Source organism: Neophocaena asiaeorientalis, unplaced genomic scaffold (genome assembly GCF_003031525.2).
Source record: "Neophocaena asiaeorientalis asiaeorientalis breed wild unplaced genomic scaffold, Neophocaena_asiaeorientalis_V1.1 scaffold40, whole genome shotgun sequence".
Taxonomy (NCBI): domain Eukaryota; kingdom Metazoa; phylum Chordata; class Mammalia; order Artiodactyla; family Phocoenidae; genus Neophocaena; species Neophocaena asiaeorientalis.
In genome coordinates, this window is record NW_020185335.1 from 8,780,931 (window position 1) to 8,923,704 (window position 142,774).

The 142,774-nt window shown below is 43.4% G+C and overlaps 6 protein-coding genes across 12 annotated transcripts in view; 2 read left to right on the forward strand and 4 right to left on the reverse strand.

Annotated features, from left to right (window-relative positions):
- Positions 1–6,310: 6,310 nt before the first annotated feature.
- CMC2 (C-X9-C motif containing 2) lies at positions 6,311–44,349 on the reverse strand. Of its 3 annotated transcripts, XM_024735783.1 has the most exons (6): positions 44,089–44,349; positions 43,474–43,610; positions 42,793–42,882; positions 14,361–14,476; positions 10,236–10,307; positions 6,311–6,697 (listed from the first exon to the last, which is right to left on the reverse strand). In XM_024735783.1, the coding sequence occupies exons 2-6, from the start codon at positions 43,478–43,480 to the stop codon at positions 6,611–6,613; spliced, it is 372 nt and encodes a 123-aa protein (XP_024591551.1). In that variant the 5' UTR covers positions 43,481–43,610; positions 44,089–44,349; the 3' UTR covers positions 6,311–6,610. The 3 variants fall into 3 exon arrangements, with proteins under 3 accessions (XP_024591551.1, XP_024591550.1, XP_024591549.1); XM_024735782.1 differs by lacking the exons at positions 42,793–42,882; positions 43,474–43,610; positions 44,089–44,349 and adding an exon at positions 20,615–20,763; XM_024735781.1 differs by lacking the exons at positions 14,361–14,476; positions 42,793–42,882; positions 43,474–43,610; positions 44,089–44,349 and adding an exon at positions 20,615–20,902.
- Positions 21,015–41,546, forward strand: CENPN (centromere protein N). Of its 5 annotated transcripts, none has more exons than XM_024735776.1 (11): positions 21,015–21,135; positions 23,695–23,875; positions 25,123–25,168; positions 27,020–27,079; positions 27,380–27,456; positions 33,431–33,607; positions 35,404–35,505; positions 36,780–36,843; positions 38,369–38,481; positions 40,514–40,640; positions 40,907–41,543. In XM_024735776.1, the coding sequence occupies exons 1-11, from the start codon at positions 21,104–21,106 to the stop codon at positions 40,987–40,989; spliced, it is 1,062 nt and encodes a 353-aa protein (XP_024591544.1). In that variant the 5' UTR covers positions 21,015–21,103; the 3' UTR covers positions 40,990–41,543. The 5 variants fall into 5 exon arrangements, with proteins under 5 accessions (XP_024591544.1, XP_024591548.1, XP_024591546.1 ...); XM_024735778.1 differs by having other exon boundaries at positions 21,090–21,248; positions 40,907–41,533; XM_024735777.1 differs by having other exon boundaries at positions 21,095–21,305; positions 40,907–41,541.
- A 371-nt stretch (positions 44,350–44,720) lies between the features above and the next one.
- On the forward strand, positions 44,721–61,005 carry ATMIN (ATM interactor). Its single transcript, XM_024735784.1, has 4 exons — positions 44,721–44,886; positions 54,881–55,006; positions 55,588–55,787; positions 56,480–61,005. Exons 1-4 carry the CDS (start codon positions 44,857–44,859, stop codon positions 58,296–58,298), a joined length of 2,175 nt encoding a protein of 724 aa, XP_024591552.1. The 5' UTR covers positions 44,721–44,856; the 3' UTR covers positions 58,299–61,005.
- A 9,129-nt stretch (positions 61,006–70,134) lies between these two features.
- On the reverse strand, positions 70,135–90,504 carry CUNH16orf46 (chromosome unknown C16orf46 homolog). The gene is made up of 3 exons (XM_024735669.1): positions 90,467–90,504; positions 76,174–76,421; positions 70,135–71,229 (listed from the first exon to the last, which is right to left on the reverse strand). Exons 2-3 carry the CDS (start codon positions 76,381–76,383, stop codon positions 70,216–70,218), a joined length of 1,224 nt encoding a protein of 407 aa, XP_024591437.1. The 5' UTR covers positions 76,384–76,421; positions 90,467–90,504; the 3' UTR covers positions 70,135–70,215.
- A 3,282-nt stretch (positions 90,505–93,786) lies between these two features.
- Positions 93,787–106,224, reverse strand: GCSH (glycine cleavage system protein H). The gene is made up of 5 exons (XM_024735718.1): positions 105,975–106,224; positions 102,444–102,523; positions 101,219–101,282; positions 96,114–96,245; positions 93,787–95,235 (listed from the first exon to the last, which is right to left on the reverse strand). Exons 1-5 carry the CDS (start codon positions 106,222–106,224, stop codon positions 95,138–95,140), a joined length of 624 nt encoding a protein of 207 aa, XP_024591486.1. The 3' UTR covers positions 93,787–95,137.
- A 3,658-nt stretch (positions 106,225–109,882) lies between these two features.
- LOC112393470 (polycystin-1-like protein 2) overlaps positions 109,883–142,774 on the reverse strand; it is an 81,857-nt gene continuing 48,965 nt past the window's right edge. Inside the window, 22 exon segments of the mRNA XM_024735719.1 lie at positions 109,883–110,044; positions 113,096–113,150; positions 113,401–113,630; positions 113,855–113,952; positions 114,846–115,031; positions 116,661–116,798; positions 119,755–119,851; positions 121,016–121,111; positions 121,113–121,221; positions 122,425–122,533; positions 122,536–122,625; positions 126,059–126,275; positions 127,127–127,189; positions 127,191–127,351; positions 128,045–128,244; positions 130,253–130,399; positions 132,027–132,205; positions 134,998–135,099; positions 137,219–137,447; positions 141,330–141,381; positions 141,384–141,524; positions 142,083–142,305. Coding sequence (XP_024591487.1) covers positions 109,883–110,044; positions 113,096–113,150; positions 113,401–113,630; positions 113,855–113,952; positions 114,846–115,031; positions 116,661–116,798; positions 119,755–119,851; positions 121,016–121,111; positions 121,113–121,221; positions 122,425–122,533; positions 122,536–122,625; positions 126,059–126,275; positions 127,127–127,189; positions 127,191–127,351; positions 128,045–128,244; positions 130,253–130,399; positions 132,027–132,205; positions 134,998–135,099; positions 137,219–137,447; positions 141,330–141,381; positions 141,384–141,524; positions 142,083–142,305 — 3,084 coding nt within the window.

Sequence of the window (142,774 nt, forward strand, 5' to 3'; positions counted from 1 at the left end):
ATTTTAAACTCCATTTATGAAGGGCCAGTAGAAGCTCAACTTTCTCTCCTCAGTCTTAAGTAGAACTGTGTAGTGCTCCTTGCAATAAAGCATTAATAAATTTGTTGTGACCAGAACATTAGGGCTGACAGTGTTCTGCAAAATTAGATTTCCCTGGAAAACACCGGCTTGAGCTCTTCAAGAGATGGTCCTTTATGACCCATAGGCACTGGACACTAGGTAAACCTATCACTTCACTCTGCAGCCCAAGAAACCCGACAGTGTCTTCCAGTGCCCTTGAAAGGAAAGCCAACTCTGTACCAGGACTTAGGTGGTCTTCCATAACACAAGCCCTCGCCTGGACTATGTCCAGCTTGTTCATCACTGCATCACCAGCACCCAGCACAGTGCCAGGTGTTTGAAAAAGGCAACAGAACATAGGGCCTCTGACCCTCCCTACCCCTCTCTCCCTCCAGCCTCTTAGGCTTCTACTACAAGTGGCAACTGAAAAACAAATTTAAAAGCCAGAAATCCCTAGGAGGAAAGTGCTCTTTCTCTAGCAGCCTGGTCCCCTCTTCTGCCACATACCAAGCATTTCACCGTGACCCGCCCCACCCCTCTGCCATGGCCCTGCCCAAATGCGACCACCCCAAGTGATCTGGTACATTCTACCAAGGTGCAGGGGAAATGTTTCTATTACTCCAGTTTGAATGCACTTTTAAAGAATAACAATATTGAGTGAGCCCTACTTTGTACCAGCTAATTTGCTAAGACCTTTACATACATTATCTCAACTAATCCCCACAGTAACCCTATGTGATAAGTAATGATATTATTCCTCATTTACAGATCTGGAATGTGAGGCTTAAAAATTTTTAAGGAACTAAACTTGGGTTGAATTAGTTTAACCATAACCATTCTTCACCCAGCCACCAGACAGATCTTTGTAAGATCCCAATTCCTTGCTGTGGCTCCCCAGGCCCTGCCCACCTTCCTCTTCTTACCTCTGTCCCCTCTCTCCCTCACCCACTGTGCACCAGCTCCACAGCCGTTTCTCCTTCACAAACTCCCTTCCTAGAAGGAGCTAGAAAAGTAGAAAGGGCTGATATGGCCGAGGCCTTGAGTGTGTACATTACTGTACTGGGATTAGGACAAGCTGGAATATTCAGAGTAGGACATGAAAAGCAGAGTGTAGGGTTTCCCTGGCAGTACAGTAAGTCCCCTCCATACCAACCTTCAAGTTGCAAACTTTCAAAGATGCGAACGTGCGTTTGCATGTCCAATCACGTAAGTTAGTTCACGTGTCTGGCGTACATTATCACGTGCGTGCGTCCTCTACAGGCGGTTGTGCTTTTGTGTACTTTCCTGTACAGGACTGTATAGAGTACAGTAGTACAGTGTCTTTATTTCTTGCCTGTTCCCTCGATGCCAGCCCCTGGATGCCAGCTGTGGTACTGCACTACTGTACTTTTCAAGGTACTGCGCTGTAAGATTAAAAATGTTGTTTATTTTTAGTGTTTGTTTGTTTTCTATGTATTATTTGTGGAAAGTATTATAAACCTATTACAGTACAGTACCATATAGCCGATTGTGTTAGCTGGGTACCTAGGCTAACTCTGCTGGGCTTAACAAACAAATTGGACTTACTAACATGCTCTCGGAACAGAACTCGTTCATATGTTGGGGACTTATTGTACCGGGAGAGTTGGTTGTCTAGAGGAGGCCAGACCAGAGCAGGGAAAGGAGTTCTGAGCAGTGCTTTGTAACCCCCAATTTAGCCTCCATCCTCCAGGGATACGATATAGTCCTGTTAGTAAAGGTGGTGTCTTACAGCAATCAGAAAGAGATGCGAAGGTAGGAAGCTAAGACCTAGATGGGATGGAACTTTAAAGGGAAAATGACACAAAACAACAAAAACACCCGGGCCAAATTTCCCTGACAGTCATAGCTTTCTTTATTGCAAGACAAAATTATCTCCTACTGATTACTTAGTGCTTAGTAGGCCTGAGGTAAACAACACAGTAAACTAGTCCGACAGCCTCATTTTAAAAGTAAGAGTTGGGGCTTCCCTGGTGGCGCAGTGGTTGAGAGTCCTCCTGCCGATGCAGGGACACGGGTTCGTGCCCCGATCCGGGAGGATCCCATATGCCGCGGAGCGGCTAGGCGCATGAGCCGTGGCCGCTGAGCCTGCGCGTCCGGAGCCTGTGCTCTGCAATGGGAGAGGCCACAACAGTGAGAGGCCCATGTACCGCAAAAAAAAAAAATATTTTAAATGAGTTGAAATCCAGACTGAACAACCCATGAGAAGTCACACAGCCAGGTGACAACTCAGAGACAGCCTGTGCCCATTTTTGAAGGTCCCCAAAGTCCTTGAGACGGCTACCAAGGTAATGTGATTATGGAGAGGAGGGTTGAGGACAGGAGGCATCTCAGCTCCTGAATTCTGCTGCTGGGGCCCTCAGGGCAGAGGCAGGTCTCATTTCCTTCCTAAACCACCTGGCATATGGTTATTCGCTCCTCTACAAAATGACACGCCCTGGAGACTCTCTGAACTCCAGGAGTCCTGGACCACAGGTGCCCTGTCACAAAAGTCACATCACAACACTCTCGCTTTAGCGTTCACCTCAGTCACAGGAACTTTCAACTGACCAAAAGCTGGAAGTGAGAAAGGTGACAATCAGGGGGCAATCAAATGACTTGCAGTCCCTTCTGTGCATCAGTGGAGTGCCCTACGGGGCGGGTGCCAGCTGATACCAGCTCAGGAGAGACCCCTGTGTGCACCTCTTCCCAACACCACCTTCAGTGAGGTCAGCTTGGTACCTTAAAATCTGCCATGGCAGGAGTATTTACACTATGGGAAATGGAAAATGCTGCAAAGGAGGTGTTCCGTTCTGTTTTTTGTTTTTATTTCTGAGAGCCAGTTATTAAACATTTACCAGCTTATCATTGGTAACTGATGACCATGTTAGTGTGTCTGAGCTTTTGGTGCTCAGAAAGCAGAAACAAAACCTCCTAATTCTTTGGAGAAGAAACAGCACTGCATCCTGCACAAATAGGTATTTATTGCTCTCTGAAAGGAATACTTAACATTTCCTACAGTGCTTCAAGTTTTCAGAGTTTCTAATTTGCCTTCTGGAAAAAAAACATATCACTGTCAGCATGAACCCTGAATCTCATCCATTTTTGCATCCTCAAAGACTTGACTCCATAAATGTATCCCTCTCTCTTTTCTGTCATTCTTTCAACACTTACCCATTCCCAAGTGTTACTCACCACTTCTTTTGATTTTGTAAAAGACTGTCTCGGGCTTCCCTGGTGGCTCAGTGGTTAAGAATCTGCCTGCCAATGCAAGGGACATGGGTTCGAACCCTGGTCCAGGAGGATCCCAAGTGCCGCAGAGCAACTAAGCCTGTGCGCTGCAACTACTGAGCCCACGTGTCACAACTACTGAGCCCATGTGCCACAACTACTGAAGCCCGCACCTCTAGAGCCCTGCTCTGCAACAAGAGAAGCCACTGCAATAAGAAGCCCACGCACCGCAACGAAGCGTAGCCCCCGCTCACCGCAACTAGAGAAAAGCCATGCACAGCAACGAAGACCCAACGCAGCCAAAAATAAATTAATTAATTAATTAAATTAAAAAGAAAAAGAAGACGACTGTCTCTCAACTCTCCACTGCTCTTCCCTTCAGAGCCAAGCCTTTTCAAAGGTGCTTGAATCCTCCAGCTCCACCCGGACTTCCACCCATTTCTCCACACCCAACACCACACCATTCTAAGGTCACACATGACAGAGGAACCAAATCAACTGGTACCTCAGCCCTTACTCTGACCCAGTGTAACTCCCTCCTCCGTAACTACCTGGCAATCTGAGGCACCCTTCCCTGTGGTTTGCCTTCTAGCTCTATGCCTGCTCCTTCTCTGTACACAGGGCTCCTTCTCCTGTCCTGAAATATCCACGTAAGTGCATAAGACCCACCAACTGTCAACTACAGATTCCTCTCGGGAGTCAGGTAATATAGGGGTATAAAGGGTTTCAAATTTTTACTCTGCAAGACATAAATTGTTTGAATGTTCCATAAAAAATGAACTTATACAATTGTTTTTTAAGTTAAGTGACCCCAAAGTTTCATTCTGGTCTATAAAACACCAGTCACAGTCCACTGTCAACATGGGCCCATGGGCATTAGCTGCCACCTGCATGCTGCCCTCTCTCAAATCTGCTCTAGTCCCGGTGACTCTAACAAGCTCCAGGTTTGAACACTCAAAAGTCTAAAAGCCATCTCCATCAGGATCTTCCCCACACACTGCAAACTCAACACTTCACCACACCTCTGCTGTACTCCCTCCAGCTCAGGGCAGGGACCATCAGCATGAAAACACAAATCAAAAGCCTGCAACTGGCCTTCCCTGGTGGTGCAGTGGTTGAGAGTCTGCCTGCCGATGCAGGGGACACGGGTTCGTGCCCCAGTCCGGGAAGATCCCACATGCCGCGGAGCGGCTGGGCCCGTGAGCCATGGCCGCTGAGCCTGCGCGTCCGGAGCCTGTGCTCTGCAATGGGAGAGGCCACAACAGTGAGAGGCCCGCGTACCGCAAAAAAAAAAAAAAAGCCTGCGACCCCCTGTACTCTTCTTAAACCCTCCACCTAGTCAGTCATGCTGACCCTAGGTCCAAATTCCCCCTCAAATCTAGTCCCTCTTCTATTTTTTTTTTTTAGAAGATGTTGGGGGTAGGAGTTTATTAATTAATTTATTTATTTTTGCTGTGTTGGGTCTTCGTTTCTGTGCGAGGGCTTTCTCTAGTTGTGGCAAGCGAGGTCCACTCCTAATCGCAGTGCGCGGGCCTCTCACTATGGCGGCCTCTCTTGTTGCAGAGCACAGGCTCCAGATGCACAGGCTCAGTAGTTGTGGCTCACGGGCCCAGTTGCTCGGCAGCATGTGGGATCCTCCCAGATCAGGGCTTGAACCCGTGTCCCCTGCATTAGCAGGCAGATTCTCAACCACTGCGCCACCAGAGAAGCCCTCTAGTCCCTCTTCTTGATCCCCAAGCCACTTCTTTAACTCAGGCCCTAATTTCTCATTTACGTTGGGGCAAAAACCAAATTGGTCTCCCTGGGTGTAATCTCCCATCTCTTCCAATTTATCCCCCAAACCATAACCAGAAAAATATTATTAAAATACAAATTGAAACACATCATCCTTCCAACTAAGGCCCCTCCACAAATCCCTAGTCACCATTTCTACTTCCCCAACTGGTTATCATTAACACTGAAGATAAAATTGCAACAGAATTCAAAGTTGTTTGGGATCTTCTTCCACCAGTAGTTCTCATATTCCAGTCAGGCTAAACAACCTTAAGTTCCTGAGAATGTTCCATTTTCACTCTTTGCCAAAGGTCACCTTTGCTAAGGAGCCTTCTTGGAATGGCTCCTTCCTCCTGAAGGCTGGGCATGGACGCCTGATGTTTTCCATGACACCTACCTAATCATGGTACTTAACTACACTACTGTAATAGTCAACTTGTCAGTTTACTACAAGCTTCTGAAGACAAAATGTCTCACTTCTGCACCTGTTCTGCCTGACACTTGGGGGAGGGCTGACTGAACAAATATTCATAAATCTCAGTCTTGAAAGGGACCTCAGAATTAATTCTGCTTCTTCCTCCATGCCTTTATCGAATGTCTGTTACCCTGGGTAACCCCCTTGCTAAATGAATGTCCAGTCTCTTGAACACCTCTTGGGATGGGGAAATCACTACCAAACACTGATGCCCAACAAGGCCTCCTGCTGCACATGAAGGCAGAGTTCACTACAAAGAGCTCATGGCTCACAGTCTGCTGACACCTCATCCAACAGGAAGTTCAAGGCCCTGCTGTGGCCATGGCTGGAAGCTGGCTTCCAGACTGTCACAGGTCTCAGAAACACCCGGCGAAAGGAACACTGGCAGGATGGCTGCTAGAAATGAGACTGGGAAGAAGGGCCCTGTGCCCAGCAAAGAGGAGGCACGCGTGCCTAAGGTTGATACCCACGAGACAACTGGCACCCAGGGTGGGCACCTTCAACCAAACGGAGAAGCTAAGTCTGCTCAGACTTAAATCCTAGCCAGACACAATTTTACCAATGCTAAACATTTAACCTTTTGGAAAAGAGCTCTTTAAAAACAATAAAGTTGGAAGACTTTCATAGAGTTAACACAGCTGGGATTTCCCCAAGCTCTGTCTGCCCTAGCTGTGCCGTCAACGTTTAGGCTCCAGAACTGCCACACTGCAAAAAGAGAAGTCTAACGGCACCATTTTGCCCTAATTCCAAGAGAGTCTAAGAGAACAGAGAAAATATGATTAGAATCAATGATTTTATTGAGGGAGATAAGTTACTCAAATGTCAACAGGCTGTAGGCAAAGGGAACAAACACGTTAGAAGTCTCAGGTGCGGTGGAAGAGGAGAGAGAGTACTAACAGCTCTGCCCAACCAACATTCCGGATCCAGGGCTTCCATACTTCTCCAAGGCTCGATTTCTCATGGGTCACTTTCCATTCAAAGGATTCTGAAGACCAAATGCAACGGGATTCCTTCAACTACCACCCAAGAGTCTTTGGGTCTTCTCTCAGCCAAGGCATCCAATGAAAGTATGATCTATTTTTCAGATTCCTCTGGAGGATTAAAAAGTCTCTTTCGCATTGCATTGCCACGCTCCCTGCTCTTGTTCCTCTTTTCAATGTACTAGAAAATAAAAGGAAGGGGGGGAGAAGAGAGACAATAGATTATGTCATCATTTACATACGTTAAATATTTAGATATGTTTGCAAAATAAAAATAACATTTTTACTGACAAAATTTCTACACGGCTCTTATTTCACTGAACCTGAGATTGGAAACAGTGACCTTAGAGGCCATCTAGTAAAATTTCATTCAATACAGTACAACACCTAACTGCTAATAGGTGCAGAAATATTTGCAGAGTTAATTTCCTCCCAAAATGTGAATTCAATAAATATTTAGGATGGATGAGTCCTGTCCCTGTTCTCCAGAAGCTCACAATCTAGCGTGTCATCTAACCTCTACTTGAACACTTCTTAATCAGAAGGCTCCCTACCCTGAGAGGCAGCCTGTTTAACTGTTGGACACTTCTACTTGTTCCAAAGCTTCTCGTGTTGAACCAAGTGTTTCCCTGTAAATTCTCCTACTTCCCTCTATTTCTCCTTGCCTGCTACAATCTTCCAAATATCTGATTACAGGTAACCCACTCACTATCTCTTTTACAGGCTGAACGCTGCTGGCTTCTACAACTGTTCCACAGAACATAGCTTCTGCCTTCTAAAGTCTTATCTGTAAAGTGCCTTTTATACAACACTTTAATATGAATAATCCCTTATAAAAAAAATACCACACCAGAATTAAATACTCTAGTGCTCTAAACAAAGTCCGGCAGATATGGACTACAGTGGGCCTTCTAGTTCTTATGATCTAAACACACCATATTTCTATAAATATTGCCAAAAGAGTAACTGGCTGTTAGTAACCATATTATCCTAATGGTTCATATGGAAACTTAGTCAGCTGAACTTCCTAGGATTTTTTCATCATGAATAATCAGCAAACCCAATTCTCCCCAAATCTTATGTTTCTGTAATCGGTTGGATCTAAATGTAGTTTTCACCTTGGAGGATTTTAGCCTAGTATTCTGATCTGGCCAGCAGGTTATAACTAACAGGAAACCCAGAGCCTGGCACTGAGAAAAAGTACTTGTTTAAAGCAAAGAAACTTGAATGTAAGTGGTTTCATACGTGTATATTTACATGCTTATAATATATACAGCAATAAAGATATATTTTAAAGGTGCAAGAGGGGTTCTTAGGCAGAGTGGAAAAAAAGGAAAAGCAAATTCAAGTTGAAAAAACTGAGTATATGTGAATAATTGGACATCAAAATCTTTCAGCTGTCAGAGATATGGAAAGAAGCCACAGAAGCAAAAGATTAGTGACAGAGCACTAACCAGGGACTCTGGCTGCCCTCCCCTGAGTCCTGAGATTAACACCTTTGAGTTACTTCATCTTCTGGGCCAGTAAGCTCAAATGTAAGGAGTTGGGCTAGATAATCTTTAAGAAGTTTTCTAGGTCTAAAGTTTTGACTGAAGAGTTCTAACATATCTTCTGGAACAGGAGCAGTTTTCAAACTTTTTTTTTCCTCATCAAAGGGCCATTTCAAATAACAGATGAAACACCAGGTCCCTTTAACCAAAACATTCCTTTTATCCGTCATACATTAATTTTCTTCATAAGACTGTCGGTGGGGAGAGGGGAAGGGCGTTTCATTGCGCTAAAGGTTAAAAAAAAAAAGTTGTAGAACATGGAGGGATACCTGCTCTGAGAAAAATATTTGATATCCCTCTTTAATCATATGAAGCCTCCAACAATCAGGTTCAAAGGAGGGTCTAATGGGTAAGTCTTCAGAAGACAATACTCTGTAGCAGGCCAATAAAATAAGTCATAAAGCAAATTAAAACAGAGTCTATATTAAAATACATGTTACGGTATCTCCAAAGGGAGTCAACATAGCCCCTGAATAAAAGAAGAAAAAAAAAGGATAACTATAATGTTACTCACAAAACACCACCAAACAACGCAGACAGCATGGAAGGTCAATTAGCCAAAAACCAAACCAAACAAAACAAGTAAGAGAGACAAAAGAGGATGCTGCAAAAGTAGTATTAGCGATTATTTCAATAAAAAGAACAAAAGCAGCAACAAAGCAGCAAAGAGAGCATCAGAAAGAACTGGCCGGACCTTTTTTCTAGTTAAATCTTCAAAGAATGAAGTACTTAAATGACACATGAAGGAAATGGTAGGAGGAGAGCATTAGAAGCAGTAAATGGGAAACCGGGAAGCATTAAAAGCAGAGAGGAAATAAATGAGCACAGGTTCGGAGAATTGAAGGATGAAAGAACAGAAAAACATCTATAAATCAGGTAATGAAGCAATATAAAAAACTACATAGAGGACTTAGAAAGCAGTCAAGGAGAAAACCTGACATTTATACGAAAACAGACTCAGACAAAATAAGAAAAATATCTACACATTCTTCTACCAAATAGGAAAAAAAAAATTTCATATGAGGATCTAATCACCAAACCAATGGCAAAATCACTGAAGTGTAAGGGAAAAAAAAAAATCTAAAGTTAGGAAAAAAGCTATCTTATACAACTGAAAGCATGTAAGAAACAAACAGCTATACCAAATAAAACACTATGGGTTTTATTTTTCCATAATCTTACTAAAACAGGAACACAGCCCTAGGTTTAGTTTCCATATAAACTACCATTCACATATGATGAAAAAACTCTTTGCAAAAACCAGTTTAAAACACTTATACCCATTTGTTCACACAAAGAAAATTATCAGAACTCCAGGAAGTTTTTCAAACAGGAAAGATGCTGTAAAGGGATTCCAGGAAGGGCGGGGTGGCGGGGGGAGAGCCCCAAAGTGGAAAACACAAAAAATGATTCATAGATGCTGAATGGCTTCAAATATCATATCTAATACCTTTCAATATGAGGCTCATAGGGGGAAAAACGTTCAAAAGTACAGAAAACGCAAATTGGAGGGCAGATTTTTAGTAGTTATATATTTTTAAAGGTTCTGGACCTAAAATATCTGATGAACAAAACAGAAATGGAATTAAATTTCTTTTCAAAGATTTAAAATGCACTCTGTTCAGTTTGCAGTACCTGCAAAAAGATAATAAACTTTGGCCGTTTGCCCAAGTCCAAGTCATAGCCTAAAACTCTATTCAGGAAACGAGTCTTTCTAAACAAGTCAAACTAAATCCCTACGGGTTGTGCATACTATAATTATAAAGAAATTCAAAATTTTAAAGCTGGAAAGAGACTAAGTCTAGCCTCCTCATGTTATACAAGGAAACTGAGGCCCAGAGAGTTTTAGTTACCTGCTATAGCTAAACACTGACTGACAAGTCTTTCTGCTGAACAGCTTCAATGTCCTAAACCTTAAAAATCCATCCAAAGGAGTTACAGTGACTATTATAAGATAGTTGTTTTCATTTATGTACATGCAAAAGAAAATCAGCAATGTCCCCAAACTGTCCCCAGAAGACACTTTCATTTCTCCTCTTGGTTTTAGGGGAAGACATACATATAAAGTCAACTTTTGGTGTTATACAAAAATTTGCAAAATACTTAATATTGTTCCAAGATGTTCTTTTCTATTGTTCAACCATTTCCATCCTTTAACATTTTCCTTACCTCATTCTTCAAGCATTTTCTCATCTCCCGATCAAGATCATTGCAATGACCAAAAAATTTCAGAATGCTGTGCTAAAAGGAAGAAAAGGTGTAAAATATTTCATCCCATAATATGCTAAGGTCTCTGGCACACAGAATTGAAACACTTATTCCTACAGAAATGGGTTTAATGGGTCACCTTGTCAATAAGCAAATAGTTAAGCAAATAGTTAAGTCACAACTATAAAATATACAAATAAACAGGCTTATTCTGGCATTCCTACAAAAGAGGAATAAATGCTCTGTAGGTAGAAATGAAAAATAAAAAGACTTTTCTTTGATAAAAGAGAAGACTATTAACCTGCCAAAACCTCATAATGACCGAGTGAAAAGCATTTTATTACCTAATACCCTTTCTTTAAGGGCATGTTATCCATCCTCTATTATAGAGTGACGTCAGTGTAGCCATATTGACACGACCAGTAACTTCCTTCACCAGCAAACACTCCTGTCCCATAGAAGAGTTACTTATGGAAAGCTTAGTGCCAAAGCCATTCTCTCATTTGCCTCCATTCAAAATGTCATCAAAATAAATTAGAAACACATAACACTATTATTAGATGGCCTGTAAGGGCCACATAACCAAGCCAGTAATTCACAATATAAGAAAATCAATGTCTGAATTCAAAGTCTGCTTTGTTTGAAAAGCAAAAATAAAAATCTTCTAGTGGTTTCAAGTCCTGTGACTATTATCATGGCAAAAAGTATATATGCTCCAAAGCAGATAAAGACTGACATCAAGAACCTGAATTTTAGTAGGGCCATAATTACTGTGTTTGCACGTCACGATTTTTATGGGTAGGTCGGACAGCATGGTGATCTCCTATAATGACATGCCATAAATGCTGAACTTGTAACAATAAGCACATCTTTTCCTTTTCTTTCTAATTAAGGCTTTCATGGAAACCAGACAACACATAATTAGTAATAGTCATGCTACTTCTTTTTTCCCTGTTTCTTCACCACTTTAAATGTACTTTTCTGGTCCACATTGAATAAATGGTCAGAGTTTTTCTGGCAAGCATTTAAGATCTCCTACTGATTACCTAATTACCTTTTCAGGATAAATATTTCCTGTGTATAAACTACCTCCTTGACAACAAACAGGGACAATGCTTTTTCACACACCTTCTGGCCAAAGAGAAATACCAGAAAGGGTTAAACTTTTAGAATGTAAGGCAATATTTCATAGTTTAGTTTATATTTATTCATATCATCCCATACACATACATCTTATTTTAAAAATTCAAGACAAAAACTAATTTATATTTTCACTTTCACCTCAACATTAGCCCAAATGAGAATTATACTCTTGTGGACATTATGTGAAAAACAAACCCAAAACGCCCCAGTGAAGTTGGTAAAAGAAATGTCCATGGACTGCACTTCTCTTGTATACACGTGCATAAGCCTCCAGTGCCTGGTGTCTGTTTATAGAGAACAAACTGGTAGAGCAACTGACTGAATAAGTTAATCAATTAGTCAGTGTCTGGAAGACAGTGTCCCAGGCACTAGGGACACAACAGTGAGCAAGGTGGACCTGGGCCCTACTCTCATAGCTCAGAGTCAGAGGAAAGAGACAAATCATAAAGTGATTGCTATAAAGCAGCGGTTCTCAAAGTGTAGTCCCCAGGGCTACCCAAGACCTTTCCAGGGGAAGGTAAAATCCATCTTCCTAATAATTGAAGATCTTATTTGCTTTGCTCACTTTCATTCTCTCACAAGGGTACAGTGGATTTTTCCAGCGGCTACATGAAGTGTAATATCACCACAGATTGAGTGCAGAGACAGATATGAGAATCCAGCTGTAGTCTATTAAACTAAACATTAAAGAGAACTGCAAAAATGCAAAAGCAATGTCACTCTTCCCACCATTTTTTTGTTTTGGAAAATAAGGTCTTTTTTATGAAAAATAACTATTAACATGTAATGGGTTTATTATTATAATTTTTAAATAAATGAGTATTTTTTAATTTCTCAGTTTTAATTTCTAATTCACTAAATATTGGTAGATATAGTCCACATAAACAAAAGTTCTTTGGGGTCCTCAATAACTTTTAAGAGTGTGCAGGAGTCCTGAGACCAAAAAGTGTAAGAGTAACTGCCATAACGTCGGAAATCTATTATGTACAGTATTACTGGAGTACAGAGAATCCGGGTCAGGTAAGAAAAGGAAGAGGAAATGACAAATTAAGCAGAATAAAGCCCGGAGGATGATAAAACCTGATCAAGCAAATGAGAAGTTGAGACAGTGAGGAAGGCTCTAAGTTAAGCATAGGAAAAAAGCAAGTACAAAGGCTTAGAAGACAAAAACATGCTCCAGTACAACTGCAGACAAGAACACGCAGGAAGGATGAGGGGCGCGGGGGGCAGGGGGGGTGTGTAGTCAAGCCCAAGAGTAAGTAGGGGCCAGTACATGAAGGCCTCGAAACACAAAGAAATTTTAGAGTTTATTCTACAGGCAAAGGGAGCCATTAAGGGGAACAGTGATTAAACTTACGTCTGAGAGAGCACTCCAGATAGAGCATGGAAAGTGAACTGGGACAGAAAAGAGGACAAAACAGTCATGGGACCAGGTGGCCCCAGTAAGATAATGTTGGAATCAACTGGTGTTAAGAACAGACATATAAATCAGTGGAACAGACTAGAGAGCCCAGAAGTAGACCCATTCACATATGGTCAGCTGATTTTTGACAAAGGCACCAAGGTAATTTAATGGGGAAAGGACAGTCTCTTCAACAAATGGTGCTGGAATAACTGGGTATCCGCAGGGAGAGAAATAAACCTTGACTCATACCTCACACCATACACAAAAATTAACTTGAATCACAGACCTAAATTTTAAAAGCTAAAACTATAAAACTTCTAGAAGAAAAAATAGGAGAAAATTTTTGTGACCAGGAAATATACAAAGATCCTTAGAACACAAAAAACATAAACAATAAAAGAAAAAACTGGTAAATTAGACTTCATCAAACTTACAAACGGCTCTTTGTAACACATCTTTAAGAAAATAAAAAAGGATGCCACAGACTGGGAGAAAATATTCACAATACACTTATGAGACACAGGACTTGTATGCCAAATGATAAAAAGAATTCTTACAACTCAATAACAAGACAAAACAACCCAATTTTAAAATATGGGCAAAAGACGTTATATGAATGGCCAATAAGTACATGAAAATATGCTTAAAGTCATCAGCCCCCAGGGAAACACAATTTAAAACCAAATAATATACTATGACACATCCATAGAATGGCTAAAGTTAAAAAGACTTACAATATCAATTCTTATTAGTTATCTATTTTATACATATTAGTGAATATATGTCAATCCCACAGTATCAATTCTTAATCTAGATGTATGGCAGAAATAGTTTACCGAAAAGCATACTGTCATCAACAACATTCTTTGAACCAGTATAAATACCTGACTTCACAGGTCATCGGCATTCCTTACTACCTTACTTTTAGTCTTAAAATTTTACTCATTTAAATAATACTATTATTGGAATCTAATATACCTACAGTTTATGAATAACATGAAGGAAATAATGCATCATGCAAAGTTAAAGAAAAACACAAATGCTCCTTATAACTGTCTCATACACCAAATACATGAAAAAAGCTAAATAGTTGACACTGGGAAAAATATCAGATTAATTTAACGCATTCCAAAAATGGGCTTATTTTCTATTTTGGTTTTAACCATGGAATTTTATTTCCATTCCACTAACAACTAAGTAAACCTGTCAAATTAGGCCAGTCATAATTTAAATCTAGTTAACATATAATTATAAAAAATGTTTCAACTTCCTTTAAACACAGAACTGTAGAAGTCAAGGAACAGGGATTCTAATTACTATATATCATTTCAGAAGCTCCCTAATAAACTACCATGCTTGATTTCTACTCATCATAAAGGGAAATGTTTTCTAAAAAGATCACAAGCATTAATCTTTACTAAGCTAAGACCCATAACTAAGACATTATCATTTCCTTCCATTAATGGAGATAACGTTTTACATCGGTGTGCTGTACCTAGGTTTCATTTTTGCTTTATGGTCATTTTCTGAACTCTTACATTTTTGTGACATTCCTTAAGCAAGTTAATCAAGACGTTGCATTCTTCAGTATGCAAGTGTGGAGATAAGTCAGGATGCATCTTTAGGAGAAGGAGATGGAGCACAGCAGAGCAACCTGTGGATACAAGAGTGTCTTGAATATGTGTGACTGTACTTGTTAATGCGACCTAAAAGTATTTTCAGTAAGAACCTGCAGTGACTTTTATCAGAAAAGAATGCTGACCTTAGGCAAATTATTAAACTTGAGCCTCAGCTTCCTTACCCAATGACTTAACAGATTTGGCAGGTTATCAGGAGTGTTTAGAGAATATGCAGGTTCAGAAAAAAGCAGACTCCTCAAGAGACCCAATCCTGGAAATAGGTGCTCAAGCAGAAACAGCTTGCCTATATTAATGTGTGCCTTCAATTACTTTTCCCACATTCCTGAAATTGATTACAACTTATTTTGTTCCGATGAAATTCTACCAATGATGAGAACTGGCCTATTAATCCTTTTTACATGTAAAAGGGTTAAAGGGCCATTAGTCAGTCTCACATCAGTGTGAATTAATGTAGACTGCTTTCTTCCTAACTAACATCTAGCTGAGAAAATCTAACTAAACCATGAAGAGAAACAAGAAGCAGATGTGGAAATTTTTTTCTCAAATTTAGCATATATACTCATAAAATGCAATTATTACCATGAAAACAAGAACCTAAAATCCCTGAAATTAAGTTTAATTGCTTCATTTCACAAAGAAGAAAATTAGCAGCTAAGGTCTAAGATAAAACATCATTTTCAGGTTTTGCTATATTTATGCAGCACTATTCACCTATTCTTTTCTTAAACCTATTCTTTTTAACTCAGAAAAGATTACTACACATCCACCAGAAGAACTATAATCACAAAATCAGACGATACCAAGCACCGGTTAGGATGTAGAGGAAAGGGACCTTACTCATTGCACCTGGGAACGCTAAATAGTACAGACACTTTGGAAAACAATTTGGCAGTTTCTAAAGAAGTTAAACACAAACTTAACATATGACCTGGAAACTGCACTCCTAAGACCACACCCAAGAGAAGTGAAAACATATATCCCCACAAAGACTTATATGTGAATGTTCATAGCATTATTCATAATAGTCAATATTGGAAACAATCCAAATGTCTAATAACCAAGTAATGGATAAACAAATCAGTATATCTATACAATGGGATACTACTACCTAGCAATTAAAAAGAATGAACTTATACATGTGCCAACACGGAGGAACCTCAAAAGCACTAAATTAAATGAAATAAGCCATATTCAAAACACTGGAATGTGTGAGTCCATTTATATACAATGTCTAAAAAAGGCAAATTTGTAGAAACAAAAAGCTGATCAATGCCTAGGCCCAAAGGTGAGAGTGGGGATTAATATGCAAATGGCACAAAGAAAACTTTGGGGGACGAAAATGTTCTAAAATAGGATTGTGGTAATGGCTGCACAACTGTAGAAGCTTACTAAAATCACTGAATTCACTTAGAGTGAGCGAATTCTATGGTATGTAAATTATACCTTAATAAAGCTGTTAAAAAAAGTTCCAAGAAATTCAAACTGCCCATCAACGTCCCACTCCCGACAAATAAAATCCTTAAAAATGACTAAACAAATAATTGCAGAGAATTATAATATACCTATTTCAGATTTCAAGTGATAAAAATATCAGAAGATCACTGTTCCACTGAGTAACTACTACACACACACACATACACACACACACACACACACACACACACACACACACACACACACCACAGCTAAAGATCACAAATCAGGCCGCTGTGCCAAGTAAGTATTTGAGTATTTGAAATGGAAACTGGAAATGCAGCCAAGTTCAAGTTCTGTTTGCCTGTCACTGATGACAAAGTCTTTTCAATGATATAAAAATTTTGCCTCAGAAAAATGAGGTCTCATACAGTCCAGCAATTTAAGCCATCTAATATTATACCAGTATTATATACCTACACTTATGTATATATTAGTTATCCTACTTCTGCCTTGCTTATTTTTTCTGAAGGGAGATGTACACTGGTTTAGTCACCTGGAAAATGCCGTTAACATTTTATTCTGTAAATATATTTGACAAAATATTCTTGCATATTTCTATCACCCAGCCCTCAAATGTGTGCTTTTACAGTTCAGAAACAAGCTTCTGATGTACTGAAATGACCTCTCTCATTGGTAAGGTAAAACTTAAGAACACACTTGGCTGCTGAGATAAATATACACATGCACCTCGTATATAAGCGTAAATGTATATCATGATACATATTTTTCCTCCCTCCACAAAAGTTTACTTCAAACATGTACGTTACTGTAGACCCAGTCATGGTGCCAATGGAACGTCTTCCTGTCTACCTACTTATCCTAGGTGATTGTGTCAAACAAGAAAATGGTTTCATATAGTTTCCTTTTCCTAGTCTTCTTGGTGAAAGCTGTGACTTAACCTAAAGCTCTAAACACTTACCTATCCCTTATCTAACAAATTCCTTGCTTTAGCAATCATTCCCCTCTTGCCTCCACCCTATCTTTTTAGTTAGATATTCTCTTCTTCCCCTTTCCTTCCATCTACTGGCTGTGGCTAACTGTTGGTGTATATGCAGATGCACTGCTGTACTCTTGGGTGTAATATACAAAACATAACTCTAAAACAATGGCATTGTTCTTAGAGCACATTTAAATGAGTGCTGACACCCTCCAGTAGTCATCTTTAAAAGCTTATTCTATTAACACTATTGTAACTCAAAGTAACGTTTTATGAACTGAATAAAAGCTAAATATATATTGCACATGCTTATTTTTAAAATTTCATCAAAGCCATAAGAATATATCCACATTATTAGAATAGAAAATAATTTCTTGAACACTTAACCACCTGCAGGCGCAAGTCTTATAATCCTCCCAATAACCGGAGGAAGTAGGTACCTTTTTAAGTTCAGTTGAGCCATAAGAAAGAGCTTTTTTGTAGGTCAAAATACACATTATTCATATTTTCATAGCAAAACTAAGCCCCGGGTCACACAGTAAGTGACAGAGTTACTACCCAACGTAATCTCCCACCGTGACAGGTTTTTCCCGCATTCAAAATAGGAAAGACATGCCTTCCCAGCAGTTTGTGAATGAAATAAACTCAGTAAAAAACTATTTCCCAAAGAACCTCTGGTTAGCTACAACTTCAACAGGGACTAATTCTAGGCCTAGGTTCAAAGAAGTCAATGTAATATTATCCTATATTATTAGAAATAGAGGATCTGTCTACATCAAGAAAAAAAAAAGTATTGTGTTTGTCCTGATCAGCCATGTCCAGAATACTGACAATTTGAGTACCCCTGGGGGGAATGCTCAGGATGGAGATGGCTCTGACACTAGGTTTAAACAGGAAGCCATTCATGAAATTGGGAATATTTACTAACTTAGGGAAACCCACAACAGAGGAGACAGATAAAAAGAACAGCCTGGTTAAGTATGACAAGTAATGGATTTGAAGAGAGAAGATGTGGGTCTGAAGGGAAAGGCTGTGGACACAGCTATTCACAAGTTATATCACTTTGGCTAACTTAATCTGAGACCTAAGTCTCTTCTTCCATAAAATGGAATTAGCTCTTGACCTATATCATGAGGTTTAAAATAACATATGTGAGAGTATCTGAAATAGTGAAGAGTGAGTGCGACAAAGGTAAAGTATTATTAGTATATCTGAAATGCCCTGTCACCTGATGGGAAAGGCTGAACTGAACTGACTCTGAGATGTATCCGAGGACAGGACTGGAAACCAAAGTGTGGCAGTTACAGAGGCAGTTGTCACCTTCCTGGAGCTGTCCAACAATGAAACAGGCTGCTGTGTGAACTTCTCATTTATCTGTCCTAATGTGCCCAAGAGACTGGCTAAGTTAATTAAGGATGTTACAGAGTATATTCTTACGTTGCATCCTTACCTTTCTTCTCAAATCTAAGTTCACAATTAAATTTAAGCCATTGCCAAAAATAAAATTTGCCCCCAAGGGATAAACGCTTGTTACTACTGATAACACAGAAAACAATCTCAAAAGGCAGCACCAACGTAATTATGAACATCAGCTGCACTATTGAAGCAAAGGTGAAGGGAGTGTTCATTGGTGACAAGACTTTGTGTACGGGTATTTGCAGTGAGAAAGACAGGGATAAATTCCATTCAAACTGTTAGTACTTAGTTAAACACAAAACTTCAGTCCCACTTTTACACTGGCATTTTGAAACCATCAGAACGGTTTACTTGTCACAGCTACAACTCTTCCTTCCCCATGCCAATCCCATCCACTTCCTCAGGTATGCACACACTGATACCACAACAGTCCACTTAAACTCTTAAAAATGTTCATCTGTGACAATTTGATATTTTGATAACTGGCTAATAGGCCCCTGCAAAGCAACTGTAACTTTTACTTGGAGGTAAGCTGGGAGGGTTTAAGCAGTAGGGTGTCCTCACTAAAGATATAAAAACTATAGTCTTATTTTATTCACTGCTTCACCTTATTCTACCAAGACCCTGAGGTAAAATTTTTCTAACGAGTATTCTATGATAGTCAGAAGACTTCAACCACCAGGTGGCACAACTTTAGAAAATAAAAAAACCGAGAGTAAGAAATACATTAGTGAAGAAAAGGGAGGAAGCCCGCATTCTAATAACACATTTCAGCAGAACTATGATCACAAGGGGGAAACCCTATATTTTAATGCCACTTAGGCTTTCTTTAGAAAGATTTTGCTATTGTGTGGCCCCACCAGAAAGAAATTTACACTCCAGTTATAATTTCTAATGTCATTTTAAAACAAGCCCAGAAAAGCTCTTGTTCAGAGTCTGAAGAATCTGTTCTCCAGGAAAAATGATAAAATAAGAGTTAATGCTTTCTAAAAGATATTTTTTTAGAGTCTAATTTCAGAAAGCACCGGAATTAGTTAAGTGAGTGTTTCTCTACTTCAAACTGCACCATATTCAGTAGAGGTAGCAGACATAGCAGGGGACTCCCTACCCTACCCACTTTTACTTATCACAGCTGCAAAGTCACCAAATCTAAACAGATGCTTTTGAGTGACAAGTGCTCCCAGAGTATAGACCATGCCCCACTGCTACTGAGAGCACCCCACATAATTTCTTAAGGAATGGGCCCAGGTGCAGCTTTCCCTGAACTAATATTTACCGGCACTTACTTGCTGCTGAGCACTCTGTCAGATCACTTGAATTTCAGAGGAAAAAAAATTAGTCCATGAACTTCAACGAACACACAGGCTAGTGAGGGAAGGGACATTCCCCTAAACGCACATAGTAAATGCCCAATAAATGTTTACTGAACGTTGAATATAGGATTACCATGGATTTGAGAATTGATTCAGACATCGACATAGTTTTTTTTTTTAAAAAGGTGGGAAATGAGGGTCACTTTAAATCAACCACACAAGTGCAGAAGCCTGAAAAGGAGATAGAAAAGGAGACACAAGGGGTGTCACAACAGAATTCCTTTGCCAGCGCAAACTTCTTTTATGCATTTAAGTCTTCAAATGAAGGCTTCCAGAACTCGGATTTACTGAAAACTCTTCATAAACCACTTACTGTGAAACGACAAGCTCAGTAATCTTGAAAGCCAATAAACGAGATTTGAATGTCACTTTCCTTGAAAAGCGTACTGAGGGTGATCTCACTGGATTCTCGCATCGCAAGACGGATTGGTGGGAACTTTCTCTGAAGCTGAGATGCGCCCTAACAGGCTCTCACCTACCACAAGCAAATCCTAAACGCCTGGATACCCAGTAACAGTAATCATCACACAACGTACTGAGCGCTCACCGCGTCAGACACGGTGTTCAGGGCTTCCCTTCTCACAACCGAGGCGCTGGGTTATACCCACTTCACAGGCGAGGAGGCTGACGCTCGGGGTGAGGAGGAGCTCGCCCAAGGTCACAGGCTCGAGAGCGGCGGCGGGGCCGATTCCCGCAGGCAGTGAAGGTCTACACGCGCGTCCCAGAGAATGCCCGAGGGCGGGGAGCTCAGGACGACTCCAACGCCCCGGCAACACCCAGCGCAGTGGTCCCAACCCCCCAGGCGGGCGCGAAGTCCCGGCAGGATGGCACACAGCGGGGCGCGCGAGTTTGGAACCTGAGGGGGGACAGGTGAGTGTCCCGCGGCCTCCCCTCACACCTCGGCCACGAAGAGAGAGCTCCTCGGAACGGCCCGGACCCCCGAGACTCACCCGACTGGCGGCCACACCCGGAGAGCGGAAGCGGTATTCACCGGCGAAGACTCTGCGCCCAAAAGCCGGCGGCCAGGGCGCCGGAACCCGAACAGCTCCGGGTGGCGGAGGTTCCGCGCCCTCCACGCCTGACCCCGCGCGGCCAGCCCCCACCGCTCGCCGCCCGCTGCGCATGCGCCATCCGGCCTGGACAGGCCCATTTTCTGGCGCTGTAGGGGTAGAGAGAGCGAGTCCGCGAAGGCGCGGCAGAGCCTGAACTTTAAGTCGAACCGACGAGCCAGACTTCGTGGCTGGGATTAAAGCATTCAAACAATATTCTCTGCTAAGAAGAGTGAGGCGGGGACTCGGAGAGTTTCACTTCCGTCGCTCTCCCCACACGGTCCCCTGTGCCGAGGGTACAGTCCAAAGTTTTGGCTCCGCCGGGCGGGGCTCCAGGGCGGCGGGAACTGCAATTGGTGGCTTTGAAGGTGCAGCAGGCGGGAACAGCTGATGAGGAGCGAGACGGCCGGCGATGTGGTACGGTAAGAGTACCCCTGACGGCACGGCATCGGGCCCCCGAGCGTGGCGGAAGCCTTGAAGAAGCCACGTCCCAAGCCTCTGAGGCGACTCTTTCGCGACTGCCGCAAGTCCCAAGGTGTGGGATTGGTCCTTGCTCTCGGGCCGGAGGCTGGGGACTACAGTTGAGGCTGAGGTGAGGAGGGCGATGACGCTGGGCCGTGATGTCACATCCGCCCGTGGTGGGGCGGGGCCTCACGTAGGGCCTGCGTCACGCTGGAGCCGCGCCGAGCTGTGACCGGCTAAACTATCCCAGCCTTGGGTTTCTGCTTTCCCCAGAGTTGAGTGTTCTTGTTTTTGGTTAACCTTGGCGTCCGTCCTTTTCAGTCTTTGCAGCCTCTCGCATTACTCCTGCTGCTCCTTGTGGCAGCTCTTAGGCTGTGCAGATTTCCAGGAAAGTTACTTAAAAGGGACCTTTTTTGTCATGCGTTCATTCAGCTGTTATATCTCGAGCACCAAGCCAAGCACTGTGCTAAGCGCTCAGATGTAGAAAGAAGTTAGCTAATCACAGGGAATCAGAAGAGTTTATTCAAGGGTTTTCCAACTTTATTGATGAGATTCTGTGGACTCTTTCTACCAGAATTCTTTAGAATGGCATTCCCAAAGTTTAGCGGGAATTAAGACTCTTAGTCTTAAAATGCAAAAATCTCAAGCCCTTCACGGTCCCCCACCCCACCCCCAGTTTAAATCGTTGGAGCCCAGGAATCTGCATTTTAACAACCACCATCTCCAGTGTTTTTGATGGGAGACGTTGGCTTGATATTGTCACCAACTGTTGGACCCTAATCCTTCCCAGGTTGTTTACCTCCTCAGGCACGTCTGCTTCTGGAGAGTCTCTAAGACTTCATTCCACATTCTCCTGTTCTTCATTCCAAGAACTAGACAGTTCTTGGGCTGACACTGTTCTAGATTGTAGGAATGCAGCTATGAATAAGACAAACATAGTTCCTGCCCTAGTGAAGCTTAATCAAATATTTAATGCAATAAAGCAATAAGCAAGATAATTTCAGATAGTTCTGTAAAGACAAGGTGGGGAAATAACTAGATTGGGTGGTCAGGGTAAGTCTCTCTGTGAAGAAGCATGGCTGAGACCTGAATTACAAGAGCCATGTGAATATGTGCAGAAGAACCTTCTAAGCAGGGGTCACCGCAGATGCAATGGCCCTTAGCTGAAGGGATCCTCTTGTAATAGAGAAACTAGAAGGGCAGTGTAGCTGGAGCTCAGAAAGCCAAGGAGAGAGTGGTAGATGACAGGGAGGCAGGAACCAGACAACGCAGGGCCTTGTGGACCATGGTGAGGATTTCAGTCCTGACATTAAGGCAGGTGGGTCCTGCATCTGGACAAGGAAATGAGTCAGGCTCAATTTTCATGATCCTCATGCTGCTCCCACATTCTTAATTCAGTTATTTTTCTCTCTAAAGAACTAATCATTCCTCTTTATTTTTAACTATTGTTTTTAGTATCTTTTCAAAGTATTGGGTTGGCCAAAAAGTTCGTGTGGGTTTTGCCATAAGATGTTACAGAAAAACCTGCACGAACTTTTTGGGCAACGCAATATATTCAACTACCCATATATTTTCAGAAGTGGGTGATGGTAATAAATTATATGCCGTGTTCAACACTTAAATGGTAGAAATACGTCGCAGCCAGGATTCTTTTAGGGGAATCTCCTCTATTTGCCCTTGGAAATCCCATAGTCGTGGTGGAAGCAGGTGAGATTGACAGACTGACTTCTGCCTCTAGTCATAAACGCAGCCCTTCATGATCTCTGACCTCACCTCCCCCTCTGTGCCTTTTCACTCACCACTCTGACCTCTCTGGAGGCCTCCTTCTCCCTGTCCCTTGAAAACCCCGAGGCTTGTGCACTTGCTGTTCCATCTGCCTGGAAAGCTTCTCCACCAGCTAGCCCCATGGCTCACTCTCCCTCCCCCAAGGGTTGGCTCAAATGTCACCTTCTCTCTGAGGCCTGCTCTCCATCCCCACCACCCATTGCCAGCCTGCTCCACTTTCACTGCTTCCTAACACCGCTCCGTTTTCTCCTCAGCACTTATCACTTTTAACATTTTCTGTGATTTTGCTGTTGCCTGTCTCTCCCAACTAGAAAGGACGCTCCATATTGGCAGGGATTTTTGTCTTTTTGGTTAAAGCTGTATCTATCCCCAGTGCCTAGAAAAGTGCCTGGCACACACAGGTGCTCAATAATTTGATACATGAATCAGTAAATGAGTGAATGATTCACATGTCATTGCCATCAAAAGATCAAAACACTCTAGCCAGAAAAGGAGGGAGAGCACTAATTTTTAAAAACTCTAAAACATATTTAAATGTACGCTTAAGGAGAAAATAGTTTAATCCTCCTGTTGGAACACTGTTTGCAGAGCGCCTGAAAAATGGTAAACGTTTGGGTGCTTGACCTACAAATCAAAATTCTGGCTAAAAATATCATGCTGAAAATTCACTAAGTTACACTTTTGTGTTTGGTTAATACTTTATCGTGCTGTTTTTGGTTTTGTCTTTACGAAAGTGCCAAAGAGATGGATGAAACTGTTTCCGAGTTTTTCAGGAGGACCATCTTGAAAATCCCATTGACTGAAATGATGACAATACTAAAAACCTGGAATTTTTTGTCTGAAAATCAACTGCAGACTGTAAACTTCCGGCAAAGAAAGGAATCTCTTGTTCAGGACTTGGTTCTGCTTTGTGAGGTAACAGTGTTCAAAATGATTAACCTTGAACATGATGCTACCCTTTGGTTTTCTTCTTTCCTTTCTTTAGTCCGAAAGAGATGTAAGGTAGCTGCTAGGCTGTGAAGTTAGGAGGGCTACGTACCACGATAGCGGAAAAGGAACTAATTTTTTTTTTAATTTACTTTTGGCTGCGTTGGGTCTTCGTTGCTGCGCGCAGGCTTTCTCTAGTTACGGCGAGCGAGGGCTACTCTTCATTGCGGTGCACAGGCTTCTCAGTGCAGTGGCTTCTCTTGTTGCGGAGCGCGGGCTCTAGAACGCAGGCTCAGTGGTTGTGGCGCAAGGGCTTAGTTGCTCCACGGCATGTGGGATCCTCCCGGACTAGGGCTCGAACCCGTGTCCCCTGCATTGGCAGGTGGATTCTTAACCACTGCGCCACCAGGAAAGCATTTTTAAATAAATATACTTTATGACCCAGCAATTCCACTTTGAAATTTACATATATGGAAAACATAATAAAAAAAAGGAGGTATATGTAATATCATAATTGATAAACATTTATATACCTAGTTATAGATATGTAAATATCTATATATAAAGATGTTAACTAGCATTGTTTACACACAAAAAACTTGGAAACAACTATACTTAGGAGATTAGATAAATAATATGTCCACATAAAATATTCCTTAACCATTAAAAAGAATAAACTAGATCTTTCTGTATAACACTGAAAGAAACTATATAATATGTAAACATATAAATGTGTGTGTATACCGCAGTGGTTCTCAGCTGGGATGATTTTGTCTCCCAGAGGACACAATGTCTGGAGACGTTTTTGGGTGTCAAAACTATGGGATTGGGGTGCTGCTGGCTTCCAGTGGGTAGAGGCCAGGAATGTTCCTTTACATCCTAGGACAGCTTCTACAACACAGATTTATCTGACTCAAAATGTCACTAGCACCTGGTTGAGAAAACCTGGGATAGAGGAAATCTAGACGGATACCATAGATTAAAAAAAAAAAAAAAAAAAAGTTAAAAGTGATAAATGAGGATTAGATCGGGGGAGAACAGTTGTGAGAACCTGTAATGAGACACTAATCAGAAAGTGTATGTGTTACTTAACAGAAGAGCATAGATGGGAGACAGGTTGTCAGTAAAGTACTGAGAGGGCCCTCATCTGCTCTAAGCAATCCTAAAATGTGCTGTAGATGGGGTAGAACCACACCTATCACCACAATTACTAAAAATGGTATATTCTCTTTCAGGAGAATCGTGCAAGTCTCAATGATGCAGCCCTTTTGGACATCATTTGTAAGTTTTGGTGATTTGTATTTACGCTTAACCAGTCCAGTTTCATCAGAGAGGCAGTTTTGTATGTAACGGCTCAGATTCTAGAGTCAAGTTGACCTGGTTTCATATTTCAGCTCTGTCACTTACCAGTCTTGTGTCCTTTGCCAAGTCACACGACCTTTTTTAAGCCTCAGACTTTTCCTAAGTAAACTGGACATAATAACAGCTTCTACTTCACAGGATTGTTATGAGGGTTAAATAAGACAAGACTTGAAAAGCCCTTAGCACAGTAACTGGCATACAATAAGCACATAGTTAGTGTTTGTTAGGCTTTGCATTATTATTAACAGAATTTGAAAGCAGATGTCTGCGACTGTGTTCTAATTACAGCGCAGCCTGTAAGGAACGTAAGGATTAACAGTGACCGTACTTGCACGTAGAGTGGTCATGGCGGCACTAAGTGGGAGAGGCACACATGGCTCTGGGGTCTGCATGTGCAACTAGAAGGAAATTTGGCCCCCGGCTAAGATAGGAGACACTAGAGGTGGCCCAAGCTTGTCACAAATATCATGGATTAGTCTAGCATGTGTTCTATTTGAGGAAATGTCTGCATTTGTATTTAAGTCCTTGCCATTTATCATGAACTTCTACACGGTGTTTAAAAGAATCATTAACGACAAAAAGTTTTTAATCTCCATTATTATGACAGCAACCTTATTCAAAGATCATTTAGCAGGCCATCTGAACTCTGAAACAGAGAACCAAGGAAGAAAATACCGGAAAGAAACAAAACCCTTTGGATGCTATCTTTCAGGGCAGGCATCACATTATACCTGATTACACCTGTTTTGGACAGAACTGGATAATCAAGAACTGTCAGGCCATCGCCATAAATGGGGTGGGATGGGGAGACAAGGATGCCAAGGCACCAAAAAAAAGAAAAAAAAAAAAGACACAGGACAAGAAAAGTAATAAGACAAAGGCACAGCAGGTTGGTGCCCTTGAGTATTGGGGCCAACAGCTCCTCTTATGGGGTGCAGAGCACCTTGGTCCTAGGTCCAAAGACACAGGGATGCAGACCGAGGTCAGCGCAGGGATAGAGTAAAGCCAGGATGACAGTGTGTTGGGACTGAACTCAGTAACTTCCTAGGCCCATTTTTACTCCAAGATACTCTTAAGTTTGTAACTCCTAGAGGGTGTCTTCTATATCATACATTCATTCATTCATTCCTCAAATATATATGTTTAATGCCAGCCAGTGGCTAGATGCTGGGACTACAGCGGTGAACAAGACTCAGTCCAATATCCCACAGGTACAAGCAGTGTAAAAATGAACATCTAAATGTATGCTGTAATGTCAGGTAGTGGTAAGTACTATGAAGGAAACTAAAGCAGGGCGGGATGGGGGGTCGATTTTGGTAGGGTGTTCAGGGTAGGCCATTCTGCACTGTGGCATTTTAGTAGAGACCAGAATGAGATGTGCAACGAGCTAGAAGAAGAGTGCTCCAGACTAAGGAAAGCCGACAGAAACACCAGTTCCAGGAGCACGTCATCCCTGGCTTGCCGCATAGATGCAGCAGTCTGTGGAGTAGACCTGTGTGGACAGAATAAATGGTCTAAGAATAAATGCTAAATCTCTACTATGTTGAGTAATTCTTTATGACTTGTTTTATTTGTCTGGAGTAAATTTAGTCCATTTAAAATTTATATTTTGAATAAAGATCTGTATAACTTAATTCGTAAATTACTGTTAATTTTCTCCACTTTCACATTATTAAAAATATGTATTTATAAGTTGAAAGTTCTCTGATATGATAGTTACTCGAAAGTTCTCTTGATATGATAGTAATAAGCTCTTCCTCCCTGTCTCAGATACTCAATTTCATCGGCATCAGAAAGTTTGGGATGTTTTTCAGATGAGTAAAGGACCAGGTAATGTTTTCTATTTTTAACTGAACACTTGTATTTGATGTTTTGGCAATTTAAAAATGAGTAGCAGTTTGTTCCTCTTAAGTCTCTTTTCTTTCCAAATGTGGTGATTATTACTCATGTATAGAAAAATGAGAAATATATCTGGTGACACTCTGTCAGGGGTACCAGCAGCGTTTGTGTGATTTGATCATTACTGCTCTTTGAGGTTACACCAAATGCTTATCTTCAGGATCTTTGTAAATGTATTGAAGACACTGTAGCTCCCTTGATTCTTCTTGATTTTTCTTTTCATTTTGACAGGTGAAGACACTGACCTTTTTGATATGGAACAATTCAAAAGTTCATTCAAGAAAATTCTTAAGAGAGCATTAAAAAATGTAAGAATAAAATTTATCTGAATTTCCATAAAATTCAATTTCATGGCATCTGTGCACTTAAAATTCGCTACTACATTCTTTTTTTCAATTTGTAAGAATTTCAGTTAGTAATATTCCATACTGTTCTATTCCATATCAAAGACAAACTCTACTCGGTGTAAAAACTTTCCTCTCCCCTTACCTCTCAATTCAGGGGCACTGCTTCTTTCTCAAGAGCAGCACTGCCCGGTAGGACTGTACAACGATGGAACTGTTCTAGATCAGCACCGTCCAGGACCCAGCTAGTAGCCACATGTGGCTGGTGTGACTGAGAAACTAAAATGTTCGTCGTGTTTAACTGTAATGAATTTTAGTTAAATGGCCCTAGGTGGCTCGTGGTCACAATGTTAGGGTAGCTCGAGAGCACAGAAGAGTCCTCAGCTGCCAGTCTGCTTCCACAGGTACCACCTCAACATCTTATCCTAGGTTGAGGTGATTGCTTTTTTTTTTTTTTTATATTGGAGTATAGTTGATTAACAGTGATGTGTTACAGGCATACAGGAAAGTGATTCAGTTATACCCATACAAGTATCCATTCTTTTTCAAATTCTTTTCCCATTTAGGTTATTACAGAATGTTGAGCCAAGTTCCCTGTGATATGCAGTAGGTCCTGAGGTGGTCACTTTTTAACAGCCTCTCATTCCCTTTCCACCTTACTCTGCCTTAGTCCTTGCATATAAAGACATGCCAACCCTGTCCCATTCGCTGTGCACTGCCCGTCCTCTCTGGCATAGCGGTGTTCCCTCTTCTCTAATAAACTCCTTGACCTGCCTCTCCATCCCCTCATCCTGTCTCTAACTGGTCCTGCTTTCTACTTACCCACCTGTCACTGAACATATTCCCTCATCTCCTTTCTTATAATGACCCTCTGTGTGTGCTGTGAATCCATCTCCTATGTCCTCATCCAACATACCTGCTTTATTTTCCTCTGTTCTCTTGCATCCTTAATCTCTTGCCTCTTCTGATTCCTCCTCTACTGCTTATAAGTGTGCTCAGGTCTCAGTAAAAGTACATCCTTTCCCCAGGCTCATCCTCAAGCTCTGTTCTTTCTGCCACAAGACTCTTGGAGGGAAATATTTTTTCTTGCTCCGGATGTGTCCCACACGTGGAAGCAATCCCACTGGCCCCTCCTCACCGCCCCCTTCACTTTCCTCCAGCAGGAGCAGGGCCTTAGCCTGAGTGAGAGCAGCTGCCTGCAGGCAGCACCTACTCTGGTCTTTTCCTCCAGGGCCAGCTCTGCCCCTGCAGGGAGACCACTCAGAGCAGTCCTGCCAGTTACCATGTAGGCTGCTCTGCCTGCTTCTGGATTTGGTATCAGGAGGGCCACTTGCCTGGAGCAAACTCCCCATTCCTTTAATCGCTATATTTTTTAAAACATTTCAATAACCCTTAAGACAAGTCAACCCGGCCTCTACCCCCAATTACTCTCCTTTGTCAAAAATGTCCTGTTTCTCCAGATGAATCTTAGAAACATTTTCTCAGGTTTACAGAACAAAACAAAATCTTCAGCCGTTTGAGTAGGGGTGCATTTATTTATTTTTTGACTGTGCCACACGGCTTATAGAATCTTAGCTGCCTGACCAGCGACTGAACCCAGGACCTCAGCAGTGAGAGCGCAGAGTCCTAACCACTGGACCACCAGGGAATTCCCTGCATTTAATTTATAAATTAATTCAAAGAAAATTGTGAACCAAGAGAAGGTATGTCTCCTTTTCTTTTTTAATTTTGTGAATAAGCAAGCACTTTTTTTTACCTTGCTCCTAAGTTCTTATTTTGGATTATATTATTTGAAAACTCTTCTTACCATGAAATTATGAACTTTGCAGACATTACAGGAGAGTCCTGTCTGGACTGTGGCTGTGGCACATGCACCTGCTTTTTTTTTTTAAACAAAGAGCCTCATTACCACATGATCCCTGGCCAGCCCTCCACAAGTGTTGTGGATATGTGGTTTGGACCCTTCTGGAAGCAGCCTTCTTATGAAGCTGAACATGACTGGCTAACTCATCTTGAGAAACACTCGTCTCTCTCTCTCTCTCTCTGGTCCAGTTCAGAGTTTATCTGCATCTTCCCTCCCAGCACCTTCCCACTTGATGGTCTTTCCTGTCCCTGTTTTAGGCACCAGGAACTTCTGTTCTTTTAACCCCAGGCCACTGCCCTCACCAGGCATGGAGAAAAGAGTCTGAAACACTTACATTTCCTCCCACTTTGATGCCCATGTATTTCAGTCGTTAGATTTCTCTTTTCTTATCACTACCAAAAGCTTTTGCCTCCTGAATGAATTTCAGGCACACTAGCGGGGGAGGCTGGGGGGACAAAGGAGCTTTTTTACTGATCATATCTGTCCTGCTTGAAAGGCCAGCTAGAGAGTGACGTGCTTTGTATACTGCAGGTTTTAGATGAGGATGAGCAGGTAAAGGCCTTGTGTCTTCTCTGTCTCCCCATCCCTCTACTCCGAGCTGGCCCACGTGTCCTCAGCCCTTTCCTCAACTGACTGAGGACTCCCGGCTTATCTTCACCTTCCTCCACATAACTTAACTAGTGGCTGGATAACTCCACTTTCCGAAAGGCTGATGATGGTGACGTCATGACAAATAGCACCTCCTGGTGCCCAGGAGTGAAGAGTGACTCACCTGCTGCTCTAGGACAGGCACCTTAACCTTTTTGTGCCAAGGACCCTTTGGCTATTAGTGAAGCTTATGGACCACTTCTCAGAAGAGTGTATTTAAATGCTATAAAATAAAATCCATAGACTCACAGGGGAAACAAATGGTATTAAAAATACAGTTAAGGTATTAAAATGGCAAATTGTGATAAGTAATGCATGTGCTTCTTTATTAACACAATAAATAATCTCATGATGGGTCTAAAAGCAACTAGTTTCAAAGTACTAATAGGTGTAAATGATATTTTTGAGGCATGTGCAACAATTATAATATGATAAGAGTATTTGGGATTTCTATGGACAACAAAGTAACGGGTCTTAAAATTCCACTGTTTTGATGCCTACTTTCCAGTTGAAGGAGATGCTAAATTTCAGTTAGAAATTAGTACAAATAAAGACGAAATTTTCCCCCCATCAAGTCCACAGATGCCCTGAATTCTAACCATGGACTTCAGGTAAAGAACTCCTGCCCTGAACCAATGGGGGAGAGAAGCTGATATGAAAGGACACAGGGAGCCTAACTGCGGAGTGATGGGTGGAGAGTGAGTGACTGAGTGAGTGTGTGTGTGTGTGTGCGCATGTGTGTGTGTGTGTGTGTGTGAGAGAGAGAGAGAGAGAGAGAGAGAGAGAGATTAACGAAACATCATACCAGGTAAAACTCTTCAAAATACAAAGTTCTTGGAAAAACTTACAAAGAAGAGACAAACTAAAAACTGCTTCAATCGTAAGGTAGCACATTTTTTGTCCCTTTCTATGCCTGTATCATGTAGTGGTCTGTGTTAAGTATGTTAATGTGTTAAATATGTGGTGATTCTTTGTATTGTAAGCTTCATTTGATTCTCACGCCAAACATACGTATGTTCAGTAGCTTGTGGGCCTTGGCCAGTTACTGACAGTTGATGGCTACTGGAGGATACCCTGGCCAAGAGAACAGTCCCAGTTTCGCCAAACCACTTAGGACCCTTGGCCACACTTGTTTATGTCATCTTAAATTTTTTTTTTTTAATTTTTTGCCTGTTCCACATGGCATGTAGGATCTTAGTTCCCTGACCAGGGATCACACCCGTGCCCCCCACATTGGAAGCACGGAGTTTTAACCACTGGACCGCCAGGGAAGTCCCTTGGCTGCACTCGTTTAAGCTTGAGCAATATTAATCTGAGCTCTCCTCTGTGAAACGCTTTATCCCAGGTATTGCAGGAGGATATCCATTGAGGTAGTTTCTTGGGAAAATAATAAATATCTATATTTGGGCCCTGCCTCTACAAGTATCTGAGTATCTTCTTTACTTTAAGAATGTGAGATGGAGCATCGGCCAGCCGGGCCAGGATTACACTGACTCTGTGGACGCCCTTTCCTCTTAGCCTACTGATTTTTAACCTTCTTTTGGACTATAGACCCTTATGAACATTTTGATAAGTGGCACAGCACCTCTCTAGAAAAGCACACCTTTAGACATGTCCATCCAACGGTGCATCCAATTCAGGAGGTCACAGACCTCTTTAAGTCCCTTCATGAGCCCTCACTTAAGTTATCCTCATTCTAGACTAGAGACTACCTGACTCCGTTGAATGCTACCAATTTTCTCCTAGCGAAAATGTGCCCTCCGTACACTACGCTCAATGTTGACTTTACACACTTATTTTCTTTTGTAATGTGATGCAAAGAGGCTATTCAGAATAAGATCCTGTCCTCTTCCATTCGAGCTGGCAGAGGTCCACTGCATGCCTGTTGGGGCCGAGGGCTGTGCTGTTCATCTAGGGGAAGGTCAGACTGCTCTGTACCCTCCATGCCCCTTGTCTTGGGTTCCTTGTCTGATACACTGAGGAAATTTGGGGAAGCAACCAGGTAAAGAGTGCGCAGAGTCAAAATACAGTCGGCCCTCCATATACATGGGTTCAACATCCATGGATTCAACCAACCACAAATTGAAAATATTCGGGGAAAAAAATTCTAGAAAGTTCCAAAAAGCAAAACTTGAATTTGCTTTGGGTCAGCAACTGTTTACATAGCATTCATGTTGTACTTATGATTATTTACATAGCATTTACTCTCTATTAGGTATTATAAGTAACATGGAAATGATTTAAAGTATGTGGGAGAATCTCACAGGTTATTTGCAATTACTACACCATTTTATATGAGACTTGAGCATCCTCGGATTTTGGTATCCTGAGAGGGGTATCTGAGAGGGGTCCTGGAACCAATCATCCAGAATCCTTAGGGACAACTGTGACTGCCTTCTTTGCTAATGTCAGCAGCCACGTGATCACCAGGAATAAGATACAAGAGGGAGGAAATACAGAGATGTGGGCAGGGGATTCCCTGGTGGTCCAGTGGTTAGAATTCCACGCTCTCACTGCCGAGGGCCCGCGTTCAATCCCTGGTCAGGGAACTAAGATCCCACAAGCTGCACAGCACAGCCAGGAAAAAAAAAGAAAACAAACCAGGGATGTGGGCAAGCCAAGTGTGCCTGTCTCAAGTATCTCCAGGGTCTGAGCTGCAAGGGGGGCTAATAATCTAGGAGTGAGCTATTAATTCCATAGAAACTGGCAATCATATTTAAAAGTTTAGAAAGGTCTATATTTTATCCATGAAATGGAAACCATGTAGAATTTCTTATATTCTCGCTATGTAACTTTGCTTTGGGGTAATTTTTAGCACCTGAGCTAAATGCATAAAAGCATTAGGATTAGTATTTTTTTGAGCCCATTGCTACATAGAAATCTTACTATTAAACTTTACAGTGCATGCTAGGTCTGTGTTCAATGCTAAAAATGCTTCCTTATAAGATATCTCATTTGTGAGGCTGCTTTACTTCATAAACTCTTACAGTTTTTCAGGACAAAGCCCAAGAAATTATTGAAAATTTCTGATGTCATATCCTGCTTGTAGGATTTAAAATTTTTTACTTCCAAAAGACTTTGCAAGGCACGAATGTATCTTTACAAAACGACCACAAAATACTTTCCCAAAGATTTCCCAAAACACTGTAATGAAGAGTAGGAGAGGGACTTCCCTGGTGGTCCAGTGGTTAAAACTCCATGCTTCCACTGCAGGGGGCATGGCTTCAATCCCTGGCTGGGGAACTAAGATCCTGCATGCCTCACGGCACGGCCAAAAAATAAAAAAACGTAGGAGAAAAGACTGCCAGACCTCAGCCGGCGTGCAAGATTATAATAACATCCTTCATCCCTAAAAAGCACCTGTTGTTGGCGCCACATGAGATTTTAATTAGGAAACTTACATCTTTTTTTTTTTTTTTAAATAAGGTGACAGTCAGCTTCAGAGATGCTGAGGAGAATGCAGTATGGATTCGAATTGCCTGGGGAACACAGTATGGAAAGCCAAACCAGTACAAACCTGCTTACGTGGTGTATTATTCCCAAACTCCATATGCCTTCACTTCTTCCTCCCAACTGAAAAGCAATCTACCCCTTCTGGGTCAGGTATGGAACCAATTACTATAAGCTATAATGCTGTACTATCCTTATCTCAGGTCCGTGTAGGTTTAAACTGCTCAGTATCATTTGATATAAAACGCGACCTGTAGGGGGACTTCCCTGGCGGTCCAGTGGTTAAGTCTCCGCGCTTCCACTGCAGGGGGCACAGGTTCAGTCAGTCCGTGGTCAGGGAACTAAGATCCAGTTCGCTGCACGGCGCAGCCAAGAAAGAAAATACCACCTGTAATTCTTTATCTCCTAAACTAAGAAGCAGAAAACGTTATTATTCTACAAGTGGGAGGACAGCATAAGCATTGGTTTAGAACTCTTCATTACTGTCCTGTAAGTGAGAAGTAGCACACAATCAAGGCAAAAATCCAACCAACACAGAAGTCTCTGAACAGTCTTTTAAGACTCCATACCCTTCTGCGCAATCCCATTCACCCAAAATAACTGCTTTTAACAGTTCTGCTATTTCCTTTCAGAAGATGTTTTATTACAAAAACCACACGGGTACATAGGGTCTGTAATTCGCTTTTTCTAACTTAACAGAACATTTCAATGAGGTTACATATGAATGTACCTCACTACTTTTTCATGACCTCATCATTTACCTATTAATGAACATTATTTTCATTTGTAACCATTTTCCCCACATTGCGTACACAAGAAGCATGCTTTAACAGAAGATGGTCCTCTGGTCAGAGCCTGCTTCTGTTTATGGTTCTGCCTTTGGTGTCACAGGCTTCCTAGCATCTTCCCCCAAATAAGCCATCCCTAAATTAGCCTGGCAACTGCTGCTGCTTCCACCGTCTTAACATTCACAACTACAATGGTGCTTCAGTTGGTTCCAGAGCTGATTGTAGATAAGCAGCTCTGCCATCCTGGCTGCATCATCTCTAGTGCCAAGTAGAACACCAAGTCCTCCAGGCAGGCGGACTTGTCATTTAAATTCCTTAGGTGTTTACTGAAATGGCAGAAAGATTGCTACTGCTGCTCACTTCTATTTCTTTCTAACACTTAACTCTCCTTTACATTTGGAGTCTCTTCCTCCATAATAAATGGTGGTTTTCCATCCACTGACAGCCAGGTGAGTCCACCCTGTCCCACCTAGTTTAAACATCACCCCAAAAGCTAATGTTCTTTTCTAATGTGTATCTTAAGGCAAACTTATTTCTACCCTCTAGTTCCAGGTAAATACCTTATTCTATTAATTCTGTTTCAGTCTTCCAACTTGTTTCCCCAGACGATGGGAAGCTTTTATAAGTTGCATTTAATTTGCACTTTTTCCTTCAAAATTTGTCCTAAAGCGTACATACATATTTGCATTTTTGTATGGCAGTATCGTAGTATTAATGACTAGTAATCAAAAATAGTAACATTTGAGTATTCACTGTTTATTCTTAACTCTGAATTTCATTTATTGTAATTCCTAACTTTAAACAGGATCACTTTGGGACTTCCCTGGCAGTCCAGTGGTTAAGAGTCTTGCTTCCACTGCAGGGGGCACGGATTCGATCCCTGGCTGGGGAACTAAGATCCCACATGCTGCTTGGTGCGGCCAAGAATTAAAAAAAAAAAAATTTTTAATAAAAAAAATAAACAGGATCACTTTTCTAAAAATGGTATTACAAAAGACCTTACATTTGTGAGAATCTTAATGGCATTAGCCCCTGTTTTTGTATTTCAAGCTGAGTAACAGGCCATGAGATTTAATTGTTCTAGATTTTTTCCTGAACAAGTATTGTAAATACAGAGATAGACACAGTAATGCTAATAGTCTTGCTAATTTTCACTTCAAGGCACTGACAATTGCTAGCAAACACCATCAGATTGTGAAAATGGACCTCAGAAGCCGGTATCTGGACTCTCTTAAGGCTATTGTTTTTAAACAGTATAATCAGGTGAGCCCATCAGTGACTCTATTTAAAGTGAAGTCTCCATTTTCTCTTTCACACATAATTTAGAAGCTGAGCAGGTGGGAAAGTCTACCTCCAGCATAGGAGATCACGTCAGATATCCCTGAAGTGCAGAAAGTTTTCAGTTAATATGAAAGGAAACAATATAATTTCTCTCTCTCATCTTTTTATAGTTGCATTGTATTTTATACTGCCCATTAGTCATTGGGGTCTATGTTACAGGTCCCTGTTTCCAAATCATCTATTCCAATCAGAATTTATTTTTCTCTTCAGAGTAACTCGACACTGTCTTTTGAAGCTGATTATATTATTCTGTTCTGCAAGAGAGAAGCAGAATTTTTTGTCCCATCAGTCAAGCGAGTGATACAGGAGTTGGAAGTAAAGGAGAAGGCATTGGTTTATTAAGTCCCACAATTTATTTGTCAAAATTATTTAAAGTTCCCCTTTAATGATAAGAACAGATCTGGCCTTGCTCCCAGGCTCAGGGGGGTTTTTTTTGTTTTTTTTTTCCTCTGCATGGCATATGTGTGCTCAGATGTTCACATTCCTATAGGATTGTTAAGGCTCTGTGTATATCTTTGAGCCCTTAGGTATGTTATACTTATGTATTTTCATCTGTTCTAAGTAGAAAGAAGTGATGGCTCTCTGCAAGCTACTCTTTAAGGAAAAAATCTAACATTAAGAAGTTAGATAATGATTTTCTCCCACAGCAGCCCCTCCCTCTTACCTACCACCCTCCTACCAAATTGCTATCAATGGTTCTCCTATGACAGTTGCATTTCTAGGAAAATTCATATTGTCAAACACTTAATTATAAAAACAATGGCTTCAGTGGGGAAAGTAAGCGAAGGGGTCTGAGAGGTTCAGACTTACAATAGGAAAGTTATTTTTCGATAAGGAATCTCAGCAAATTTTTTAGTTATAAAGACATATATATAAAGCTGAAACATCACATTGTAAATGCTGCCTCTGATTCCTCTAGCTTTTGCATTCACCAGCTATACTTCTTCCAGATCCATTTTTTACGTTAACAAGGTACAGAGCTCCTCAAATAAAGCAGCCATGTTGCTGGCATTCTCTGCCAACATCGCTGTAGGAGAAATGCTCAACTCAGTCTGCAAATGGCCTCAAATCTTTGTGTTGGGAAAAACTAAAGATAAGATTTGCCATATTTTTGTGCATTAAAAGCAATTAATATCTATACTTCAAGGTGATAAAATTAGGAAAACATTCACTTTTTTCTTTTTTCTTTTTCCTAGACCTTTGAAACTCACAACTCTACTACACCTCTACAAGAAAGAAGCCTTGGGCTAGATATAAATAGTATGTGTGTTTTAAGATAAAAACTGAAATTTGGAAGGACATTCCTTTTCAGATTTCTGTCACCCAGGAAAACATTTATGTACCAGGATGTGATTCAAAAGTATTTACTGTTTTCAGAAAATTGAAAATTACATTTCTGTTGAAGTGGGGAAGCTAAGCTACCATAATCTCTTTTAGAATTTACTAGACTGGCATCTAATAATAATCAGAACAAAAACAAAACTTAACTAACAGTTGTTGAGCATTTCTTCTGTGCCAGGCACCATACTAAGGTGTTTATATGAGTCATTTCCTATTTCTTCACAGCAGTCCCATGAACAAGCTCTTTTCATCAGGAAACTGGGTTTCAGAGAGGTTTAGTAACTTGTGAGGCAAAATCACATAGCTAGGAATCGGCAAAGCCAGGAGTGAAATCCGAATCTGAGTCTGGAGCCCAGGCTCTTAATGCTTCCTGAGTACTTTATTGCATCTCACAGGTATTGCGTTATTTACAAATTGAAGGTCTGTGGCAACCCTGCGTTGAGCAAATCTCTCAGCGCCATTTTTCCAACAGCATTTGCTCATTTCACGTCTCTGTGTCACATTTCCATAATTCTCACAATATTTCAAACTTTTTCATTATTATTATATTTGTTATGGTGATCTGTGATCAGTGATCTTTGATGTTACTACTGCAAAAAGATTACAACTCCCTGAGGGCTCAGATGATGGTTAGCATTTTTTAGCAATAAAGTACTTTTTAAATAAGGTATGTACATTGTCCTTTTAGACATAATAGTGTTGCACACTTAATAGACTGCAGTACAATATAAACATAACTTTTATATGCACTGGGAAACCAAAAAATTCATGTGACTCACTTTATTGCAGTGGTATAGAACTGCACCCGTTTATCTCTGAGGTGTGCCTGTAATCAGAATTGTTACCCTGTTGCTACTCACAGGTGACATGAGTCCTTTCCTAGAAAACCCAGGAGAATATAGTATGAAACTACTAATGTAGATCAGAAAGTTCAGAAAAGGGATGGGGTACAATATAGATTTATAAAAATGAAAATGTTCCTCTCTCTTGGCAGTGATTTGGCAATAAAATGAAATGGTACAGCCATTATGAACTAAACATATTTATGACTTTCCAATGGCATAGGAACTGCTATTGATGTCATGTTAAGTAAAGAAAGCAGGATACAAAATTGTGTGTATTTTATAATCCCAGTTTAAAAAATACATATCTTTTTATTCACTGAAAAAAGGGTTAGACAAATAGATTAAAATGTTAACAGTACTTATCTCTGTGTGGTAGAATCATGGGTGATTTTTATTTTCTCTTACCAGCCTGTACTTTCCAGCTTTTCAACAATAAGAAATTATTACAATCAAGAAGAAACAGTAAACATTATTTTTAAGTTATGCAAGCAAGTTGAAAGGTTAGGAATGAAAGGATGATACTTTATGAATGAAATATATATTATTATAATAATATTAAATATATAACAGCTGTTTCTCTTGAAATCTTCCATCTGTAGTGGATTCAAGGATCATTCATGAAAACAAAACAGAAAAAGAGAGGGTCCAGAGAGTGACTCAAGAAATTTTTGGAGACTATCCACAACCAAGACTAGAATTTGCACAATATAAGGTAGGACACTGCTATAAACTAACTACAACTTATCAAGATTTTTTAAAAAGAACTAAAACTAAGTGGAAAACAGATCTAAGAAACTGTCTCTTATTCATTTGTCACTTTAATGTTGTATAAGAAGTTTATGAGTTAAAATAGACTTTATCATATTTAGTAAGTTCCTCTGTTGCAAAGGAGACCTTTGGAAATTTTGAATTTGCCTTTTCATTTCACCTTTCATATTAATTCAGTTATGTATAACCAGCTGTGATCTGTATTTTTGAGAGAAAAAAAAAAGGTAGGTTATACCTTTCTAGCCCACCCACACCTAGAACAATGCTTGCACATGGTCAGTGCTCATAAATACTTATTAAATAAAAGAGTGAATAAATAAGTCATTACAAAGCCCAGTTGGCAAGCAGTTGGAGAAAACCCAGCAGCCTGCAAACCTGGCTCATTACAGAAGCTTGCCCACCAGGAAAGCCAGGTGGGGGAGCAAGCCCATGGCCACCATTAGAAGAATTCAAGGCTTATATCATGATCACGCTAATCTAATACTCATGCTCATACTCGTAACACCCTCCTCCCCTCAGACCTTCCAATAAAATTCTTTCTGCTTAGAAGGAACCTTCTGCAGCTACGGACCACATTTTAAGTCTACCATTGATCTGCTCACTCAGGCCCAGTGCCTGTTTGGTTTGATTTGTTTCTAGTGGGAAAAGTTGACTGACACCTTTCAAGTGATGCTCCCTGAATGGCAGGTTTCAACCCATTTCTTTTAAACAGCTCACACTCTTAAGAAGGTCATTCTCAAAGTGTGGTCCCTGGACCAGCAGAATCAGCCTCAGCTGGGAATACGGGTAAGAAAGGCAGGTTCTTGGCCCCATTCTAGTCCTACTGGATTGCGGACTCTGGAGGTGGGTCCCAGACAGCTGTCTTCACAAGCCCTCTAGCCGATTCTGCACAGAGAACCACTGATCTAGGATACATAAGATTTAGTCCACAAAACTTCTCTTTATACGCATCTTAGAATGGGTCTATTCTATAAGTCAAGGCATACATTTTTTCATACCTGCTACTAATTTTTCCCTACGTTTTCTATTTTGAAAAATGTCAAACCTTCAGAAAACATGCAAGAATATTACAATGAGCATTCATTTCCCCTTTGTTTCAAAATCTACTAATGGTTAACATTTTGCCACATCTGCTTTCTTTCTCTTTCTTTATTCTGAACCATTTGAATTAACTGCAGACATTACTCACCCTCTAAATATTTCAGCATTCTGTCTCTAAATTTTAAGGATCATTTTAAGTTAAAAAAAAATAAAATGAAGTTAGAATCTAAGAGCCAAGTACCTACTGAAGTAACAGTACTTATATATTTGATGATATGAAGGAACTGTTATTAATTTTTTTAGGTGTGGTAATGTTATGGGGGTGAAGTTTTGAGAAAGAGTCCTTTTTAGGACTCTTTTAGATACATTGAAATATTTGCAGGTGGGATACTATGGTGTCTTGGATTTGCTTGGAAATAATCCAGTGCGGGTGGGCAGTAGGGAACGGAAGATAGGGTAATAGATGGAACAAGACAAGTCATTGTTTCAGCTGGGTGATATGCACATGGGGACTCATTACACTGTGCTCCTCGCTTTTGTATGTTTTCTAAATCTTCTATAATAAGAAGTTAAACTGCGGTAGTGACTCAAAACACAAGACATTTTTACATCGAAATGACAGGTTACAAAAAACTGCTCATTTTCCATTAAGAATGCAAACCTAATGCTCAGGTAAAGGGCATCTGAGGGCGGAACTGACACGCAAGGTCTCCTGTGTGTCAGGCACTGTGCACGCTTGGCCTTTTGCATGCGATATTGTTGGATATACTGGTTGCCCTCAATGTTTGCAATTAGCAAATTAAATGGTTCCCACCCCCATTAGTCCCTGTGTTTCTTGATAACAAGAATTAGTGAAATACATAATCCTATTTCTTTATATTTTGCCATTGCAACTGATATATTTAATCGTCACTTTAAAATATATCTGTTGACAGCTTGAAACAAAATTCAAAAGTGACCTAAATGGGGGCATCCTGGCTGAGAGAGAAGAACCCCTCCGGTGCCTGGTTAAGTTCTCTAGCCCCCATCTTCTGGAAGCACTGAAATCCTTAGCACCAGCCGGTAAGTAGTCAGGACACTTCATCAGCCAGAAGAATTAACAACATGCTACATTCGACCCTCTCTTTGCTGACTAATTGCCCCTGAGCTTTCTCATGGCTCTAGTCTGCTATCCCATCATGCCCTGTTTTGCATATTCTGCTTCACTTAATGGGGGTCCATGATCCACCCTCTAATCTCGGTCATTTTTAAACTGACTCAAATCGTTGTCCCTGTGATTATTTTCATTTTCTTTTCTTTTCTTTTTTTTTTTTTTTTTTTAATTTCAGGTATTGCAGATGCACCACTTTCTCCATTGCTCACTTGCATACCCAATAAGGGAATGAATTACTTTAAAATTAGAGATAAATAAGATGTATGTGGTTTTGTAAGCACAGCATCCTTGACTGTATTGCATATGCATTTTATAATGACTAGCTGGATAGCTTCTATCTGCAAACTTGTTTTAGAGATTAATCCTTGATGTTGATGATTTAGAAATGTTCAGTATAATTCTTGGGACTGATTCTTTCCACCTCCTGCAAAGCATAGCAGTTGTGGGACTTTAAGATGTGACAGGATGTCATTTCTCTCACTCCTGTCTCTCCTCAATCCTGGAGAGGTTTGGTTCCAGTTGCTGGTTTCCAGGGATTTTCTCTTAAGCCTTGGATCACAGAAAGAAGCAACAAGAAACTATACCCAGCCCGAAACTTTCCAGGAGAACCATAAAATTGGTCCATTCAAAAGGCAGAATTGGGCCCATTAAGTTATTATTGCAGGAGGTAGCCTATCAGTTGATTCAGCTATATAAAATAATGATTTCATTGTAAATATGGTACTTCTCGTCTATTTTATCATACATATGGCATTCGAACTGACAGATAATATACAGGTTTGTGAATAAAGATATTTTAAAATGGGTGTATCGGTCACTTGTGGTGAAAATCCTTCAGTGATCATCACTAAATTGCATGTCCTTTTACAATAACACTTTAAAATCTACTCCTTATCTTGATCCACAAAGGATTTGGGGTTATAACAACATATGTTACAATTATGATAAAATTAAAAGGTGAGGGGCTTCCCTGGTGGCGCAGTGGTTAAGAATCCAACTGCCAATTCAGGGGACACAGGTTCGAGCCCTGGTCCAGGAAGATCCCACATGCCGCGGAGCAACTAAGCCCGTGCGCCACGACTACTGAGCCTGCGCTCTAGAGCCCGCGAGCCACAGCAACTGAGTCCACGTGCTGCAACTACTGAAGCCACGTGCCTAGACCCTGTGCTCCGCAACAAGAGAAGCCACCACAATGAGAAGCCCGCGCAACACAACAAAGACCAAACACAGCCAAAAATAAATTAATTAATTTTTAACAAAAAATTAAAAGGTGAGGAAATCTGGGCAAATGAAGGACAGAAAAAGAATAGGAGGACAAAATAAAACTAGAGGTAAGATTACCACGTAAGAACATACAAGTGCCTCCTCAACTGCTAGAATAAAAGGGAAAATTTGGATGGCGTTAGCCAGTGGCCAAAGCAGAGGAGAAAAACACCAATTTAAATGAGATATTTAAACACTAGTATATCAGTTACTTCTGATGAAAATCAAAAAGAGGCTTAAGAAGGGGCTAAACAATGCTTTATACCAATATAATGTATTGGTATTGTGTATACCAATACCAATAGGTATTTATGTGAAATATATTAGTTTAGATTTAATTAGCAAATGGCTTAGACACTTCAGTTATCTCAGAGTGAGGCACTGAGTCTGTAGGGGCTTAATAACGCTAATTTTTTTTGTAGACCACAGTCATGGTTTAGAGCATCTGTTCCTTTGTGCACACATATGGTAGGCACTTCTACTCAGTGCCTGAATGCCCATATTAGGTCTATACAGAGGCCCTGCAGGTTCCTGGGATGGTTTCCCATAGGCTCACAGCCCTTTCTGGTGCTTTGCAAGGATGTGCAATGAGAGCCTGAACGAGAAAGCCACTATTAATATTGGGTTGGCCAGAAAGTCCCTTTGGGTTTTTCTGTAAGATGTTACAGAAAAACCCAAAGGGACTTTCTGGCCAACCCAGTATTACCCAGCCTAGAGTGGAATCACTTGAGCCTGCACCCTGCAGCCCTCCCAGACAGAGGCTTCTGCTTCAGGAAATGAGATACAGGGAATGCTTACCTGGTATGTGCTTGACGATCCAGAGACACATACGCCATTCAGATGCAGTCCTGGGATCAGATGGAGCAGTAAATGCAGATCCAAGGATCTCTAGGCCAAAGGAATTTAATGCACATTAGGTAGGGTCTCCAAAAATGAAAAAGAGCTCATGTTTACTGAGCACTTACTATGTGGCAGGCGCTGTGCCAAGTATTTTATACGCTTTGTCTTATTTTCATAATAATCCTATAAGGCAGGTGGCATTACTTGTCTCACTCTATTGACGTGAATACCAAAGCTTAGTACTAGCTAGTAAGTGATTGAGCCCACATTAACCCCAGGCAGTTGGCCTCCAGAGCCTGCCCTCTTGGACACTGTGCTGGAAGAAACAATAGCCTGTGGATGCTATCTCTCACACAGATGTGGGGGGTTTTGGGCCCACAGTACTTTTTAATTCAGAATTCGTTACTGTGAAGCAGAATAGTACCCTTCTCAAAGGTGTCCACATCCTGATCCCTGGAATATGTAAATCTGTTACTTTACAAAACAAAAGGACTTTGCAGATGGGGAGGTTATCCCGGATGTCCTGGATGGACCCAGTGTGATCACAAGGGTCCTCAAAAGTGGAAGAGGAATAGAAGAGAGCAGAGGGAGACCTGACTACTGAAGAAATCAGAGTGATGTGAAGAAGCCTCAACTCACCATTCATTAATGACTTCGAGAAGCTGGAAAAGGCAAGTAAACAGATTCTTCCACAGAGCCTCGAAGAAATGCAGCCATGCCAACACCTTGATCTTCACCTAGTAGGCTCATTTCATTCAGACTTCTGACCCCCAGAACTGTAAGATAACAAATCTGTGTTGTTTCAGGCCACCAGGTTTGTGGTAATTTGTTATTGCAGCAATAGAAAACAAATAGAGCTGCTAATATATAAAAGCTGGGAGTTTTCACATAAAAATCTTGAAAAATAAATCCGGCGATACCAAAGACGAGTAGTAGCCGCTGCCCCCTTTAAACAAAGGATGTAACTCCCATTCCGCTGCGGTCCTCACCCCTCCCTTTTGACTACACCTGGCCTCCTACACTCATTTAAATGACCTATCTGGTGGTCCCTCTTCCGACTTAGGATTTGGAACCCTCCTCTGAGCTACACTGTCTCCCAAACAGTAATCAAATTTCAGCAGTTAAAATACAGGCAAGTAAACCTACCCTCCCTAAAATGATTAACTCTGTCAATTATAACAATTCTTTTGTTTGTATAATGTGACCTCGGGCTAGTTACTTCTCTTCAAATATGGGAAAACTTATAATACGTACCTGCTAGGTCTGTTTCGAGAACAAAATGAGATAATGAAAAGTGCATTCCCAGTGTCTAGTAAACAGAGATAGTTGTAATTCACATATTCTCGCCTCTCCTCCTGTTGAACACTTGGGTTATTTCCAATCTTTGGGAAGTAAAGTTCCTGAACGCATTGCTTTTTCTTCTATCCAATTGTGGCCCGAGGTAAGATTTCTAGGAAGGCGAACAATGGATCAGCGGGACCAATACGTCCTACCTGTCCCCAGGAACCCCTGTGAAGTTTTGTAACCCGCCCGCCTCATCTGGTGGTGGCTCCTGGCAGACGCGCTCTCCGCTAACCGCACGAGACGCCGCGGCCGCCCGGGCCCGCCGGATGCTAATGAGCCGAGAGGCCCCGCCCCCTTCCGGAAGTCGCTGCGGCGGGAGGCGGGGCGTCCTAGCTGTCCGGGCTGAGGTGCGGGAGCCATGGCGGCCTCTGAGAAGGGTATCTGAAACAGGTGTGAAAGACCCAGGTGAATTTGGGCTTCAAGACACATGGCGCACCTGGTGGCCTCTGAGACGGTGGCGGCAGGGCCCGGGTCTCTGGCCTGGGGCGCCCAGGCTGTGAGGGGAGCTGCCGCCGCCTCGGGCCCATGGGGTCCCCTTCCCCCAAGGCCGCTGATAGGCAGCTGGCCGGGAAGCTCATCCCTCCGTCGGTGAGCGAGCTGTCCCGGGCCGTGCGGACCAACATCCTGTGCACGGTGCGCGGCTGCGGCAAGATCCTGCCCAACAGTCCCGCGCTCAACATGCACCTGGTCAAGAGCCACCGCCTGCAGGTGAGCCCGCCGCGGACGGCGCCTCCCGGGGCCTGACGCGACCGAGCGCCTGAAGCGGGCGCTGGGGGCCGAGGGCGGCCAGAGGCGCGGACGGGAAGGCGCCGAGGTCCGGCCGGCGTCGGCGGGGGCTTCCGAGGCCCTAAAGGGCCAGACCGGGGAGGGGGTCCGGGCGGGGAGAGTGGGACCTAGGAGGCAGGAAGGCGCAGCGGTAGGAAAACCCTGTGTCATGCCACTGCGCTGTCGGGCTCGGGCCGGCCCGACCACCGGTCTCGCACTTGGCGTCGCGGGCATTTCTCAGGTTCGTCTCGTGAGCTCTCACGGCACCTTCGTTCTACTGCAGAGAAACCGATGACGCACCTGCGTAGTGCTGGGCTTTAAACCCGGGCTCGGGTCGAAGCCGGTGCCGTTTGCACCGCACCCACACTGCCTCCTCCTCCGGGCCAGTTGTTAGCAGGGAGCTGCAGCGTTGGCAACATGTTCCACAGTGTCGGTAAACATCACCTTTGCTCAGGGATGAGACCTAAGGGAAGTTTCTCCCGTGAATCTTGTTTAAGAGGGGACACGGTATATAATAACAGGACAATAATCTGAACGTCCCTTCCACCTTACGTAAAATGGGGCGACTTTCAGCCTTCAGTGCACATCTGCGGAAAGCTTCTTGAAAATCCAGATGTCCAGCCCCATCCCAGACCTATTAAATCATGATTTCTCAGTCATTACAATAGGAAGTTTACTTGCACCACTTCTTCAAGTCTTTCTAGGCCAACAGGGGCATAATTCCAAAGCACGTTACTGAAAGTTTTGCGAGTATGTAGCTTTCGGTGGTCTGAATTGATTCAGGAGTAAGTTTAAATTACCTCGCCTCTTGCATGTCCCGTCTGCCCTTCAGGTAAATCTTCCTCAGAAACGTTTTAAGAATCAGGTTTCTGATAAGAATTTAACAGCAGAAAGTTTGAGGTGATGGTCTCTAGTAGGGCAGATGTGATGCCCACGAAGGGCAGCCCCCTTCTAGCACCAGCTAGATACCGAGGCAACAACGTCCTGAAGTGACGATCAGGGAGGCCCGATCGGGAGAGGTACATGGAGGTACGCTGAGGAAGACCTTGCAGGTGGGGCTGCAGTTTCCCTGCAAGTTCTGCGTTTCTTCCACAACACAAGTGAAGTAATTCTGGGAATGGTCTTCGTTCTCCTGTTTTCTCCTCCATCCCGAATTTTAATTAGACACTTCCTTTTCTTAACCATATTTTATCTTGAGTGGATGAACTGTATATTTGCAGGAATTCTTCAGCCTAATCCCTGGGTTCTCTTCAGCTCATGTGTAACAGCCATCATCCACCTTCAGTATCCTCCCCTCACTGGTAGACAACTAAGGCAGACGTTACATCTCTGAGCACAGAGGAAGCTGCCAGTCTGACCACGACTCTCTTTGTGTTGGCCTGAACATCACTCTCGCAAGCACTTTTTAACAGTTTACATTGTTCTTTTCTATGGAATTGCTGTCAGGGGCTGTGTCTCTGTCCAGACTTTGTGAAGCATCTGTTAAGCGCAAAGATACCATTTACTTGTCAGGACTAGTATACAGTGGGTTTGGTAGTATGCAGTAGGTTTATTTCTAATAATGTTTTTAAAATACGTAAAGTTCAGGAATTCTGAAGCTACCAATCCGAAGCATATAATAGGCCTAAGAAGGAGGAATATGTTTGAGGCAACTGTAAATTTTAACAGTCAAACCTTTACTTGGACCTTAGCACAGCAGAGTATCAGCATCCCCCCTTGCTTAGAACCTGTGTGAAGCCATTCTTCCAGTTTTAGTCATTTTTTCAGAGTTCTCTTGTCTGCAGACAGCACAGCGCGCTCAAGATTGCTTTCTGAACGGCAAATCTTGAACAACCGAAAAATGGACTCTCCTGAGTTTCCTTCCTGAGTCACTAGAGAGACCTGTTTCAGCAGGAATTAAAGAAACCTCACTCTGAACCATCGTTGTTTCTTCCATGTCAAACAGGCTCACTTTCCTGCCTTGTTCCGTCTTTCTAACCATGCAGCCCCTGAACATCTGCTGTCTTGGTGGAAAGGGGGTTCTTTTTTTTTTAATGAAGGTAGCCTATGTGACAAAATAGCCATATCTGTATAGTGTTGCCCCAGTGTGGTGAATCTGTCCACACATTTGGGAGCCAAGTAGTAGGCTCTTGAGTTCAAACATTACGCTTGACCCTTGATGTTCTCAAAGTATTGGGAGGAGGGAGGGGAAAGAAGGAGGCCTAATAAGGAAAAGAGCTGACTGAGAGCTCCCTGTGGCTTTGAAGATGGGCTGCGTTTGGACCAGAGGCTCCACTAGCAGTCCAGTGTGCTCCTACGGGCCCTGAAGCGTGAGTGTATCTGCTTGGCAGATCTGCGTCGTATTCAATGGCAATTTTTCCCTTTGTTCTCTTGGTTACGGCTACTTACATAATTCTAGTTTCTGTCCTAGTTGTTGTGGGTTTTTTTCTCCTAGATTATGATAATATATATATTTTTTTAATTTATTTTATTTATTTATTTTTGGCTGCTTTGGGTCTTCGTTGCTGCGCACAGGCTTTCTCTAGTTGCGGCGAGCGGGGGCTACTCTTCATTGCAGTGTGCGGGCTTCTCACTGCGGTAGCTTCTCTTATTGCTGAGCACGGGCTCTAGGCGCGCAGGCTTCAGTAGTTGTGGCTCGTGGGCTCAGTAATCGTGGCTCGTGAGCCCTAGAGCACAGGCTCAGTAGTTGTGGCGCACGGCTTAGTTGCTCCACAGCATATGGGATCTTCCTGGACCAGGGCTTGAACCCATGTCCCCTGCATTGGCAGGCGGATTCTTAACCACTGCACCACCAGGGAAGACCCTATGAAAATATTTTATTCCCGTCCCCATTATTTGTTGTAAGGTTCTTATTTATTTCTAGTGTTCAGAAGATACCCTGCCCTCAATCAAATACTCCCTTCTTAATGATTAACAAATCCTTCTGAAGGATGATGAATAAAAGTGGAGATAGAGTTGTAAGGTGTAAGGTACATGATACCTTTTGGTTTTTATGTGGGTTCTTCAGATATATGTCTATATTCCATATCCTGTAAGTAAATCTGGATATATCCTACTCCAGCCTTGCCTACAAGGGGATCCATGGAGAAATGAAAGCTGGTGATTCAGGGAAAAGAAGAGTAGGAGTAAATGGGCATTTCTTGATTCTTTTATCCTTCATGTTTGAAAATAGTGAAGGGGACAGGGGCCCCCTTAAAGAACCTCTTATCCAACAACACATATTTTTAAAACATGGCTTAGTGGATTTTGTGTTATGTTCAGTCCAGGGGTTTGCTTTTAATGATTTGCCAGGAATTTTTTTTTTTTTTTTAAGGAAAGACAATGTTCCAAGTTGCTCTATAGATCATAGTGTACAAAGACTTCTAATTTTAAATTTACAATAAGACAACAACAAAGCAAACTACTTTTCTTCTTGGATATTTTTCCGCAAAGGCAGAGAGATGCTAGAGTAGCTATAATGCCTTTTCTTCTTTTTTTTTTTTTTTCCCAATTTGTGCCACAGTTCTTACACTCCTTTCCTTTTATCCTCGCTTCATCGGGGTCCTTCCTCTTGCTTTGCTTTTCTTCTCTTTGTTTACTTTTGTCCATCTTGTTTTTCAGTTATGTCCTCTCATAGGTTCTTTTTCAAATTCTTTTACTTAAAATGTTTTATAAACAGGTACCCAAAAGGTACAGAAAGCATGAAGTATCTTTTTCAGTTATGCACACGAAAGGCACAGTTAAAAAATATGTCTGCTAAGTTTTATTCTAGAATGTATATAGCACTTCAGAACAAAAACATCACTTTCTTACTTCAGTTCATGTCTTATTGTGCCATTACCATTTCTTATTACCCCATTCTCATCTCAGAGCTTATTTTCTAAGGACAAGAATGGGAAGAAGGTCAGGAACTGGGGAAGAGAGGTGGTGATGGGGAGGACTGAGGAGTTGGCCCTCAGAAAGCAGGAAAGCGACAGCGTCGGGTTGTTTCCACACCTGTAATGACAGCAACAAGGAGATGTTGCTGATGTCCAGTATGACTGCCTTTAGTGTCTCATCCTGGTGTGTGATACAGTTTTGACTTAGATGGCCACTTAAACATATTCAGTATAATGCCCCAAGTTTCTACTGAACATTTACTCTTTTTAAAACATTCCCAAGTGCAACAAAGTTATAAATATATTCCTCCTTTTGAAAAGGTTTGGGGAATTTTAAGTAATTCCATTAGATATAACAGAGGAATGACGGAAAAGAAGCATAGTTTGAAGCTATATAGTACAGGACTTTGGACGTCCCAGTGGCTAGAGGAATTTGGACTTGGGGAGTGTTGGGGTGCCATTGAAAATGTTTGAGTGAGGTAATGTCATGATCAGAGGTATATTTTAGAAAGGTGAATGTGGCAAAGTGTGAATGAAAAAGAAATTGAAGGTCTAGAAATTAGTTAAGAGGTTAGTGACAAAGTCCAAACAGAGAGTCAGGAATACTTGAACTAATGATGGTAGCAGTGAGAAAGGAAACGCGAAGAGGTAGTAGGAGACATTTTTAAAGCATAACTGCCAAAACTTGGAAGCACCCAAGATGTCCTTCAGCAGGTGAATGGATAAATGAACGATGGCACATCCAGACAGGGGAATATTAGTCAGCACTAAAAAGAAATGAGCTATCAAGCCATGAAAAGACATGGAGGACCCTTACATGCATATTACCAAGTGAAAGAAGCCAATCTGAAAAGGCTACATACTGTATGATTCCAACTAAATGATATTCTGGAAAAAGCAAAACTACAGAGACAGTAAAAAGATTAGTGGTTACCAGGGCTTATGGGGAAAGGTGTCATGAATAGGTGGAGCACAGAGGATTTTTAGGAAAGTGAATATACTCTGTATGATATTATAATGATGGATAGCTGTCATTATACATTTGGCAAAACCCATAGAATGTGCGGCACGAATAGTGAACTCTAATAAAATCTATGGACTTGGGTGATAATGACGTGTCAGTGTAGTTTCATCAATTGTAACAAATGTACCACTCTGGTGAGGAATGTTAATAGTGGAACAGGCTGTATTGGGGTTGGGGGGGCGGGGGCGCTACAGTGTATGGGAACTCTCTGTACTTTGCGCTCAATTTTGCTGTGGATCTAATAAAATTTCTCTTAAAAAATAGTTTATTAATATTTTAAAAAGTGAAGTGAACAGGTATATTGAGAACATGATAGGGAGTTTGAAAAGGGATAATAAAAGGATTGCTAAGCAAATTGAAGATGTATTAGAAGTAAGCATGGGGACTTCCCTGGTGGTCCAGTGGGTAAGACTCCATGCTCCCAATGCAGGGGGCCCGGGGTTCAATCCCACATGCATGCCGCGACTGAGACCCAGTGCAGCCAAAATAAATAAAAAAAATTTTTTAATTGTCCTAGCCTTAAAAAAAAAAAGAATTTTAAAGCTTTCTTAATATTCTCTCCGTATTTGATTTTTTCTTGCAGATAACACTAGAAGGAAAATAATATGAGTTTAAAAGTATTTCATTTAAAAAAAGATGAACTGGTAAATGGGATGAGTTTGGTGATTGAGAGACAGTGTTGGTTGTCATTAAAGCTAGCAGAGGCCAGTGTTTCAATAAAAGCAGCATTTCAATCAGACTTTCACAAGGACAGTATTTTTTTTTTTTTTGAGATGAATCCATGGATTTTTCTTTCTTTCTTTAATTGAAGTATAGTTGATTTACAATGTTGTGTTAATTTCTGCTGTACAGCAGAGTGATTCAGTTATATATACTTTTTATATATATATTATTTTCCATTATGGTTTATCACAGGATATTAAATATAGTTCCCTGTGCTATACAGTAGGACATTGTTGTCACTCCATTCTCTTTTGCATCTGCTAACCCCAAACTCCTAATTCGTCCCTCCCCTACCCACCCTCCCCTTGGCAACCACAAGTCTGTTCTCTGTGTCTGTGAGTCCATGTCTATTTCATAGATAAATTCATTTGTGTCATATTTTAGATTCTACATATAAGTGATATCATGTGGTATTTGTCTTTCTCTTTCTCACTTCACTTAGTATGATAACCTGTAGTTCCATCCATGTTGCTGCAAATGGCCTTATTTTGTTCTTTTTTATGGCTGAGTAGTAGTCCACTGTGTGTGTGTGTACACACACACACACACCCCACATCTTTATCCATTCATCTGTCAATGGACATTTAGATTGTTTCCATGTCTTGGCTATTGTGAACAGTGCTGCTGTGAACACAGGGGTGCGTGTATCTTTTGGAAGTATAGTCTTGTCTGGATATATGCCCATGAGTGGGATTGCTGGATCATATGGCAACGCTATTTTTAGCTTTTTGAGGAACCTCCATACTGTTTTCCACTGTGGCTGCACCAACTTACATTCCCACCAACAGTGTAGGAGGGTTCCCTTTTCTCCACACCCTCTCCAGCATTTATTGTTTCTAGATTTTTTGATGATGGCCATTCTGACTGGTGTGAGGTGGTACCTCATTGTAGTTTTGATTTGTATTTCTGTAATAATTAGCAATGTTGAGCATATTTTCATGTGCCTGTTGGCCATCTGTCTTCTTTGGAGAAATGTCTGTTTAGTTCTTCTGCCCATTTTTCGATTGGATTGTTTTTGTTGTTGTTGAGTTGAATGAGCTTTTTGTATGTTTTAGAGATTAAGCCCTTGTCAGTTGCATCATTTGCAAATATTTTCTCCCATTCCATAGGTTGTCTTTTTGTTTTGTTTATGGTTTCCTTTGCTGTGCAAAAGCTTGTAAGGTTGATTAGGTCCCATTTGTTTATTTTTGCTTTTATTTCTGTTGCCACAAGGACAGTATTTAATGTAAAGTACTAGTTTAGAGTAGCTTATTGACCTTAAGTTGGTTGGCAAAAAGCAAAAGAAGCAACAAAAATCTCCACAGCCGATAACTAATAGCTGTAATAATTAATTGAGTGATTATATGATAAGCACTGTTCTAAGTCTCTTAAATTATTCACTAAATCCTCACAACAACCCTGAGGTAGATCGTACTATCATGCCTACTTCACAAATAAGGAAACCAAGACAGTTAAGTTTTTCAAGGTCACAGGAAAGGAGCAACGTAGAGAATTCCATATTCCAGAACCCATGGGTTTAACCACTGCACCATGGTTCTTAAGCTAGGCTACACACTGGGATCATCAGGGGAGATTTTTAAACCAAATACCAAACCCACCCCAAACTAATTATATCATTACCTGGGACTGGGACCAGGCACAGGTATTTTTTTTTTTAACGCCTCAAGTGATTTTTCACAGGCCGCTAGATTTGAGAGCTGCTGCCCTACACTGGACTGACTGCCTTTCTAAAAGTGCTCTGCCTTTAGTATGCAGTCTAAAGCATGAAAACAGTACCAAGAGGTGTATAAATTAGTTTCTGCCCTTAAAAAATTTAGTTAAGGAGGCAGGAATTGTAGAAGGAAACGATAGTTTACAAGTTGTTAGCTGCTACCTTGGAATTCAGACAAGGAATAGAGCTGGGTGGTGAGCAGAACAAGAAAGTGCTATTTATTGAGAATGTGAGCGGGCTCCATGGCAAGCCAGTACTAGATAATCCTGAGAGTTAACTATTCTCTCTGTTTTTGAAATGAGCAAACTGGCTCAGAGATTAAATAACCTGTCTAAAGTCATGTGCCTAATCAGTGGTGGAAATGGCTCACAGGCCTGTCCCTGCCGTGCCCTCTTCCCACCGTTGCATTCTGCCTGCACGGAGACAGTCATCCGAGAGTGGCTATAGAAGGTGGAAATGGAAGTGGGAAGAGTGTTTAGGCTGAGCAGGGGAGTGTATGAAAAGGGAACAGAAAAAGATATGGTCATAATGGTAGATTGGAGGCATAATGAGGAGATGGGATTTTATTTTATTTATTTATTTATTTATTTATAAATTTTCTTTCTTTCTTTTTGGCTGCGTTGGGTCTTTTGTTGCTGCGCGCAGGCTTTCTCTAGCTGCAGCGAGCAGGGGCCACCCTACATTGTGGTGCACGGGCTTCTTATTGCGGTGGCTTCTCTCGTTGCAGAGCACAGGCTTTAGGCACGCAGGCTTCAGTAGTTGTAGCATGCAGGCTCAGTAGTTGTGGCTCGCGGGCTCCAGAGCACAGACTCAGGAGCTGTGGCACACAGGCTTAGTTGCTCCACGGCACGTGGGATCCTCCCAGACCAGGGCTCGAACCCGCGTCCCCTGCATTGGCAGGTAGACACCTAACCACTGCACCACTAGGGAAGTCCCGGGATTTTATTTTATATGCCTTTTTAAAAAAAAATAGTATTTGGTGATATATACAAATAATTTTTTGGAATGTCAAATTTGTTCTGACATTAGAAGAGGAAGGAAAATTATTTAGGAAACCATTTAAATAATCCAAATGAATATGAATATCTAGACAGTATAGTGCAATAGGATTATAAAAAGATGGACCAAGGTAGAAGACATGGAGGAATAACTGACTACATTTGATATCATTGAGAGATAAATTACGTTGTTTAAAAATGAAACAAGAATAGCTTCTTTTCCCCTCTACATGAGTGGACACAGACTCAACAAGATCAGCATGTTCCTCTTGAGATCCAGTAGGAAAGCAAACAGAGGGAGTCCTAGCCGCACGGTTATTTGTTTCTTCTCTAGATGCACACTGATGGAAGCGGAGGAGGTGGGCGTGTTCCAAAAGTAGTGAATCCTTTCCCATCACAGCATCTAAGGACTAAAAGGTCTAGGTGCTACAGCGGTAGCTGAGGCCTGAGCACGTGTCCAGTTGTTTCCATCCGTAGTGGGGAGGTCCTTCCCCACCCCAACCCCCCATCCACACACCTTCCTCTGGGGCCAGCTGGGGGTTGCCAGATAAGAATTATACTGGAGGTCATAGATTTCTCACTCCTGAGGTATGTGGGCTCATCAAGGGCAACAAGACAGCAGTTTAAGCTAAATTAACTCACCAATTATTTTAAAATTCCCAGCCAAAAAGTCAATCACATACTTAATAAGAAAGGATTACTAGGATGAGTTAATATATATAAAGTGCTTCGAACAGTGCCTGCCACGGTAGAAAAAGCTATGTTAGCACTGGCCATTATAATGATTACTGAATTTCAAACAGAGCATGGTGCCCATATTCACGCTACTGTATAAAAGTTGTGTTAACTAGCTTTAGCTACTTTAGGGGGCATTGTGGTGATCAGAGAAAGTCACAGTTCTCTTTATCAGGAAGACTAGATCATAGTCAGGTTTTTTTCAGAGACTCACACTAATTCAGTGGGGTTGGGATAAAAAAGAAAGGAAGACTTAAGGATGATACCAGGTCTTGAGCCTGAGAAACTATAAATATACCACTTAACAATTAGAGAAGCTGGCTTGAAGGGCAGAGATTTTTAAGTCTAGAAGGAGTGCTAAAGGAATGGATAGAAGATTTTTAAACAATATAGTTGGTTTTTGTTTATTTTGTTTTGAAAAATTTTAACAGATTCATTGAGCTATAGTTTGCACATGATATAATTTACGCATTTTAAGTTCATAATTCAGTTACTTTTTAGTAGATTTACAGTTGTGCAACCATCACTACAATCCCAAATTTTAGAACATTTTCATCACCCTAAAAAGATCCCTTGTGCACATCTTTACTTATTCCTTGTTACCACTCCCAGCTCGTTCTGTTGGGGTTTTTTTGTTGTTGTTTTTTGCGGTACGCGGGCCTCTCACTGTTGTGGCCTCTCCCGTTGCAGAGCACAGGCTCTGGACGTGCAGGCTCAGAGTCCATAGCTCACGGGCCCAGCCAGTCTGCGGCATGTGGGATCTTCTCGGACCGGGGCACGAACCCGTGTCCCCTGCATCGGCAGGCGGACTCTCAACCACTGCGCCACCAGGGAAGACCATCTGTTGGTTTTTTTAAGATAATTATTTAAAGTAATTTTTCTTTTGCAGGATGGCATAGTGAATCCAACAATAAGAAAAGATTTGAAAACTGTACCAAAATTCTACTGTTGTCCAATTGAAGGATGCCCTAGAGGCCCTGACAGACCATTTTCTCAATTTTCTCTCGTAAAACAGGTATTTTACTTGTCTTTAAGTATACTTCTCTGAGGAGGAAATGCAGATGTCATAAACCTCATGTATTCTAATTACTTACCAATCATAACTAGAGAATTGAGCAGAAAGCTGCTTGTAAGGACAGCCACCCAAGTCTCCTACTTGGGGAAAAAATGAGTAGGGTGTAAGTGAAGGAGACATGGCTTGTTCTGGAGGGGAAGTTGTCCAGAAGTGGATTTGGAAAGAAAAGAAGACCAAGTCAGCAAAGTATGATAAACTGTACTTCCAGATCTCTTGTGTGAATCTGCATGCTTTCAAGGTCAGAGGAGCAAAAGCACAAAGGAAATGTTCTCCCAAGGGATTAAGAAACTGCAGGGAAAAGAATAATTTCAGAAGCAGCTATCTTAAAGAGGAGGGAGGTACCCAGCCAGTGGGGAAAGGGATGATTCTGGACTGGAAGAGTTGCCTGCTTGTACATTCTTTTGATTTGCACTGCTGTATTGTATCATGTAAAATCATTGTTAATTTGGGTATGTTGATGGTTTTTGAAATGTTTTGAGCAGTTGCAGTTTTTCATTTTAGTCCTTTTGTGTTCTTCCTAGCACTTTATGAAAATGCATGCTGAAAAGAAGCATAAATGTAGTAAGTGCAGCAATTCGTATGGCACTGAGTGGGACTTGAAAAGACATGCAGAGGATTGTGGTAAGACCTTCCAGTGCACATGTGGCTGTCCCTATGCCAGCAGGACTGCGTTACAGTCCCACATCTACCGAACTGGCCATGAGATCCCTGCAGAACACAGGTAAAGGGGAAAAAATGGTGGCCCAAAAGCCAATAGCTATGGGAAGATTTTCAAATGAAATTTCCTGTAGAGCCATTAGTGTGGGGAGAAAGGAGGAATGGTGGAGAAAAGATGTGACATGAAGAAGGGAACTTTTGGAAATGGCAGCAGTACTAGCAAATGATCCACATCTACTTGACCCAACTGTTACTTATTCTTTCACCAGCTCCTTTTGAGAATCGCTTAATTATTCCCAACTGAAAATCTATTGGGTTTTCAATTCTTCAAAAACTTCCAGCGTTTTCTGTTAGAGGGATACTAGATTATTGAAGAGTTTTTTATCATGAAACTGTGCTTCATTTGAAAGGTCATATTTATAATTGGACTAAGAGCTTCCTACTTTAGAAATGATAATAGTTGCGTTATATAATCTGTTAGCTTCCTGATGCTTACGGATCTAAGTTGAGTTCTGGTACTTAGCACTTTACTCAAAAAAAGGTGTGCTTCCCTGTTTGCATGTTTCTGAACTTCTACCTACCATATATTGATAATAGGCCGAGTTACAAAAGAAGGGATTTCTCTTCGCTGGGTTGAATCTGACCTCTGCTGTAGATGTGGGAAATAGAATTTGTAAGTGAAGATACAGTGCCAGGGTTGATGAAGAAAACTGCAGTTTAAAATTGTTTTTCTCTTTTTACTGTCATTGTTTTCAGGGATCCACCTAGTAAGAAAAGGAAAATGGAAAACTGCCTGCACAACCAGAAGCTGTCCAGTAAGACTGTTGAATCACTGAGCAACCAAGCAACCCCAAGACCAGATGCTCAAGAACTAGAAACTTCAGAAATAAAGCTAGTGGCTTCGTTTGAAGATTCTTGCAGCTCTAATGCCAGAAAGCAGACTCTTCCAACACCTCCAAGGTATCCTCAGAAGTTGCTTTTACCAAAGCCCAAAGTGGCTTTGGTTAAACTCCCCATTATGCAGCTTTCTCCTGTGCCTGTCTTTGTGCCTACAGCCGACTCCTCAGCCCAGCCTGTGGTGTTGGGTGTCGATCATCAGGGCTCTACCCACGGTGCTGTGCACTTACTGCCCTTGTCCGTCGGAACCCTGATCCTCGGCCTAGATTCGGAAGCTTGCTCTCTCAAGGAGAGCCTCCCTCTTTCAAAAATTCTAAATCCTGTTGCTGTTGAGCCAGTTAGCACGGGTGTTCAAGTGAACTTGGGTAAAAGTCCATCTAACCCTTTACAAGAACTAGGGAACACATGTCAGAAGAACAGCATTTCTTCAATCAATGTACAGACAGAACTGTCTTATACCACACCACACTTTATACCGTCTGTAGAGTGGGCTAGCCCTGATTCCTCTGTGTCATCTTGTTCTCAAACTGATTTGACATTTGGTTCTCAAGTTTCCCTTCCCATTAGTGTTCATACTCAAACTTTTTTGCCCAGTTCTAAGGTAACCTCATCTATAGCGGCTCAGACTGATGTGTTTATAGATGCCAGTTTCCAGTCAGGTGGGATCTCCAGAGAAACTCAGACCAGTGGAATGCAAAGTCCAACCGATGATCGAGTACAGATGGACCAAGCTGTAATGTGTGGAGACATTTTTGAGAGTGTCCATTCGTCATATGGTGTTTCTACAGACAGTATTATAAGCAGCAGCTTAGTAGCAGAGACTGTGACTCATGGTTTGTTGGGACCTCAGAACCACCCTAAAACTTTAAATCAAGATATTGAGAAATCTGCACCAATTATAAACTTCAGTGCACAGAATAATAGTATACTTTCTTCACAGAATATGACAGATAATCAGACCCAAACCATAGATTTATTAAGTGATATAGAAAACATCTTGTCAAGTAATCTGCCTGGTCAGACACTGGACAATCGTAGTCTTTTGTCTGACACAAATACTGGACCTGACACCCAGCTCCCATCTGGCCCAACCCAGAATCCTGCAATTGATTTTGATATTGAAGAGTTCTTTTCGGCCTCAAATATCCAGACTCAAACCGAAGAGAGTGAGCTTAGCACCATGACCACGGAGCCAGTCTTGGAATCCCTGGACATAGAGACCCAAACTGACTTCTTACTTTCAGATGCCTGTGCCCAGTCCTACAGTTGTAGGGGAAATTCTAACTTCTTAGCCCTTGAAATGTTTGACACGCAGACACAGACGGACTTGAACTTCTTTTTAGACAGTAGCCCTCATCTGCCTCTGGGAAGTATTCTGAAACACTCCAGCTTTTCCATGAGTACTGATTCATCTGACACAGAGACCCAAACTGAAGGAATCTCCACTGCTAAAAACCTACCTGCTCTAGAAAGCAAAGTTCAGTTGAACAGTGCAGAAACACAGACCATAAATTCTGGCTTTGAAACTTTGGGGAGCTTATTCTTCACCAGCAATGAAACTCAAACAGCAATGGATGACTTTCTTCTGGCCGATTTGGCCTGGAACACGATGGAATCTCAATTCAGCTCTGTTGAAACCCAGACATGTGCAGAACTGCACCCAGTCTCCAACTTCTGAAAGTGGAATCCACATGGGGGATGGCATTTACAGTTGGTTCCCTTATGGATTTAGAAGATGGAGAACGGGGACAACAGTGTTAACTCTATTGAATGTACTTGATGATACAGTTACTTCGATTATCTGAGGTTCTTTGCCCTTTGTACTGTAAACATGAAATTTGTGTAAAAATGTGTGAGTGTATTATAAAGTATAAGATGTTGATCTAACAAGAATTGTTTTTGTGTTGCCTACATTTGCCCTTTCAGTGTAGTCTTCCCTTCTTAAAAAAAAAATATATATTTCACATCTTTAAAACCCATCTAGCCATTCACCTGAAGCCAAGCTCAGCAGGACTAGAGTACAGACTTTTCAAACCTTCAAAACACTTTAGTCAAAGTATGACTTACTTAAATTGCACCTAAAATACTTTTGCCAGTGCTTGTTAGAAATTCCTATGTCCCAATAATGTCTAAAGAAGTCTGACGCTGTACCATCAGATTTAAACACCAACAGCTTCATCTGCTTTGACATCTTACTCTCCCCTGATTTGAAGACACAAAGGAAACTACACTTGTCTTTAGCTTTTGAGACAATTTTCATATAGTCAATGCCATCCCTCCTCTACGTGAACTCTTACTGATACCAACGTTAAGTGTATAGTACTTTCCTCACAAGACGTGTTGCTGTAAAATTATTGCTTAAAGAAGTAGCGGCAAGCACTTAGTGTAAATAGTGATCCTTTCAGTCTAAGTGACAGTAAGTCACCCCAACTATGGAAACGCTGGGCTGTGAAATCATGCCTGTTAGCCCAGACTGGAGTGTGTCCTACGAGCATCTCTCCTACTCTCTACAGAAGGCCAGGACGGTGCTCCAGAGCTGCTCCTCAAAGCTCACCCACCAGCTGAGTCTGAGTTTTTCTCTCTAAATGTTTAAAGAAAAATAACATAAGGAGAAAAGGACATTCCCCCCTAAATTTCAATAGTTTGCATAAGCTTGATAGGGCAAGAGTGCAATCAGCAGCTATTCTAAAGTGAATCTTGTTTTCATCCACCTCTCATTTTTTCCTTAAATGAGGAAACACATTGGTCTAGCAAGGATAGTATTTGTGCCTTGAGGATAGCAATTATAGAACAGATCCATCTAAAGTATGGTGTTCTGCATTTTGTTGCTTTGTTTGTTTAGAGAGGGTAATACCAAACAGTCTTCAAAGAAAATGAGGTGAAGACCAAGTGCTTCAATAATCAAGAACATCTGTGTTTTGAGATGGGTGTGTGGTTAAGTATGCTTTTGGAGTTTTCTGTATTTAGGAGATTCTGAGTTCTTGATTGTTGGCCAACTTTCAGGCAAGGAAAAATCAGTGCAGTCTGTAAATTTTTCGGAGTTTACCCAGAAAAATGCTCTGTTCTTTCTGTGGCACATGCTTATGCTGCTGAAGGCTAAATCCTCAAAATAAAACCTAAGAGGGGACTAAGAATTCATTAAAGTAACTCAGTGGTGTTGCTACTAATTCCCATCCTGTAGAAGAATTATTGGTAGTGGATAAATAACATATCCTGAGTAGATGAACTCAGTCTGATAGATAAAAGTTTGCTTTGGTCACAGTTGCCTATGAATATGGGTTTCAAAACAAACATAAAGCCTTAACTTAGAATTTCATTATGTTTTAGAGTCATCACTGCCTTAATGTTCAAACATCTATTTAAGTTCTCCTAATAAGGAGAAATGCATGTTTGTTTATGGCTTTTTGTAAATATATATGCAGTGATCTATGGCTTTAAAAAAATTCTGTGTTTCTGTGACAGTGTTTGTTAATCCAGCCAGTAGAGTTATTTGCAGAAAAATGGAGCATGTAATAGTTCTTCATGTACAAGTAAGAACTGTTTCCCCCCAAAACCTTAGTTACCTGAATTGTTCTAAGATTATTTGTAAAATCTGAAACTCAGTGATTAAAGAGAAGTGAGAATTCTACCTTTTGTGTGAATTCTTCAGCATACTCATAATGTGACTTCGTTGCCTTAACTTTTCACAAACTCATCATCGTCTGAAAGTCACACAATGAAATGACTGTGCCTAGTTATTTCCATTACTGTCTTACCTTTGTTCATGAAAATATGCTAACAATTTTCCTAGTAGAAAATGAAAAGACATTCCATTACCAAAACTTCTGGTTTTTTTGGGCCGCGCCATGCAGCTTGTGGGATCTTACTTCCCTGACCAGGGATTGAACCTGGGCCCTCAGCAGTGAGAGCACAGAGTCCTAACCACTGGACTGCCAGGGAATTCCCAAAGCTGCTGTTTTGATGTAAAGTTTTTATTTTGATAAAAACTGCCCTATGATTTAAGTTTTGGGAAAATTTTTTCAAAGGAAATTTGAAAAAATAATTTCAAAGGAAATTACTCTGATTCATTTTTCATCCAAATGTCACCATTTCATAATGGGGTGTCTTTTGTCTTTGTAAGTAATATGGTTCTGGCTTAAGAGCAAAAATAAGAGGGTAGGACTATGACTAGTTCTTTGCTCATACTCAGTCACTAATTGCAGGAAAGCCCAATCAGTGTGTTTGATTCCCTTTAGATAAAGGGAAATAAAAGTAGAAAATTTTTATAGACTTACCTGAAAGATGCAGAGTAAGGTTTGCAGCTACTTTTTTTTTTTGGCTGCGTTGGGTCTTCGTTGTTGCTAGCAGACTTTCTCTAGCTGCGGAGAGCGGGGGCTTCTCATTGCGGTGGCTTCTCTTGTTGTGGAGCACGGGCTCTGGGCACGTGGGCTTCATTAGTTGTGGTTTGCGGGCTCTAGAGCGCAGGCTCAATAGTTGTGGCGCACGGGCTTAGCTGCTCCACGGCACGTGGGATCTTCCCAGGTCAGGGCTGGAACCCGTGTCCCCTGCATTGGCAGGAGGATTCTTAACCACTGCGCCACCAGGGAAGTCCCAGTTTGCAGCTACTTTTGATTGGAAGAAAATGTATCAGTGTCAGGGTAGTTGTGAAGTTGAGTTGTTTAATGACAGGATGATATTTTCATGTAATCCTTTATAGTCTCAATTTTAGAATGCTTATCTTATTCCCAGTCCAAACTTATTATCTAATTAATATTGACTCTGAAGAGTACTTTCTATCATGTATACTTAAAGAAATGCTTCTCAGACTTGTTTTCGGAAGGCTCTTTAATAAAGAGTAGGAGGAACATGTAACTTTGGGGCATTTAGGAATGAAGCCTTTGAAGTCTCAAGTATTATGCAGTTTTATTTTCCTTATATCTCAATATATGTGTGTGTCCTCACCTGAAGTGTGTTAAAGTGCCACAGATTAGATTCGACACTAGGAGAGGACACGTCAGTCTGTTGGCTTAAATGGCATGAATTTAATCTAGTTTTTTCAGCAAGATGTCAGCTAGTCTAATGTTCTTATAGTCAAGAAGATAGTAGACTAAATACCATTGTTTTGCAATGCTTAAATCCAAAGGGTTCTCTCAGTTGTGTGAAATGTATTTATTAACAGACACACTGATACACTAGTTTACATATCGAGAGAAGCAGGCTAAAGAGCAAATGGAAAGGCCTCTCAGGTTGTTGGTGTCCTCAAATTAACACATTTGGGCACTGTAATTTGAAAGTATGCATGTTTGAAAGGAGCACGTGTCAAAGTACGTGAATGAATAAGAGCATTGTCTGTAATACTGAAACTGAAAGAGGGCTAGTATTCAGTTCTTTCAACTTCAGAAAAAATCTAAATTTATATATTGCCTTACTAATAACTAACAAAATAAACACATTTGTAACTTTGTTCTAAATCCACAAAATCAGGAATAGTGAAGGTTGTCATAGGAGAAACTTGTGGTCAAGGCCCTTCCGTTAACTTTTGGTTCTTTACCATCAAGCAAGTTAGTATTACAGGTCATAAAGGCTACAAAAAAGAAACAACAAAATTAAATAATATTCTTTTTTAGCTTATCAGTGAAATAGTCAAATATTTCAGAAAATAAAAAATGGTTTAAAAAAATATATCTCCATGGTGACTTTGTTATTCTCAAAAATATATCTGTTACCTATGTGAACAAAAACTTTTTTTTTTTTTTTTTTGGCCTAAAGGAGTGAGCTGATTAGCATATTATGTGTCAATAAGACCTTGTTCCAAGTTTGGCATCTTCTTATTGCTTTTGCTTGCAGCTTTTTACTCTTTGCTTTCTGGTGATCTAGTGCTTTTTCCATGTCCTAGGTGAAATATTTGGTTTTATGATTGCATCTCAAACATTGTTGCTGCTTAGGACTGAATTTGAAACTGATCCCTCTCCTACTTTATCTTCCTTTTCCTGTGCTGTAACGAGAAATTTAGTGACTTCAGAAATCGTAGCTCGTGCTGCAATAAAAATTTGGCAGGAGTCAATGCATCTGAATTAAATTAATCACAAAAGGATATCTAACCTTAAAATGCTCTTCAAAGACTTTGCCCTATTTAAAAAGTGAGCCTTCAAAAATTAAGATTTTTATAGTATGCTTTTTGAGAAACCATCCAAACTTTGGCAAACTATGCTTTAGGAACTGTTTATATTATCTTAGTTCAGTTCGTGGTAATAGTTTTTGTTTAGCTATATTTGAGAGTCTAGTACTTGTTAATGAATTGTAAGCTGGTATCAGTTTTTTTTTTCTTTTTCTTTTGGTAAGATGTGATGTATTTTAAAACCATTTAAATCCCATTTCTCTAAGGAGTAAGCCTTCAGATTTCAAGTTCTCTCATTAGCTGCCATATGGTATGTCCCTGACAGCCCATTTTCCTGGAATTACATTAGAAAAGTCAGTCATGAGGATTTGGGTGAATAGCCATGAAACTAAACCTTCACAGAGTCATGAACAGTATCAGGACCAGTGGTTTTTATCTCAGATTAGTTAGATTTCTACTTTTCTTCACATACAGAGCTTAAAGCGAATGAAATTGCTGAGAGTTCTTTCACATTTACAGACTTAGTGAATAGTCCTAACCCTCCTGTGGTGCTGGAAATAAGACTAGTTTTATGCTATGTTTTCAAGTTAGCAGTCTTCAAGTTTTAATAAGCGAGAAATTGTTTCATTTTAAAAGATACAAAGGGAAGAAAGGCTTGTAGTTTGAGCTAAATGGGAGAAGAAAGCCATTTTCATATGTGTGTGTGTATATATACACATACACACACACACACACATACATGAAGTATAGATTTTCCAGCGGTTACTGAGGAGGGTCATACGTAGTGTTGACTGCCTCTCAATATTCACAGTGATTTAGCACAAGCAGTGAAGTTGAGGAGAGTACTGGTTAAAAAAGTAGAGAATTCTGAATGATGCCATTAAATGTAAATAAATCAACTTAACATCTTAGAATTTTCTTGAAAACCTTGCCAAAACAATAATGTACATTCTCCTAAAAGAAGGATAAGAGAATGCCAACAGCTCTTCCTGGCGCTAGCTAAATGAGCCCTACTGTTACTCTGAGAGAGACTGTCTCAGAGAAAAGCAGGCCCGGAGTCGCTTCCTTCAGGAGGGAAACCGGGCAGGTGCCCCCAGAAGGCCCTGAAGGACTAGGACAAAACTGAGAGCACCTGTGCTTTCCAGGATGAAGCAGGCAGGACATCTCCCACATTTCCTTTGCCTCTGTGCCAGGGCTTCTGCTTGCTCTGTAAGTAAAGTTGTCAGGGAAGCAGCAAACAGAGGCATTCTAGATAACTAATTCTAGGATTCTAGATAACTAATTCTAGGATTCTAGGTAACTAATTCCCTAAAGCACTGGTCCTCACCTGGGCCGGTTTTGCCCTTGTGGCACTTGGCAGTGTCTGAAGGCATTCTTGATTGTCACAACTGGGAGGGGACTATTGGCATCTAGCGGGTAAAGGACAGAGATGCTGCTCAATATCCCTCTGTGCACAAAACAGCCCCACCACAAAGAATTATCCAGCTCCTAAATGCCAACAATGAAGGTTGAAAAGTCCTGCCCGAGGTATAGGGCCAGTTGGTGGAGTGGAATTGTAAGCACTGCTATGGATGCAATATCAGCTGAGCATTGGAACATTAAAGAAGTATGTGTGTTCACAAAAATAAACTCATAATGGATTAGAGACCTAAATGTAAGACCGGACACTATAAAACTCTTAGAGGAAAACATAGGAAGAACACTCTTTGACATAAATCACAGCAAGATCTTTTGTGATCCACCTCCTAGAGGAATGGAAATAAAAACAAAAATAAACAAATGGGACCTAATGAAACTTAAAAGCTTTTGCAAAGCAAAGGAAACCATAAACAAGATGAAAAGACAACCCTCAGAATGGGAGAAAATATTTGCAAATGAATCGAAGGACAAAGGATTAATCTCCAAAATATATAAACAGCTTGCAGCTCAATATTAAAAAAACAAACAACCCAATCCAAAAATGGGCAGAAGACCTAAACAGACATTTCTCCAAAGAGGATCTACAGATGGCCAAGAAGCACATGAAAAGCTGCTCAGCATCACTAATATTAGAGAAATGCAAATCAAAACTACAATGAGGTATCACCTCACATCAGTTAGAATGGGCATCATCAGAAAATCTACAAACGACAAGTGCTGGAGAGGGTGTGGAGAAAAGGGAACCCTCTTGCACTGTTGGTGGGAATGTAAAGTGATACAGCCACTATGGAGAACAGTATGGAGGTTCCTTAAAAAACTAAAAATAGAATTACCATATGACCCAGCAATCCCCACTACTGGGCATATACCCAGAGAAAACCATAATTCAAAAAGACACCATGCACCTCAGTGTTCATTGCAGCACTATTTACAATAGGCAGGTCGTGGAAGCAACCTAAATGCCCATCAACAGATGAATGGATAAAGAAGATGTGGTACACATATACAATAGAATATTACTCAGCCATAAAAAGGAACGAAATTGGGTCATTTGTAGAGACTGTCATACAGAGTGAAGTAAGTCAGAAAGAGAAAAACAAATATCGTATATAAACGCATATATGTGGAACCTAGAAAAATGGTACAGATGAACCAGTTTGCAGGGCAGAAATAGAGACACAGATGTAGAGAACAAACGTATGGACACCAAGGGGGCAAAGCGGCAGGGGGTGGTGGTGGGATGAATTAGGAGATTGGGATTGACATATATACACTAATAAAATATATATATAATAGATAACTAATAAGTATAAAATAGATAACTAATAACCTGCTATATAAAAAATAAAATTCAAAAAAAAAGTATGTGTGTTCAGAACGTACAATACCCAGAATGACGCTGATGTAAACACTTTAAGTGATTATGACATGTCGGCGTAGATTCATCATTTGTAACAAATGTCCACACTCTGGGGATGCTGATCCTGGGGGAGGCTGTGCATCTGTGGGGGGGGAGAGGGGGCATATGGGTAACCTCTGTACCTTCCTCTCAATTTTGCTATGAACTTTAAACTGCTCTAAAACATTGTCTTAAAAAAAAAGTACATGCGTTGTTTATAAAGAATGTGTTAGTAAAGTTGAATTCTCATAGTCTTATGTAAAAAATTTTTTTTCTTAATCTCTTTAGGATTTTTACTATAAGCAACTTTTGAAATGTACAAATTGAAATTCATTTAGATTTTTTTTTAAATTTCACACTACAAAAGCCAGCATCCAAAGGAAGTCTGATTGCAAATCTGCAACAAAAAGAACTGTTCACATTTTGAGTGTCTGGTAATGTTTACAGTCAAGTTAACTGCACTAAAATGACAGAATTAGGAGGGACCCTAGGTATTAAAATCCCCTCATTTTATAGGGCAGAGTCAACCATGTCCAGGGGGAAAGCTGGGCTATTAAAAAAAAAAAGTCTAGTTCTCAGCTCTTGGGAAAAAGGGTGATGGTGCTAGTGTTACTTGTTGCACCGGAGTTACCCTGAGGCTGTGTTCAGGAAGACATACAATAGTTTTGATCTGGGAGATTAAACTTGAAAAGTAAATTTTTTGCTACAACACCTCAAGGTGACACAAAATCAGTATGAGAGGCATGGTATAAATCTGCAGAGCAATGGTGTTTAGACTGGTGCAGTGGAAATTCAAGCAAAACAGGATGAGGAAAAGGGCCAGGGAATGAAGATGGCCCATGGATTAACAGGAGTCCCAAGCAAGGACCCTGAGTCAACAAGTTAGAAAGCTGAGTTCTGAGGACTTTTTTTTTTTTTTTTTTTTTTTTCAGAGCACAGGCTCCGGACACGCAGGCTCAGCGGCCGTGGCTCACGGGCCCAGCCGCTCCGCAGCATGTGGGATCTCCCCGGACCGGGGCACGAACCCGCGTCCCCTGCATCAGCAGGCGGACTCTCAACCACTGCTCCACCAGGGAAGCCCTCTGAGGACTTCTAAAGAGTGAAGACCCATCAAACTCCAAATGACAACTGGCCATGCCCACAGGATTTCTAGGTGATTTTGAAAAGCTATTCATTAAAGGGAAATGATCCAGCTATTTGTATTTGATCTGATCACCACATTCAGGAAAACCACAGATCAAACCTCTGTTTGATTTGTTTTACATACATTACCTCCTCGTCTTCACCACATCCTATGTCAAATTGTTCCCATCTTACAGGAAGGAATGACATTCTGAAGCCTTCCTTCCTGCCTTATGTGATACTTTCCACCCAGTGCTCCAGCTGTTCCCTCACCTTGGAGATAAGTTGGCACCTTCAGATGCCCAAGGTGCACACCAGCCCTGACTAAACACAAGCTCTCTGTTGATTGGATTCTCCTTGGGTCACAGGAGAAAATGATCCCTGACCCTCATGAATTTGCTCAGGATAAAAAGAGATAATACCCAGAAGAGGCTTTGAACTCTTAGAACAGTGCCTTGCCAATTCAAGTGGAATTATTGTATCATGTGACCGGCTAGTAGAGCTCGGGTCAGAGTTTAGCCTGGGCATCAAGCGCACAGCACTGAATCTCTCCTGGCTCCAGTGCCCCAGTTAGCCTGGCAGACAGTGGGAGAGTGTTGCCCGTGGTACCAGGGACCACCCTCGTCTGCCCTCAGTCACAACCACAGGAGCCCGTTTCTTCCCCATCTGACTTTTCCGTAGCCCCTAAACTGCAGCACTCAGGCTGCACTGGACCTGAGCCCAGACACCCAAAAAGTCCCAGATGCGGGACTCCAACTGTGCAGCTCGGCCCGCTTGGCCAACTGGGGGAGCCCGCAGGGAGACAGGCTGGGGCTCCGGTGCTTCGGGAGAGGTTGAAAGCAAATTTGATTCTGGGTTCAAGTCATTTTATAGCATGGTCCTGGAAGTACAGGTAAATTTCACAATAGGGGGCAAAGTCCAGAATAAAAAGAACATAGCTAAAAATTAGGGAAAGTCTCCCTGAGTAGCCAAAGCCCTACATACTTGTCCAAATGTCGCCGGGTCTTATTCTTAGTCTTCCCTTTGGCCTTGTCCCTCGTCTCTCTGTCAGATCTATACTCTATCTTTCCGAGGTTTCCAGCCCCTACGGCCCTGCCCTTGCCCAGGAGCATCCCCACACCTCAGCCTGGCCTCACCCAGTAGTTGACCTCAGGCCCTGCAGGAGCCCTCTGTCAGGTGCTGCCACAGTTCCACTCGGTGATTTTTTTAATTTCAAAAAAGAATAGGGGTTTGGAAAGCTTTACTAATGAGACAGCCAAACATAACAGAATGAGGGGTGAAACACAGAGCCCTCCATGCTTGGTTTGGGGAGGACTAGAGGAACCAAAATCTAACTGAGATCATCACCTGGAGGTAGGAAGAGGGCCACTGGCACTGAATTATAACATGCTTAACTCCTTAAAATGGCAGGATTTTTGTTAGTGACCTAGAACCCTAAGGGGGGCTGCATTCTAGTAAACATTTAGCCTTTATCTAAACTTGGACATCAAAGACCAGTTCGGATGTCCTGATTTAATCTGAATAGAAATTGGGACAAGGCCTAGAGTGACTATCCACAGAGAAACAATTTAAACCACGGGCTAACACAGATAAGATATCAGAGGGCCTTTAACAGGTACTTGAATAATTACCTAAAGAAAAAGATGCCAAATGCAAAGCATTCTTATCTAGTCACAGAGGGATCTTCTAGTCAACATTTTGTTGACCAAATTATTTGCTCAAAAAAGATACTACAAACCTTTAAATTTGGCCCTTCCTTTGTTCAAACTGGCTCTCCTCAATTCTAAATTATTATATGTTTACCCCTAAAGCTATAGAATTTATAATCCTTACCTCAACAAATGAGTTTTTCTTAAGAAAAAAAACATTATGTTGTAACTTGGATCAGTTCAGACTGCCTCAAGATCTCAACAGGTAAGTACATCTGGGCTGAGCAGGTGGGCTTTGTCCCTCATACTGGTGGATACTTTTTCCCTCCCAATCAAACACTTATGACTGCTTTACATAGTGAGCTTATTCATTATTCTGCAACTTATAAAGAGGGGCTTGAAAAACAACTGACTTAGGTGGGCAGGCTGCCAGAGCTGGAGGGTCCTCAAACAGTACTGGGTCCAAGACCCCCACTGTCCAGACACAGTGAGAAATCAGGGCCTCTTCTTGGGGATGAATCCAGATGGTTTCTTCATTCAGAGAAGAAAGAATGAGTAGAACCTGTTAACTGCTTCTAGACTATAAAGTGTATGACCTCAAAAGGCAAAATACGCCTTTCAGTGACGGTTGTACTATAGTTACTCCTGTAAAGACAAACCAACAAAACAAAACCAAAAAACCTAAACTCAAACAGACAAGACATCACAAAAAACAGTTATGGAAAGCAGATGTTTACAAATACAGTCATATATTCTGTCTGCCCATCATTTAGGAGACGGAAAGCCTAGAGTTCAAGTACAACCTACCTTAAGCACATGCCAACTATGTAATTACAGAGCGGCTAAATGGTTATGCGTATTACAAAATGGTTCTTCAGAGCATTTCTCTACATAGCATTGTCACTTCACATTTAAAATAGAACTCATTTACAAAAGTTTAATTTATATACAACTTCAGGAGATACGCACTCGGGTAAAATGAGGGGAGAGGAAAGATGGAAGAAGGAAGAAAGTCACAGCCCCATTCCATACTTGTCTGTTTGGGGTTGTCGAGTTCCCAAATAGTAGTTATAAGGTAAGACTGGAGGAAGCATGTGTGCTGACAATAATCACAGCGACATTTAAAAAAAAAAATTATTCTTAACCTGCCTCCCAAGATGAATTTTGTAGAATGGTAAGAAAAACTTCCCAGACACAGAGACGAGCATGAGGCTATAATATATGAAATATATGAAATGTGCGACAAGCATGAGGCTATATGAAATCTGGGGCACATAGGAAACAAGGGATACTGCACATCCATGGATATAAGATAAGGATACACCACCTTGGATAGAGGATATTCATTTGGACACAGGCTGGAATTTTTCTCTTATAACATTGTTTCTATTAAAGCAGATCTTTGTTGCAAGAGAAAATGCGGCAACAGACATCTCCCGGGTTCAAAAAATCAAGAAACGATATGGTCTACACACGCCCAGTACGCTTGGCTTAAGGCACTGGGGTTGAGCGGGCAGGAGCCCCTGCAGGTTGGCTCAGGGCTGGCATGGGGGCATCCCTGAGGGAGGCCCTTCAGATTCCCCACCATCCACTTGTCTTCCAGTGCAGAGATAAGTCAGGCAGAGGCTGAGACTGGCATTACCAGTTTGCGTTTTGTAAACGGCTAAGCAATAGAAGCAGGTAACACATAAATATCGGGGCTTTGAGAGCACATCAAAACCCATACAATGAGGTTCAATTTCCCCTGATTATACTACAAAAAAGCACCAGGGGAGAGGGGGAGAGAAATGTGTACGAGAAGACGAGGAGGAGTAGGAAGAGACTGGGGTTGGGGCAGGAGGGAGAGAGGGAAGAGAAGATGAACAACTTTCAGACGGTGCTTATTCCCAGGGAATTACATCATGGCAACTCAGAGGAGTCTGTGAGTGGGAACGGCCATAACAACTCTGCTCACCGTGAGGGACGGCAAGAGAGGTCTTGGGAACACTTTGGTCTCCAGCGTTTGCGGCCTGTTTTCCGGCTTGGCCGCTGTGAGAACGCACTGTGGGGTTTTCACGGGAGGTCTTGGCTCCCTGGCTTTGAATTTGGCTTTGTAGGTCTGCGCTCCTTGTTTCTGCACAAGCTGCAGGGTGGCGAGATAGCGAACACTGTTGTGGTGGGGAGGGCACACCAGGTGTTTTCCAGGCAGGAGGGACCAGGGCAGGCAGCAGGGCTCGGGACCGGCCAGCAGGGATGTCCGGGCCACCGGGGTGGGGAAAGGCTGCGTTTCCTTCACCTTGTGGTGCTTGGCCAGCTCAATGGGCCTCTTCTCACCTGTCCCGTCAACTGTTTTCACCCCATATGCACAAGCCACTTGCTCATCCTTCGCCACGCTCGGCCCCTTCTCTTCCTGCTGTAAGAAAAAGTTCTGACTCTTCTTACCTGGCACATCCAAGCCATTTGGGGGTGAAGACTTCAGGGCAGGTAGAACTAAAAGGGCCTTGGAAGTCAAGGAGTCTGCCATGGAGGCACTTCCGTCAGCGCCTCCGCTGGGGCTTCCGGGGTCGTTGCCCCTCACAGACAAGGGAGTGGCCCAGTCTTTCAGGCACCAAATAAACTCTTTCGTTTGCAGACTTTTTTTCTCTCCCTGACTGTAAGTGGGAAAGCAGATCCTGTTAACTTTCCGGTAGGCAGTGTTGGGGTCTGGCGGGGGGCCCGGAGTCTGGGAGAGGCTGCCTCCATCCTTCTCCGGCCCTGCCTTAGCCAGAGCTGAAGTCCCCGACTCCAACTTCCCGGCCTCCGACTGAAGCCTGGCCTCCAGGCTCCCTTGGGAGAGGCTGACACAGAGTAAGCAGCTGCTGGCACTTTCTCCCATCTTCGCCTTTTTAAGCTTCTTCCTGGGCCAGATGCAGGCAGTTGGAGAAATCCTTCCCCAGCCTCGGACCTGCAAATAAAACAGCGTGTTACTCTCAGCTGAGCTGCCTAGACTCCAGTTGCCCCTACTTTGGCCCCATTCCCAGTTTGGCTGTCCTATTTAAATCAATATTTCTCTAAAAATTGACTTAAATGTTTTAGTTTTAACTTTTCATGCCTAGTTTAGCCTCATACTAAGCAATAGTATTTGTAACAGTATTTTTAAAGACGAAAATACTAAGCGATAGTATCTATAAATGGCCACATTGATGTGCTGACTCTACATTCTTTTAGATGTGCGTTAAAGTCAATTCAGAATTATTAAAATAAAATCAAAACTGTTTGTTCTTGTCCTCTCTGCCAGCCTTTCTTGTACTGCAGGGTCTGTTTACCACACCCGGGAGACTGCTGCTCGGAGAGGCTGAAGAAAAGGCAGAGGAGCAGAGGCAGACGCAGGGTCAGCAGGGCCCAGGCACACCGATGCCCGCGGCCACACCCGGAGTCCCCTGGCTGACCCTGCCACAGAGGTCACAGGTAAACAGAGCTGTTAGATAAAAACACAAGACCACATTCGGGATATACTTACACTAATTAGGTTTACCGAAAGCCAAGTTCAACTGGGTGCCTTGTGTTTTCATTTGCTAAATCTGGCAACCTTATATGTTAAAAAAAAAAAAAAAAAAAAAGCAAAAATAGCTCCCACGATTTTACTATGTTCCAGGCACTGAGCTGAGGATCTCTTGGCATTCGTTCATTTAATCCTCACAGGAGTGCTACAGTTTAGGTATTCTGATATCCAGGTTACAGAGGAGGAAACTGAGGCTCAAAATATCCTTACAGCCAACAAGTGCTGGCACATTCAGGAGGTCTGTGCGTCCCCAAGCAGAGGACAAGGAGAGCCTGTGAGGAGCAGCATTGTCTCCTGGGCCTGAAGATGGGGCCAGCCTCTGGTCCTCCTGCACAAAATCATCCCTTTCCCATCATCCCCTTTTCACCCTCCACACCCTCTCACCTCACGTGTTCAGCTCCCCAAATTCCTGTTAGAAATTCATAAGTGTCAAGAAAAACCCCTTTTTATATTTTTTTTATTTTTTAAAGGGAACTTTTTATTTATGGCTGCATTGGGTCTTCTTTGCTGCGCGGGCTTTCTTTAGTTGCAGCGAGCAGGGGCTACACTTCCTTGTGGTGGGTGGGTTTCTCATTGCAATGGATTCTCTTGTTGCGGAGCACGGGCTCTAGGCACGCAGGCTTAAGTAGTTGTGGCACGAGGGCTCAGTAGTTGTGGCTCATAGGGTCTAGAGCGCAGGCTCAGTAGTTGTGGCGCACAGTCTTAGTTGCTCCGTGGCAGGCAGGATCTTCCCGGATCAGGGCTCGAACCTGTGTCCCCTGCATTGGCAGGCGGATTCTTAACCACTGGGCCACCAGGGAAGCCTGCAGCATCACTTTTTTAAAAAGTCTAGTAAGTGCTATTGGAGTCCGATACTTTCTTATTCCACAGACCTAACTCTTCCCAAAGACGTGCTGCTGAAGCCTTGAATATGTTCTCATAAAAAAAAAAAAAACGATTTTCTTTAGCATAGTGAAGTCCCAGTTCTTGGACGGCTACAAGGCTGCTGCCCAGCACTGCACGCTGAGTCAGCCTGAGCACATCTTCCCCAGCTTCCCCCTCCCTCTGCCTCTGTTCAGGGAATCCCGTCCCTTCACGTGCTGCAGGGTCGCCACTGCATCTTCAAGAGGACCATGCTGCTTGCCTCGCACCTCACTGCTCTCGACCCTGGCTCCCCAGGTGGTTTTCCAGCTTTTACAGAAAAGCAAGGGTCCCAGCCCATTTGCTAATAGGTCCTCAGGCTGACAGCCTCTCTCCAGATGGTGGCTTTGGTGGAGTGAGGCAAGTCGCTTGGTCCCCACCTCCACCCAGGCAAGGGGATTTGTCTCCAGGCTGTGTGTGTGGAAAAGGCCAACTCTGGCTTAATGGGATGTTGAGTGAGGGGAGCCTAAAATGTGGAGCAACCCCTGAGCTTTTGTCTTTCTGAATCTATTAAACAGGTCCAACTGAGTCAGCGAAGGCTCCCCAGTTGCCTGACCCTAAGAGTCACCTGAGCTGCTTTTCAAAATCCAGATTCCCGAGGCCCACCCCAATCTACTAAGCCAGTACTCAGGGGAGGGGCTTGGGAAGGGTCAGGGAATTCCTGGGAAGGTAGATTTTAAAAAGCACCCCAGGGACTTCCCAGGTGGTGCACTGGTTAAGAATCCTCCTACCAATGCACGGGACATGGGTTTGATCCCCCATCTGGGAAGATCCCACATGCCGCCAAGCAGCTATGCCCATGCGCCACAACTACTGAGCCTGCGTGCCACAACTACTGAAGTCCGCGTGCCTAGAGGATATGCTGCGCAACAAGAGAAGCCACCGCAGTGAGAAGCGTGCAGTGAAGAGTAGCCCCCGCTCGCCACAACTAGAGAAAGCCCGCATGCAGCAACGAAGACCCAACACAGCCAAAAATAAATTAATTAAAAAATAAAATAAATATATCTTTTTTTAAAAAATAAATAAAATAGAAAGCACCCCACACGGGAGTTCCCTGGCAGTTCAGTGGTTAGGACTTGGCGCTTTCACTGCAGAGGCCCCGGGTTCAATCCCTGGTCCAGAAACCAAGATCCAGCAAGCTGCAAGGCACAGCCAAAAAAAAAAAGGCACCCCTTGGGTCGAGGCTGATACAGAGGATCTACATCTCCAGGGTGTTCACATGGCCGGGCAGGGGATCCAAGTCCCAGGGCAGGGGGCAATGACACCTTGCCTTTTTGGTCCTTACAGGTGAGGTGTCACAGGTAAGCTAGGTGTTTCCAAAAAGGTCTGGATGTCTGCCAGGACTTCGAGCCCAGCTGCAGTGCAAGGTGACTGTGCCTCCCTCCTGACTGAGTGTCCACAGAGTCCCCAAGTGGTGTGGGCGTCCACAGGCTGCCACGGGGAGAAACAGCAGGGTAGTGATAGGAAAGGCTCCTGCACTGGGTCAGCCTGAGTCAACATTGTGCAGCCTTGAGGCATCCCATCACCTGCCTCCTGTGAGATCCCTTGGCTCTGCAAGCATAAGAAACTCTCACGAATTGCTACCAGCAAAGTGTTCTCTGTCCTCCTCTAAATGCTGGCCCAGGGGTCCCTGGCACCAGCACAGAAAGGGTCAGGGGGCCATGAGCCAGTGCAGGAAGCCAGCCTTTGCAGGGGGCGGGGACAGACCTCAGTCAACCCTCCTGAGGCAAGGCTGTCTGAGAGGTGGGGTAGGGCTGGGTGGGCAGGGGTCGGGGGCTGGACAGAGAGAGCAAAGAGTAGCAGGCAGCAGGCAGGAGGAAATGGTCATACCAGACAGAGTGTGAACAGCAAATGTACTCTCAGCATGGGGCATGGGGCAATTTTTCCAATTAAAAGAAAATTCTTTTCCAACAGCCCTTGGATGTATATTTCAAAGTAATTACCTTGAATAGTAAACTGAACCTTCTAACTTCTAAGCTTAGAAAGTTTTCCATGCTTAAATAGAACTCTCTACCACCTTGACTTACCTGATCTGGGGGTGTGTGTATGGAAGGTCATAGGTCATATATGCTTAACGAGGTGGCGGGGGGCGGCGTACAGTAGAGAGAGCACCAGAGGAGGCTCCGAAGACACATTCTTGCAACTGTCAAGTGGACTTGGGTAGAGTCACTCTGCCTTATTTTGGCCTCAGTTTCCATATTTATAAAATAAACCAATTAGATCAAGGTTTCTCAACATTGGCTACCAACATTGGGAGCTATTTATGGGTTGCATGTTTGTGTACCCTCCCCCGGCAAATTCCTATGTTGAAACCCTAATCCCCAGTGTGATGGTATTTGGAGGTGGGTGTTTGGGAGGTGTTAGGGTTAGATGAGGTCAAGATGGCAGGGCCCTCATGATGGGATTAGTGCCCTTATAAGAAAAGGAGGGGACTTCCTGGCGGTCCAGTGGTTAAGACTCCACACTGCCACTGCAGGGGGCAAGGGCTTGATCCCTGGTTGGGGAACTAAAGATTCTGCATCCCACATGCTGCATGGCACAGCCAAAAAATAATAAAATAAAATGAAACAGGGCTCTCACCAAGAACACAACCATGCTGGGACCCTGACCTCTGACTGAGAAATAAATGTCTGTTGCTTAAGCTACCCAGTCTATGGTATTCTATTACAGCAGCCCAAGCTAAGACAAGGCTGGATCATTTCTTTTTTCTTTTTTTTTTGGCTTCGTGGCATGTGGGATCTTAGTTCCCCCACCAGGGATCGAACATGTACCCCCTGCAATAGAAGGACAGAGTCTTAACCACTAGACCGCAAGGGAAGTCCCAAGGCTGGACCATTTATTGTGGTGGGAGCCACCCTGGGCATTGTAAGCACCCCTGGCCTCTACCCACTACATCCAGTAGCATCCCCTCTCCCTCCCCACCAGTTGTGACACTAGCAGGTGAGAATCACTGGATTAGACCAAATTCCCTTACAGTTCTAAATTTAGAAGTGTATTTCTATTACTGATTCTAAGAATAGTTTAAGAATAAACCCACAGGGTTCTGAGTAGAACCACCAGGATAAAAATCTCAGGTCTCTTGGGGGATTAATTAAGTAGCTTGGGTTAAGTTAAGTAGCTTGGGTTCTGGAGTCCCAGAGGCTGTCTCACATAATATTATGCCTCACATAATACCTGCCTCACAGAACTATTGAGAAGGTGAATGAATTGATGTACATAAAGCATTCAGTACTGTGCTTGCCAATAGTGAGTGGCCATAAATACTCAATAAAAGGTACAGCTGTTATCATCATTAACATTCTACCTCTGTTCCAAAAGCTTTCTATATTTCATCACTTACACTTTTTTTTTTTTTTTGGCAATAGTAACTATTTTTGAAAATAGTAAAAGAAAAGGCTTGTGTCAAAACACTGACATGCAAGAGACCTAACTCAAGAAAATACTCACTGCTTCTTCCCATCCAGTTCCAATGACAAACTCTTTGGCTTCTTCATCTTGTTCAAGTGTAATGTCACTGATATTGAGAAGACAACAAACGTGATTCTTTTCACTTCTTTCATCTGGACAAGTATAGATTAATTCAGTTTCTTCTGTGCTTTGAATTTCATTATTTTCACTATTTTCTAATTCAGTCTCGTTTTTCAGACTGAGATCCATTACTGTGATGGTTGCTTAAAGTCTTTAACATCTTCTTCCTGTGGTTTGAAATGCAAATTGAACTTAGCATTTAGTATTGTTTTTTGTTTTTTGTTTTAAAAGCAATTCAACAACTCAGGCGAAATATCTTCAAGATATGTTCAGGAATAGACAGAAGAAATATTACAAAATCATCCTTTGCCAGCTATTGACATTGTAAAAAATAAGGCTAATTTTAAAGACTGATGGATTTAAAGACCAAAGTTGGAAGTGAAGAAAAGAGGGTAGAAAGATGTTACCACAGACTCTGTCTCTCGTGATGGGGTACCAAGTGCCCCGACAGAGTAGCAATGTAGGGTTAAGCATCCCTACCCTCCACTCCCAAAACATCCAAATGATGCTGTGCTAATATGAAGAGAACCATCGTGCTATGTGTGACTGATGCATCCCAGCCACCTCCTCTGTCCTGTCCGAACAGCCTGGATGTCGGCTTGGGGATCCTTTGGCTTCTGAGGAAGCTGGTGGAGAATGTGGTCAAAGCTAAGTCAATTGGTTCACCCTCATCCACCCTATATGAAGGTGTCCACATAGAGAGGGGAACTCTGGACACAGACATGCTTAGAGGGAAGGCAATGTGAGGAGACCCAGGGACGAGACGGTCATCAACAAGTCAAGGAGAGAGGCCTGGAACACATCCCTCCCTCACAGCCTCAGAAGGTACCAACCCAGGGGGAGGGATAAATTAGGAGTCTGGGATTAACATATACACACTGCCATGTGTAAAACAGATAACCAGCAAGGACCTACTCTATAGCACAGGGAACTATACTCAATATTTTATAATAACCTATAAGGGAAAAGAATCTGAAAAAGAATATATATATTCTTTCTGAAAAAGAGTATATATATTATAGATATAATTATATATTATATCTATTATATATATATATATATATATAACTGAATCACTTTGCTGTACACCTGAAAGTAACACAACACTGTAAATCAATTATACTTCGATATAACAAAAAAAAAGTGAGGGACTTCCCTCGCGGTCCAGTGGTTAAGACTGCACTCCCAACGCAGGGGGCACAGGTTCGATCCCAGGTCAGGGAACTAAGATCCCACATGCTGCACAGCGTGGTCAAAACAAACAAACAAACAAAAAAAAGTGAAAAGACAACCCAGAAAAAAAAAAGAAGGAACGAACCCTGCCAACACCTTGACTTTGGACTCCAAGTCTCTAGAACTGAGACGGTAAACTTGTGTTGTCTCTGGTGCTTCGTGGTGGCAGTCCTAGCGAACTGATAGAGTAGGTGGTGGTGATGATGGTGTCGGTGGCTGTGGTGGTGGTAGGTGGTGGTGATGATGATACTATCTTTAGCTGATGTTTTTCCAGCTTGAAAAATAGGACTTGGCATTCATAAGCCAGCCAAAGTGTTAGGAAAGTAATAATCCTTATCAGAAGAGCACAGACTCGGGTTCCAATCAGCCAGGGTTCCAATCCTATGTCCTAGCTGTCTGTTTTGTTGGGCGAGTTACTTCTCCAGGTCTGTTTGCTCATCTATAAAGCCAGCATGATTGTAATACAGTCCCACAGATGGGTTCCTCCTGGGGACCCCGCAAGCTGTGTGGATGGACTCTAATGCCCAGGCAATGACCACCAATATTACATCAGCACAATGGCTGCTGATGAATGGCCATGGCCTTCCTGAGGAAAACTTTGCTTGTAATGAGACAGAGGCCACTGGGGACCACACGCCTTGCTCTCTCACCCCAAAGTGACCCCTGCCAGAAGCATACATTTTCACTTTCTGTCTAGGTAGAGATCAGCAACTTCTTATAACAATATCTGTTTAATTACCATTTTGGCTTTTTCACATAGGCTTAAAATGGCATTTTGATGCTAATAAAGTTCCATTTACCTATGGAAGGTCAAATATCTTTGGACATCCTAATCTTTTCCAATATGACATCAGAGGAAATGAATGAAAGCTGAAAGGGAAAGAAATGATATTACAAGTGACTGAAAACTAGAAGTGCTATCCTGTTTCCAAACAGAAGTATGATTAAGGACCAGACAGATTGTGCAAACCAGCCTGGGCCTTTCATATTGTGAAATTTCACTTCAGTTGCTGCCCAGGCCAAAGAAGCTCCTATAAGTACACTCATACCATTGTAATTTTGAATTACAAATGCAAATACCACAGAACCCGTAGACTTAACAGGTGTACAACTGGAAAGAAAAAAAGCAGAGAATCAAAAGCGAAGTCATTTCTTAAATAATAAAAGAAATTTGAACTTGAGGTTAATAGAGCAAAGAAATAGATACTGTTTAGGAGAGATTAAGTATAGTTAGAATGTTCAAATCAATAAGAAAAATGTTCTGTGCTTGAAGTATCTCCACTGACAAGGTGCTCACTACCTAAAGAGACTGTTCCAATGGCAAAGTACTCTAATTTACTGATTCCTGATCATGGCTGCACCTTGGAATCATCTGGGGAACTTTATAAAAAGTAAAAATGCCCAGACTATACCCACAGAAATTCTGATTCTTGTCGGTCTGGGCACAGCCTGGCCATCAAAATTTTTAAAATCACCCTAGATGATTGTAAAATCCTGCAAAGTTGGAGAACTACCACTTTGTTAGAAAGAGCATCCTTATATTGAACCAGGACTTCTTTCCCTGCCCATTCAACATCGTCCACTCCCTGGTCCTCGTTTTGCCCTCCAGACCAAGGCATGGAAGCCTTCCCATCCACGGATGGGTTTCTGGAGGTCTATGATGCCTCTGCAAACGCTCAATCATTTTTGGGGGGAAGGGCTTGCATCAGAGGTACAAAGCAGTCTGTCACTACAGAGGATTGAAGAATCATTGATCCAGAGACTGGCCACTGCCTCAGCCTCCCAACAGCCCTATGAAAATGCTCCATGTACTCTTCTCTCTTACAGATTAACCATCTCCAGTTTCTCCATCTACTTCTCACATGTCAAGAGAATACGTGAAATCTGAGGGGAAGACTATATCCCTATCTCCATCTCTATATCTAGAGAGGAGAACCACAGAGGCCAAAGATGTGGTATTAGGTGAGCCCCCCCCTTTTTTTTTGGCAGCGTTGAGTCTTTGTTGCTGCGCGCGGGCTTTCTCTAGCTGCGGAGAGCGGGGGCTACTCTTGGCGGTGCAAGGGCTTCTCACTGCGGTGGCTTCTCTTCTTGTGGAACATGGGCTCTAGGCTCACAGGCTTCAGTAGTTGTGGCTCACAGGCTCAGTAGTTGTGGCACACGGGCTTAGTTGCTCCGCGGCCTGTGGGATCTTCCTGGACCAGGGATCGAACCTGTGTCCCCTGCATTGGCAGGCGGATTCTTAACCACTGCACCACCAGGGAAGTCCCAAGCTCCTATTTTAGAGTCAGTAGAGGGAATTCACTGGTGGGTCAGTGGTTAGGACTCCACGCTCCCACTGCAGGGGGCACAGATTCGATCCCTGGTCGGGGGACTAGGATCCCTCATGCCACAGCCAAACAAACAAACAAAAAGAAACAAACAAAAATCAAGGACAACAACAAAAACTAGAGTAAGTTAGAAGACGGACCTGGTGAAGGCACCAGAAGAGGTTCCAGTCACATTATATTACCAAGTGCCAAAGGAAACCCAGGTAACAACAATAATTTAATAATAAAACTTACTGTTACATAGCCCTTACTATGTGCCAGGCACTGCTATATGCACTTTACCTATTCATTATAAATACATTTTTATTGGGCTGGCCAAAAAGTTCGTTTGGGTTCTCCTGTAACATGTTACGGAAAAACCTGAACGAATTCTTGGCCAACCCAATATAAGTACTTTGCTTATTTAATGGGGGATCATGGGAACTATACTGACTCCTTATGACTGAAAACAAAGTATCATCTCTGAGTTGGTAAATGCAGTATTCTTAGTCAAATGGTCAGATTACTGCATACCAGATTGCTAGGTGCTCCTCTGGAACACTGGTGTTCTCAAGCTGCTCCACTACTAAAACAGAATATTGGTGGTCTTTTCCTAATTAGAAAAAATTCATTAAGTGTAAAGAATCATCTTAATTTTCAGTTTTCCTCCTATAAACACGCCTTCAAGATTTTAAAAAATATTTAATTAGTTTATTTATTTTGGCTGCATCGGGTTTTAGTTGCAGCACGTGGGATCCTGTTGCAACATAGTTGCGGCATGCAGACTCTTAGTTGTGCCACGCAAGCGGGATCTAGTTCCCTGACCAGGGATAGAACCTGGGCCCCCTGCACTGGGAGCTCAGAGTCTTACCCACTGGACCACCAGGGAAGTCCTGTGCCTTCGAGATTTATTGCCCATTCTTGTCCTCCAGCTCATGTACGAGATGACAAATAGAAATGTGCAAGAAGCAATCAAAGGTCAACTGAAAGAGTGGATATGTGATTTCTTACAAATTACATGCAGTTTTCCTCTTATGTTGGAATGCAGAAATCTGCAGTGATATAATACTCGTTTTCTGATGATAAAATTATGCCTTGTTTATAGATTTGAAGTAAATCAGAACTCATGTTCTTCCACTTCTTGATTTCCATGGACCTTTACAACCTGATTTGGTTTAAGAATCACTGGTGTAAAGTATACATAAAAGTCCATATGTTTTCCAAGAAAATTACATCAAGGAAACACAAAGATCACAGTGAAAATGCTCCCATGGGAAAATTCATTTGCAGATGCAACTAGAAGATTGGATTTGGAGTACAAAGCAGGAAGGCACACAGAGGTATGCCAGAAGGTATTAAATTCTCTGACATACGCTATTGAAGTGGCTAGAACTGAAATGTACAAAGAAGAAAATTTTGACTGAGGTGCAAGCCCCGAAAGTACATGTTTGGATAAACAAGAATAAACCCAAAGAAAAACTGATCCAAGGAACTTAAGATATGTGGAAATGAAATAAAGAAAGTGAATGAGAGTCTAAGGGCCTATGGAAATTCAGTATGATACAGAAAATATCATTTCTAGTAGCATTTAAAGTAAACAGAAATGGGATCTCCCTGGTGGCGCAGTGGTTAAGAATCCGCCTGCCAATGCAGGGGGCACGGGTTTGAGCTCTGGTCCGGAAGATCCCACATGCCGCGGGGCAAATAAGCCCGTGTGCCACAACTACTGAGCCCGCATGCAACAACTACTGAAGCCCGTGCTCCTAGAGCCCATGCTCTGCAACAAGAGAAGCCACCGCAGTGAGAAGCCCCCGCTCGCAGCAACTAGAGAAAGCCTGCATGCAGCAACGAAGACCCAGCGCAGCCAAAAATAAATAAATTTGCAAAAAAAAAAAAAAAAACAGAAATGGAAAGAAAATGATCAGCAAAAAACCTGTAAAGTAGGTTATTATTTTACCAATTAAACATAAGCTGTTATGATTTGCTTCAAAAGTCCTGAAAGGGGGTGGGTGTGGCCATGGTTAGAGAGAGAATGAGGAAATAAAAGTAGCCACAAATTCTGTTTGTTGTAGAAGGGTATGAGGACACGGAGGTTAATTGCACTATTCTCTCTATTTTTATGTCACTGTGAAATTTTCCATAATAACATGTTTTTTTTAAGCCATCGTGTTATCAGAATATGGTGGAGGTGAGCGAAGCATGAATTTTGACCTTAAGCAAACTGAAGTAAATGTATCAAAGAATAGATTACATGGTTTGTATAATTTTAAGCTGGAATAAAGACCTTGAAGAGGGATTTACAAAAAGAGAACAGATGTACCACAAAGTCAAAAATATCAGAGAATAAAGCTTTCGAAGGTGACTTGGAGACACTCCATAAATAATCGGCCAATTACTCACAAGTCAAAGTACTCAAAGCCTTCTCATTGAATTTACTGAATGCAAAAGAAAGGGCTTGAAATGCAGAGGAAAAAAAAGTAGACATTACCTTCCAGATCTCTGACCCCGCACTATGATGGTGTAGTTTGTTAATGAAGAAGTACAGAGACTACCAAATGCCTTTTTGTTATACATCTGGCAAAATCAATGGAGCTTTGACAGACTAACCAATCTGTAACTTAGAATACAAAGTGTCCTGCTCCTGAGATGAACAAAGATTTCCATTAAGCTGCCACTGGCCGGTGGCAGAGGCACACCGCTATTACAGCGGAGTCCAGCGAAAGGACACGCCTTCTGTTGCTACGCTCATGGATGTGTTGGATGAAAGTTAAAATAGGGTGGCAGGGGTTGAAATTCTTGTAAACCGGGAACAATGACCATATCTACTATTTGCAAATAAATAATGCTGCCCAGAGAGAAACCTACGTGGAAAGAGGAGACCCCCCCACAATCCCAACCAAGAACACAAAGACATTTCCAAAAGGCTAGTAGCTGAAGAGAAGCTAAGAAAAGGGATAGCAGAAGACACAAGAAGAGACAGATAGAGTATGCTATATTATTACATAAAGAAACTTTGTATTTCCTTGGTCAAGAAGGTGATAATGTAGTTACTTTATCATTTTAACAAAAGTAGAAATGGGTCTATTTGAAAATGCCTATAAAACTCTGAATTTGTGTTTGTTTTGTGTGTGTTTGCCCCTGATATGGCTTAAGCTGTCAGGTTCTTTTTGGAAAAGGTTGCCCTGGCAGCCTTACCAGGGTATACTTCAGTTTGACATGGTCACTGTCTGTTAGCCTCAGCTACCTAGTTTTAGTCAAGATAGTCAAGGTTATCCTGCAATAACAGGCAATCCCAGGGGTTTTTTTCCAGTGGTAAAAAACAACATAAATTTATTTCTAACTCATGCTACATGTCCACTGTATGATGTTTTGGACCCTGCGGCACATTTTCCTCACTCTGGAACTTGAACTGTTGGAGACACCATCCTGGGAAACCGTAGCCAACTGCGATGGCAGAATGTGATGGCAAACATGGGGAATCACTGGCTCTTATTTATTTATTTATTTATTTGTGGTACACGGGCCTCTCACTGCTGTGGCCTCTCCCGCCGCGGAGCACAGGCTATAGATGCGCAGGCCCAGCGGCCATGGCCCACGGGCCCAGCCGCTTTGCGGCACGTGGGATCCTCCTGAACCGGGGCACTGAACCCGCGTCCCCTGCATCAGCAGGTGGACTCCCAACCACTGCGCCACCAGGGAAGCCCTCACTGGCTCTGAGATGTTTCTGCCTAGAAGTAACTCATATGACTTCAGTCCCCATGTGATTAATTGGAACAAGTCACAAGGTACTGCTTAGCTTCAAGGAGAAGTGGAGATAATACTTCCTCCTCTATCTCCAGAAGGAAAAGGAAGCCAGATTTTGGTGCCCAGTAGTAATGTCTTGGTTCCACACTGGTCTGGTATCATCAGAGGTGAGATACAAAGCAAATGACCTTTAATAACTATAAATATCGCTACCTAAAATGTAGACATTTGTGGTCTTTGAAAATAAAGTCCAGGGACCCTGGAAATGGGAAGTCCTAGATCTTGGGAAGATAGGACTATAAAGTTAAAATTATTTTCTTAAAACTGTTTTCAATTTTCGGGATTCAAAAACGTATGTGAAAATACAAAGGCCCAAGAATAGATAGACAATCCCAAAGAAGAAGTTGGAGGAATAACTGCTGAATATCAAGATATGAATCTAGAGCAGGATTTATTATAGATATTAACAAACTGGTTTTAAAATTTATTAGGAAATGTAAAAGGAACTATAATAGCTAAAACCATTATGAAAATGAAGAACAAAATGGAGGAATCACATTACCCAGTTTAAAAAATTACCATAAAACTATAGGAATCAGTATGGTATTTTGTTGTGGTCATCCATTTACAATGCTTGGTGTCAGTTTATTTAGCTCTTGTAAAAATAAAATACAGTGTCTGTGTGTGTGTGTGTGTGTGTGTGTGTGTGTGAAGAAAAAAAAAAGAAAGAAAAATGTTCTGGAAGTGGATGGTGGTGATGGGTGCACCAACAATGTGAATGTACTTAATGCCACTGAACTGTACACTTAAATATAGTGAAGATGGTAAGTTTTACATTAGGTATATTTTATCACTATTTTTTAAAATAAAGAATAATACCTTTTTAAACTTAAAAACAAAACAAACAAACAAACAAAAATTACCATAAAACTATAGGAATCAGTACGGTATTGGTGAATGCAGAGACAAACAGATCAATGGGCCAGAATAAGGGGTTCAAAAATATGCCCACATAAACACGGCCAATTGATTTTTGACAAAGATGCAAAAAAAATTAAGTGCAGAAAGAAGTCTTTCAACAAGAATGTTGCAATAACTGGCCATTCATATGCAAAAAAACTCAAAATGGATCATAGATCTAAATATAAACCATAAAACTATATAACTTTTAGAAGAAAATACAGAAAATCTTTAAGAACTGGGGTTAGGCAAAGTCTTCTAGACATGACACCAAAAGCATGATCCATAAAATAAATAAATAAATAGATAGATAAACTGTAGATAGATAGATAGATAGATAGATAAACTGGTCCTCATTAAAATTATGAACTTTCACTCTGCCAAAGGCTCTGGTGGAGAATGAAAAGAGACAAGCTACAGACTGGGAGAAAATATTTGCAAATCGCTTATTTGATAAAGGACTTCTATCCAGAATATGTAAAGAACTCTGCAAACTCAATAGTAAGAAAATAACAACAAATAGAAAATTGAAAAAATATTTTTGCCAAATACAAGATGGACAAAACACTTGAACAGACTCTTCGCCAAAGAGGATATAATAAGCACATACTTCTTAGAGGGACAAATGGCATTCACCCACCCAAGATTGAGCAATAACAGGTCTGTGATGCCTAGCTCAGTGTGTGCCTACCCTATGCCGGAAGACGCAGGTAACCTGTTGAACCCCATTTGTGATGGGGATCAGGGATCGCAATTATTCCCCATTTAAAAAAAAGCACATAAAAAGACATTCAACATCATTAGCCATTAGGGAAATGCAAATTAAAACCACATATTAAAATGGCTAAAATTAAAAATAGTGACCCAGAAATCCCACTACCGGGGATATACCAAAGCAACCTAAGTGTCCATTGACAGATGAATGGATAAAGAAGATGTGGCACATATATACAATGGAATATTACTCAGCCATAAAAAGAAGCGAAACTGAGCTATTTGTAGTGAGGTGGATGGACCTAGAGTCTGTCATACAGAGTGAAGTAAGTCAGAAAGAGAAAAACAAATACCGTATGCTAACACATACATATGGAATCTAAAAAAAAAAATAAAAGGCTCTGAAGAAAGTAGGGGCAGGACAGGAATAAAGAGGCAGGTGTAGAGAATGGAATTGAGGACACGGGGAGGGGGGAGGGTAAGCTGGGACGAAGTGAGAGAGTGGCATGTACCTATATACACTACCAAATGTAAAAGAGATAGCTAGTCGGAAGCAGCCACATAGCACAGGGAGATCAGCTCGGTGCTTTGTGACCACCTGGATGGGTGGGGTAGGGAGGGTGGGAGGGAGGGAGAAGCAAGAGGGAGGAGATATGGGAACATATGTATATGTATAACTGATTCACTTTGTTATAAAGCAGAAACTAACACACCATTGTAAAGCAATTATACCCCAATAAAGATGTTAAAAAAAATAACTAATGAGTAAACTATGTATAACTATGAGACATTATTCTTATATGTGTTATGTTAATGATTGGATCTGAGGCACAAATTGGAAGTGTACATTTTTATTAGCTGGGCCTTTGTTGTAAATGACAGAATCCTCATTGATTTTTTTTTTTAATCTCATACTCCTAATTTGTCTTTCTTCCCTTCCCTCTCTTGATTGTAACCACAAGTTGTTTCTTTCTTCTTCAAAACAAACAACTTTTTATTGAAGTATAGTTGATTTAAAATGCTGTGTTATTTTCAGGTTTACAGCAAAGTGATTTATATATATATATTCCTTTTCAGATTCTTTTCCATTACAGGTTATTACAAGATATTGAATATAGTTCCCTGTGCCATAAAGTAGGTTCTTGTTTATCTATTTTATATATTCCTCATTGGTTTTTAATAACAAAATTATCAGAAGTTATTAGGTAGCCTACAAAATCTTCAGAGGAAGAGTGGGTCAGAAAGCCAGACTTTGAGGCTATAAAGTCAGGAAAAATTTGTTCCTGGAACTATTTATTCAAAATATGTAACTGACTCAGCTTTCAGAAATAGGACACTTGGGATTGGATTCCAAAGCTCTGCCACCCCAGCCCCAAAGTATCAAATACCTCTGCCACCATCATGACAATTTTCTTTCACCCCTTTGCAAAGGACCACTTCTTCCTGTTATTCACTTCTCAATGCATGTATTGTGAGGGTGCATCTAATTGGTGGAAACTAGGTCACATGCCAGAATCCTTGCTACAAGGTAGTACAGGGGTCTTGAGTTTTCTGTTCTACCTCAAAGAGGGTACTCATAATACGGTATATATTACCAAAATGTAAAGATGCTGGACTGCAACCAATTTCTACCATAGCATTGCAGAGTCAGTCTTATTTCTAGTTGACGAAAGATAAGCTTGAGGAAAGGAAGGACAACTAACGCTTGCCAAGTGTTTGATATCATTACGATATTAGAATAGGCAGAAGCTGAATTGCCTTTTACGACCTAGCCTCATAAGTCACATCGTTTCACTTTTGCTGGACTCACCTGGTTGACCAGCCACGGAGGTCATCCCACACACAAGAGGAGGGGACACCCACACTCCACTTCTGCATGGGAGAAGGATCAAAGAATTTGCAGACATGTTTTTCTGACTCTAAAAGTCCATGCATGCTTTTCTTCATGATATTGTGTGGAAATTCTTGTTCCTGGGAATCCAATGCCAATCAGAAAGCAGCAGTCTGATGGTCCTGGTGGTATGAGACTCTCTGTCTAGCCACATTGAGAAGGGTGCAAGGGACATCCATAACTGGTCCCTGTCTTTATTGTTCTTTATTAGAGATCAGTCTATTCAGAATGCTTCAACCCCAATTCAGAATGCTTCAACCCCACTCTAGGTGGGAAGGGACAGCTCAAAATGACTCAGTCAAATGTACACGTTATTACTAATCAATACAAGCCACCAGCTGTCTGTGATCAAGGTTGGAAGAATGCCAGAAAAGAAAATATAGTGGCTGGAGGGGAATGGAAAGCATTATATTGAAAATGAACAATTCCGAGACAAAGATGACATACAAGAAACACTGGTTTCAACTCAGCTAAATAAAAATAAAAGTCAACATGTATTTATATCTGGTACCTATACTGAACCTCTGAAAGAGAGGAACTCATAGTTACTGATTATTAGGATAATTTTATTAATGAGAAAACATATGGCAATGTTGGGAAAATTTCCGTGGTCACTGTGAGAAAGTTAGTTCTCCCAAAAGAGCCGTTGTCTTTCCCTACATTGCAGCCTCTCTTACAGTTGTGTTAGAGCCCTGTGACTAGTCTAGACAGCAGAACGAGTGGAACTGATTATATCACTTCCTGGATGAGACAGTTAAGAGGTAAAGTGCCCCTTCAGCTCTCTCTTCTCCTCCCACTATGACCTTGGAAGTCACATGTTGAGTTGGTAGCATCGCAAAACGAAGGAAGCCTGAATCCCGAGTCACAGCTTTGGGAAGAACCCCCATAAGCACTCATCAGACTATGCATGAATGATAACACACTTAATGAGTCAAGCCATTGAGATTTTAGGATCTGTCTGTTACTGCAGCAGAGCCTGACCTCTACCAATGAACACAGTCACTGAGATTGTTAGTGTCAACTGAAATTCCAAGGCCAGACCTTTCTGATTCTAGCGCTGATTCATTTAACTATTACACCTGAAGCAAAAGAAGAAACTAGCTAGCTATAACATAGTTTTAAAAATAACTGGGTGAAGAGTTACATATTAAAGGGACTAGAGTGCTATTTAATCCTGTAAGTTATCACTATTGTATATAAAGCTACATAATGATAGAAAACAAGAACTAGCTTCAGGTATGAAAGAAAAATAAATGTAGTTTTTCTATGAAAAAATACCCCCCAAAAGCATATTTCAGCACTATAGAAAGGAAGAAATTTCTATAGGTATTCTACCGTGCAAAGCCAGGCTGGTACGTATCATAAAGTCAGAGTAAAACATGAATATTACAGATTAGAAGTATCAGAATACAAGCTCCATTCTTTGGAAGACCAAGAGTGTACTTGAATCAATTCAAAGATAAAATGATTAGAGGTGGAACTAATAGTGTATAAGTGTGATTTATGTTCACGGAGAGAAACTGGGAAAAAAAAAAACAACCTGTTGCAGTAGCTTTTCTACAATATTCCTGAAAGATAATGTAGTAAATTGAATTCTGCCAATCCTCCCTCCACAAGGTTTCCCATCCTAATCCCTGGGACTATGAATATGATGCGCTATAACATCCATGAGTAAGTTATATTATGTGGCAAAAGGGACTTTATAGATATAATTATGGTTGCTAATCAGTTGACCCGAAGATAGGGAAATTATCTTGGTTTATTGGGGTGGGCCTAATCTAATGATATGAGCCGTTTAAAAGCAGAGAGTTTTCTCTGGCTAGCAGCAGGAGTAGCAGCAGCAGAAGTCAGAGATTCAAAGCACGAGAGGAATTCGAGGCACCCTACTGTCTTTGAAGAGTGCCGACACTCTTCTTTCTTTCTTTTTGCCATCCTCTTTGCCACATATTCGCTATCACCTGTCCATGCAGTCAGACTACAAATGCCTTGCCCTCTATTCCTATACCTAGTTGACATATTCTTAATCAATTAATGATGAAGGGAACGTTAATGGGCCAGAAGAGGTGAAAAGCCCAGAGTGTTGAAGTCAAAAGCAGGTTGTTTCTGTCGAAAGCAGGCTGTGATTACCTCAAAACTCCTTACCCGCTCCCTGGCTCTACGCCATGCCCACACACCTACCCCCACTTTCCTAGAAGTTTCAGGTTTCAAAGAATCTTGAATCTATATCAGAATTCCAGCCAGGGAAAGTCGGGTCTCTGGCAGCCTCACTTGGAATTCTGAAAGGTTATTCCTGTGGATCCTTATCAACATGTGTTGAATGAAGAAATCAAAGAATACAAACACTCTTAGCCATGATGGAAGTTAAGTTTCTTACTGCAGAGCTAAGTTTTATGCATATGAACTGGTTAAATAGGTCTTGAAGATTGGCCTGAGCATGCCGATCACTGGCAATATAGCTTCTAAAGGAAAATGATATTGGGACTGAGACCTAACTTACCGTCTGGGAACACAACTTGGCAGTTGAAACTTCGCCTCAAAGGTTGCACCACCCCATTCGAACAATTTGTTCACATTTTCAAGAGTATAAATGTTATCTCCCCATGTACATTATCTGTGCTTTATGCTTCTTATACACCTACAGAGCACAGCAGCTTTGATTATTCACAGAATGATTCCTAGGACAGCAGTTTCTACAACCATCCCTCCCTACCGGAACATTTCTACTCCAATCCCAGTCTCCAACTCTTCTGCTTTCTCCAGTCACATTCATTACTCACGAAGTGCCTATTAGATGCCTAACACTGGTAGTAAAATGGTAAAGCAACGCCCATCTTCCCAGCTCTCACACAGCATACAATGTACAGGAAAGTTCAAGTCTTGAAACACACACTCACTCCACCTGTAGCTCCTGAAGCCCAGGCAGTTGACACCTGGATCCTCTCTTTCCTCTAGTAGCTCCACCCCTGCCGCACAGGCCCCTCCCCTTCTTCCACGATCCTTCCTTCTTCCTCATCTAGCTCCTCCCCTTCCTCCAGCAGTTCCTACCTTGCCACAAAAGATGCTCCCCTTTTTTTTGAATTTTTAAATTTTATTTTATTTATTTTTTATACAGCAGGTTCTTATTAGTTATCTCCTTTATACATATTAGTGTATATATGTCAATCCCAATTTCCCAATCCCCTTCTTTCAATAGCTATGCCCTCCAGCAAAGCGCCCCCGCTTGCTCCACAAGCCCCACCCCTTCCCCATTGGCTGCTCCCTCACAGGCCTCCGCCCTTTCAATGGCTCCTCCCACTGCCCCACCCATTCCGCGCCCTCCTCCCCAGGCCCTCTCCGGTCTCATTCCAGTCCGGGCCCACCCTACCTCTCCTTTTTGCCTCCCCGCCTCAGAAGGCAGTTTCCTTACGAACTGGGCAGGGGGTGTCGCGCTGCAGCCCGTGGAGTGGTCTGGGGACTTGCCCCGGAGGCGGGGAAGCGGCCGCCGCCGCTCACACCCTCCTGTGGGGCCGGCGGGGTGCAAGGCCCCCGGGTAGCTTAGTCCCCGCCGGCGGGCTGCAGAGGCAGTTGCCCTGGGTTACGGACGCGCTGGGGGCGGGGCGGTAGGTGGGCCTGCGGGGGATTCGAAGTGGAAGTGACGTATACGCGCCACGCGCAACAAAGCTGAGCGCGGGAGGCGACGCCCAGTGACCGCGGTGGGCGCGTGCTCCCGGCAGGCTGTGCGCGACCGCGAACCTTCCACCCGCGCCTGAGGAGCTCACTGCAGCTGAGAGCGCGGGAGGCCGCCTCGCGAGGTACCGTGTAGCCTTAAGTGCTGGTCAGGGAAACCCACCGAGGGGTTGGGTGCCCGTCGGACCCTGGAGTTAGAAAGTGAGGGCTTTGGAACCAGCTTCCCCTCAGAGACCCAGGACCTCTGCCTCCGCACTGCTGCCCTTGTTGCGGATAGTTCTGTGATGGGGAGTGGCTAGCAGCGTCCCTGGCCTCTACCCACTAGATGCCAGGCGACCAAAAATGTCCCCAGACTTTGCCCACTGTCCCCCAATCGCCTCTCCCCCATAAGGACTGTGCCAGGGTGGTGCAGGCCAGTAGGTTTTTAAGGCGCCACCCCCTGTCGTGTAGCAGCGCAGCCTGTGAAGTGGGCATTGGCATCTTTTATACAAATGTAGAAAAATAGCCCCACGTTGCTAAATCAGCTGAGGAACTCGTTGAAGACAGTGAAATGTCACCCCCTGCTCCCCTCCCAGCTTTGGTGCTGGTATTTTCGAGCATCCCAAGGTGCAACCAGGGGTGGGAACCTGTGCCCGGAGTCAGGCATTCGTGGTAGAACCCAGCTCAGGTCTGGTTCCAAAGCCCTTGTGCTTTCTGGTTTTAAAAGTGTGAATATTTCTGCTGGAGAAAAATATCATAAGCCTTTTATATCCCTGTGATTAAAAGCCATTTGGAGGGACTTCCCTGGCGTTCCAATGTTTAAGACTTTGCCTTCCAATGTAGGGGGTGTGGGTTCAATACCTGGTTGGGGAGCTAAGATCCCACCTACCTCCAGGCCAAAAAACCAAAACATAAAACAGAAGCAATATTGTAACAAATTCAATGAAGACTTTAAACTCACTGCTGTGGCCTCTCCCGTCGCGGAGCAACAGGCTTCGGACGCGCAGGCTCAGCGGCCATGGCTCACGGGTGCAGCCGCTCCGCGGCATGCCCGGACCGGGGCACGAACCCGCGTCCCCTGCATCGTCAGGTGGACTGCCAACCACTGCGCCACCAGGGAAGCCCCATGAAGTTTTTGTCATTGCCATGTCTCTTAACTTTTTAAACTCCTTTCCACACCAGAAATCACCTAGTAAGCAACAAAAAAATTTTTAATTATCACTTGACAGTTTGGTTAGGAAGAACCTCCTTTAGTTCTGTTGAAAATAGAAAATGTGAAACCACCTGACTAGCAGGATTTGTTAGCCAAGTCATTAAAGCTGTGTTCTCAGTTTCTGGGAAGTATACCTAAAGTCTTAACTAAGATTTACTAAATAACTGTTAAACTTCTTGACTGAAAGCACATTCTCCTAAGTACATGTGGAAGTGGAAGATCTGGCAAATGATTTGCTTCACACTAATTTTGCCTGCATACCCGTTTTAAACGGGCTTCTAATCACTGTTGAAGCTGAGCCGGTAAAAGCCTGATAGCAGGGGTAGGCTGGGACGAAGTGAGAGAATGGCACGGACATATGTACACTACCAAATGGAAAATAGATAGCTAGTGGGAAGCAGCCACATAGCACAGGGAGATCAGCTCGGTGCTTTGTGACCACCTAGAGGGGTGGGATAGGGAGGGTGGGAGGGAGACGCAAGAGGGAGGAAATATGGGGATATGTGTATACCTACAGCTGATTCACTTTGTTATACAGCAGAAACTAACACACCATTGTAAAGCAATTATACTCCAATAAAGATGTTAAAAAAAAAAAAAAGCCTGATAACATGACCGAGCAGAAACTTAAAAGGGATGAGCGTTTGGCTAGTCATGTTTATAAAAAGCCAAAGTAGAGATGGAATCAAGACACAGAAGCTCTAGTAGAAAAAGATCTGAGTTGGCAAAGGAGTGTTTTTAAAACACCAAGATGGGGGCAGGAGGTATACAGAAACTACTCTCTGCTCAATTTTGAACCTAAATCTACTTTCTAAAAAAGTGTATTTAAAAGGAAAAAAAAAAGACTGATGGGGATAGGTAGTTAATAGTAAAGCCATGTTGCTGAGAAGAAAAAAGAATTTAATCACTGAGAAAGATGCATGATTAGGTCTGAAATAATAGTGATTGCTGAGAAGTAATGAAGGCACAGTTACAGTTAGCGTAATTTTAAAAACTGAAGGTGGGTGGTACTCTGACATTTTAGCAGCCCCAGAAAAGCTGCAGAAATTCAGAAAAATTCAGAAATTGATTTGCTTGAGACTTGACCTGAAATACCAGCCTCATTTTCATACTAGCATGCCTGTACGGAGAGCCCTCTAGTGGTTTCTTTATTAAAACTTAATGCCCTCAACTTCTTTAAACTATTCAACTATCTGGGAGGTGATAAGAGAAAAAAATTTTTTTGAACACTTCCAGGGTTACCTGTTCCATTTCTTGAATTTTAAATTATTAGAAAGCATTATTAAAAACCTGTATTAAGCTCCTCTATTAAGACCAAAACCATTCAAAGGAATATGAGGTCTGAGAAATTGAATTCTCTGTTGATTTAGTCCATTTGGAGGGCCATTCAACACCTCTTATTTTCAGCAGCACTAAAATAGAAACGAAGGTTGAACTGGCTCTGTATTCTAAACAGTGAAAAAGAGCAAGTTGTCATAAAGTTTTGTTCTTTGATCCTCCCCCCGCCTGCCAGATTCCCATTTAAATATATTTTTGGCCACATTAAGGCATCTTGTGGGATGTTAGTTCCCTGACCAGGGATTGGACCTGGGCCCTGGTAATGAAAGCGCCTAACCACCGGACCGCCAGGGAATTCCCTTAAGTATTATCATAGTAACTTACATTTTGCTAAGGAACTGATGAAGAGTGAGCCAGGAAATGTGAAAATCCTAACCATATCCTCTTATCCTCTCCATCACCTTATCTGTGAAATGGTGGTAGTTATGGATATGCCATCCCTAGCTCTGGCTACTGTGGTAAAGATGAAAGAAGGTAATATATGAGAGTAACTTTAAAACAAGATTTATTTAGATTTAAATGAGCAATTATTACTCATCCCTATTTCCAAAGCAGACAGTCAAATTAATTAACCTGATTAATAACAGACACACACAGCTCAGCAGTGATATGGCCACTGGCACAGCGCTGGAAAGAATGCATTCTTTCTGCAGAGGAACAGGAAAGACTTGTACGTTATTTACCTACCTACGTACTCTATGTTCTTTATTTGCTCTTTATTTACCAGAAGATAGTAGTGTCTACATACTTCCCTTTTCCTCTAGTAACTGGGAAAATGGTAGAAGTTTGTTCTTGCTGTGTGTGTGTATATACTTATGTATGTTCTATCCCCTGCCCCAAATGTCAGCATACTACAGTACTACCATTGGCTTAATTAGAAAGTATGCTATGTTGGCCACTGTGTCCACTTCTGTCCCCATTACTTAAGTAGAAACCTTATGTGAATGTGGTTTAACTTTCTTAAGGATGTCATGTGCTATGCTGATCAAAATTTCACCTTTCCTTGTTTTTACTCCTCTCTTCTAATTGGCATGATAGAAAAACAAAGTCAATGATATCTTTTATGTTAAAAATGACCAAAAAATAGTACTTGATGCTATCAGGCAATTAGATCTTTGCTTAAGAAAAGCAAGATTTGTGACTAAAAGGAAACATTTTCTTGGAACCAACCTTTCATCGCTAGGGCTTAAAATTCCTTTTTAAAAAATAACTTTCCGTAAGTTAAAATTAGCATCTTTACAAATACTAGTGGAGTCACTAAATGAAATATTAACAGCAAAACAAAAAACACGATTAAGAAGTTGAATATTTTATTATTAAACTGTTTCTTATTTTCCTGCAAGGCTGTTGCTTCACTGTATAGAAGTAGCACCAGCAAACACAGTATATTTTGCAAAATTAATAGAGTAACGTTCTTCACTGGACACTATACAACTCACAAACTTTCCTCCACTGCCATTTATTTCCAGTGGCAAGTTCATTGAGTATTTTGACCCAAATCCAGGGATGGCTGTAAGCAAGTTACAATATTATATAAGGTTAAGATAACAATGTTATCCTTGAATTACATAATTTTTATAACTAGTTTTACCACAGATAATTTCAGGAATTCTGAGTATTATAACTGGAGACTAGCCTAAAAATCACAGGCTGTTGTGAAAAAGATGCATAGTGTTTATGTGCAATCATTAGGAAGTTAAGGGGTATTTTCTTCAGGCAACATTGTTGAAAGTAGTTTCTTTTGCTAAAAGTTGCTTTTTAAAAATCTATCCACCACTAATTTAAGACAACTATACTAGATTAAGTTGTTTCAAACTAGTTTATTTAGGGGTTCCATTTTCACTCCTCAGTAGACTTTATGTATTTCTCATATGCTTCTTCACTCATTAGTTCATCTAGTTCTGAAGGGTTACTGAGTGTCATCTTGATCAGCCAACCTGCAACCAAAAAAAAGTATCTTATATTCCAAATCACCTTTTTAAAGAGAAAGTCAAATTCATTCAAAATGTAAATTCTGAGTGCCTCAAAATTAACCTAGTATTCTTTACATAAATCACTCATTATTTGTTCAAAGAGCTTTAAATTTTAGCTGTAAGAATTAAATTAATATTCCTTACAAATCATAACTGAAAAGAACCAGAAGAAATTCTACCATAATGGATTAAGAACTTCTAGGCTGTAATAAGCATCAACAACTTTACATATGGATCCAAATACACAAGGCCAGGTATATCTTTAACAAAATGAACACCAACACTGTAACTACTTAGATTAATGGCATTAGAAAGCTTTAGTAGAGAGAAGAAGTAGGTGATAGGAAACAGAGAACTACAACCTAATGCTAATTTTGCATCTTGTTGGCTGTGTGACCTTAGCAGAGAAATCCTTTGGGGCCTCAATTCATCTACAAAATGGAAAAAATTGTTGCTAGCTTACCTTACTACATTATTATGAAGATGAAGATGTGAGAAAACTGAAAATTAATTTAACAAATGTTATTCTATTACCACCTACATCACACAATGTGATTAGATGCTTTATGACTGAACAGGTAAATACTCTGAAGTGTTTACAATGAGTCTACAACTATGATACTAAGAACCCTATAAAATAAGGCAATGCTTTTATTGACAGAGATTTTAAACATAACCTTATATATTCAGCTAAACTGTTTTCCCTTTTTAAAGCAGATTATCTCTATTTAGTACCAAGAAGGGCAAAAAGAAGTCACCATCAGCTAAAGATTGCTTTAAATTCCAGATTAAATGTTAACTGCAGCAAACACTCCTTAAAAAAATTTCTAGCAACAACTTACCATCTTCATAACAAGATTTGTTGACAAGTCCTGGATTTTCTGCTAGAGCTTCATTAATTTCAGTTACTTCTCCTGATAGAGGAGAATAGAGTTCACTAGCAGCTTTCACACTTTCCAAAGCACCAAATTCCTCTAAATTGAGAAAATTAAAGAAAGTGTTAAATGTCAAGTTAGTGACCTCAAAATACAAAATATGGAGAAGTGATCACCTCTAATACAGTAATGATAGAAAGTCCTAAATATCTTTAATTAAAATAAAACCATAGGTTTTGTCATGCAAGATCTTCATTTATACAGTCTATAGCCTGACAACATGGCCCCATCCAAAGAGCACAGTGTAACTAGAACACAAGTAGAAAACCACAGTCTGATTTGCTAAAGGGGTCAGAGGATGGAGTGTGGGCCCCCAAGGTGGCTGGAAATTGAGGGTTGAAATTCTAGAAAGAAGGGAGCCATAGTTTAGAGAAAAAGTAGTCAGTATAAAGATCTCAAAATGATCCACAGACCCACATGTTGGAATTAGCAGAGAACCTTAAAATAGCTACTGTAAGTATGTTCAAAGACCAAAAAACAAAAACAAAAAACTAGTGAGTGAATATACGGGGAAATAACTTGCAAAGAAATTATAATGTTTTAAATGGACATTCTAGAACTGGAAAGCATAATATCTAAAACGTTCACTAGATGGCATTAACAGTAGACTGGATACAGTGCAGCAGGGTCAGTGAACACAAAGATCATCTGAAACTAACCAATCTGAAGAAGAGTTTGAAAAGAAAAAAAAGACTGAAAAATTAACAGAGCCCTGGGATTTCCCTGGTGGTGCAGTGGTTAAGAATCCGCCTGCCAATGCAGGGGACATGGGTTTGAGCCCTGGTCTGGGAAGATCCCACATGCCACGGAGCAACTAAGCCCAAGGGCCACAACTACCGAGCCTGCACTCTAGAGCCTGCGAGCCACAACTACTGAAGCCCGTGCGCCTAGAGCCCGTGCTCTGCAACAACAGAAGCCACTGCAATGAGAAGCCTGCACACTGCAATGAAGAGTAGCCCCCAGTCGCCACAACTAGAGAAAGCTTGCATGCAGCAACGAAGACCCAACCAGCCAAAAATAAAAATTAATTAATTAATTAAAAAAAAAAGCCCTGCTCACCTACAGGACAAAATCAAGTGATCTGAACTGAATGTGATGAATACAACACACCAAAGTTTGTGGAGGCAGAGCTAAAAAAGTGCTTAGAAGGAAATAAAATCTTTAGGCGTTATTTAAAAAGAACATCTTAAAATCAATGACCTGGCTTCTAAAGACACTAGAAAATGAACAAAAGCAGTCAGTTTATGGAAAGGAGGCAACATTAGAAAGAAGGGATGACACTGGTGATTTTTTTAAAATGACTTTTAGCCTTGAAGAAAGGACACTGATCTGTGCCAGATGGAGCAGCCAAAATTATGAAAGAAAATCTCAGTCTTACTGATTTAAAGGACTAGGAGACAAGAGTTTGGGGCCACCATAGCTACTGGAAAGCGAGCTGGGAAATCTCATTAAGGATAGAGATAAAAAGGAGAGCCCCAAATTCTGTCTATAAATTCTGTCCAGGTCTCTGAATGATCCCTGAATCATATGTGCATGGGGCAGACTCCAAGTGTCCTAGATAAGGCTAGAAGAATCAGACTAAGATTTTAGCTGCCACTCACCACAAGGGAGACAGCATTTTACAGTATGGATAAAAAAAAGTCCAGTAAAAAAACCTGAAAACCAACAAAACCACAAGTTTCCAGAAGCTAGAAAGAGGAAATTAAATCTAAAAGTTGGAGGAAGAAAATAAAGATATGAAAGAACAAATGAAATGGAAAATTTAACATAGTAGAAATTTGGTTCTTTCAAAAGATTGATAAATTTGATAGAGCCAGCAGACTGATTGAGAAGAGAAAACTACCACCAATATGAAGGAATGAAAAAGGAGTCCTTACTACAGATCGTATGGGTATAAAAGGATAATAAATGAAAAATATGAGCATCTGTATGCTGAATATAACAACATGAAATGGAAAAATTTCTCAAAACCAATGTAAGATAATATAGAAAATCTGAATAAAAGAAATTTGTATCAAAAACCTTCCTACAAAGAAATCTGGCTCATATTCTACCAGTTAAATCTATCAAACAATTAAAGAAGAAACAACACTAATCTTGCACTTTCTTTCAGAAAAAGAAAAGGGGTAGGAATATTTCTAAACTTATTCTATGAGGTCAATATAACAGATTCCAGAATTTGAGAAAGCCATTATAAGAAATGACCAATATCTCTCATGAACATAATGTACAAATTAGCAAATCAAATCCAGCAGTATGTTTTTAGAGATAATTTTTAACTTTTGTATCATGACTACCAGGAATGCAAGGTTGGTTAAACGTTCAAAAATGAATCACCATTCATCACATTAACAAGAAAAACCCTTTGATCATGTCAATAGATGGAGAAAATGAATTTGACAAAAATTCAACATCCACAAATGATAATTCTCAGCAAACTATATATAGAAAGGAACTGCATCATCTGATAATGGGCATCTATGAAAAACTCCACACCTAAATTGCATACCTAATGATGAAATACTATATCTCTGCAAACCTTGGTATGGTCCAGAGTTGCTCACTTTCTCAGTTCACAATGCCCTTAAGTGTCTCAGTAAGGATTTGTGGTAATCTCTAGACCAAAACAAATACCTAACACTTCAATTTATTAAGAGGTCAGGTCCAAACTACTTAGTAAGTTTTTATATCCTAACAATTGAGTAGCTGTTTGAAAAAATTAACACATATAAATTGAACAAAAAAATTTTCATTTTTAATTACAATTTACAGATATAAATTATGTGTCTGTTGCATACTGTATTAAGTTCTCCATCAGGGAATCAGGTCACATCTATCACTGCCGTGCCTGATGTTCCATGCCAATTGTGCAGTACTTGCTTCAAAGTCACATTACCCAAAGTAATGTAGTAAGATCCAACATTGAAATTGTTACCTCCATTGTTTATTAGTTTGTGCTGTGTCCAACAGATGTTAAAAATTAAAAATACCCCACAGCACCTCATGGCACTGGGGTATATAGTCTGGGAACTATGAAGATAGACAAAAGACTTCTTAGAGAAGACAATGTTCCATACATATATGTGACAAAATATTCATAAAATACATTTCTGAAAAAGGATTTGTATCTAGAATTTAAAATGATGCCTAGGGCTTCCCTGGTGGCACAGTGGTTGAGAGTCTGCCTGCCGATGCAGGGGACACGGGTTCGTGCCCCGGTCCGGGAAAATCCCACATGCTGTGGAGTGGCTGGGTGCGTGAGCCATGGCTGCTGAGCCTGCGTGTCCGGAGCCTGTGCTCCACAACGGGAGAGACCACAGCAGTGAGAGGCCCATGTACCACAATAAATAAATAAATAAATACTTAAAAAAAAAAAAAAAAAAAATGATGCCTAAAAATCAATGGTAAAAAAATAACCCAAGTAAAAGACTAGAGACTTCACAAAAAAAGATGTGAGTGGCAAAAAGCACATGGCAAGGTGAACAATAATCTGTCCTAGGGAAATGCAAGTTAAAAACCACAATGAAATATGCAGCACCTGGAACTCTCTCATACTGCTGGTGAGTGTAAAATGGTATAACCTCTTTGGCAAACACGATGGGACTTCGCAGCATAAAAAAGCAAAATACTGATCACTCAATATGAATGAATCTCGAAATTATGACATTAGACAAATGAAGCCATACATAATACATATTGTCTGATTCCTTTTAAAGGAAGTTAAAGAACAGGCAAAAGTAATCTATGGTGACAGAAATCAGGGAAGTGGTTGTATATTGAGAAGAGTTTTGATTGGCAAGGTTTACACAGTGTATAAACACAGTTGTCAAAACTCTTTGGCTTATACAATTAAGATCCATGCATTTTCACTGTATGTAAATTTTGTATCCCTTTAAAAAACACCTTTAGCAGAAAGTTTAAAGAAAGCATTCATTAGTTTAAGGGTATTACTCAACATATTTAGTTTAATAGAATTTTTTCTATAATAGAAGCACAAAAAGTAGGTTCATGCTTCTCACTTGCTATAAAGAGATGTTAAGAAATTTCTGATCTGCTTGAGAACAGCAAAGTGCATACACAGTAAATAAAACATGATTAAAGAAAACAGATACTTAAATTCTGTAGGGCTACCTGACATATGTCAAGGAACCCATGAATAATAATATACGTGGTTCCACTGGCTGACATTTATCAAGCACTAATCTTATGCTGGTTATTATGCTAATTTCATTTAATCCTTACAACTACTCTATGAGGTAAGTATTATTATCCCAACTTACAGATGAGACCTACATTAAGTAATCTCTCCCAAATCACACAGCTATGTTGAGAGGCCAGGATTTAAAACCAGATTCTGACTCAGAAGCCCATGTTCTATCCTGATATTCTTTACTGCCTCCAAAGAAAGACAGATTTTATTTTTTAAACTTCAGAGACTTCAGCTATATTATACTATATCAACGTGTGGCGGGGAGGGTGCTAAGAGCCATTTCCCTCGACTTCCTGCCTTCCATTGTAAAGTCTGAAAATGCTCATTATTCTCCTCACCATCATTCCTTACAGTTAGGCATGGCAATACGACCCAGACTTGGCTAAATTGATAAAAGAAAAGGTGATCTGAGAGATTTCTGGTTGAGATATTTGTTCCCGATAAAGAGACAAAGAGAGCCTGTCCTCTTCCTACTTTTGGATACTGTCATTGAGAACATGATGCTTGAAGGTTCTGCTGCCATTCTGTAACCTCTGACATGCTGAGGCAGAAAAAGTACCAGAGAGGTTGTGTCCTTGAGAATCTTCACTGAGCCACTGAGTCAATCCTGTATCCACCTATTTCCAAGATTGCTTGTATGAGATATAATAAACCCCTGTTGGTTGATCTACTCTTATGTAAGTTTTCTGTTACTTGAGGAAAAAGCACTCTAAAAGATCCTGGGTACAAACAAGTTATTATTGCAAGATAAAGAAAATTCATGGCATGAATCATAACATACCAAGATGAGAAAAACACTCACCTTGTTTGTTCAATTTTGTCCCAACTTCAGGCAGACTACAGTAAACAACATCTCCCAAAGCTTCCTTTAAAAGACAAAAACAAAGCACCAAACCTCTAAGAAATCAAATTAAACCTAGTAAATAGGAACAAGCCAAACACTGAATCCCTTTAATTCACACAGTACATACTTTACACTTGAGGGGCCAAATTCTTTGGTTTTCTTATAATCCTTTAAAAATGCAAAATTATTCTTACCTCAGGATCTGCAAGAAAACAGGCCACTAGCTGGATTTCCCAGAGGTGGCAGTGACCCCGTCACAAACCATATGCCCCCTAAAAGATTACTGGCTCCTCTAAGAACACACTTTGTGCTTTTCCACCTCTGCAACTTTACTGAGGCCATTTCCCCTACTGCATCTGCAGACTAATAAGTAGTGATCTCTCCATCAGGTGAGTGGGTTACAACGCCTTGTACTACTCAAGGCATCCGTCACATAATGTTTTGTATGTCATTTTCCATGTAGCTGATTCCCCCTCATAAACTCCAGGAGAGGAGGACAATACTTATGCAGTATTTCACAAAGCATGCTGTACTGGGCCTCAGTAGGTACAGATATGCCAATGAAGATACAGTTGTCATGGTTTCTCAGTACCTGAGATCGCAACATTTCTGATGAATACTGTATACTCCCATCAGTTAATATCCCCCGCCCCTTCTCCCCACCCCACCCAGAGATCGTTGAAAATCAGTGATGCATGCTGCTATTTGGCTTCTCAAGTTTTCTTTTACACAGTATCTCAATATGGGATCAGTGGCAATAAGGGAATTAGTAGAGACAAACTCTAAATAAAAGGTTTATCTTTGTGTCATCTGTGCCAATCTAGGTGTTCCCTCTTCAAGTCCCCAGATCATGTGTATATCATTGCTATCCACAAAACACTGTCAACACTCCAGCCCTTTTGCTTTTGCTCTGCTTTTTTCCTTAACTGCCCCAATATGAAACAAACATTTCTCTCTTGAATTTAATTTTTAATTTTAAGTGTTAACCTTTCAATATCTCTAAAAACACTATCTGCTGCCCTAACTAAACTATGTTTTACTTTTTCCATCTATGACTGATGTTCTTCTAAGGGCCTGTAAGGGGCCCAAAATAATACTAAGGGGCAGAATAAACAATTTTTAAAAGGTAAAGCAATCCAATTTCGGCAAGAGCAGACTGAAATATTGCAAGACTATCCGATACCTGTGCAAAATTGCTGATTCCCACTGTTCCAACACCGTTTTCTGTTGTTACCCATTCATGTTTGTCTGTGAATTTACGACCTAAATAGAAGACCAATAGTTCAGAAAAGCAGTGGCATCGCTTCTTAAAAAGCATTTTTTTACATATCAGTGCTGTCAAAGGGCAGGACCTCCCCATTATTTGTGTTTGACTTATTGGCATTGCCATTCAACAGTATACTGCCCAGGACAAAACAGATCATGTGAGAAGACACATCTCAACATTGGTACCATTTAGGCAAAGATGGCTTGATGTGAACACCTTTGCATCTTTTGGAGATATGATTATTTGCCCTTCACATTACTCAGTCTAAATCACACACACACACACACACAAATTTTGGAGCACATTTCAAATATATATATTTATCTATTACGGGTCTGTCATACAAAGCAAGTCTGTCAGAATGATGAGCTTTTGGGAGGAGCATAAAGACTGCTCATAAATGATTTAACCTAAAAAATTATGTGCCTCTTTAGGTAGAGCTGTGTGGAATCTTAACAGGAATAAAACTGACCTGGAACAATTATAGCTTGTCTAAGTTCTTGATTCCACCTTAAATGAATTCAAGTCTCCCCTTGAGGAAAGTGACTACCATCATTTAAAGAAGCAAACTATACAATCAGAACTCAATAGTCACCTCAGAGCTAAGACATTAAATGGTAGAAAGGCAGCCTCTGCTCGACATTCATTGGACAGGTTAGGCCTTGGCTTTATGAGCTGCTTCTCTTCAAATACACGGATGGCCAAAATACTCAAGGATTCTTGGAAGAAAGACCTACCAAAGTTAGAGTGATGTGAAAAAAATTCCTTACGATTTAATGTCAAAAGTACTTGCTTAAAATAATATATTTTTTAAAAAACTTACCTTCCTAAATATATATCACATTCTGAAGTGAAGCAGTATTTTTCCAAAAATACTACATCGGAATAAGAAAATGGCTCGTTAATTTCAATACTGTTTTACAATAAGCATTGCTGGTTCACTCTTACCCCTTACCCAAAAGATAACTGTACTTAAAACAACATTAAACTGCCTTGATTACACAGCTCTGATACACAGCAGAGTGTAAATAAAGAGTATTTCTTTTCCTCCCAGTCATTAAAAAACTTTAATATCATACTCCTCAGTGTAAGAGGTTGCAGAATCTGCCACAAAGTAACTTGCTTTGCTTCATTCCACTTCAAATTACTAAATGCTTCAGGTCAACGTGTGTTTCCCTAAGAAAGTGTGTTTGTACTTAGTGTTCTGACTGCAACCCATTCTCCCCACCGCCTTTTCTTGACTTTCAGATCTCAGTTTAGCAGCTCTGCCTGCCAGATGCCTTATGCAGCCCTCCAAGCCTGGGTTCCTGGGCCGTCCAACCTGCTCCCACAGCACTCTGCACCACTCTCCCACACCGTTCCCCCCACACACTCATAGCACTTAACAGGCTACAGTTTCCCCCAGGCAGTAGACCAATTACAAAGCAAGCAAGAGCAGGCTTTATCTCATCTGTATTCCCAGTTCAAAACACAGTGCTTGGCATATAGAAAGCACTCAAAAGCTGGAGTGAAGTAATTTTTTTTTGAAGTTTAAGAGGATGCTCAGCAAAACATCTAATATATAGTTATTTGGCTACAGGACTCAATTCTCCCTAACATTCTGTCACAACTCTAAAACTGGCAGTTTAAATCTAATATACCTTTTAAAAGTAAGGACTGGACAACCATAAACATATGACTCCTCTGAAATTAGTGTCCTGACTTTGGTCTTGCCATCTTACCTAATTGTAAAGATAATCTTAGGAATAAGAGTGCTCTCACATTCAATTTAGCAACTGAGCAACCACAAGTTTAGAGGAAAAGGCGGCAACATTGCTAAGCTAAAGGCACCTAGGTCCACTTGACTTCAAAGGCCATGACGTCTTTGTACTAGGCCATGCAATTTAGGCAAAAGACGATGATTCGTACAATTCTCCTTTAACCCTTGGCCCAACAGGAAAAAAGGGAACAGGAGATTAGGTAAATAATTACTTTTCCTCTGAGTCTTGAAAAACATGGGTTTTGGCCCCCCCAAAATTAGGTGTGTTGAGTAATTTATGAGAAGTTTGCATTCTCCTCCCTTCAGTCACTGAGTCAAATAAAATACATTAACATTTGATCAACTTTCCGCTATTTATTTGAGTCTATACACTAATATTTAATAAGAAGTAACATTTATCAAGTACTTACTATGCGTCAAACTATATGTACAGCAGTTAAATTATTTCATTTCATCCAACAAATCTGTAAGGTATGGATTATCATTTCCATTTTTCTGATTAGGGAAACAGACTCAGAGAAGTTAAGTGACTACCCAAGATGTCACAGCTCATAAGAGGTGAAGTGAAATGGTCTCTTTAGTATTAAAAACCCAGGTGTTCAACCAGATCATGGGTATTGATATCTTGGGCAATATTTAACTAGATAACAGGAAAATGCAAAAAGCTAGTGATAGTGTAACAATGAATAACCAAAATACATAGGTTTGAAATTCAGTTCTTATCTGAGAAATGCTCTTCCCTTGAAATGCGGCACTAACAGAGCTGAGAGATTATAATGGGTGGGTGGGGTGGGGAGGAGGTAAGCTTCATAATGTTTGACTTTGGACTTAAACCTATCAACTTTTCTAGTCCCAAACAGGTTTCTAAAACAACGAACTTAATGAGAGAACAGCCACCACAGACCTGCGCTCTGTCAGCAAGAAGCCTGAGTTCTCGGAGGTGCAGTTAATGTCTCAGGTATTGGTGCATAAAGTAAAACGGTTTTTCCTCTGCGGTAACGCGTGCTAAAGTAGGACAGATAGCCAAGACATATACGGGAAGGTCTCCCTGTTCCTTCAAGTCCATGTAACTAAGGCCTCGTTTCAGCCCAACACACATTCACGACTCGATACAGACTTCAGTAGAACGTGGAGTCCAGTAGAGTTTATCTCACTGCTTTAGGAAATAGCTGTCTCCAAAGTTGTGCCAGCTTTAGCTGGTAAAAATCTAGACCCAGTGCTTTAAATTTCAATAAATGCTCTTGCTTTACTTTTACTTCAGAATTCAGTGACGATCCGTGTAGTAAAGTAAAGCCTATTATTTGTCTTCACTCTTAGGGTCCACGATGCTCACAAATGCTAGAAATCTAAGGTCAGGAAGGAGCTCGGCGACGCTCGCCCGGGTCTCCAGCAGCGAGCGGCCGACGCTCCTGCCGGAAGCAGCCGGGACACGGCGGCCGCGCGTGTTCTCCAGGCCTCCCCGCCCTCCTCCCGCCTCCTCCCAACCCGCAGGACAAAGACTGCGGGGTCGTTTAAGTCACTCAGGGAGTAGCGGCTTCGCGACACGGGATCCCAACAACAATAAGCGTGTGCAGGGGTCGCCTCCCTTGACCGGGGCGACCAGCGACGGGGACCCGAGGTGAGGATCGAGGCCCCAGCCCCTTACCCCGAGTCAGCTTGGCTCGCCCCACGTGCCCGCCTGCACTTACCCGACAGCAGAACGGGACCGGTGCGCAGCGCCCGGACGGCGCCCGCCCGCAGCCCCCAGGGCCGCGGCGGGCAGGGCGCGTTGGGCGTAGAGATGGCGCGCAGGCTGCAGACCGCGGCCCGCACGCTCCGCACACGCCTTCCGGCATTGCTTCTGGGCGAGTGAAAGCGCTGGGTCAGGCCTTTTTGCTTCCGCGACCCAGGGCGGTGAAATGGGCTCCAGTCAGGGGTGGTACTGCTGGGCCAGCGCATTCCAGTGCCCTTGGGCCCTGGGGAAGGCAGGGTGCTCCCAGTTCTGTTAAAAGATTAGTTCCCACCCTTCTACGAGGATCAGGGTCACTCAGAGCAGGATTCATAGTAGGTCCAAACAATCATGCCAGCCAAAGATGGTTATTGGGCATTGGCCAAAGACTCGGTGACACAAATGCAGTTTCTCTTTGACTTTTTGAAATACTGAAAACAGTCTAGGAACCCACTTTATTACTTTACAGATCCCAAAAGGCCCACGGTCCCCAAAGAGGGGACAGACAGAATCATGAAACTCAGAGGGGCAAGGACTTGTTGAAGGGGTAGGAGTGGCTTCTTGGTGGGGTCTGGACTGCAGGAGCAATCAAAAGGCAGAGAGTTGAGACCCAGCATGATCAGTTCCTTACTTAAGCAGGAGACATGTCTCACCCAATCCAAGGAGACAAAATAATTAGGTTTGAGGAAAGATCTCACCTTTAACATGGATTTTATGGAGTGGGCATGAATCAGCAAAGAAACGGGGGAGTGAAAAACACTTCAGTCTCTACACCTTCAGTATTACAGGATGAGTACCTTGAAGCGTGTGTGTGTGTGTGTGTGTGTGTGTGTGTGTGTGTGTGTGTGTGTGTTTGCGTTTGGGCGACCCAAATGTTGCAGTGAGATTCTGCCTCATTTATAAAATTGGGGATGTGGACACATGTGTGTGGTGGCTTGCAAGGGCTGCTGTGCTCCATTTTCCTCTGAGTAAATCATAGCCACTTATTGAGCCGTTGTTATGTGCTGGGGCTGTGCAGATATTATCTTTGTAATCTTCTCCAAACCCCTTCTGGTAGGTATTATACTCATTTTGTAGATGAAGAGCTGGAGACTCAGAAAGTTTAACTAACTTTCCCAGGAGTGGAATGAGGAAGGCATTTTATGACTTAAGCAGTTACTAGGTGGCAGTAGCAGAACTTGCCCTCTAGTCTGATTCACAATCAACTGCTCTTAAGCTCTGTTCTACTTGACGCTGTTTGGGATGCTGACTGGCTCACAGTGGTCTACTGTAAACTCCAGATCTTGTCTGGTTTCCATAATGTCAGTGTTCTGTTTTTATTGTTTTGTTACAAGCCACTGCAGCATAATGCAAGCCATGCCCTAAAATATTTATTCCTAGCTTCACTAACTCATTTGGTATGAAGAACAAGGTCACATATCAATGTGTGGGCTATGTCGTGGGCCCTTATGCCAAAGCAATAGGAAGTGTGTCTTTTTTTTTTTTTAATGTAACAAGCATTGTGGATTAAAAAAATTTTTTTTTTTGTCTGATTATCTTTGTAACATCCATGGCTTGGAATGTGAAAGGTCATCTCATTGCACAGTTGGTACAGGCACCTGAAAATGCAGGTGGTCATTTCTTTCAGGTGTCTCAGGGGGGCCTTCTCATCTCTTTGAGCAGATATATTTTTCTCTCTCACAACAAGAAATTTCCAATTTGATATTTATAGTCAACAGAGAAGTGGAGAGTGGATGGGAAAGATGGGAAAGAGAAATGAAGAATTTATAACTTCTCTAGATCTTAGAACTTTTCCTATTTAAACTAACGGACTTTATGTGTCTGGGTAGATTTCTGTACCAGACTTTCGGGAGACACGTGTGCACTTGGTATGAATTATTTGATGCTTATCTGCTTATATAGCTCATGTTCATACCTGACACAATAAAGAATGGATGATGGGCTTTGGGGTGGATAGAAGATAAATCCCCAAGGTGTTATGTGTATTGCCACATTATGTGTTTCTCTGTTTATAAAGGATTCTGGCTTTTGATTATCATGGTAGTTAGGTGGGATCCTGGTTCAGCCATCATAAAAGGATATTTAAGCTCTCATCCAGATAGAAGGCTGGCAGTAGTTCAGCTTCACCGTTAAACTAGCTGTTTAATGACCTCATCAAGTGTGCATGTTCCTCTCATCTTTCTGCTCTGCCATCTTCATATTGTTCCCCATGGTCTCAGGGTAGCTGTCAGAGTTCCAGCAGTCTTAGACCAGACAATGTCCAGCACTAGAGCCCATCTCTCTTTTTTTTTTTTTTTTTTTTGCAGTACGCGGACCTCTTACTGTTGTGGTCTCTCCCGTTGCGGAGCACAGGCTCCGGACGTGCAGCCTCAGCGGCCATGGCTCACGGGCCCAGCCGCTCTGCGGCATGTGGGATCTTCCCGGACCGGGGCACGAACCCGTGTCCCCTGCATTGGCAGGCGGACTCTCAACCACTGCGCCACGAGGGAAGCCCTGTCAAGGGCTATTGCTAAGACAAATCAAGATTTACTTTGAGGTGGCCACAGGGTCACCTTACCATGAGTCATGTGGGGTAGGGGTAGGGTCTACCTGAACAAACTGGGATTCTGATAGCAAGGAGGAAAGTATGGAATGGATTTGGGGCAGGCTACCTAGAGTACCTTCTACAATGGGTGTGTTAGGAGGAGAGACAAGACAGGGTGAATTGGAGAGGATTCGTGAGGTGCTTCTCCTGCATAGGAGAGGGGAAATGTGCACTTATCCACACAGTCACCTGGAAGACTTTTATTATCTAGGTTTGTGGTTCTCAGAATTTAAAGCATGTTTATCAAGTCTGACTGCACATTGGAATCATCTGGGGGGGCTTAAAAAATATTGATGCCTGAGACCCATAGATTCTGATCAATTGGGATGAAGTCTGAGGTTTCTAGCGTGTAGCCAATATTGAGAACCACTGGTGTAGATCAACAATTCCCAAGGTATTGCCTAAGGAACACTAGCCCTGACTGAAGTGCTTCAATACCAGAAGCCATGGTCATAGGGGTGTGGGAGTCAGTACACACTTTATTGCTCACATTCATCTCACCCCAGAAGACTCACAGTGCACATTTAGCATATTAAAAGCTCTAACAATTCCCATGCTAAAGCACTTGTGTATCCAGTGTTTCCCACGTTTGAGCTAGAAACATTTGGGGGAGGATGACACCTGTCATGAGTTGAATTGTGGCCCCTAAAGAGGTAGGTTGAAGTCCCAGACCCCATACTGGGAAGAAGGCCATGTGGCAACAGAGGCAGAGGTTAGAATGATGCATCTACAAGCCAAGGAACACCAAGGATTGCTGGCATACGCTAGAAGCTAAAAGAGAGCCTTCCAAAGGAACACGGCCCTGTTGACACCTTGATTTTGGACTTCTATCCTCCAGAACTGTGGAGCAATAAATTTCTGTTGTTTTAAGCTAGCCGGTTTGTGGTACTTTGTTCTGGCAGCCCTAGCAAACTAATATGACACCCATTAGCATCTCCTGGACACAGTTTAGGAAACCCCGAACTAGAATCATTCAAAGGCAACTCCTGACTGACCAAGAAGATGAAATAATTAGTCTGTAGAGGGGATTTCCCACCCCCCCCCCCGTCCCCGAACTCCAGACAATATTTGTTATATTTCTACTTGAAAATACATTTGAACAAACAGTCTATGATAGTGGTGGCAACTGTATGGAGGTATGTATGTATTTTTCCTTTTTTTTTTTTTTTGCTTGCCAGGTTTGGTAACTCTTCTATGGACACAGAAAAATATTGACCTGGAGAGATTATAGAATCACTGGTAAGTGTAGGCCTAAGATGCTGGCCCTCCCCTACTCTACAGATGATTGTGCCTGGACCAACAGCTTAAATTTGGGGCACAGCTGATACAGGTTGAGGGGCCCAGGCCTCTGACAGCAACTCAGGCTGCTCACTGCTGCTTCCAGGCTCCTGTCTTTTACATTTCATGCCCAGGAAACTGAGTATCTTCATCAGTAGCAAATTGACGATCTCTCCTTCCTCTGACAGCTGCAGAGGGAGAAAGAACCATGCAACTTAGGTAGGGCCATTCTCTTTGAGGGCTTTTCTTTCTAAGGGGAAGCCATGGTTTTATCGTCCAATTTGGTCCCTGCCAAAGTCACTTCACTGTTTAGTGTTGCTTTTGTGTTGGAATTGACCTCCTTCTGGGAATCCCAAGGGTGTTCACTCCTGCCTTTATCCCCACAGGGTTCCTTCTTTATCCCCAGGGGAACGGTTCCTTCTTCCCCTCCATTGAGAATGACAAGATGCCCTCCACCCACCCCACCCACCCCCACAAAGGCTATTAGGAATTTGTGTACAAATTGCTGCTGGGAATGTGAAATGGAAAACAGTTTGGTGGTTTCTCAAAATTTAAACCAAAGTAACCATATGAACATCTTGAAATAAATTTCTGGGCCCAAGATGGAGCTGCTGCTGTGCAGGGTGCCATGTCAGCAAACTGAAACTTGGATAACTTTTGTGTCTCTGTAAAGGCTCCCCTTGACCAGAAAGGCAGTATATCCAGTCAGCTAATCCCCAAACACCAGGCAAATTCCAGGCTCTATACTTATTTCCTCTTCCTTCTCATCCCAAACAAGGTTGACTCTGTGGCCCTGGCCAATCAGATACTTTCTATTTTCAGCTTCCTTGTTCATTATTCTTTACCCTGCAAAAGCTTCCTGCTTTCCACTCCATTTTGCAGGTCTCTGAATGGAGACAGTCCACTTCATGAAAAGTTAAAGTTTTTTTGTCATCACCTAAATTGTTTTCTTTAGTCATTTTTCCAGTGGGTTCTCAATCTTGGCTGTGTATGCAAACCACATGGGAGATTTCAAGATACCAGTGCTTGGATCCTTCTCCTAGGAATTCTGTTTTTATTGGTCTCAGGTGTAGTGGCAGGCATTGCCAAAAGCCCCCAGGTGTTTCTAATGTACAGTCAGGGCTGGGAATCACTGATGTAATGAACAGAGTCCCACGAATCAGGAGACGTGATTCTAGTCTGCCCTTCATTTGCCATGATCTTGGGGAATTAATTTCCTCCTTCTGGGCCTCAGTTTCCCATCCCATGTACAAAGGTCCCCTGGCCGTCAGAGCAGAGGTTCTGAAAATGCAGTCCCCAGACTGGTAGCATCACATCATCTGGAAACTTGTTAGAATTGCAGATTCTCAAGCTCTACCCCAGATCTCCCCAGTCAGAAACTCTGGGGGTGGGACCTGGGAATTTGTGTTTTGATGAGCCTTCCAAGGGATTATGATTGGCGGTTTTTTGGTTTGTTTTAAACATTATATCTATCTGTCTGTCTATCTGTCTATAAGTATAGTTGATTTACAATGTTAGTTTCAGGTGTACAGCATAGTGATTCAGTACCTTTATAGGTTTTACTCCATTAAAAGTTATTCCAGAGACTTACCTGGTGGTCCAGTGGTTAAGAATCCACCTGCCGATGCAGAGGACGTGGGTTTGCCCCCTGGTCAGGGAACTAAGATCGCACATGCCGTGGGGCAACTAAGCCCACGCTCCGCAAATACTGAGCCTGTGTGCCACAACTAGAGAAGCCTGCACACCACAACGAAAAAGATCCCGCATACCACAACGAAGATCCCGCGTGCCACAACTAAGACCCGGTGCAGCCTAATTAATTAATTAAAAGTTATTACAGAATAAGGGCTATAATTCACTTGGGAATTATATTATATATATATATATATATATATATATATCCTTGTTGCGTGCCTATTTTATTTTTTATTTTTTTGGCCATACTGCACAGCATGTAGCATCTTAATTCCCCGACCAGGGATCGAGCCCATGCCCCCTGCAGTGGAAGCGCAGAGTCTTAACCACTGGACCACCAGGGAAGTCCCAATTTTATACATAGTACTTCGTATATGATGCATTTTAAAGTTGGAGGACCATGGTGTTAGAGCAGCCACATAGAGCATCAGGGGCTTAGGCAGGCAGCAGCTGCAACTGTTACAGTCCCTCTTGGGCTGGCAGTTCACAAGACCAGTTCCTGGAGATATCCTCACGGGTGCCGTGGAAAGAGCACATGCCAGAGGGACCTGGGTTCAAATCTTGCCTGCCTTGTGGGAAAGCTGATAATGTCTTCAGGCCTCAGTTTCCTCATCTGCAATAGTGTTAACACCAGTGCCTCAGGATCATTGTGAAGAGGAAATAGAAGTGTGTGTGTGTGTGTGTGTGTGTGTGTGTGTGCGTGTGTGTGTGCACATGTAGTAATAATAGCTGTTATTACTTAGAGCAGTAATGATGGGCCTGTTTTAAAACATGCCCTGTCCCTGGTGGGTCTGCGTCCTGCTTTGATACATAGAAGCAGAGAGAGAGTATCAGTTGTTCAGAGTGGCAGGAAAACACCTATTATGTGGAAATAAGCTATTCCTGGCCTGTCCTTAACCCCAGGGGACCCCTGCCAGGTGTCCTCCTTTGGGGCTTGCTCCCTGTGTTCCTTGGTGCTGTAATAGTGCCATGGAGGAGATGGAGGTTCACATGGGTTCACTAACTCACCTGCGACTACACAGCTAACAGGAGCAGTGCCAGGGTTTCAAACCTAGGGCTCTCTGACTCTAGAGCGTGCTGGGAGACACAGTGTGTGTGGGCCCTGAGTGTCCCTGCACATTCGTGCTGAGTATTCCAGGAATGCAAGGCTCTGGCGGGGCTTTACCCAGGCATCGTCTCAGGGCTGAGTTTGCAGTGAGCAGTCTCAAGGGATGAGGTGACATCCTCCTTCAGACAAAGAGCAGGCTTGCTTCTGCCACTGTAGAAACAGTGAATGCTCCAAGCTCAGTGTTCCTCCTTGGTACTGTAACTCACTGCATGGGCAAGCGTCTGTCGTGGCCCTTCCTAGGGAACTGACTTCAAACACCATGAAGCTCTGCTACTGCTTTTGCTGTGAGTAATGAAATCCTTTGTCTCTGACCTAGGAGTCTTGTGTCTTCTGCCAGCATCCATGAAACAGGCTAGTGTGTTAGCTTATGAGTAGGGTAAGACCTCAGACCCTGCATAATTCTTGGTTAAGGTTAAGAGCCTTCACCGCTTCCTACTTGCCTGGTGGCGGACACTTTACGTCGTACTAAGTTTCCCATCCCTGTATTGGCTCTAGCAGAGGCCACCAGGCTTGGTGCACCAGGCTGAGAATGCTGGAAGCAGGATTTCCCTTCGAACTCTGAGATTGCACAGTTTCCAGGGGCCTGAAAATATGACCTGAATGCCTCTGAATCCCCCAGCCCCTCCCCACAATGATACAATGAGCTTGGCTCGGCCCTGTTTTGAAAGCTGCACCCTCCAATCAGACCTGGACTTGAGCAAATGTCTTTCCTCTGCCGCATGTGAATCCAGTGAGCCTTACCTTGACGCACTTTGGCGATCAGTCCCCAAGGGGACCACGTAACCTCCTCCCTGGTACACAGTGAGTTAGCCCCAGGTGGGATACCCTCGGTGCTGGCTCTGGCTCTGGCACTGCCAAGCCTGGGAAAAGTCATTGCTGTTATTGAGGACGGAGGCATTCCAGCCTTCCCCATAGTCTGACAGGTCTTCAACATCCAGGGAATATGGCACACGGCATCCATCAAGAGAAGCCTGCAGGGCTTCCCTGTTGGCGCAGTGGTTGAGAGTCCGCCTGCCGACGCAGGGGACACGGTTTCGTGCCCCAGTCCGGGAAGATCCCACGTGCCGCGGAGCGGCTGGGCCCGTGAGCCATGGCCGCTGGGCCTGTGCATCCAGAGCCTGTGATCTGCAACGGGAGAGGCCACAACAGTGAGAGGCCTGCGTACCGAAAAAAACAAAACAAAAAAAAGAGAAGCCTGCAGCTGCAGGGCAAGAGCGCAAGAGCTTTCCTGGACCCTCACTTGGCGAATCTGGGCACTGCCCACCAGCTTGGGGTTCCCATCAGTGATAAAGCCTGGAGATGAGAAACAAGTGGATAAATCTAGCCATCAACATCATCTTAACACATCCCAAGCTTTCTGGCCTGGAGGCTAATGTGAATTTCAGTGTGCCCATTGTAGAATTAGCCAAGAGAAGTTCATGGCCAACCACAGACTACATTCAACCATTCATCACCATCTCCCCACCTTGGACCTGGTCTACTTCTTGCATAACTTCTCTTGGGGAATGGCAACTTCTACCCAGTCATCAACTTGGAGACCATTTATGTCCTTCCCCTCGATGCCCACATCCTAAGGGTCAACGAGGCCCACCAATAGTACCTTTTCAATGTTGTCTGCACCCACCCCGTCTCTCCATCGCCTCTGCCCCCATCCCTACATCAGTCGCATCATTTTTGCCCAGCATCCTAACTTACCTACCCTCAACTCCAACTTCCAATGCAGCTTCTACCACAGATTTGATTATGTTACTGCCTCACCGAGAAGCTGTCAGTGGCTCCTCACTCCCTTAAGCACAAACTATGAGCTTCCAGAGCCTTCATGATCTGGCCCCTGTTCCTCTCTCCTGCTCTGCTTTTCGTGGGTCCTCAACTCCTACCGTACACTGAAGTCGCACTCCACGCTCTGTAGTTCCAGGAAGTATAGTGCCTCGGTGTTTCAGGCTTGCCTTTTCTCATGTTGTCCCTTCTGCCTGGCACACCATTTCTGCCTGGCCAATTCCTGCTCAGTTATCTAAGAAGGAGGTTCTCCACTCTGCATCCAGGGAGGGCTAGGGACCCTCAGAGGGTCTCTCCTTCAAAGCATATGGCTCTGGGGTTATTGGTTCTCTGTAAGGCTGAAGTTGACAGTGACCCACAGCTGTTCCCAGAAGGGAGCTGACCCACGTCCTGGGGTGGGTGGACGGTACCTGGGTGATGACTGTCCAGGTTGCTCACGAGGGTGGTGTTGGCCCACGTGAATAAGTCCTGAAAGTCCAGCACGGCTGAAAAGCCTCGGGTGAAGCTGTGCCCAAGGTGTCTGTTGAAGTGGTAGGCGCTGGGGTCCCCCTGCCCGTAGGCCACCAGCAGCGGCATCCACAGGGAGCCCAGGTGCGCTGGGAAGGGAGGCACAGCCCCTGGTCAGGCAGAGGCCCCAGCTCCTACCAAGTCCAGGGCAGGAACTGGAAAGGCACATGGCTCAGAACAGTTGAGGTCTTGTAGACCAGCCACTCGCCCCTCTGGTGACAAAGGAATCAGTCCTTATAAGGACAGCAGAAAGTAGTAAAGTTCACAGGCCATGAGCCTCCTGCCTGGGTTCAAATCCCAGCTCTGCCACTTCCTATCCATGTGCCCTTCACAAGTGACTTAACCCCTCTGTGCCTCCCTCTCCTCATCTGTGAAATGGGGATAATTCTGTCACACAGGGTTGTGGTGAGGGAGTCAACAAATTAATATTTATAAAGCACTTAAAATACTGCCTGAACGGATTTCGTGCTGTATGAATGTTTCTTAAATAGAATGTTTTTTAAATGGGGCTCTGGGGAGTTCCCTGGCGGTCCAGCGGTTAGGTCTCGGAGCGTCCACTGCAGGAGGCAGGGGTTCAATCCCTGGTCGGAGAACTAAGGTCCCACATGCTGCATGGTGTGGCCAAAAAAAAAAAAAAAAAAAAAAAAAAAAAAAAAAAAAAAAAAAAAAAAAAAAATGAGGCTCTGCCATGTTGCAGTGCTGAGGATAGAGCAATAAAGATGACAGACGTGTTCCCTGCCCTCATGGAGCACACCTGTAGACAGGTGAGTGTGACCTAAGGGCCCACTAGGTACAAAGATTTAGTTTAGGAGGCCCGACATCAGAATCATGTTGGGGGATGCAGAACGTTACTGAACCAGAATCTCTGGGCCCATGGCCTGGGAATCTGCATTCTGGCACCCCCGCTCCAAGATGACTTGTTGGGGTTCTGCCCACATCTGTCTTGTTTTTCATTCTGTACATGCAGCTCCTACGCAAGCTCCGCCACTCTGTGGTTTGGCCACATGGGCTCCCCGTGGGAGGGCAGGCCAGGGCTGCGGAAGCAGCCCTCACCAGTGACCTGGTGGGTGGCAACTAGGGGGTGCGTACTATGCTCGCCCCTCCCGAGGTCTCAGCAGGACTGAGCCCCAGTTGCCCACATGGAACCCACTCACCAACCGCCTTCCATCGGCTTCCGTCTCTTTCCTGCTCTTTTTCCTACCAGTGCTTCTCAGGATCGCCTCCCAAACCAACTACTTATGCCCAGATCTGCCTGTGGGGGAACCCAGACTAAGACACAGGGAGGTCTGAAAGCGTCTGGTCAGCGGGCCAGAGGAGCCTCTCTGACGACACAGCCTTTGGGCTGAGAATTGAAGAATAAAAGGAATTAACCAGAGGAAAAGGCAGGGAGGAGGGTGCGCACATTCCGGGCAGACTAGATGCCAGAGGGCCTGGGTCAGGAGCTGCGGGACGGCAGTGTCACTGGAGCTGAGGGCACAAGGGGCCGAGAGAGGTGGCCTGGGTGGGTGGAACACAGCAGGGAGTTTGGATGTTATCTAGGGGCCTGGAAGAGCCACGGAAGGATTTTAAGTTTAGGGGAGAAGCTGGGGAGGGTAGATATCTGGGGCGATGGGCCCAGAAGCAGTGTGGGCCTGTCAGAGATTGTACCACATCTGCTCAAATCTATGTTGAGAACCAGCGAGTGGGAAGGTTGCTCGTAAGTAATCTTGGCTGCCTACCCAAGATTTCTCTGATTAAGGCAAGTGCTTTATGTTCCTTGAGGTGGGTGGTTTTCATCTTCTCAACGTCAGAGGCCAGAGGCTTCTGGTAGATGTCCCTTCTGCTGTTTCTTCGTGCTTGGAACAAGGCAGAGGGGTCTGTGAAAGCAAGGGCACAAGGACAGTCCCCCAAATGGGCAGTGGAACCAGCTTGTACGTTTGCAACCAAGAGACTCCCCTCACCAGGTACAACGGGATCCACTGTTCCTCCTCCTTGGGAGCCATTTCCCAACGCTACCCTCCATGCCTCTGCCCATGCCATCCCAGTGCTCAGAATTCCGTCCCTTCTTCTCCCGCTGGAGAATTCTCCTCATACTGAAAGCACAGATGCCTTCCTCACCTGAAGTCTTACTGATTCCTGGATGCTGTCTTTCTGTGTTCCTGAACTCTAAGATGGATCCCAGTGCTTCCAAAACTTGGAAGGATGGAAGGATGAAGGTTACTAATATCTCAAAGTCCTGTTATATGTCATTCCAAGTATCTTCTTTTTCAAACCACCTTATTGACCTATAATTTTCATAATTTCACCCGTTAGAAGCCTGCAATTCGGTGATTTTAGTAAATTTGTAGAGTTGTGCCACCATCACCACAACCTAGTTTTAGAACATTTCTGTCACCCCCAAAGGTTTCCTCATGTCGCTAAAATTGGTCTCTGCTCCCACTCTATCCCCACCCTTAGCCCCATTAATGTTCTTTCTGTCTTCATAGATTCTTTTTTCTGGACTTTTCATATAAATGGAATCATATGTACATAGTTTCTTGTATCTGGCATCTTTCACTTAGCACAATGGTTTGGTGTTTGTCCATGTTGTGTATATTAGTAGTTCGTTTCTTTTTCTTTCCCTTTCTTTTTTTTTTTTTCTCCCGCACCACGTGGCTTGCAGGACCTTAGTTCCCTGACCAGGGATCAGACCTGGGCCCCCTGCAGTGGAAGCGCAGAGTCCTAACCAATGGACGGCCAGGGAATTCCCTATAGTTAGTTTCTTTTTATTGTTGAGTAATATTCCATTGTACGGACATACTACCTTTTGTTTATCCATTCACCTGTTGATGGACATTTGGATTACTCCTAGTTTGGTCTATTAAGAATAATGTTGGTATGAATGTGTTGTGTGGACATATATTTTCATTTCTCCTGGGTAGATTCCTAGGAGTGGCTAAATATCTTTTGACAGTTACAAATGAAGCTTCTGTGAACATTTGTGTACAAGTTCCTATATGAAAATAATTCTTCATTTCTCTGGGATAAATGCCCAAGAGTGTAATTTCTGGGGTGTATAGTAAGCCCATATTTAGTTTTGAAAGGAACTGCCAAACTTTTCCAGAATGGCTTTCCCACCAGCAACGTATGAATGCTCCAGTTTCTCTGCATCCTTGTCAGCATTTGGTGTTATCACTCTTTTTAGCCAGTCTGATAGGGGTATATTGACCCATCTATCCTTTGGATCCATGCCCCTCTGTCCACCCCCACTGCTAATGCATGCCACCTCTAGTCTGGACCATTTCAGTAGTCTTCCTACTGGCCTCTGCACTTCTACTTTTGACCCAATACCTCTGGTCTCCAAGAGCAGTCACAAAATCACAAGTCCGATCATGCTGCTCTCCTATTTCAAACACTCCAAAACCCCGGCATGGCCCCGGGCCCTACAGGGCCCTGTATGACCTGCTCCCCATCCACCTCTCTGCCCTCATCTTGAAGCATTTCTTCCATGCACACACAGCTCCCCATGCTCTGGCCACCCTGTCAGTAATTGCTATAAAATGACAAGCTCTTGTCCCACCTCAGGGCCTTTGCACATGCCCAGTGTTTAGACCCTCCCTCTCCCATCCTCTAGGAGCCACCCTCTTATTCTACCCCCTCATTCTCTCTTACAAGTCGTTTTGTGCATTTACTTGTTTAATGTGTCTTCCCAGATGGGCTGTTCATTCCAAGAGCAGCAACGTGTTCCATCCAGTCAGTGCTGTGTTGCCAGGGCTGAGGCTGAGAGTGGGGATTGACTTCAGATGGGCAAGAGGGAACTTTTGGGGGTAAGTTCCAAAAAGCTGTTCTAAATCTGAATTGTGGTGATAGTTGCACGACTCTATAAATTTACTAAAATCAGGAATTATACACTTACAGTGACTGGATTTTATGTAAATCATGTTCCGAAGCCATTGTACTGCCTGGCACACAGAAAGTACTCCCTGGATAATTGCCAAAGGAATTACTGAATGAATATTTGATTGGTCAGGAGGCTGTCGTCTCTTTGGAGAAAAATTACTCTTTTGACTTGGGAAGATGGTTTTAATGGACTTTTTGGATCTACAAAGCCAAATCCCTATTGTAGGGCAGAAGAATACAGTCCCATGAGGAGGTCACCACACTGCATGATGATGTAGGGATGTGGGCTTTCGTTTGTTCCCGTTTTACTTTCCCTGAAAGTCAAAATCTCTGTATAGACTATTATTAGAGTGTTGAATCTGTTCTGTTTGCTTGTTTGTTTTTTGTAATTCTCTTATTGGAGACACCCTCAGGAGTTTCGGCTGGGAAGTGAGAAATCAGGTTGGGGGGAAGAGGGCTGGTCGTGGGCTCCTCTGACCAGTCAGCATGGCTGTGTTCCACTAAAACTCTTTACAAAAACAGGCTCTGGGCTAGATTTGGCCCCCTGGCTGTTGTTTGCAGACCTTTGTCTTAGAACCCTAATTATAGCTCCCTCACACCCCTCACGCACACAAGCTTGTTGTGTTTTGGTTGTCTAATGACCTGAGCCCTGGGGAAGAAAGCTGCTTGCTTGGGATTACACAGAGGATGAAGGCCCTTGAAGAACGTGGACCCCATGGTGCCTCTTCATGCTTAGGTGTCAGAGAGAAGGGCTCGGATAGGGGAGGAACAGGTTGCCCAAGAGACAGAGGAAGAGTCACTTGTCCCGGGATGGATTGGGGGTGCTTCAATAGTCAGGGTGAAGGCTGATGGGGAGCGAAGGTCTGAGGCCGGGACCACCCAGTGTCTGGGCTCCACGGGGCTTTCTCAGCCTTGTCAGGTTCCAGAGCCCTGCCTGCACCTGGGCACCATTACCTGGGCCAGAGACACGTCCCGGGAGGGGGGCCACAGGCTCCTCCTCGTCCTCCACTGTCTTCAACACCAGCGCACAGAAAGCAGCGAACCCCAGCACCTGGAAGGCACCCACTGTGAACCCCAAGCCTGTGTTGGAAACTCCCTGTCAATTCCTGGTCTGAGCTTGGGTAGAACGGGAGCCACACTTGTGTCCTGGGTGCAGGAGCCATGCTCTGGGGAAGCCATCCTCTGCAGAGAGGGGACGTGGTCATAAAGGGGCAGGGGCAGGGCTTGCGTGCCTGGCCACCAACCAGGCAGAGACCAGCAAATCCTTGAGTTCACGCTGCTTCCGGCATTCTCCTGCCCTCCCACCTGCTGGCCTTTCTCCTACCCCTCAGCCTGGTGACTCACTAGCATAGCTGCTTACACCTGCCTCCTCCCTCCTTCCCTCCCTCCCTTTCTTTCCGTGTTAAGTAATTCCTTCCATTACATCGTCTGTGTACCTTCAGTGCACAAGCACAGTAGGATTCTGTGGTTTGATTGGGGAACAAAAAGGTTCAGGTCTCTGTTCTTAATATTCTCAGACTAGATTGAGGGAGGTGTCAGGAGCTGTTTAAGTCCCTGACGAAGGCTGTTAAGGGAAGAATGAGGGTGGGGGATTCTGTGATGCCTCGTAGGTGGAAGGATTTTCTCTAAATATTCCCTCACTTCTGCAGCTCCCCCGACACAGTATTCCTACTGCCTGGCTCCTTCCAGGCGGGGCTCAGGATCTCTTTGACTCTCACTGCTCTCTTGCGTAATTTTACATTTTCAGAAATAGGAGTGTATTTCCAGTTCATGCACACATTTAATGGCTTGGTGGGTTTTTTTCTGAAGGTAAAGCTTGTGTAAGTTGCTGGCTCATCTCACAATCAAAAGCATCCTAGACCTGAGGAAATATGATATCATTCCTATTTATACATGTGGCCTAAGGGCAAGATTTTTTGGTGACCTTATTCTCTTAACCTCAGGTTTTCTCATCTGTAAAATGGAGGTGAGACCCCTCCTAAGGGTGATTGTGATGATGAAATGTCAGCATCTGGCCCTGAGGGAGCATGGGTTATCCTGGTAGTTACCTTCCTGCCCCAGGTCCACCCAGAAGCAGTGCTCCAAGTGGGTTTGTTGAATGAATAGATTGAATAGATGAAGGAATTGCTGAAGCCTAAGAACTGGGCAGCTGGCAGGAGGGAAATCATGGGTGGAGGGAAGGAGGGCAGGAGGGCAGCCACACAGGGGTCCTGACCTTCAGGGGCTGGGTGACAAACACACTCTCCCCGAAGGAGATGGCCATGGAGATGAGCCACTTGAGGGGGCTGACCCGCCCGTAGTGCAGGCCATAAGAGCATGGTGAAGAAGGCTGCCACTCTGCTGGTAGCTGCCACCAGGAGCCAGCCCACCAAGACACACCACCAGGGGAGGCCTCGAGGGGGCTTGCTTGCCTGCAGGGAGCTGCAAGAGAGGATGGGTATAATCAGGGGGCACCATTTGGGCTCCAGTTCAAACCCTGCCCCAACCCTACCAGCTGTGTGACCTTGGCCAAGCTCCTTGACCCCTCAGACCCTCAGTATTCTCCTCTATCCTATTCTGTATTCTATCCGGTACACATACATATATTCTATTCAGGTCACTTTTATTCAGTGCTTACTAGGAGCCAGTCCCCATGCAAACTGCTTTATACAGGTTTTATCTGTTATTCCTCATGGCAAGCCTAGAAGGCTGGTACTTAAGTTTTTATTATGAAAATTCCCCATCATACGGAAATCAGTGAGTAGAGTGAATCCTCGTCAACTACTTCCAACAACCATCACCTCCTTGTCAAACGTGTATCATCTATCCCCACATGCTTTCTTTTTTTTCTGGAATATTTAAAAATAAATTTCACACGTAATATAAAATCATCACCAATTATTTTAGAATACATCTCAAAAAATGGTCATTTTTTCACTGAATTATGGTGCTGTTGTTGGGGAAGAAAAAAATTTCCCTCTACCCTTTCTACATTCTTCTGGCTGGTCTAATTAACACGAGACAGATTAATAGGAGAAAAAAAAAATTTAATTACATATATATAGGGGCTCCAGAAGAATATAAGGCTCAAGGACAAGTTAGGCAACTGAGGGTTATGTGGCATCTCAGAGAAAAATGGGGTAGGGGTTTGGGACCTCAAAGGGGAGGAAGGCAGTTCACATGGAGATGAAAGCAAATGTTTGGTAAACAAAATGTTTGCTATGCCAGCAGTGACAATGGGACCCTGGAGAGGACTTCGGTCTCCAGGCCCTTCCACGCTTAGCCCACATGCTGCTCTTCATGGACCAGGCCCTTTTAAATTCTTCTTAGGTTTGAACCAGGAGATAGGCATTATCATTCCCATGTTACAGGTAAGGAAACTATGGCTCAGAGAGGATGAGGGGCTTGTCCAAGAGTGTGCAGCTAGGAAACACCCACGTGAAAATGGTTATAAACTGTAAAGTGCTGTACAAAGGGCTCTAACCGTCATCTGGCAAAATCACCCTGTTCAAAGTCCTCTTCCCTGAATTTGTGCAGTCCATAATCGCTGCTTCTTGGGGAGATCTGGATGAATAACCTTCCAAGGTACCGGGATGTGCTCTCCCTGCAGGCCCCAGGCTGGGAGCACCCAAGGGAGTGTATTACCTCGAGTGTGCTGGAGGCGGGGTTCCGGGCTGTCCCCCCAGGCAACCCTTCAGGGTCTGCAGCTGCCCCAGTGCCTGGGTGTGGCTCTGGCCCTGGGAAAAGCCCTGGGGTGCTCCAGCTGAAGGTAGAGACACTGCCTGTAGGCACTGTCCTTCCCAGCATCTCTTGGGCCCACCTCGGGCCTGGGGCACTGCATTTTTTCTGGAGGACAAGGGAGAGAAAGAGCATCAGCTGGTGCTGAGTGACAGAGCAGACTGTGTGCAATAGAAACAGGAGTGTTAGTAATGGCTTTCTTGTATCGATCGCTTACTGTGTGCCAAACCATGGGGAATCTGAGGTTCAGAAAGATGGGATACTTGGCTCATATGGTCAGTTAGGATTTAAATGTTCCTCTTTTAGTCTTTTATGAAGGGCATTTTCAAAATTTCCTTATACGTAGAAGAGACAAGAATAGTATACCCATTGCCCTCCTGCAGCAATTACCCACATTTTGCCAAAATTGTCTCGCTTCAGCCCTCCAATTTTTTTTTCCCGCAGTACCTTAAGCAAATCCTAGACATAATGTTCTCTTATCAGCAAATATTTTAATACGTACAAGATTTGAATTTGAACCCAAGTTTGCCTGTTGCCAAAGATGGTATAAGTCTTAATCGTTTGTTTTTAACTTTTTATTATGAAAAAATTTAAATTACAAAAGTAAAGAGAATGATGAGATGAACCTATACCCATTGCTCAAAATTATCGCCTCATCCTATCACCAGTCCTGTTTCGCCTGCACCCCACCCACCCTCTCCCTGTGGATTATTTTGAAGTAAATTCCAAGCCCCACGTCCTGACACTAAATATTTTAATATGTTTCTATGGAAGAAGAGTACTCCTTTTAAAAACAAAAGCACAATGTGTCATTATCAATTTTTAAAACAATAATGATAGTCCTTTAATAGCGTGAAACAACCAGTCAGTGGAGAAGTTTCTCCCTGTTATCTCTGAATGTTTTCCTATAGTTCATTTGTTCAAATTTCAGTTTCCTTAAGTTTTTTTTTTTTTAAAAAAAAAAACAAAGGTGTTGGGTTTCCCTGGTGGTGCGGTGGTTACGAATCCATCTGCCAGTGCAGGGGACATGGGTTCGAGCCCTGGTCTGGGAAGATCCCACATGCCATGGAGCAGCTAAGCCCGCACACCACAAATACTGAGACTGCTCTCTACAGGCCGTGAGCCTCAAGTACTGAAGCCCACAGGCCTAGAGCCTGTGCTCCGCAACAGGAGAAGCCACCGCAATGAAGAGTAGCCCCCTCCCGCCGCAACTAGAGAAAGCCCATGCGCAGCAACAAAGACCCAACACAGCCAAAAATAAATAAATAAATTTATTTTTAAAGAACATTGATATTTAAAACAAAAAAACTAAAAAAAAAGTGTTTTTTGTTTTAAATTACAGAGGTAATACATATTCATTGCAAGAAAAAAACAAATTTGAACCTCTTCATTATTCCCTGAGCCTTCTAAGGGAAGCTTGGACTCTCCAGGTGGAACCAGGCCTGGGTCCCTGGAGCCTGAGCTGGGAGGCCGGTGCCCAGGGGCCCATTCTCCTGGGACAGGAAGGGCCCAGGTCTGGACCAGTGTGCATCTTCACAAGGGGTGCGTGAAACTGGATATAGAGCATGGCAAAATGGAGCACCCTGACCCCAGGACCCCTCCCCGGTCACCAGTGAGAAGTGAATGAGAAAATAACAAGTGATGTGGAGAAGGCTGTGGCTCAGACCCGATGTTGGTAAAGACCTGGCAGCATTGACTCTGACTCCCTCTGACTCAGGCCTCCTACCTCCCCCTCCCTCCTGGGCCTCCATCACTGAAGCCACAGCTAATGGTTCCAGCATCAACAGCCTTCGTAAGCATTCTGGCAATGTTTCCGGAAGATACCATCATTTGCAATCATAATCACTTACTGAATCCTTGCTTTGTGTCAGACTCGTATGATCTCATTCAGTCCTCAAAACAAGCCAAGGAGCTGGGTGGATCAGCGCTTCTGTTTTATAGGGGGGAGGAAATAGTCTCAGAGAGGTTAAACAACTGTCCAAAGTTGCACAGCTGCTTTGGTATCTGGGAGAGCCCCAGGTCTGGCCAACTCCAGAGTCCTGGTTCTAAGGCCCATGCTGTGAATGCCAAAGTCCCCCAAACCCCAAAGACCCCAAACAGGGCCAAGTGTCCAGCATGGGCATCAGCAGAGCTACTGCAGGGACAACCTTCATGGGCAGCCCAAGCCCAGCTCTTCAGGGCTAATGCTCCAGAGTGGCTGGAGCACGGGGGTCAAAGTAGGGCTGACCATGGGGTCGGCATAGGCCTGGCCAGGAGGGAGTGCTACAGTAAGGACTTGGGACCTGGTCTTGAGGACAGTGGCTCTCAACATGCAGTGTGCATAACAGTCACAAAAGTGACTGGTAAAAAATGCAGATTCCTGGCCTCACCTTAGAAAACTTAATTCACTGTATCAGAGGTGGAGCCAAGAGTCATGAATTCAAACTCCCTAATCTATAGACCCCATTTTTATATTCTAAACAAGGTTTAGACTGTGACCAGCCTTGTGTTTTAAAAATGGCAGCATTCTTAACCCACACCATCCAATATGGCAGCCACTTGCCACATGTGACTTTTTAAAATTAAAATTGTTTTTTTTTTTCTAGTTCCCTGACCAGAGATTGAACCCCGGCTCCCTGAGTTGGGAGTGCAGAGTCTTATCCACTGCACCACCAGAGAAGTCCCTCGAAAGATATTTTCAAAGGTGTGTATGAATTGCAAGCGAGGGTTGCAGGAGAAAGAGAAGGTGATTCTGAATTTTTAGTATTTCATAGGAATAAAGATTTCATAGGAATAACAAGGAAGAGGAACAGGTTTTTATGGGAAGATATATATGGTTTAGTTTTTTTTATAAACTTATTTATAAAATTTAAAATTAAAATAAAAAATTTAGTTCCCTAGTCACACTAGCTACATTTCAAGTGTCAATAGCTACATGTGGCTAGTGGCTGCCATATTGGTCAGTGCAGATATAGACCATTTCTGTCACTGTGGGAAGTTCTATTGGACAGCCTGATCTAAACACTGGAGGCAGCGATCTGGGTAGAAGATGGAGAGGAAAGGGGCAAGAGCAGAGCCAGAGAGACTGGTTCAAACCAGAATAATGTGCACTACATATGTGCAGCTCTTCACACAATTCATGATTTGGCAACAAGCAATGTGAAAGCAGTGCAAGAGATGCTTAGGGGCTAAAGAGCACATGGTTGGAGACCCTGTTGTGGGCTCAGAGGTTGGGTTGCTCCCCTGAGGAAGGGACACATCAGCCAAGAATAAAGTCTGAGTAGGCATTGGCCAAGTGAAGAGAGGAGAAAGAACATTCTAGATCAGAGGACAAGCATGTGTGCAGGCCTTAGTGGGAAGGGAGCTTGGCGTTGTGTGGAGAGCAGGATGCCTGTGGTACTGCGAGGGAGGCGGTGGCAAGTGGTTGGAGTGGAGGCTGGTGAGGGAGACCCCCAGTAGGACTTCTTGACTCCCTTGTGATAGTGATACAGACGTGGCCCTCGGTCCTGCATCCACCTGCCTCCAACATGCCCTATCTCGGCCCAGAAATGTTAGGACTCACCTTTCATTTGCACAGACCCAAGAGTGAGTGTTAAAGGGCCCCCTGTCTGGCTGGCTTCCTTCCAGAACACCTGCCCTGCTTTGTTCTGCTGACAGACGACGTCTTCCACCAAGGCCAGCAGTTGGTTGATGTCCATTGAGTTCGTGAAGTCCCAGCCGGAGCAAGGGGGTGGCACCTTCAGAGCTTTGAACAAGGAGCTGACGAATCTCCACAAATCCTGCAAGTCACCCAGAGGGAAGGGGACGTGAGCTACAGGTGAGGGGGCAGCAGAGTGGTCAAGAGCACTCGCCCTGGGGCTGGACAATCTGGGTCTGAATCCCAGCTCTGCCTACTGAGACATGACGTTGGGCCACCCTGAGCTTCTGTTTTGTCCCCCATAAAAATCCCTCTTCTAGGATTTCAACTGATACATTCCAGGCTGTATTCCTTGAAGTGTGGAACACAGTAGGTGCTCAATAAATGCTTAACGTGTGCATGAATGCAGAGGGAATTCTTTCTGTGTGCTTCCAGCCTGCAATCTGTTTGAAAGTATAATATTTTGTACATAGTAGGTACGCAAAAATGTGTGTGCATGTGTGTATATGTTGTAGGTGTTTGCGTGAATATATGTGCCGGTGTGTACATGCATGTAAACGTGCGTATGTAGCATGTGTGCACTTGTGTGTACATGTATGCGTGCAGGTGTTTTCGGGTGTACATGTGCACGCATGTACATGTAGGTGTGGGTGTATGTCTGTGGATGTGTACACGTGGCATGTGTGTATGCATTCATGTGTAGGTGTGTGCGTATGTGTACATGTATGCGCTGTGCAGATATATGTGTATATGTGTGTACACGTTTGTAGGTGTGTGTGTGGTGAATGTGTGCACGTGTGGCATGTGTGTATGCGTGCATGTGTAGGTATATGTGTGTACTGTGTGCACATATGTATATGTGCATGTGTACACAGTTGACAAATCTTAGTGACTGATGCTGTCCGACAACGTGGGTTGTAGGCCTCAAACCCCAGTCCCCACCCCTTTCTGCCCAGGCTAGAGCTCCCCACACTGCCGGGGTTGAGGACCCGCCTTGGTCACTGCTTCAGGTGTCAGAAGACCATCCTCCACAGGCTGCGGTGAGGGGGCCAGGCTAAGGGGGCCCCCCATCCCATTTCCCAGCGTTCTGCTCCTTGGTTACCCAAGGACGGATGCTCCAAAAAATCTGAACGATCAGGAGGTTGATGGGAAACATGAGGAGCCCAATCCAATCATCCAGCCCAATCATCACTTCCTGCCAAGTGAATTCGACTTTACCTGGGGCAGATGGAGGGAAGGGGCCAAGGGGAGAGTCCCCTCCACCCCTTCCAGAAGGTGGCTGTGCAATAAGGGTTAACCTTGCCCAAAGAGAGGTCTGCCCCTTGAGTGGCTCCTGGGAGGTGACCACTAAGCCCTTGGGCTGTCCTGCCTGGTGGGTATGCCTTTGTTTACCTGGGGTCTTGGGCCACACCATATAGTCTATGCTAACAATGTGATTTATGGTGGGGGCCTTGGTTGCACCATATCACCTCAACCTCTGGAGGGGCTGGAGGCTAAGGTCAGCCATACTGGGTTCAGCCATGTCTAGGTGAGCATGCCCCAATAAAAACCTTGGACACCAAGGCTTGGGTGAGCATCCCTGGTTGGCATTACTCCATGCGTGTTGTCACACATCATTGTCAGGAGGAGTGAGCGCTGTCCAGACTCCACTGGGAGATCATAACTGGAAGCTCCACGCTTGGTCTCCCATGGACCTTGCCCCACGTGCCTCTTCCCTTTCCTGATCTTGATCTGTATCCTTTCTCTAATAATTTTGAGTATAATGGCATTTCTGACTACTGTGAATCCTTCTAATGAATTATTGAACCTGAGGGTGGTCTTGGGACCTCTGGAATTGCAAGGCATTTCTGGGGCAGTGACAGTTCATGTCCACCAGCCACTAGCCCTGATCGCCATGACAGTGGGAGTTACCCAAGCCCATCTTTTGCTCAGCTGGGTCCTTGGGGACACCCCAGAACATGATGGTGGTCAGTATGGTGCAGAGGAGCAGTGAGAAGCAGCAGGACACCTGGTGGGCATGGGTGAAGTTGCTCCAAGCTGAGTTGCTGAAGATGGAGTACCAAATGTGGCCATCCTGGAAGCCTGTGGAGGTCTTCATGAAAAACAGGTGGCTGTGGACAGGCCAGGGGAGAGGGACAGGCATTTAGGGAGACAGGAATGGGCAGAAGCCTAGTCTCTTTGGAGCAATCCTGGGATGAGAGGGAGGGATTTGTTTCTAAAATTCATCATCTGTTTTTTTTCTTTTATAGAAGAAATACAGCATCATAGTAGCATCACTTCAAGTTAATGATGGGGACTCTGGACAGAGTGGTTGGAACCCTAGACGGCCCTCTTACTACTGCGTGACCTCAGGCAAGTTACTTTACCCTTTGTACCTCAGTTTACTCATCTGTAAAATGGGGGTAATAACAGAACCTGCCTCACTGGATTGCTGAAAGGATTAAAGACGATAATTTTTGTAAAGCATTTGGCAAAGTAGCTGGCATATAGGTGAGTGTTCATCAGTGTTAGCAATAATTTTTGTTATAAGTTTTAAATAATAATATATAACTCTAATATTATTTGTTTTCTTATAATTAGGGCATTAGAGAATAGTGGTTAAAAATCCAAGGCTTTGGGTTCAGACTTAGTTTGAGAGAATAAAAATTGTGAGACAGGGTTTCTGAAAATGGCACCACATTCTCCTAAAGAATCTGTATTATTTCCCTATGAGTAGAATGTAGTTTAACCACAGGAGCTATTCAAAGGCCCAGATTCTGCTAAGAGTATCCAGAGTAGAGATTCCCAGCTGCCACCTGTCCTGATTGGTCAATGCCAGAACCCTCCAGGGTTGTACGATGCTTTGTCACTCGGGGGTGTTCCGGTGGCCTGGACTCAGAGTACAGGTGCAGAAAGAGAGAGGTCAGTTGCCAACAACAGTAATTGTCCATGTTATTTGTCTTATTCAACAAATATTTGATGCCCCTGGTGCTGTGTCCCAGGCTCTCTGCTGGGCACCAGGGATTCACGGGAGGCATGAGGAGCTTTTGCCGTCAGAGAGCTCCTTGCTGAGTTTCTAGGCATCCCATGTGCTGATGCACTCGGAGATAATCCCTGCTTCTGTAACTGAGTACTTAGTGTGAGCCGCGTAGTGTGCCAAGCACATTCCTACATCGTCTCATGGGACCTGGGACCCCCTATGGGGCAGGCACATTGAACTCGTCATCTTTCAGATGTGGAAGCTGAGACCTGGAGAGGTGCGGTGACATATCCAGGGTCACGAGGCAAGTCAACAGCAGGCGTGTGGGACTTTGTGATCCGTGCCCACGTCTGTGTTATACCTCTCTTGGGGTCCAAGTCTCTCTGATTCAGACTTTTTCCCCCTTGGAGGCTGAGATGCTCACAGTGGCAGCTGGGAGGAAAAGTCATCTTGCAGTAAGTGCACTAGAAGCAGACTGAATGCCCATCCATAGGAGAATGGTTGTGGGACATCCATTCTGTGGAATATCACGCAACCAATAAGGAAAATTTGACCCAAACATACCCTCCTGGAAGGATGTGCGTGATATATTATTAAAGAAAAAAGGCAACATATTTAGAGTAGCATGCCATTTAAAAAGTTACAAAATAGCGATGTGTGGTGTTGTGTGTGTGTGCGCACATGCATGTGTGTACATTTGTATCTGTTTATTTGTGTTTGGGGACAGATGTGGAAGGATGCACGACAGGAAAAGGGGTGAGGGAGTGAGTAAAGCAAGGGGAAACATGCTGAAAAATGCATCTAGGATAAAACAACATGAAGAAGAAGCTCCAGGTGGCCAGACGTTGAATCACCATTCAGATCAGTCTGTTCACTCATGTAAACAATATTATTCTGTGACATTCGTAAGTAAATATGGATAAGTGTTCCATAACTGTTATCACCCCCTGAAGATAATTCTGTCTTGGAGGGTCCATGTCCCTTCAGGGCCCTTTCACTGCAACAAGAAAAGCTGGTTATCAATGTCACGCACTCAGAGCTACCCCGGCCCACTAGGTGAAATGTGCTTTTATTTGGCTGTGACTGAATTATAACGCAACTTCCCTAGAGATGAAAGAACAAAGTAAAGAGCATTTGCTTAAAATGAGAAAATATAGTACGTGAATTGTTTCCTGTCCTGCTCTGTGGCCACTGGAAATACCTTGTCAAGGACACAGTCTCCGACATTGATGGACACCCACGAGTTGCAGAGGAAGTACCACTTACCGTCCATTGCCAGGTCATGCACCAGCACCCGGCTTACGTACCTGGAAGGGACCCACACTTTTGAGGATAATGTGGTGGGGGGATGAGACTTATTTGGATCCCATGAAGGTCCAAACCTGAGCCCAAGAACGAGAACTCTTGGAAAGAGACTTTGTATTTTTCTTCATTGCTCTTGGTGACTTGATCAAAGTGCCCCAATCAGTGGGTGAATTTGGCCTCATGTGGGGAGTTCAGCTAGTGTAGACCGCCAGCTTGGAGGCTGCCAGGTTTTCACAGATATGCTGCAAGAATGTGCATTCTGAAACTGTGAACCCTCACGCAGGGCAGCAAGCCCAGGGTCACCGGGCTTTACAAGTGAGGAAGGCCAGGTTGTCGTGTGTATAGGGAGGTGCAGGCTTGAGCACACGAAACTTGGTCCTCCTGTGGGCTTCCATCCAGAGAATGAGCCTACCATCCATTCAGCACTTTGTGGCGATCATCTAACCTGATTTAGATCTTTGAGGCCCAGGAAGAAATGAAATCATCTTGCCTCTGCTGGGAGGTCAGATCCAGCAGCAGTTGCTTTACAGGGAAATAAGAGTAATGATAACAAGAGGCACTCTTTATTGAGCATTTACTGGTGGGGACTGTGCTAAGAAGCTCTTGACATGCACTTTCTCCTTTCAGGAAGGATAGTCCCATCAGGCATGCAAGAGCTACCTCTGTTGAGGTCACACAGCCTCCTGGGGAGGCTGACATCCCCTGTGACCTTTGGGTATAGAACCTGGGTGTGATCAAAACCCAGGCATCTCAGCCCAGCTCAGGACAGCTCCAGAGCCCCCTGTGTGGTCAGCTGAGCTGTCTGTGGGCTGCATCAAAGCTCTTCTCCTTCTGCCCATCCTACCTCCTTCCCTCCCTGCCCAGGGGCTGATCCCAGGCACTCCTTGGATAAACAGCCTCCATATTCAACTCCATCTCAGAGCCGCTTCCCAGGAACCAGCCCTGCAGCTGAGGATCTTAAAGCATTAATGTATTAGTGTTTTTGTCTTAAATGAGTCAAAGACAGTGGTCTAAATGCTGTGTTTTCCTAAAGCTGCCAGCCACCGATGAGTGTTCAGGCTGGGGACCACCCATCTGGGTCACTAGTTTTGGCCTCAGACAGTGGGAAGGAGTGTTGGCTCTGAGCTTGCCAGCTGTGTGACCTGGGCAGGTCAGTTATCTTTCCCGAGCTTAGATTTTCCCACCTATAAAACAAGGATAATAACAGTGCTTGTTCCAGAGGGTCACTGTGAGCATCCAGTGAGAAAAGCACAGGAAGACCTAACTTAGTGCTCTGCAGAAGAGCTGTTCTTAGGTCTCCTACTGGAGAATCAGCCCAGTGTCTCATCTACTTTCCTCGTATTGGGCAGGGTTTGTCTTTGCAATAGGCATCTATCCCATTTTACAGATGGGAAAACGGAGGGCTAAATGACAGGTTGATGCTGCAGATGTGTCAAGGGAGGGACTAGCATTGTGTGGCCTGTGGACTGGTGGGCCTCTCTGACCCTTGGTTTCCTCATCTGTGAAATGGGGATCCATTCTATGTGTCTTACAGAGGCTCGTGAGGATCAGCAAAGCAGCAAATGCACAATGCCCAGCCTTGGTCCTGGCACTTAGTAGGTGCTTGTGGTTTACCCACCCCTGACTCACCAGGATGGCTGGTCCCCTGAGTCGTCATGCCATAGCCGCAGGCCCCTCAGCTCCCCCAGGGGAAACAGGGTGGAGAGTAAGAACACATCCACTCCTCCTCACTCAAAACCCGGGATGTCGGGGTCTGACAGGTGGTGGGGCTCACTCTCTCCATCCAGGCCATATAGGGTGACAGTCACCTGAAATCCAGAGACCAGTAGTGGCCAGCTCCACGTGGTAACTGAGCCCCGTGTTTCACTGGAGGTGTTGAAAAACCAATGAAACCCAACAAAGCATGGCCTTTTCACCTCCTCTCCTCCCATCTTGGACCTGCCAGAGTTACTTTTCAGTTGTGTGAAGATTTTGGGGTGACACTATCTGCATTGACATCCTGGAGATGAGTTACACTCATAAATGCTTCCTGATGACCTTTTCAGACTTCTCGAATATTTATTTGAAAGGGCCGGAGGGCAAGAACTGGTTTTTCTCCCTAGAGATTATATTCTCAGTGCCTCCCAGAGTTCCCGGCTCTGAGACAGGAATGAATGACGTCCCACTTCTTTGAAAATACATATTCCCAGGCCCCACTCCAGACCTACCAAGAATACTGGGCACAGGGCTCAGGACTCTGTATTTTTCTGAAGCCATCCTGATGATGGCTGGTGGCCATGCCTGATTTCCGGAGCCAAAACCAACTACAGCAGATGACACCTATGCTCCCCTGACATCCATCACTCAGCCTCACCACTGTGGGGTTCCCACGTCCAACTGCCAGCAGCTGTGCCTCTTTCCCTGGGGGTTTCTGTGGATGTTAGAGCAGCAGGTTGAAGGTAGCAGAGAACTGATGGCCCCTGCAAGCCATTTTCCACCAATGCCTGGTGGGATTGGTGGATAAATAACCCAGTTCACTTAGTCCTCAGCTGGGATGACTTTGAGGCCCACGTTCCTTACTGTTTTCCAGAGTTCCCCAGTGGGACTGGGCTGCAGTTGCCCACAGAGGTAATGGGGTTGATTATGCGCCCCTTATTTGTTCCTTCCCTTCCCTACCTAGCTTCCCACTGCTGTATGTGGTGTCCTGGGATCCCCTCTCAAATCAACTACCTGTGCTTGAATCCTTGTTTCAGAGTCGGCTTCTACAGCAGAGTCTCCACTGTAGGACAGCTCTGGGGCTGTCCTGTGTGCTGCAGGATGTTTAGCACCATCCCTGGCCTCTACTCGCTAGGTGCCAGTAGCATCTCTTCCTCTCCCAAGTTGTGACAACCAAACCACTTCCAGCATTCCTAGCTGTCCCTGGGGGCCAACCAATTGAGAACCACTGTGCCAGGAGAACCGAACTAAGACAGTATCAATTGAAAGGTGACTGCAACTCTTCAAGAAGAGAAATGGCCTATGGATCACAGATTTTCATTCTTTCTTTCCCTGTAAGGTCAGCTCTTCAGTGTCAAATGGAAGTGGGATAGATGTTTCATTAGATGGATGAAAGTGATTCCTGCATTTATTCAACAAATAGTTACTGAGCACTTACTCTATGTTAGCTGGTTAAGGCCCTGAGATGCAGCAATAAAAATTTTTTTTAATTTAAATAAAAATAAATAGGGCTTCCCTGGTGGCGCAGTGGTTGAGAGTCTGCCTGCCGATGCAGGGGACGTGGGTTCGTGTCCCGGTCTGGGAGGATCCCACATGCTGCGGAGCGGCTGGGCCCGTGAGCCATGGCTGCTGGGCCTGAGCGTCCGGAGACCGTGCTCCGCAACAGGAGAGGCCACAGCAGTGAGAGGCCCACGTACCGCAAAAAATAAAAAATAAAAAAAATAAATATATACATAAATAAAAATAATAAGATTTTTAAAATAAAAAGTAAAATGTAAGTGGACACATGTCCTGCTCTCATGGAGCCTAATGTCATGTTTTTAAAAAACAGGGACTTCCCTGGTGGTGCAGTGGTTAAGAATCTGCCTGCCAATGCAGGGACACGGGTTCAAGCCCTGGACCGGGAAGATCCCACATGCCGCGGAGAAACTAAGCCTGTGGGCCACAACTACTGAGCCTGTACTCTAGAGCCCTCGAGCCACAACTACTGCAGCCCAGGTGCCTAGAACCCGTGCTCCACAACAAGAGAAGCCACCGCAATGAGAAGCCCTCGCACTGCAACGAAGAGTAGCCCCGACTTGCCGCAACTAGAGAAAGCCCGCGCACAGCAACGAAGACCCAACTCAGCCAAAAAATAAATTAATTAATTAATAAAAAACAAAAACAAAAAAAACAATGGAGATTTCTCCAGGATAGTACACACAGTGCCTGTGGTTCTCAAACTGTGTTCCGTGGAGTTCCATGGAGCACAGTTTCAGTAAAGGAAGCTTGGAGGCTGCTGCAGGGGATGCTACCTTCTCATGAGTGATAGGGTGAGGCCAGACTTAACTAAGGATGCTGAGACATGACAGAGACAACCTGCTGTATGCTCCACAGCTAAATTTAAGGATTTCAGAGAATTCATAAACAAATGGAATTGTGTCCTCATGACCTCTAGTCAGCCTTCTCAGGGACAGATGGATGCCAGCTTATCAGTTTTCCTAAAAAACGTAATTCACGGCTCGTTTTCAAATGGTTGCCATTGTTTGTTTCTTTCCTTTCTCCCCTTTCTCTTAGAAATTCTGTTTTCCCCTTTATTCATTGATAATAGTCTACTGACTGTTCTTCATATGTGAACACTTTGTGTGCAGGTAGCCAGCTGTCTGAATTATTTTTTAATAGGATTAAATGAGAAGACCAGTGAGTACAGTACCAGACCCCAACTCTCCCTTAATTTTTAAATATTGGGGCTTAGGGTGTTATTTTGTCTGGCAAAAAGATACTTTTCTCAAAAAAAAAAAAAAAAGCAAAAGTGAAAAAACCCTACAACAAAATCCACTGGGCTAAAGTAACTCAACAACGGACTGGCAGGTGCTTTGCTGAGTGGGACGTGCTGATCAACCGAGGTGTCTTGCAGGTCAGGTACCTTTGAGGAAGTGGCTGCCCCCCTCTGGTGTCCGGTATAAATTGTCACCAGGTAGTGGTACTGGGCAAAGGGGTCATTGTCCTCCAGCACTGTGACCTTCACCTGGACAGAAGGATGGCATTAGGAGGGCTCTGCTTGGTGGGTTCATCCACAGCACGGCAGCCAAGAGTGAGTTGGGCATTCATGGCAATTAAAGGGGGAAAGCAAAACTATGTATGCTATTGATTCATTCTATCAGGTGAGAACTCTTCTTTACAACAGCAGGGTTTTCAGTGAAAACCAAGACTTTTAAAATAAAAAAATACATTCATTATTAAATACCACCCAAAGTAGTCAAATTGGAAATGAACTTGATATTAAGCTGAGAATGTTTGATGCTTGAGCTGATGAATGCAAACTCTGTTCATAAACAATTTCTCATAACCTTGGTAACCAGATTGTGCCTCTAAGGGAATTTAGAAGGAATGAATGTTAAGTTGTTTTCGCAGAAAATAAATAGCAGGAGTTGGTCAGAGCTGCAGAGCGCTCTGTGATGAGCTGCCCAGATCTCCTGTCAATGGAGGGCTGTTTTCCCAGTTGCCCAGGTGGTGTAGCCAGGAATGCAAGAGTCGCCTCTGTCAAGGTCATGCCCCATCCTGGAGAGGCCGATATCTAAGAACAGATTGATGCATTGCCCAAGATCAAGACCTGGGCTTCTCAACCCAACTCAGGACAGTTCTAGAGCTCCCCAAGGGGTCCCCCAGCTGTCAGTGGGCTGCATCCCAGCTTGACTTCTTCCCCTGCCCATCCTGCCTCCTTCCCTCCCTGCCCAGGGGCTGACCCCAGGCACTCCCTGGTAAACACCCTGCATACTTAACTCCATCTCAGAGTCTGCTTCCCAGGAATGAACGTAAAGCTGAGGGACTTAACGTATTAATGTTAAATCCCTTGGGCAAATCAAAGACAGCAGGATAAATGGGGCAACTATTATCTTTTTAAGTTTCATACCATCCTAACACGCTGAGAAGTATTGCTGTGAATAGGGGCGGTAGGGAATGTTGAAAGTTTCAGAGCTTTGTGACAATGCATCCTTGTATTCATTTGTGCGCCCAGTCACTCATGAATGTTTATTGAAGGCTACTATGTGTCAGATATGATGCATGTATCAGAAAAATAATCAGAACTTTGTTGTCACAATTGGTTGCACAAATGGTTATAGTTTGATCTCGTTTCTATCCTCAGACCTGACTTATTGTCAGGCAGATCTGGGTTCGAATTCTGGCCCCCTGGCAGGGAGGTGGCTTTGGACTAGTTAATTGCCCTCTCCACTCCTCACTTGCCTCCTCTGTAAAATGATAAAGGTGCTGTGCAGTAAAGGGTGAATTCAGCAGGCTTGGGTTATCCAAACCCCACACATTCCAAAGCATGGACCGGTTTTGGCCAGCTCATGGAAGATAACCTCTAAGTCCTTGAAATAGCCTGCTTGATAAGAGTGTCTGACTACGTGGGGCCTTGGGCCACCCCAGGCAGTATGTGCTAACGATGTGATCTGTGGTGAGGGCTTTGGGCCACGCTCTGTCAGTCTGACCTAGGCAGGCATGGGGAGCAGTGGTTGCTGGAGACTAACTGAAGTCAGTCATGCAGGCTCCATACTTATGGGACTTACTCCCAAGAAAACCCTGGGCACCAAGGCTCAGGGGAGCTTTCCTGGTTGGCCGTGCTTCACATGTGCTGTCACACGTCATTGCTAGGAGAATTCATCTGTCCCTAGGACTCCACTGGGAGAGGAATATTAGAAGCTCTTGCCTGATCCCTCCTGGACCCTTTCCTTTGCTGATTTTAATTTGCACCATTTTCACTATAATAAACCATAATCGTAAGGATAGTGGCTTTTTTAAGCTCTGTGAGTCCTAGCAAATCACTGAACTCGAGGGTGGTCTTGGGGACTCTCAGCACAGTACCTTCTCCTTGGGACTATCGTGAGCATTAAGTGGGGGTAGTACCTGGCACATAGTAAATTCTCAATAAGAGGTCAGTTTCATACTCCTCCTGATACTTCGATGAACAAGGACATTTTACTGGTCAAGAGGCTGAGGGGCCAGCTTACCTGAGATGACTCCAGGGGTCAAGGCCTGGATTTGCAGCTGGCCCCTCAGCTCCCCACCTGGGCTCTATCCCCTGGAGCCCCTGCGAGGGGACACTCCTGTCTTCCCTCCTGCTGCTGGGGACTGTGCAGCCTCACCTTGGCCTGATCCTGAGCGTCCTTCCTCCTCACCCAGATCACCACCAGCACGTAGGCCACACAGAGGCAGCCTATGGTGGTCACGACCACAGGGCTGTCCGCGAAGGTGGCAAAGAGCTCAGCGGTCTGGCGGACGTCCACGGCATTGGGCATGACCAGGAACGTACTTCCACAGAAGGTGAGGTGGTTGCAGAGGCGGTGTATCTGGGAGCGGGTGGTCCGTGGCCCCCCGCAACCCCAGAGAGGCCCTGGTAGGGATATTCAGGGAGCACTTCCCCGCCCGCCCGAGCTCAAGTGGGGAGAACTGTGGGGGGGACACTGTCCTGGGGAGGGGCTGGGGAGGCTGCTGGGAGACCAGCTCCGGGATTCCTTTGGGCTTTTTTATTTACTTAAGAATTAATTTTAAAATGCAGAGAATAATGTCTATAATAAGCATCTTTGCACCTGTCGTCCTCAGTGAGCAACTGTGTCCATCTTGCCAGTCTGCTCTGCTTTTTTTAGGTAAGAAGTATTACGAGTAAAATTGAAGTCCCTTCTGTCCGCCAGCCTCCAAAAGCAGCCGTCACCACACATTTGGTATGTGTCCTTACATTGCATTCTCCCACCGGGTGCTCGTTCACTGGGCAGCTATTTGTCGGGGGCTCCTTCCAGGCCAGGCAATGGGCAAGGTGCTGAGAGGACATTCAGCGTGACCAACTCATCTCAGTTTGCCAGAGGCTTTCCTGCTTCTCACACTGAAAGCCCCCTTAGTCCCAGGCAAACTGGGACAGTTGGTCATCTTACACTGAAGAGCAAAAAAAAAAAGACGGAGGTTGGGGGAACCATGCAAGAAAAAGGGAAGGACAGATATTTAAATCCTAAGCTGGTGTCTCGGCACCAGGAAAAAATTCTCTAAATTTTACCCACCTTAGATCGAGGCACCTGTGGCACCCCTGTCCTGGGCTCACGCTTTGGAGAGTCCCAGTCTAGCCGTCCTCAGGCTGCGCCCTTCTGCACAGGATGAAGAGTCAGGGGCGGAGCAGGGCATGCCCACCACAGCACATACCACTCAGCCAGGACTAGGGCGAGGTCCTAGGTGACCCCAAGAAAGATCCCCCGCTTAAATTTTGCACTCTAGATGCCTCACTTGCCTCACCTAGTCCTGGTCCTGGCATGCCCACTTTTAGACGGTGGTTTGGGGACCTGGACTTCAGAATTCCCTGTTACAGGGCCTGCCCAGACCCATTCCTCAGGGTCATCCTTCTGTGGAGGACTGGCTACTGCTGTGGCCATCCCTGGGCACAAGGGTGGCAAAATTTGGGGAAACGGGGCGTGTAGATGGAACTTGGGCACGAGGTCCCTGGTGGTGTGGGGAGTGCGGTTGGGGGAGGGAGGAGACAGGGATGAGGCAGGGCAGGGCCCCCATCCGTCTCTTAATTCATACTCTGCACTTAGGGGCAGTCCTTCCCTAAAGCCCCCAGCCAGCCTGCAATCCACCCAGGGCCATTTGGTGGGTAAAGATTTAATTCAAACCTACAACCCAGCACTACCTTTTCATTCCAGGGTCCACAACGAGGTGGTAAGGTAGGAGGCAACAGAAAATACTGGCATGCGGAAAGTTCTGTGCCCAGCACCTGGTGAGGAAGAGCCCGCAGCAGCCCAAACATCCCAGCAGGTAATTCTTTTACCTTGAACGAGCCACCGAGGGAGGTTGACCCCTCCAACAGCTATGGCGTCAACTGCTTTATTGACAGATTTCACATGGGTCTTAGTTCCATGTTTGCTCACCGTTTCCCAATCCTGGTCAGCATTTGGCATACAGCTGTGGGTCTTACAGGAACCCTTGGCACACCCAGGAGGGGTGGGGCTAGTTCAGAGAAGAACCCCAAGCTAGTACCAGTGACAAGACCATCTCAGCGCTGGGAGCCCAGGGACCAGACCTGATTTATGCCTAACATCTTTGCCTTCCTGGGTTTTCACAAAGACTTGGAGGACAGTGGCTTTCCCAGTCTTTTCCAGCATGAGAGTCCTTTTGAAAACCATAAATTAATCTGGAAAGACCAGAAAATTTTCATGAGATCCCCTCGTGACAGTAGTTTCACCTTTAGTATCCTTCGAGAAAAATGTACAAATAATGCAGTTCTCAAACTCCTTGCAACAATTCTGCATTTCCCCCCTGATAAGGTCTGCAGTTTACAGATTTGGAACTTTCTTTAGTTATTTTGAGAATACAGTTGTGGTTTTCCGTCCAAACTTAGTGATCGCATTTACTTATTTTTTTTCCCCATTCACTTATTTATGGCTCCTCAATGATCTCTGTATTGAGATCTCTGTATCAACATCTATATAATGAGCATCAGGTACACAGTATTGGGTTAATATAATTTTGGCACTATAACACAGCCCCCACATTCTTTTTTTTTGCGGTACGCAGGCCTCTCACTGTTGTGGCCTCTCCCGTTGCGGAGCACAGGCTCCGGACGCGCAGGCTCAGCGGCCATGGCTCAAGGGCCCAGCCGCTCCGCAGCATGTGGGATCCTCCCGGACCGGGACACGAACCCGTGTCCCCTGCATCGGCAGGTGGACTCTCAACCACTGCGCCACCAGGGAAGCCCCCACATTCTTTTGTACACCCCACATTCATGTATGTGTGCATTAGTAGCTGTATATTCTTAATAACATAATAAGCACCTGGGAACCCATGACTCCACTCAAAAGCTAGGAACTTTCCAATAAGTTACGTTTAGCTAAGTGGTCCTCCCCCAATCCGTCCCCATGCTCCCCCTCAACCCAACCGCATGCTGAATCCTATGTCCATTGTTTTCCTTGATTTCCATTTTATATAGTTTTGTCTTCTCTATGCTCAGAGTGTCTAACACAGCAATCACTTTAAGCTGTGGAGCACCTCCTATGTGCCAGGCACCACATTAAGTACTTTATACCCCTAACCTCGTCCAGGTCCCCTCGTCCAGGTCCCACCCTGTGGTAAGTGGCAGCCATCCTTTATCCCCATTTGCAGATGGGAAAGTTCAGAGAGGTGGGGTGCCTTGTCCAAGGTCACCTTGCAAGTACTGATGACGTGGGATTGGACCCAAGTCTGTCTGATGGCAGAGCCAGTGCTGCCAGCCCCTGCACCATCCTGTTCTGAGCCCCGGCCTTGGAAGGCAGGCTGCAGCAGGTATTCTGCCAGCAACGTGGGGATCAGACAAGCTTTTGGTAGCGAGGACTCTAAAAGGTTGCAACACACGCAGGGTCTCGTTCACGAGGTACAAAGACCTGTGCTTCAGGTGTGGAGGACCCACTGTCTCTTGGACATCTCAACGTGCCTTCGTCTCTTCTTGGCACTTTGAGGGGGGCTCCCTATGTGTGGCAGCTGGAAGCAGGAGTTGACAAGGAAGCCAAAATGCAGCAGAAACAAACCCGGAAGGAGCTTGGCTTTAAGTCCCCTTCTGTGGCTCTGCTGGGACCTGGCTTCTTACCCTACTTATGACTGTTGTCATTGGACATATGTGCCATTTGCTTCTTGTCTGTGTCCTCTGCTAGACTGAAAGCTCACTGGTTTTTCTCATCATTGTATCCCTATCAGTTGGCCTTGCACCTGGTGAATATTTGTAGAATGAATGAAAGAAGGTATATGGTGTAGGGGATGGAGACAGGTGTGTGACAAATTTCAACTAGATGTGGAGGTTGCTGTTCTTGGGGAGGGTATGGAAGTCCAACAGAGGGAGACTGAAAACATCTGCCACCCAAAGAAGGTGGCATTGGATTGGGAGATCGAAGGGTGAATGGGAGTTTTCCAGGCAGGGTAGGGAAGAAGGGTGTCCTGGGGGAGACAGCAGCATATGCAAAGGCATGGAAGAAGGAAGGGGGACACTGATACCTCAGGGATGGCTTTTGATGGCCTCAAAGCCAATGTCTGTCACCAGGACAGTGTCATGGGCTTGGGTCCTTGGAGGCAGAGCTGAGCTGCCCTGAGACAGGGATCTGATTGCAATTAATAGGGCCCCATGCCTCCAAGGGCTCTGTGAGCTCTGGAGAAGCAGTGCGTCACGTCGCTTAGAGCTTTTGCTCTGGGGACAGACCTGGGTTTGAGTCTCAGCTCTACCACCTTCTTATTTGCTTCCCTTTCCTTACCTGGCACCTGGAGTTGTCCCAAGTCCCCTGGACCTCATCCCAGAACACAAATGGGACAGGAAGTTGGTGATGTCAACTGTGAAGTCCCTGCTGGGGGCCGGCTCCAGGTCAGACTGGGGGATCACGGTCAGATAGTAGATGCCTTCTCCAAAATGCAGGTCCTCTGGGCTCAGGATCCATGTGGACAGCCCATCTTCAGGAAGCGGGGGTCTGGATCCGTCTGAAGCCTCATGGAAACTGGACTAACATGACGGGAGAGGGGCACCAAGATGCCTTGGCAGGGAATCTGATCCTGATGGCTGCCCCGGTGTCCTAGGAGTACCCTCTCCTCCTGAGACCAGGAGCATGGAAGAAGAGGCACTCCCAAGTCAGGGTGCTGAGCACAGCTGCCAAGTCAGACTGACCAGGTCTCAAATTCTGACTCTGTCCCTTCTTGGCTGTGTGACTTTGGGCCAGTTACTTAACCTCTCTGTTTTTATCTGAAAAGTAGAAATTTTATTCTTCTTCATCCCTAAGGGCTATTATGAGGATTGTAATGAGTTCAGTTCTGTGAGTGCTTGTCAGCTTCTTCAGGGCAAGTGTTCACCTAATATCACCTAGTAATAGTAATAATACCACCAACAGAAATAAGCACTGAATGTAGCAAGTGTTTTTCTGTTTTTCTTTTTCCCTATGGCCCTGATTCTCAAGTTTTAAGCTGGTCACATCCCCCAGGAAGCAGCTCAAGAAACTGGCCCAGTGGTGGGACTACCTGGAACAGCCGTTGGCAGGAGGTGAGCTTGGGCGTCGTTGCTGGTCACGCTGGGGTGGTAGCCGTAGCCCAGGCTGAGCATGAGTGGGATGTCAGATCTCCAGTGCAGCTGGATCCCCAAAGCCACACCCCCTGAAGTCAGGTTCACCCACAGAGCTTCAGGTCTGGTCAGGTTCAACACAGTTGGCTCGCTGTGTCCTTCTGAAAGCTGAGGCAGCAGGATCTGTCATCAGAAACAGTCAAATCAAGGGTGTGCGAGGACAGGAATGCCAGTGAGCGTCAGGGCTGCTGGGCAGGGTGAGCCCCTGGGGACCCGAAATCCACCCTGCGCGCTGCTCTTTCCACTAGTTTCCGGGGGCTGCCGTGACAAATGACCACAAACCTGGTGGCTTAAAACAACACAAATCTATTCTGTTACAGTTCTGGATGCCAGAAGCCCAAAACCAGTCTCACAGGGCGCAGTTGGCAGGGCTAGTTCCTTCTGGAGGCTCCAGGGGAGAATCCCCTTCTTTGCCTATTCCAGCTTCTGGAGGTGCCTGCAGTCCTTTGGCTCATGGCCCCTCCTTGCATCACCCAACCTCTTGCTTCTGTCATCAAATCACCTTTTACTTTTCTGGAGTCAACTCCCCCTCCGCCTGCCTCTTAAAAGGACCTCTTGATGACACTGGGCTCACCCAGATAACCCAGGATCA

Bases quoted from the DNA above. Each gene is read 5' to 3' on its own strand.
- CENPN (XM_024735776.1), top strand. From the start codon at position 21,104: ATGAGGAGCGAGACGGCCGGCGATGTGGTACG. The intron at 27,457-33,430 runs GTAAGAATAAAA...TTTTTAAATAAG, and splicing joins TTAAGAGAGCATTAAAAAAT to GTGACAGTCAGCTTCAGAGA. The intron at 36,844-38,368 runs GTATGTGTGTTT...TTCCATCTGTAG, and splicing joins CCTTGGGCTAGATATAAATA to TGGATTCAAGGATCATTCAT.
- CMC2 (XM_024735783.1), bottom strand. The intron at 14,477-42,792 runs GTAAGCATTCCC...TTGTATCCACAG, and splicing joins GATCGTCAAGCACATACCAG to GTTGCTCTGCTGTGCTCCAT. The intron at 10,308-14,360 runs GTAAGAGTTCAG...TCTTCCTTTTAG, and splicing joins TTAAGGAATGTCACAAAAAT to CACAGCATTCTGAAATTTTT.
- ATMIN (XM_024735784.1), top strand. From the start codon at position 44,857: ATGCACCTGGTCAAGAGCCACCGCCTGCAG. The intron at 44,887-54,880 runs GTGAGCCCGCCG...TTTCTTTTGCAG, and splicing joins TCAAGAGCCACCGCCTGCAG to GATGGCATAGTGAATCCAAC. The intron at 55,788-56,479 runs GTAAAGGGGAAA...CATTGTTTTCAG, and splicing joins GAGATCCCTGCAGAACACAG to GGATCCACCTAGTAAGAAAA.
- CUNH16orf46 (XM_024735669.1), bottom strand. From the start codon at position 76,383: ATGGATCTCAGTCTGAAAAACGAGACTGAATTAGAAAATAGTGAAAAT. The intron at 71,230-76,173 runs GTGAGTATTTTC...TTTTATTTGCAG, and splicing joins GAACTGGATGGGAAGAAGCA to GTCCGAGGCTGGGGAAGGAT.
- GCSH (XM_024735718.1), bottom strand. From the start codon at position 106,224: ATGCGCTGGCCCAGCAGTACCACCCCTGACTGGAGCCCATTTCACCGC. The intron at 101,283-102,443 runs GTATCGGATAGT...TGTCTTTTAAAG, and splicing joins GAATCAGCAATTTTGCACAG to GAAGCTTTGGGAGATGTTGT. The intron at 96,246-101,218 runs GTGAGTGTTTTT...TTCTCAATTTAG, and splicing joins GACAAAATTGAACAAACAAG to AGGAATTTGGTGCTTTGGAA.